Source organism: Takifugu flavidus, chromosome 5 (assembly GCF_003711565.1).
Source record: "Takifugu flavidus isolate HTHZ2018 chromosome 5, ASM371156v2, whole genome shotgun sequence".
Taxonomy (NCBI): Eukaryota; Metazoa; Chordata; class Actinopteri; order Tetraodontiformes; family Tetraodontidae; genus Takifugu; species Takifugu flavidus.
The window spans coordinates 14,217,485-14,340,883 of NC_079524.1; the positions used below are offsets into that span (position 1 = coordinate 14,217,485).

The window sequence follows — 123,399 nt, forward strand, 5'->3', positions numbered from 1 at the left end:
AAAATGATGTTTTCTCCACGAGAAACATCAAAAAAGTCATAATGTGACTGCAGCATACGTTTTCACATGATTATGTTGCATTCACCTCTGTTTTGAAATAAATGTGTCTCCTGACCAAAAATGATGTTTTCCCCACGAGCAAGACGTCAAAAACGTCATAATGTGACTTCAGCATGAGTTTTCAGAAGATCATGTTGCATTCACCTCTGTTTTGAAATAAATGTGTCTCCTGACCAAAAATGATGTTTTCCCCACGAGCAGACGTCAAAAACGTCATAATGTGACTGCGGCATACGTTTTCACATGATCATGTTGCATTCACTCTGTTTTGAAATAAATGTGTCTCCTGACCAAAAATGATGTTTTCTCCACGAGAGAAAACGTCAAAAAAGTCATAATGTGACTGCAGCATACGTTTTCACATGATCATGTTGCATTCACCTCTGTTTTGAAATAAATGTGTCTCCTGACCAAAAATGATGGTTCCCCACGAACAGACGTCAAAAACGTCATAATGTGACTTCAGCATGAGTTTTCAGATGATCATGTTGCATTCACCTCTGTTTTGAAATAAATGTGTCTCCTGACCAAAAATGATGTTTTCTCCACGAGAAAACGTCAAAAACGTCATAATGTGACTGCAGCATACGTTTTCACATGATCATGTTGCATTCACCTCTGTTTTGAAATAAATGTGTCTCCTGACAAAAATGATGTTTTCTTGACGAGCAAACGTCAAAAAAGTCATAATGTGACTGCAGCATGAGTTTTCAGATGATCATGTTGCATTCACCTCTGTTTTGAAATAAATGTTCTCCTGACCAAAAATGATGTTTTCTCCACGAGAGAAAACGTCAAAAAAGTCATAATATGACTGCGGCATACGTTTTCACATGATCATGTTTCATTCACCTCTGTTTTGAAATAAATGTGTCTCCTGACCAAAAATGATGTTTTCCCCCGAGAGCAGACGTCAAAAACGTCATAATGTGACTCAGCATGAGTTTTCAGAAGATCATGTTGCATTCACCTCTGTTTTGAAATAAATGTGTCTCCTGACCAAAAATGATGTTTTCCCCACGAGCAGACGTGAAAAACGTCATAATGTGACTTCAGCATGAGTTTTCAGAAGATCATGTTGCATTCACCTCTGTTTTGAAATAAATGTGTCTCCTGACCAAAAATGATGTTTTCTCCACGAGAAAACGTCAAAAACGTCATAATGTGACTGCAGCATACGTTTTCACATGATTATGTTGCATTCACCTCTGTTTTGAAATAAATGTGTCTCCTGACCAAAAATGATGTTTTCTCCACGAGAAAACATAAAAAAAGTCATAATGTGACTGCAGCATACGTTTTCACATGATATGTTGCATTCACCTCTGTTTTGAAATAAATGTGTCTCCTGACCAAAAATGATGTTTTCTCCACGAGAAAACATAAAAAAAGTCATAATATGACTGCGGCATACGTTTTCACATGATCATGTTGCATTCACCTCTGTTTTGAAATAAATGTGTCTCCTGACCAAAAGTGATGGTTTCCCCACGAGCAGACGTCAAAAACGTCATAATGTGACTGCAGCATGAGTTTTCACATGATCATGTTTCATTCACCTCTGTTTTGAAATAAATGTGTCTCCTGACCAAAAGTGATGGTTTCCCCACGAGCAGACGTCAAAAACGTCATAATGTGACTGCGGCATACGTTTTCAGATGATTATGTTGCATTCACCTCTGTTTTGAAATAAATGTGTCTCCTGACCAAAAATGATGTTTTCTCCACGAGAAAACGTCAAAAACGTCATAATGTGACTGCGGCACGTTTTCACATGATTATGTTGCATTTACCTCTGTTTTGAAATAAATGTGTCTCCTGACCAAAAATGATGTTTTCTCCACGAGAAAACGTCAAAAAACATAATATGACTGCGGCATACGTTTTCACATGATCATGTTGCATTCACCTCTGTTTTGAAATAAATGTGTCTCCTGACCAAAAATGATGTTTTCCCCACGAGCAGACGTCAAAAACGTCATAATGTGACTTCAGCATGAGTTTTCAGAAGATCATGTTGCATTCACCTCTGTTTTGAAATAAATGTGTCTCCTGACCAAAAGTGATGGTTTCCCCACGAGCAGACGTCAAAAACGTCATAATGTGACTGCAGCATGAGTTTTCACATGATCATGTTTCATTCACCTCTGTTTTGAAATAAATGTGTCTCCTGACCAAAAGTGATGGTTTCCCCACGAGCAGACGTCAAAAACGTCATAATGTGACTGCGGCATACGTTTTCAGATGATCATGTTCATTCACCTCTGTTTTGAAATAAATGTGTCTCCTGACAAAAAGTGATGGTTCCCCACGAGCAGACGTCAAAAACGTCATAATGTGACTGCGGCATACGTTTTCACATGATCATGTTGCATTCACCTCTGTTTTGAAATAAATGTGTCTCCTGACCAAAAATGATGTTTTCTCCACGAGAAAACGTCAAAAATGTCATAATGTGACTGCAGCATACGTTTTCACATGGTCATGTTGCATTCACCTCTGTTTTGAAATAAATGTGTCTCCTGACAAAAAATGATGTTCTCCACGAGAAAACGTCAAAAACGTCATAATGTGACTGCGGCATACGTTTTCACATGATCATGTTGCATTTACCTCTGTTTTGAAATAAATGTGTCTCCTGACCAAAAATGATGTTTTCTCCACGAGAAAACGTCAAAAACGTCATAATGTGACTGCAGCATACGTTTTCACATGATTATGTTGCATTCACCTCTGTTTTGAAATAATGTGTCTCCTGACCAAAAATGATGTTTTCCTCCACGAGAAAACATAAAAAAAGTCATAATGTGAATGCAGCATACGTTTTCACATGATTATGTTGCATTCACCTCTGTTTTGAAATAAATGTGTCTCCTGACCAAAAATGATGTTTTCTCCACGAGAAAACATAAAAAAAGTCATAATATGACTGCGGCATACGTTTTCACATGATCATGTTGCATTCACCTCTGTTTTGAAATAATGTGTCTCCTGACCAAAAGTGATGGTTTCCCCACGAGCAGACGTCAAAAACGTCATAATGTGACTGCAGCATGAGTTTTCACATGATCATGTTTCATTCACCTCTGTTTTGAAATAAATGTGTCTCCTGACCAAAAGTGATGGTTTCCCCACGAGCAGACGTCAAAAACGTCATAATGTGACTGCGGCATACGTTTTCAGATGATTATGTTGCATTTACCTCTGTTTTGAAATAAATGTGTCTCCTGACCAAAAATGATGTTTTCTCCACGAGAAAACGTCAAAAACGTCATAATGTGACTGCGGCATACGTTTTCACATGATTATGTTGCATTTACCTCTGTTTTGAAATAAATGTGTCTCCTGACCAAAAATGATGTTTTCTCCCACGAAAACGTCAAAAACGTCATAATGTGACTGCGGCATACGTTTTCACATGATTATGTTGCATTTACCTCTGTTTTGAAATAAATGTGTCTCCTGACCAAAATGATGTTTTTCTTCTCCACGAGAAAACGTCAAAAAGTCATAATATGACTGCGGCATACGTTTTCACATGATCATGTTGCATTCACCTCTGTTTTGAAATAAATGTGTCTCCTGACCAAAAATGATGTTTTCCCCACGAGCAGACGTCAAAAACGTCATAATGTGACTTCAGCATAGTTTTCAGATGATCATGTTGCATTCACCTCTGTTTTGAAATAAATGTGTCTCCTGACCAAAAATGATGTTTTCCCCACGAGCAGACGTCAAAAACGTCATAATGTGACTTCAGCATGAGTTTTCAGAAGATCATGTTGCATTCACCTCTGTTTTGAAATAAATGTGTCTCCTGACCAAAAATGATGTTTTCTCCCCACGAGAAAACATAAAAAAAGTCATAATGTGAATGCAGCATACGTTTTCACATGATTATGTTGCATTCACCTCTGTTTTGAAATAAATGTGTCTCCTGACCAAAAATGATGTTTTCCCCACGAGAAAACATAAAAAAAGTCATAATATGACTGCGGCATACGTTTTCACATGATCATGTTGCATTCACCTCTGTTTTGAAATAAATGTGTCTCCTGACCAAAAGTGATGGTTTCCCCACGAGCAGACGTCAAAAACGTCATAATGTGACTGCAGCATGAGTTTTCACATGATCATGTTTCATTCACCTCTGTTTTGAAATAAATGTGTCTCCTGACCAAAAGTGATGTTTCCCCACGAGCAGACGTCAAAAACGTCATAATGTGACTGCGGCATACGTTTTCACATGATCATGTTGCATTCACCTCTGTTTTGAAATAAATGTGTCTCCTGACCAAAAATGATGTTTTCTCCACGAGAAAACGTCAAAAATGTCATAATGTGACTGCAGCATACGTTTTCACATGGTCATGTTGCATTCACCTCTGTTTTGAAATAAATGTCTCTCCTGACCAAAAATGATGTTTTCCCCATGAGCAGACGTCAAAAACGTCATAATGTGACTTCAGCATGAGTTTTCAGAAGATCATGTTGCATTCACCTCTGTTTTGAAATAAATGTGTCTCCTGACCAAAAATGATGTTTTCTCCTCTCCACGAGAAAACGTCAAAAACGTCATAATGTCACTGCGGCATACGTTTTCACATGATTATGTTGCATTCACCTCTGTTTTGAAATAACTGTGTCTCCTGACAAAAAATGATGTTTTCTCCACGAGAAAACGTCAAAAACGTCATAATGTGACTGCGGCATACGTTTTCACATGATTATGTTTCATTTACCTCTGTTTTGAAATAAATGTGTCTCCTGACCAAAAATGATGTTTTCTCCACGAGAAAACGTCAACAAAGTCATAATATGACTGCGGCATACGTTTTCACATGATCATGTTGCATTCACCTCTGTTTTGGAATAAATGTGTCTCCTGACCAAAAATGATGTTTTCCCCCACAGCAGACGTGAAAAACGTCATAATGTGACTTCAGCATGAGTTTTCACATGATTATGTTGCATTCACCTCTGTTTTGAAGTAAATGTGTCTCCTTACCAAAAATGATGTTTTCCTCCACGAGAAAACAAAAAAAAGTCATAATGTGAATGCAGCATACGTTTTCACATGATTATGTTGCATTCACCTCTGTTTTGAAATAAATGTGTCTCCTGACCAAAAATGATGTTTTCCCCACGAGCAGACGTCAAAAACGTCATAATGTGACTTCAGCATGAGTTTTCAGAAGATCATGTTGCATTCACCTCTGTTTTGAAATAAATGTCTCTCCTGACCAAAAATGATGTTTTCCCCACGAGAAAACATAAAAAAGTCATAATGTGAATGCGGCATACGTTTTCACATGATTATGTTGCATTCACCTCTGTTTTGAAATAAATGTGTCTCCTGACCAAAAATGATGTTTTCTCCACGAGAAAAACAAAAAAAAGTCATAATGTGACTGCGGCATACGTTTTCACATGATCATGTTGCATTCACCTCTGTTTTGAAATAAATGTGTCTCCTGACCAAAAGTGATGGTTTCCCCACGAGCAGACGTCAAAAACGTCATAATGTGACTGCAGCATGAGTTTTCACATGATCATGTTCATTCACCTCTGTTTTGAAATAAATGTGTCTCCTGACCAAAAGTGATGGTTTCCCCACGAGCAGACGTCAAAAACGTCATAATGTGACTTCAGCATGAGTTTTCAGAAGATCATGTTGCATTCACCTCTGTTTTGAAATAAATGTGTCTCCTGACCAAAAATGATGTTTTCTCCACGAGAAAACGTCAAAAACGTCATAATGTGACTGCAGCATACGTTTTCACATGATTATGTTGCATTCACCTCTGTTTTGAAATAAATGTGTCTCCTGACCAAAAATGATGTTTTCTCCACGAGAAAACATAAAAAAAGTCATAATGTGAATGCAGCATACGTTTTCACATGATTATGTTGCATTCACCTCTGTTTTGAAATAAATGTGTCTCCTGACCAAAAATGATGTTTTCTCCACGAGAAAACATAAAAAAAGTCATAATATGACTGCGGCATACGTTTTCACATGATCATGTTGCATTCACCTCTGTTTTGAAATAAATGTGTCTCCTGACCAAAAGTGATGGTTTCCCCACGAGCAGACGTCAAAAACGTCATAATGTGACTGCAGCATGAGTTTTCACATGATCATGTTTCATTCACCTCTGTTTTGAAATAAATGTGTCTCCTGACCAAAAGTGATGGTTTCCCACGAGCAGACGTCAAAAACGTCATAATGTGACTGCGGCATACGTTTTCAGATGATCATGTTTCATTCACCTCTGTTTTGAAATAAATGTGTCTCCTGACCAAAAGTGATGTTTCCCCACGAGCAAACGTCAAAAACGTGTCATAATGTGACTGCAGCATACGTTTTCACATGGTCATGTTGCATTCACCTCTGTTTAGAAATAAATCTCTCCTGACCAAAAATGATGTTTTCCCCATGAGCAGACGTCAAAAACGTCATAATGTGACTTCAGCATGAGTTTTCAGAAGATCATGTTGCATTCACCTCTGTTTTGAAATAAATGTGTCTCCTGACCAAAAATGATGTTTTCTCCACGAGAAAACGTCAAAAAAGTCATAATGTGACTGCAGCATACGTTTTCACATGATCATATTTCATTCACCTCTGTTTTGAAATAAATGTGTCTCCTGACCAAAAATGATGTTTTCTCCAGGAGAAAACGTCAAAAAAGTCATAATGTGACTGCAGCATACGTTTTCACATGATTATGTTGCATTCACCTCTGTTTTGAAATAAATGTGTCTCCTGACCAAAAGTGATGGTTTCCCCACGAGCAGACGTCAAAAACGTCATAATGTGACTGCGGCATACGTTTTCAGATGATCATGTTTCATTCACCTCTGTTTTGAAATAAATGTGTCTCCTGACCAAAAGTGATGGTTTCCCCACGAGCAGACGTCAAAAACGTCATAATGTGACTGCGGCATACGTTTTCAGATGATCATGTTTCATTCACCTCTGTTTTGAAATAAATGTGTCTCCTGACCAAAAGTGATGGTTTCCCCACGAGCAGACGTCAAAAACGTCATAATGTGACTGCGGCATACGTTTTCACATGATCATGTTGCATTCACCTCTGTTTTGAAATAAATGTGTCTCCTGACCAAAAATGATGTTTTCTCCACGAGAAAACGTCAAAAATGTCATAATGTGACTGCAGCATACGTTTTCACATGGTCATGTTGCATTCACCTCTGTTTTGAAATAAATGTCTCTCCTGACCAAAAATGATGTTTTCTCCACGAGAAAACGTCAAAAAAGTCATAATGTGACTGCAGCATACGTTTTCACATGGTCATGTTGCATTCACCTCTGTTTAGAAATAAATGTCTCTCCTGACCAAAAATGATGTTTTCCCCATGAGCAGACGTCAAAAACGTCATAATGTGACTTCAGCATGAGTTTTCAGAAGATCATGTTGCATTCACCTCTGTTTTGAAATAAATGTGTCTCCTGACCAAAAATGATGTTTTCTCCACGAGAAAACGTCAAAAAAGTCATAATGTGACTGCAGCATACGTTTTCACATGATTATGTTGCATTCACCTCTGTTTTGAAATAACTGTGTCTCCTGACAAAAATGATGTTTTCTTGACGAGCAAACGTCAAAAAAGTCATAATGTGACTGCAGCATGAGTTTTCAGATGATCATGTTGCATTCACCTCTGTTTTGAAATAAATGTTTCTCCTGACCAAAAATGATGTTTTCTCCACGAGAAAACGTCAAAAAAGTCATAATATGACTGCGGCATACGTTTTCACATGATCATATTTCATTCACCTCTGTTTTGAAATAAATGTGTCTCCTGACCAAAAATGATGTTTTCTCCAGGAGAAAACGTCAAAAAAGTCATAATGTGACTGCAGCATACGTTTTCACATGATCATGTTGCATTCACCTCTGTTTTGAAATAAATGTGTCTCCTGACCAAAAGTGATGGTTTCCCCACGAGCAGACGTCAAAAACGTCATAATGTGACTTCAGCATGAGTTTTCAGAGGATCATGTTGCATTCACCTCTGTTTTGAAATAAATGTGTCTCCTGACCAAAAATGATGTTTTCTCCACGAGAAAACGTCAAAAAAGTCATAATGTGACTGCAGCATACGTTTTCACATGATTATGTTGCATTCACCTCTGTTTTGAAATAACTGTGTCTCCTGACAAAAAATGATGTTTTCTTGACCAGCAAACGTCAAAAAAGTCATAATGTGACTGCAGCATAGGTTTTTAGATGATGATGTTGCATTCACCTCTGTTTTGAGAAAAATGTGTCTTCTGACCAAAAGTGTCAAAAGGCAATGACACAATTGAAAGTAGGGACAGTTAAGATAGCAAATCCCGAGCAGAAACCTCCCCCTTCCCCTTCCCCTTCTTCTCCCCCTTTTCCGTCTCTGCAGGACAGCTGGAAATCCGACGCCAGGCCATCCGCCTCTCTTGAAACTACCTTCCCGCTGCCTTATCAACCACCACCATCCAGCCTGACTGCCCCCTTGCGGCCTCCTTCACCCCAACGGGCCCTGAGCTCGCCTCTTCTGCCTCTGCCCACCCCAGATTACCTTCACCCGCCAGAAGGACTCCACCCAACAACCTCAGGTACGGCCTGTGAGGTGAGTCCACGAACATCATTTTTCCCTATAGCCACCAGGGGGACGAGAGAACGGGACAACAGGCCCTGGACAGAAGCAGACATCTTGGAAGCTGCAAAACACCTCCCTCGTCCGGAAAAAAAGGAGGAGCTACAATGGCGAACTGTCTGACTGACTTCTTTCGAGACTATTTCCCGACGTCCTCTGAAATGGCCAGAATGATGACTCTCCATGGTGGTAAAGTATGCTGATCACCAGTACAAACGACAGCAGGAAAGAAAGACCGCTACAGAAGAACAGGACAAGCACACAAAGAGAGCCCTGCAGCAAAAACAACTGGCTCTCCTCAAGTATCCTCCACCAGATGGCGCCAGACGACACAACGCAGGAGGCCCTCCACGTGTCCCATCTTGAGACCCACCTCAGACACGACAGCCACCACCGATCCAGGGGCAGGAAGACTCAGACTCCTGCTACTATTGTGGTCGGAATGGAAACTGGTCACGATACTGTCCCCAGAAAAGAGGAAGAGGGCATGGCAGAGGGTACCCGCAGGGCAGAGGACGGGGACACTCAGAGCACCAATTCCATTCGGAACCACGGCAACAATTGGACTGACTAGAAAGAGAGGTGGAGCCGGCTGAGGAGCATCCAACCACGATTCAGACAAAGTATCACACCACACCACCACGGGAACATCCACACGCAAACGTGATTAACCTATTCGTATATTCATCTATTGTTATGTTAGCTACTCCTGTAACCCTGGAATTTAAATGGATTTGCATTTGGGGGCTGCCCCACTCAGAGTCAAGCATGCTATTACAATGGGCAAAAGGCAGAGTGGGCCCTGCTGCACATCTGCAAACAGATGATGCAGTGCACTGTACTGCCCACGTCGCACCAAGCCAGGACACAAATTATGAGGAGCGTTTCTATGCACAAGCCTCAGTCCACCTAACCACTGTCTACTGGGATCCCATGCGCTGCGCTGCGTCTGTCAACTTGTCTGTGTCTGTCTGTCAACTTGTCTGTTTTTGTGTCTGTCAACTGTTTGATGTTCAAACGCTGCAATGTCTTGAATCCAGCCACCCTCCTCCCCATCCCGGAGGAGGGCAACCCTCTTGATTGCGTGACGGAACTCTCTGTGTCTTGTGCTGACCTCATGGATCAACCTCTTATCAATCCTGATCTTGTTCTCTTTGTCGATGGGTCAGCATCCCGGGATCCGGACACAGGCCGGTGCAAAGCCGGTTACGCAGTCTGTGACTCCTGCGGCACTGTTGAATCTGCATCATTACCATCCAACTACACAGCTCAAGCCGCTGAATTGGTGGCCCTTACCAGAGCTTGCCACCTTGCAGCCAACCAGTCAGTTACCACCTTCACTCATTCTAGGTACACCTTTGGTGTAGTTCATGACTTTGGAGCATTATGGAAGCACAGGGGCTTCCTCAAGTCTGACGGCGCTCCTATCTTGAATCATCGGCTGGTGGCAGCTCTTTTGGACGCTGTCCTTCTCCCCTCACAGGTTGCAATCTGTAAATGCACTGCTCACACTAATCTCTCTGACCCTATATCTGCAGAAATCCGGGCACGAGTGAAAGCGGCACTGCTGTCTCCAGCGGACCAACAGCTCCATCAGTTACATCCAGGGGACTACGAGGTGATCAAGGACTCCCGGAGGACCAGGTGGAACCAGAAAAGGTGGCATGGTCCATTCCAAGTCCTGCTGGTGACTCAGACCGCGGTGAAAGTGGCCAAGAGAGCAATGTGGATCCACGCGTCCCACTGCAAGAAGGTGCCAGAACCGAAGGAGCCGGTCAGTAGGGAGTAGAACTAGCGTCGCTGCTGCTCCACGTGGCGTGCCAAGTCACCAACGAAAGAACAAGATGAGCCTCCAAGGAAAGCCTCTGCATCCCGCGACAGACCAACCGGATCCTGAGGAAATTTCCGTGTGTCCTGGGTGTGATATCAATAGCAGCAGTACTACTCATCTTCTCCCTAGCACCACACAAGAAACCGGACTTTACAATTCATCTGAATGTGAACTGGAAGAGGATTATAAAGATGGACTAAGTTGCTGATATATTTCAAGTTTACTGTCAAAATCAGGTTGATCCAAGTAGGATCAAAAGGGGGGAATTGAAAAGGAATTTGATTGTGAAATGTAAATTGTATACAAAAGGAGGAAATTGAAATGGCATTTGATTGTGAAATGTAAATTGTATACAAAAGGAGGAAATTGAAATGGCATTTGATTGTGAAATGTTAATTGAGTGCAAAAGGAAGGGTTGAAATGGAAATGTAGGAGGGGTGTGGTGGAGACTGGGAGAGCAGATGAGTTCGTTTGGTTCCTCATTCATTTACAAGGAAACAAAGGTTCAAAGAAGACCAGCGTCAAACGACTGGGGGGCGGGGGGGTTCTCAGTCATTCAACTTCTTGCGCCAGCCGGAGCACATGCTGTGAAGGCACCAAACTCCTGCAGTGCATGCAGCGCGCACCTACTGTGAAGACGTCCTGTGTCCGCGCCACAGAGGTGGGCCTTTGACTATATAAGATCAGAACTGTGTACATTTAGTAGAGATCTCTCCGCATGCTTCCGTGTGTGTATCCTGACTGACTGACTGGATTAAAACCATCTCCTATGCAGTAACTTAGATTAACCGTTTTCTTCTCCAAACGGCTAAAGATTCCGGATGGAGAAGTATGAAGTGTTTTCGCCAGTAGAGTAGGACTCAGTGTTGATGCGGAGGGAGGGTCAGTCTGTCAGTTTATACAGACCACAATGGTGAGTGGAAGAAGGCAGAGGCGAAACAGAAGGCGGAATTGTGGAGAACATTAAGGGCAGACTTGGGGGCCATTTCATAGATATCATCAGCATAAGGAATATGGCTGTCTTTACCACAGTATGGTGGGCAGCGAGTGTGAAAAAGGCCTTATTACAGTAAAGGAACCCTAATTTGGCCCTAAGACTGGCTTGCATGTTCATAAGGTGAAACTTGAAAGAGTGTTCCAGCAAGCGACCCTGGAATTTGTAGAAGAGACACTGCTTTTCTGCTCAAATAACAAAGATTTAGTCTTGAGTTAACATGAGGCAGATTGACAATGTAAATTGTCATGAAAATAAAGATAAAATGAGGTCACTTCTTTTAACCGGTTGTATACTTTGTCAATGAATTTCCAATTAATGTCTTTTCCTTGCATTTTTTTTACTGTTAGAGCACTAGGCAACTGAAATTTTGTATTAAAGTTTAATAACACTCAAGTCAAATGCTTGAAAAAATCATTCTCTGAAGCAGCAACACTGTTGAACAATTTCCTATTAACACATCACATAAGAAATATAATGTTCGCAATGTCCAGAGAGGTTTTTTTATTACAATTTTTACAAACAATACTCTGGCTTTAAAGTCAGGTTGGAAAACAAGCACAGCTCCTCAATATCTCCGATTCATCTTCTTGAACTTTTCATAATGGTAGTCATCAGTGGCCTTTTCGTTGTTTGGCCTCTTGCGGTAATTGGGTGGAGATGGTGCTGTGATGTGAAGAGAAGGCCATGCAGAGGTTAGGAACTAATTCTATTAGCGTACAAAAACCTTTCAATAAAGCCACTGATACAGCAGGACTTTTTCTCACCCTCAGGACCTGGTTTCTCTGTGTCACCCACACGCAGTGGCCTCACTTTGGGCTCTTCTCTGTGCCGGTGGTGTCTTTGTGGGGCATTCATGTCCTCATGATAGACTGAGAGAAGACATTTATTGATTTAGAACCTTCTCATATTTTACGTTGTCAGCATTTAAGCTCCAATGTGTAAAGATTGCTCAAACTCACAGCGGTTGTGTTGAACATAGTTGACAGCAATGTTAGTGGGCACAAACGAAGTGCCCTGGTCCTTTTTCTTGTTCCTCTGTTCTGCCAAAAGCCTGGCTTTGGCCTCTTCTGTGTTGATGATGTTCTTTATTTTTGCACTGTAAAAGAATTGACAAGAAAATTCCTAACAAAACCCTTTTAAGATTCTCAAAACAGATGACAGGATCTTTATAGGAAATCTTGAAAACCCACTCAATGCCGAGATCCACTTCAGGAATTCCACTGAGCATCTGATTGGACAACATCTCCTCTGTCTTCTTGGCAGAGTTGACACGAATGTTTTCTGGGAGCTCGTACAGATGGTCTTCTGCATTCTTCACCTTAACTTTTTGCTCTTCAGCTTCCACCTGGCCTTTCCTTTTCTTCAGCTCTGTCTCAATATATTTCATCCTGTGATAACAAATTTGTGTATTTGATAAGATTCCTTCATTGTCACTACATTTTCAGACCATTAAATTCCATCAGGCAGTACCAGGAACAGTATTGCAGAGAATATTTGCTGAATATATACATAAGATTAAAAAGAATTTTAAAAAAAAAAGAGGTGTAATGTTACATTAAGGTGCATTTCATTATTAAATTATTAGTAAATGGAGAGTGTCATTTGGGGTTATATCGATGACTTTATACCATAAAGTAACGTATGTTGTGTAATGGTACATTTTATTTTGGTGACTATAGGAAGAAATGTAAATGGAATGTTACTTAAGTCTAACAATGTGTTATAACAAAGTAAAGTCAAATGGAATATGACATACATGTCTGCATCTTCATCTCTTCTATTGGTTTCCACAGAAAAGGATGTTCCCAGATTGAGATCCGTTTCATCTTCAGTCCTACAAGTGAAATGTAAATGCCATTTTGGGTGAATTTTGGATGAAAATGTTTGTCTTTAGGGATTTTATAGTGAGCTCTTTTTGAACAAACTTACATATCCCTATTCCTATCTTTGACTTTCTTCATGTCCACAACTCCTCCAGTTTTCAGTTTAAAAGGATCGTTCTGAGATGAATTATGAGTTTATCAACACTTCCAAGTAAAAGCCACGGATGATTCTTGATAGATTAAAAGAAACAAAAATGCTGCTTACATCAATCTCGGCGTCTGGTGGCAGTTTCTCTCCCACTAACAGCGCAGTCAGACTAGACACAGTGAAGGTGACGATCAATTTACAGCTGCGATTTTACAAATACAAATACATGGATTTGGTTGCTTATATGTTCTACCTGACTCCAGTCTGTCGTTTCCGCAAACTCTGAAGCTCTTTTGCCTCTTCAACTTTCGATCTAAAAGACCAACAAGACAAGATTAACGAGAAATGCCAATGAGAGAAAACCACGAGTGTCCCTACGTCTACGGCGCTGAAATAAGTTAAAATTTACTTGACCTAAGCTCTTCAGCGATGTCATTTTCCTCGTCGTCTGACGAGTCTCTTCTTCTTCTAAGATTTTTACCACTCGGCATTTTATAATTTCAATTACATGTAAATAATAATTCGACGAGGAAGGTAGTCTCCCGTTGTGAGTCACTACCGGATCGTCTTCTTCTACTTGGGTTTAACGGCAGTTTGCATCCAAGCTCTTGCATTACTGCCACCTATTGATGTTTGAGCCTTTTACGCTTCCTTACAGCCTTTTCAATATTCCGGTCAATCTCAATCAATCAATCTTTATTTATATAGCGTCTTTTACAATCAAAATTGTTTCAAGGCGCTTTCCAGAATCTCAGGGCCTAATCCCAGACAAGCAACAGTGGCAAGGAAAAACTCCACCTTTAACAGGACCGGGCTCATGTAGGGAAACCCTCCTGCTGATGGCCGGCTGGGTAGAGAGAGAGGAGGGGGGGAGGACAGGTCGAGGATAGAATGGAGAGGGAGAGGGAGAGGGAGAGGGAGAGGGAGAGGAGAGGAGAGGAGAGAGAGGAGAGGAGAGGAGAGGAGAGGAGAGGAGAGGAGAGGAGAGGAGAGGAGAGGAGAGGAGAGGAGAGGAGAGGAGGAGCACAGAGCACAGAAACACATACAAAAACACATACAAAAATACACTATTTATGCAAGCCGCCGGCCGAGTGGGTCAGCAGGGTCATCATGCAGCTCTGAAGGCGGCAATACCTGTAAATGAATACAGAAGGCGGAAGTGGGGGGGGGGGGGGGGGGTGGCAGAAAAACTACACAAGAATCAGCATGAGGAGAGGAGAGGAGGAGAGGAGAGGAGAGGAGAGGAGAGGAGAGGAGAGGAGAGGAGAGGAAACCATGACCCTGGCCTGTCAGGTGATCATGTTTCTGGACCCCGGCAGCCTTGGCCTATAACACCATCGCTAAGATGTTAACCTAATGATAAGACGACCCCCTAAGTATGATAATTTGTCTGTCTATGATAGTAACTGGAACTACAGAATTAGTAACAATAAGCTTTTTCAAAAAGGTGGATTTCTGAATTAGCGATAAAGCCTCAGAAAAATATATAGGGCTGAAGGAGTTTAAGGGCTCGTTGGAGAACCTGTATGTTTCCAGTCAGCACATCTGGTGATGGTCCAGTTGTTGGGATGGCCTGGTTAGCTTTTTCTCTGATGGCTAGAACTTTATCAGTGAAGAAGCTCATGAAGTCTTCACCACTAAGGGAAGGAGGGATACGTGGATCTAAAACACTGTGACTCTTGGTTAATTTGGCCACAGTGCTGAAAAGAAACCTGAGGTTGTTCTTATTTTCCTCAATTGAAGAAGAAAAATAAGCTGTTCTAGCCTTGCGAAGGGCCTTTTTGTAAACTAATAGACAGTCTTTCCAGGCTACATGATAGCTGTCTATTTTACAAGAATGCCATTTCCTTTCCAGTCTTCGCACTTTCTGATTGAGGGTCCTGATATGTGAATTATACCAGGGGGCACACCTCCTCTGATTTACTATTTTCTTTTTCAGGGGGGCAACAGAATCAAGCGTGATTCGCAGTGAGGTTGCTGCACCTTCAGCAATAGAGTCAACCTCAGCAGGGCTAAGATTATAATGATTGATCCCTGGGGAAACACACGGTGGTCCTGGGATTAGCACAGGGATTGCTTCCTTAAACTTAGCTACAGCATTATCTGAAAGACATCTGCCATAGTAAGACTGTGTTCTGAGGATAGAAGAATCCTTAATCCTTAAATGTAAAAGTGATCAATGAATGATCTGACAGGAGGGGGTTCTGAGGGAACACTGACACATGTTCTACCTCAACACCATAAGTCAGAACTAGATCTAAGGTGTGGTTGAAGCTATGAGTTGGTTGGTTTATCTGCTGGAGGAAACCAACTGACTCAAGTAATGAAATGAAGCCATTTCTAAAGCTGTCATTTATAATGTCTACATGGATATTAAAGTCTCCAATGACAATAACTGTGTCCGTTCTAAGGACTAAGTCAGATAAGAAATCAAGGAACTCAAAAAGGAACTCCGAATGTGGCCCAGCAGGGGGCCAATATACAACTACAAACAAAAGTGGCTTTTCTGTCTTCCAGTTCAGATGGGTGATGCCAAGAGTCAGGCTTTCAAATGAATGCCAGCCGGCCATCAGCAGGAGGGTCCCCCTACATGAGCCTGGTCCTGCTCAAGGTTTCTTCCTGTTAAAGGGGAGTTTTTCCTTGCCACTGTTGCTTGTCTGGGGTCAGGCCCTGGGATTCTGGAAAGCGCCTTGAAACAATTTTGATTGTATAAGACGCTATATAAATAAAGATTGATTGATTGATTGATGTTTTGGTCTAGGATTAATTAATAACTTTGAGTGAGTAGAGGAGTAGATTCATTTAAGCTAACATACTCCTCCTCCTGAAGCCAGGTCTCAGTAAGAAAAAATAAATCAATGTGATGATCCGCTATCAGGTCGTGCACTAACAGGGATTTACACAAAAGAGATCTAATATTTAACGGTCCACACTTAATTGTGATATTAGTTTCTCCAACTTGTGCTTTGGTATTAATTTTAATAAGATTATGGTGATTGACCGCTCCCCTGCTCTGTGCTTGGCAAACTTTTAACCGTGGAACAGAGACTACCTCTATAGTGTTAAATATATTATTGTTGGTGGATGAGGGTTCTATGGAAGCAGCAGAGTGGTGTGTAAGACTACAACTCGGCATCCTGGTCTGGACCCTGGTTTGTCAGGTCACTTTGGGTCTAATAAAATTAGCCTAGTTACTAGAAATGAGAGGCACCATCCCGTGTGGGATGGACACCGTCTCTCCTAATCAGACCAGGTTTTCCCCAAAAAGTGCTCTACAAAGGCCACCTGGTTTTTGGCGCACCACCATGACAGCCAGTGACGAAGCGATGACATGTGGCTAAACATTTCATCGCTGGCCAGATTGGGGAGGGGACCAGAGAATGCTACGGAGTCCGACATCGTTTTTGATTAGTTGCACACCGACTCTATGTTAATTTTGGTGACCTCCGACTGACGAAGCCAGGTGTTGTTTGCTCCGACGTGAATAATAACTTTACCAAATTTACGTTTACTTCTCGCCAGCAGCTTTAGATTGGCTTCTATGTCGCCCGCTCTGGCCCCCAGAATGCACTTAACTATGGTCACTGGAGTCGGCTTCACGTAGCGCAAAACAGAGTCTCCAATTACCGGGGTTGGTTTCTCATCAGGTGTGTCGCAGAGTGGGGAAAAACGATTAGCCACGGGAAGCAGGTGGTGGTGCACCGTGGGCCTTTGGTTTGGGCTACGCTTCCTGCGAACCGTCACCCAGCCGCCCTGGCTAGCCGGCTGCTGCCGGAGGACCGCTAGCTGTAGCTATGCTAGGTGGCTCCGCAGCAGCTAGCTTCTCCTGGCTACCTGACACAACTCCAGCTAACTCCAAACTGCGGAACCGCGTCTCAAGCTCACTAAGTCTGGCCTCCTTAGCCGTAAATAAACTACACTTTCTGCACCGATTCCCTTCACTAAAGGAGGCAGAGGAGTAACTAAACATTTCACACGCTGAACAGACAAAGACATCGGGTGAAAGAGATGGTGAGGTTATGCTAACGCTGATAATCGGTGGAGCCCTGTATTTGTTTAATATGGGTTATTTCTCACTGTTATCAGGTGACTAGAATGTCCCAAGTGTTCAATTTTATTTAAATTGAATTTTAAGTAAAGTGAATACAACACACCGTGCACAGAGCAAACGATTGAGAAGACAGGAAGTGACGCAATACGTTACCGGAAATCCTACCCCGGTATTGGCTAGAAATCTAAAAACGTCCTTTCTTCCGCCTGAACTCTCTAGAAATCTCAAAATTCCCCTCTCGTCCCCACCATCCATTCTTATCTTCCTCAGTCCTTCCCTCATCAGCTTCCTCTCCTCACTATACCACCCACATACCAAAAGCACATGTTCTGTTGTCTCCAGCTCATGACAATGCTCACATAACCCACTTGAATATCCCCCCCATATATAAGGTATTATTTAAGTTGCTGTGCCCTATTTGTAATCTTGCTATTATGATCTGTTCCTTTCTGTTATTTACCCTTCTTGTTGAGTTGACCATCCTTTGTATTGCAAAAAGGATAAGGATAAAGATAAACTTTATTGATCCCACATCGGGGAAATTCCCGTGTTACCGTGGTAGCCCGTGGTGTACCAATAACCCATGGTTTGGCATATTTAGTACTAAAATAAGTACTAAAATAAAAAAAAATAAAAAAGACTCTTATGTTATGTACATTACTATGTACATTATACATTATATACAGAAATTAAAAATTATATACAGAAGGAATGTCAGACAATATGAAGAAAAATGAAGGTGCAAATAAGAGATGTGCAAATAAGACATTCCGTATAATTAAGTAGTGCGGAGAAAAATATGCCAAACCATGGGTTATTGGTGCTACATTAAGAGTTGTGAATGTTGTACAATCTGACTGCAGTTGGGATGAATGACCTGCGGTATCATTCCTTTTTACTCCGTAAGTGTAACAGTCTGCTGCTGAAGGAGCTGCTTAAGGCCCCCTGTAGGGGGTGAGAGGGGGTGTCCATAATTGATGTGAGCTTGGCTAACATCCTCCTCTCACCCACCTCATCAATGGAGTCCAGAGAACAGTCCAGGAGTGAGCCAGCACTTCTGACAAGTTTGTTAAGTCTCTTCCTGTCCCTCTCTGAGCTTCCACAGCAACAGCAGACCACAGCGTAGAAGATCACTGATGCCACCACAGAGTCATTTCATCCCAAAACTGCATCTTTTTTGGCTGCTCAACTTGCATCATGCCCACACACATGCAACGCTAATTATCTGGGAAACATTCTCTTACAGCAATCGAGTTGTCATTACCTGTGTCAAACAAGGTGTGAATTTATTAAAACAAGATACGACTTACTCTGTTCCATGCTCTGATCAGTGGGCAAGTATTGATCAGTTTCCGCCGTAACCGAATCACGTGATAACAGTGCTTTTTTTTTCATTGGTTGTTCCGTTATCTTAGCCCGCCCATTTCCTTTTTTGATTGACATGTACGTGACAGGCTTGACTTAAAGCAGTTGTGCTTGGTTCCAACAACTTTGGTACCAAGTTTCCCTTGCCCGGATGCGGGTCACCGGGGCCCCCTCCTGGAGCCAGGCCTGGGGGTGGGGCACGTTGGCGAGCGCCTGGTGGCCGGACCTCTGCCCATGGAGTCCGGCCGGGCGCAGCCCGAAGAGGCAACATGGAACCCCCTTCCCGTGGGCTCACCACCTGCAGGAGGGGCCAAGGGGGTCGGGTGCATTGTGTTTTGGGTAGCAGCCGGAGGCAGGGACCTTGGCGGTCTGATTCCCGGCTGCACAAACTGGCTCTAGGGACATGGAATGTCACCTCTCTGGTGGGAAAGGAGCCTGAGTTGGTGCGCGAGGTTGAGAAGTTCCGACTAGATATAGTTGGCCTCACCTCGACGCACGGCAAGGGCTCTGAAACCAGTCTTCTTGAGAGGGGTTGGACTCTCTACCACTCTGGAGTTGCCGATGGCGAGAGGCGACGGGCAGGGGTGGCAATTCTGGTTGCTCCCCAGCTCAGTGCCTGTGTATTGGAGTTTACCCCGGTGGATGAGAGGGTAGCCTCCCTTCGCCTTCGGGTGGGGGGACGGATCCTGACTGTTGTTTGTGCCTATGGTCCAAACAGCAGTTCAGCGTATCCACCCTTTTTGGAGTCCTTAGAGGGAGTGCTGGAGAGTGCCCCTTCTGGGGGCTCCCTCGTCCTCCTGGGTGACTTCAATGCTCACGTCGGCAATGACAGTGTGACCTGGAGAGGTGTGATTGGGAAGAACGGCCCCCCTGATCTGAACCCGAGTGGTGTTTTGTTATTGGACTTCTGTGCTCGTCTCAGATTGTCCATAACGAACACCTTGTTCAGACATAAAGGCGTCCACATGTGCACTTGGCACCAGGACGCCTTAGGCCGCAGATCGATGATCGACTTTGTGATCGTGTCATCGGATTTGCGGCCGCATGTTCTGGACACTCGGGTGAAGAGAGGGGCGGAGCTGTCAACTGATCACCACCTGGTGGTGAGTTGGCTCCGATGGTGGGGAAGGATGCCGGACAGACCTGGCAGGCCCAAACGTGTTGTGAGGGTCTGCTGGGAACGCCTGGCAGAGTCCCCTGTCAGAAGAAGCTTCAACTCACGCCTCCGGGAGAGCTTTGACCATGTCCCGGGGGAGGCAGGGGACATTGAGTCCGAGTGGACCGTGTTCCGTGCCTCCATTGTTGAGGCAGCTGACCGGTGCTGTGGCCGCAAGGTGGTTGGTGCCTGTCGTGGCGGCAATGCCCGAACCCGCTGGTGGACACCAGCGGTGAGGGATGCCGTCAAGCTGAAGAAGGAGTCGTATCGGGCCTTACTGGCCTGTGGGACTCCTGAGGCAGCAGATGGGTACCGGCATGCCAAGCGGAGCGCAGCTACGGCGGTTGCCGAGGCAAAAACTCGGGCATGGGAAGAGTTCGGTGAGGCCATGGAGAACGACTTTCGGACGGCCTCGAAAAGGTTCTGGACCACCATCCGGCGTCTGAGGAGGGGAAAGCAGTGCACTGTCAACACTGTGTATAGTGGTGATGGTGTGCTGCTGACCTCAACTCGGGATGTTGTGGATCGGTGGAAGGAATACTTCGAGGACCTCCTCAATCCCACCAACACGCCTTCCAGTGAGGAAGTAGGGCCTGGGGACCTGGAGATGGGCTCTCGTATCTCCGGGGCTGAAGTTGCCGAGGTAGTTAAAAAACTCCTCGGTGGCAAGGCCCCGGGGGTGGATGAGATCCGCCCAGAGTCCCTTAAGGCTCTGGATGTTGTAGGGCTGTCATGGTTGACTCGACTCTGCAACATCGCGTGGACATCGGGGGCAGTGCCGCTGGATTGGCAGACCGGGGTGGTAGTCCCTCTTTTTAAGAAGGAGGGTGTGTTCCAACTATAGGGGGATCACACTCCTCAGCCTCCCTGGTAAGGTCTATTCAGGGGTACTGGAGAGGAGGGTCCGCCGGATAGTCGAACCTCGGATTCAGGAGGAGCAATGTGGTTTTCGTCCTGGGCGTGGAACAGTGGACCAGCTCTACACCCTCAGCAGGGTCTTCGAGGGTGCATGGGAGTTTGCCCAACCAGTCCACATGTGTTTTGTGGACTTGGAGAAGGCATTCGACCGTGTCCCTCGGGGGGTCCTGTGGGGGGTCCTCCGAGAGTATGGGGTGTCGGGCCCGCTGATACGGGCTGTCCGCTCCCTGTACGATCGGTGTCAGAGTTTGGTCCGAATTGCTGGCAGTAAGTCGAACTCGTTTCCGGTGAGGGTTGGCCTCCGCCAGGGCTGCCCTTTGTCACCGATTCTGTTCATAATTTTTATGGACAGAATTTCTAGGTGCAGTCATGGTGTTGAGGGGATCTGGTTTGGTGACCTCAGGATCGCGTCTCTGCTTTTTGCGGATGATGTGGTCCTGTTGGCTTCATCGGCCCGTGACCTCCAACTATCACTGGATCGGTTCGCCGCCGCCTGTGAAGCGGCTGGGATGAGAATCAGCACCTCCAAATCCGAGGCCATGGTTCTCGACCGGAAAAAGGTGGAGTGCCTTCTCCGGGTAAAGGAGGAGATCCTGCCCCAAGTGGAGGAGTTTAAGTACCTCGGGGTCTTGTTCACGAGTGGGGGAAGAATGGAGCGGGAGATCGACAGGCGGATCGGTGTGGCGTCTGCAGTAATGCGGACTCTGCACCGGTCCGTTGTGGTGAAGAGAGAGCTGAGCCGAAAGGCGAAGCTCTCGATTTACCGGTCGATCTTCGTTCCTACCCTCACCTATGGTCATGAGCTTTGGGTCATGACCGAAAGAACAAGATCACGGGTACAAGCGGCTGAAATGAGCTTCCTCCGTAGGGTGGCTGGGCTCTCCCTTAGAGATAGGGTGAGAAGCTCTGCCATCCGGGAGGAACTCGGAGTAGAGTCGCTACTCCTCCGCGTTGAGAGGAGCCAGATGGGGTGGCTTGGGCATCTAATCAGGATGCCCCCTGGACGCCTCCCTGGTGAGGTGTTCAGGGCATGTCCCTCCGGTAGGAGACCCCCGGGGAGACCCAGGACACGTTGGAGAGACTATGTCTCTCGACTGGCCTGGGAACGCCTGGGGATCCCTCCGGATGAGCTGGAGGAGGTAGCTGGGGAGAGGGAAGTCTGGGCTTCTCTCCTTAGGCTGCTACCCCCGCGACCCGACCCGGATAAGCGGTAGAGAATGGATGGATGGATGGATGGATGCTTGGTTCCACAGTAACGGCGCACCAGAGAAATTTACTCATTTTATTCTTATTTTTTCTCATTCTGAGAAATACAATGTGTCGCGTGAGTGCGTGACAAAAGACCGAAAAGCGTGAAACTTGAGAGCCCTGTAATACATTACCCGTCTCTCGCTTTTTCTCCCATTGACTTCTCGCATAAATTTACGAGTCGTAATGTAAAATCTATCCTTGTTTGTGAATCCTATCCTAAATTAAAACTCAACAAATCGTCCACAGCCTCATTTTTAGCAAGGGTCTCCAAAAGAAGCAGATTGTTTGAATATTATGACTTTATTCTCATAAATAATGACGTTAGTAATGACTTTAATCTCGTAAATATATATATATTTTATTAATGTGGCCCTAATACTCCGTCTTAGATAACTGACCTGGTTTTAAAGACGTGTCTTTTTCATTGTGGCTCTGGGAAACAAATCTTTTTTGGGCCGCCTTGGATTTCTTCTCCAGTATCGCATGTGTCCACCAGGGGGAAAACGACGTGCGGTTGATGTCCGCCACTGGCTCTGTTTCTTCTTCTACGCTTATGTCACTTCCTCAAATAAGACCACCATTTCCGTTTTCATTAGCTGATAACAACAAACGAGATGGCGACTTACGGAAAGATCTGCAGATTACTGCGTATTTCATCAGCACTTTCGATTCCGTAAGTTAATTTTTGTTGAACATGTTGTAATGTACCTTTTAAATGATTTGATAAATCCTGAGTAGTTGACAAGACACAGCGATGTGCTGAATGCATATTTTACTAATATTTATTATTTGGGCAATAAGATTACCTTCATTGCTAATGTGACAGATGACGGATATTATGTATAATAATCCGTAATTTGTGTTAATTAACTTTATTGTAAAATATTTTAAGCAGTCTAGTGCTTTATACCAATATATTATTTTTTATTTTTTTTAAATATGTAGCAAGTCCATAATGGGTAAGGATCGAATTAGACGACGCTCTTTAACTACACACAATATGTACAATTTGCATATTTTATGTAGTTCGCTATTATGTTCAGCAGTAAAAAAAAAAAGAGAAAAGAATTGTTTTTTATGTAATAGCTGCTCTCTGCAGAACTTTGCTTCAGTAATTATACTACAGTAACGCCTAAGTGCTTCATAGTAACTATGAATCACTCATTTATTTTGTAGACTTACGAGCGGTGGAAATCTGAGAACTGGGTTACTTGGCACGTCACACAACTCAATAGGTTCTAACAGATGGCCACAAAACCCTTATTGCATTGTCCCTGGTTTGTATAATATGAGCATCCTATGAGCAACTTTCTTACTTGGAGGAAACTTCGGATATTGGCTAATATCATACTTCTTTCATCATATGATCCAATTTTAGGAAGGACAATGTTCGTCCAGACACAGGACACACCAAACCCAAACAGCCTCAAGTTCCTGCCTGGCTGTACAGTTCTTGAAACAGGAACGATGAATTTTGAAAGCCCTCGTGATGCACACTGCTCACCATTGGCCAGGTTTGTGAGTGTGAAATCAGGCCAAACTTCTCCCATCCACCCCTTTTATTTAAAAAAAATAAATGTAAAATTTGAGGGATATAAAAATACAATTTGCAATGTTCTCAGCTGTGGTGTTTCTGGGCTTATGCTCCAAAAGACTGAGCTCAATCAGTTAACTGTCTCAAGCATTCTGAGAAAAAGCACTGAAATATATCAGAAGTTTTTTTTAGTCTCCTTTTTGTGTTGGTTTTTTTCACAGGTTGCTACAGTTAGGTTGATATATTTGTCTATATATATTTTACTCATTATTGTGTTTCGGTGCCCTCTTCAGCACTTTATTCCTTCAATGCCCTCTTCAGCACTCTGTTCCTTCAATGAGATCTCTCTAGAAGCGGAATATTTTGGGACTAGGCTGATTATAATCCAACAACACTCTGCATACCTATGTCAGAGCAACAGTTGTTTTTCCCCACGATTCAGGCCTCTGTAAATTTACAATTCTTGGTGTTTTTTGCATATCTAATACTTTATAAAATAATTTTTCACAGTTACAGTAAAAGTTTGTCTAAGAGTGTCTAAATTATTTCAACAGTACTAAAACATCTGAAAGCTCCGCCATTTTTTTGAAGTCTTTAGCCGCTGTTTAAAATGTATTCAAAAATAAAAGTTCTCTCATACCACGCTACTCATTACTGTTAGAAAGATTAAAACAGATCAGCTACATAGTGCTTTTCTTGTTGATCAATGGTCCACAAGCCATGACAATCATGTTGATTGGTTTGACTTATGGTAAATAATATTGTGACTTATACTAGGAGTACATTTTTTCTTGTATTGGTTTGAAGAGACGGGTTTGTCGACTTGGTTTTTATTTTTAAAATGTTTTAATTTTTTTTACAGGCAGCTGTTTAGGGTAGATGGTGTCAAAAGTGTCCTGCTGGGAACAGATTTTATCACCATATCAAAGGTAAAATCTGCCTTATAATGAAACAAACAGACAAATATTGAAATTACACATTTTTATTTTCCATCAAGTCTGATGCAAATATGGAATGGAAGGTAATAAAACCGGACGTCTTTGCTGCCATTATGGACTTTTTCACATCTGGGCTTCCGGTTGTCAGTGAGGGTAGCCACCAGAGTGAGGATACAGGTAAACATTGTCATCAAACCATGCAAACGTTTTAATTAGAGAAATTAGAATTGGAGAAATGTTTTTGTTAATGAAAATAAATATCTTCTCATTTTTTAGCACCTTCAGATGATGATGATGAAGTGGTTGCAATGATAAAAGAGCTTCTGGACACTCGAATAAGGTAAGAATGTGAAGATGTGTAATGTCCCTGTTGCTCTGTCTTTCTGATGCAGTGTTGTAACCAGGCCAACAGTGCAGGAGGATGGAGGTGATGTTTTGTACCGGGGCTTTGAAGACGGCATTGTTAAATTGAAGCTGCAGGGTTCCTGCACCAGTTGTCCAAGTTCTATAATTACACTGAAGAGTGGAATTCAAAACATGCTGCAATTTTACATACCTGAAGTGGAATCAGTGGAGCAGGTTTGTTCCTCTGCACAACATACAACTCAACATTGTCATAACATAGGTATGCTGCTTTATATCTCAATTTTTTGTGTTGAGCTCTGGTAGTTTATACTAAAGACTGAAAGTTTTTTTTTTCCCTAACAGAGTATGTTGCCACTGTTGCAAAATATATTTATTTGATATATGTAGAAATAAGGTAAATCACATATAATTATTAAAAGTACACTTTTGTTGAAATGTTGAATTTCTAGGTTGGGTAAGATGTACAAATAACTGTAATATAATGGTAACTCGTTTGTGAAAGAGGTTATACATGTTTTTAATGTTAATGTTATAACATCTTTTAAAATACAAAAAATAAGGTATCAGATGTTATAACATCTTTGTTTTTTTCTCTTCAGGTTAAGGATAGGGAAGAAGAGCAGGCTGTTCAAATTTGAAACCGACTGAGGACTCTTTATATTGCTCCCTCACCAGATTTGTGATACAATCAACAAGCAGATTCAGAGTATGGTCTCATAGAGGTCTATATATATATGATCTTCAGATATTTCTTCATTCATTTTCTTGTTTTCTGTTCTGTAACAGTACTATAAAATAGAAATGCACCCAGTCAGAGAAACAGAATGATGTGTTGCTGAAATAATATGTATTTACACCTTTGTCATTCAGTCAATTGTCAAATAAAATATTTAACATTGAGATAAGCTAAGATGTCTGGTTGGCCCGTGACTTAAAGCCAGACATTGCACATTAGATACCAGCCTTGAGTTTATCACCAGTGAAACCTGTAATGCTTTCAGCTTCCTGCCCAATCTGATGTGGATAATAAAGTACATAAAAAAATTCAAGTCATCAATCTGTACAGACTGGTAGTTCATGCTGGATGCCATCACTCAGATGAATTCAGACATCTTTCTTTAAGCGCCTTCATTCTCTAACTGGTCCATAATCTACTGCCCAGACTAGCAAGCCTTCAGTCGAGTCTGACTCTCCAATGTCTATTCATCCCTTGGTGGAGAAATTTACATTGTTAAAGCGTTCATATAAAAAAGCAGAACAGAAATACAAAATGATGTTCAAAATTATATACAAAATGTCTAATGAGATGTCTAAAAATATGGAAATTGGCGCATTATAACATTTTAATAATTCATTCTGTAAATAGGCATAAAATAAATATTGACATGTTTTACCAGCATTTGTCATGTCCCGTCAAATTCAATTTAAATGTACATATTCAAAGATTATGTTAGCATGAATTATATAGCAATTCAAATGTTAGTACACATTAATTTTTACAATTTTAACTGAGAGGATGCTTTTTTATGCAAGAATACTTGCGCAATCACAGTGGTGGTTAATAATTATTCATTAAACTTTAGTTTCGACTCAGAGTTCGAGTCGTTATATTGTGGTTGTAATAGACATTAAAATGTCACAACACCAGTCTGTTTGATGGCAGCCCGGAACTGCATCCTGATGCCACGTCAGACTTGACTGCGTTCCTGTTTTTTGCGCAGCTGCTAGCCAGACGGACAGGCCCCGAAGCCAATCAAACGCGCTGAAATTGGAGGAGGCATGGCATATATCATAGGCGTTCCCGGCCGGCTATCACCAGGAAGCTGTAGCTGGCAACCGGACTGCAATCATGTGTGGTGAGTCCTAACGCAACTCTGTAGTCTTATTATTTGTTTAGTCTTAGTTGATCCATAATATACATATATCAAGCTACATTCTCTTAATTTTTAAGACAACCAATGAATACAATCGAGTTTACCACTAGTATATATTGTGCTTTAAAATGAAAGACATTTGAAATTAGCTAATGTTTAGGGTGGCTAACCATTATTAACGTTCACAATTATTGGTATATTTAGCATATTGGTTATCCAAACGTAAAAAAATAAAATCAATGGGCTATCATGTTCTTTATATGATTTCAAAATTGCGTTGGCCGAAAAAAACATCAGTAAGAGCTAAACACTTCCTGGTGTTTTCCCCATCTCGCTAATGTTTACGGGCGATCATCGAATATCTTTACATTTAACCATTATTTCTAATGTCGGAATGAATTTTGTTTTGGGCCCAATAGTGCATCTAAGTGTATTCATATAAAGGGAGCGTCAGAGGCTGCTGTTTTGAATGGTCTCTGGTTCTGCATTTCCATTCATCTAGCTGTGGTTAGTACAGGGCTGCATTTCATGCTTCTCATTCCCCATACAGGCGTGCGCCTAATGGCTACGGAGGACTTTCACTGAATAAAAAATTTAGTGGCTATAGATGTGGAAAAACTCCACACATTGGCTGGCATTTGCTAATTGTGTAACTTTAAACGTGGCATACAGATCTGCTCCACAGTTGTGTTATAGTGGTCTGGTATAGACATTATCAGGATTATGTTAATACATTTTAATGTGTTGTCACTGATAAGCTGTAAAACATCTACTCATGCGCCAAGGCATCTGTTATGATGTTGAATTTTTGGTGCATTATTTACTTTTACCTCAAAGAAGAGCTCAAATATTTATAGGTGTGTTGTTTATTATGGGGAGATGAAGGTCTGAAAACAATCCTTTTCTAATGCATTGCCCACTCCTGCATAAGGAGGAATTAAACTGTCTCTCAAGTATTAAATAGCTGTAGAATCCTGCTCCATCTGATGTTATGACATTACCTATGGGTAATGCTGACATGAAACTGTCAGTTGGGAAAAAATTATGCATGTACCTGGAAAACTTTGTTGAAACCAGCATTCGACTTTAAGAGTGTGTTGCAAAGTAGCATTAAAATAACTGGTATCTGTCCCTGTCAAATGGATCTTGCCATCTTTTAGGAATTTTAGACTGTGTTTTCAGTTACTTTCTTGAGAATCTTTCTCCTCTCAAAAGGAATCTTTGCATACCTTAACTACCATGTGCCGAGGACTCGCCGTGAGATTCTTGAAATCCTCATCAAAGGTCTGCAACGCCTGGAGTACAGAGGCTATGACTCAGCTGGTAAGCATAAACTAAAACATCTACATCACACCAACACATACTTTTTATCTGTCTTCTCTGCTTCAGTGTTTAGTCATTGTCAACTTGAGAAAATGTATTCTACTAATGTTAATCAAGCTGCTGATATTTACTGAATGTATTTGTTGTATTTACAGTATGTTATACTAGCAAAATAGTTGTCACATCAGTAACATAAAAGTTCTAAATGAGCCACCTATCATCATGCCGCTTAGCCAAACTGGAGTGTACACTTTGTCATGTCAATTTCTTCTAACTTAGAAAGTATGTTTCTCTATGTTGACACTAATGGATTTGTTTGTGATCTTTCTTTGTTTTCTTTTTTCTGAAGGTGTGGGTATTGATGGTGGCAATAGCAAGGATTGGGAGTCAAATGCCAAATCTATCCACCTGATCAAACAGCGTGGAAAAGTGAAGGCTCTTGATGAAGAAATCCACAGTGAGCAAAGGGCTTATTACATGACAAGAATAAATAATTCACATATTTACCTTTTTTCCCATCATGTATTTGTGCTTATGTTTGACCCTTTTTAGAACAGAAGGATATTGACCTGGATTTGGAGTTCGATGTTCACCTTGGCATTGCTCACACTCGCTGGGCTACACATGGTGTTCCAAGCCCTGTTAACAGTCATCCCCACAGATCTGACAAGACTAATGGTTTGATGTGCTAAAGTACAGTATTTCTACCATGCTAATCTAATCTCTTTGATGCAAAGATAAGCTTTTTTGAAATACCCTGTTAAAAACTCCATATATTATACAATTTTGTTACTAGGTTTCAGAAGATGCAGTTCATATTGTTTGAGAGTGGATGAGTGGCAGTACCTTATTTTATTTCGATCTTTCTTATCTGTAGAGTTCATTGTCATTCACAATGGCATTATCACCAACTACAAAGATCTCAGGAAATTCCTGGTAAAATTTTGTGATCTAAACTACCTTCAGTTGATGTAATTTATGCCTCTGACAGACAGGATTAATTAACTCTTTTCATCTGTACAGGAGAGCAAAGGCTATGAGTTTGAGTCAGAGACTGACACCGAGACCATCGCCAAGTTGGTAAAGTACATGTATGACAACAGGGAGAGTGACGACATCAGCTTTGCTACGCTAGTGGAGCGCGTTATCCAGCAGCTGGTGTGGACCTGCTAATGCATTCAGATACTTTTGTAATTGTTAAGAGTTGTTAGAGCCTGTTTGATCCCCACCTTTTAGGAGGGATCTTTTGCTTTGGTCTTTAAAAGTGTTCACTACCCCGGAGAAGCTGTTGGCACAAGGTAGACCACTGATGATGCCTATCTCACCATTTATACAGATGACAGTATTGTTGACTTGTACATGTTGACATATAGGAGGGGAAGTCCATTACTTATGGGAGTGAGGAGTGACCACAAACTATCTGCGGATCATATTCCTGTGCTATACCGCTCGTGTAAGAAACCTTTTTTTTCAAAGTATTATTTTTCCATATTTCACAAGAATATCATCTTTATTTTGCTACTTTTCCAGCTGCTAAAGACAAGAAGGGTTGCACCACCCTCTCTAGGGCAGGGCAGGACACCTCTCTGTTCCCCGTTGATGAAAAGGCTGTGGAGTACTACTTTGCATCTGATGCAAGGTACTGTATGAGCAAGCTATTTTCCCCATACCATCTACTTTATACAGTGCAAGAATTTATATTAATCAAACTTTTTTTTTTTTTGTCATTATAGTGCAGTAATTGAGCACACCAACCGTGTTATCTTCCTGGAGGATGATGATGTAGCTGTTGTGGTAGATGGCAGGCTGTCCATCCACAGGATAAAGCGTACAGCTGGGGACTATCCAGCCCGTGCCATCCAGACCCTGCAAATGGAGCTACAGCAGATTATGAAAGGTAAATGTGTTTTCATCCGTTCTTCTGCTGACCATTACCCATTTGTCTAAGAAGTGCTGCCCAGTAATTATGTCATGGATGCTTTGATGATAGTCTGGTTACCAAGACAGCTGTAAAGAAAAACTGTTGAATTGTAAAGTTAATTCAGGCCTAATATTGGTATATCATTGTTATCTGGAGATGGATGAGAATCTTTTCACCATGTCTTAGTTTTAGATGGAATCATTTAAAGTTTAAAAAAAAAAAAAAAAAAAAAAAAAAACCTTAGGTATAAAAAGACAAATCCAATTAAAGCTTGAAGATACCTAAATATGTGTCAACGGTGCACTATTTTGAGGTCATATACTGTAGTTCTTTTTTCTTGACTATTTGCCAGTAATCCAGCAGAGGGCAGACATTACTTGGCTGGTTCTCAGATTCCTTTGTTACCCTGTCATTGCTCAGGCTTTCCTCTAGTCTAGTCTCTAAAAACCTTTTGCTTAATAACCTATTTTGTCCAAAAATAGGTTTGACCGAAATTGCTGATGGACCCAAGCACAGAAATTCTGATATTTCTATGCAAATTGAATTACTGGAAACACCTACAGCTTAGTAGCGTGTGTTGTCCTTAATTTAAAATGTTACTTATGCCCTGGTTCTGGATCCACTCAGAGAAGGGGGCATTCATTTCATGCATGTATTTCTGGATTATTGATTTAAATATTGCTCCAATAGTGATTGGAGGACTCCCACTTTATGAAAACTCCATATCTGTGTTCTTAAGAGGCTTTTACAGGACTAGCACTAGTGAAACATTTTCCCTAATTATGATCCTCCCACTGCAGGAAACTTCAGCTCCTTCATGCAGAAGGAGATCTTTGAGCAGCCAGAATCTGTGGTCAACACCATGAGAGGGAGAGTCAATTTTGAAAACAACACAGGTCAGAATAAAGTATCAATAATTGTTCATGAAAAGCTCATACCTAATTTAAACATTTTTAACATCTTAAAAATGTGTCACACTGTTGTGATTAAAATGTAACAAGGTAACCTCAATTTCAGTTCACACTAGGATATGTAATTAATAGTGTTCTTCACATTTTGAGCCCCTTGGGTTAGCTGGAGATTGATGGACCAATTATCTGTTTTAGTGATCTTGGGTGGTCTGAAGGACCACATCAAAGAAATTCAACGGTGCCGGCGACTCATCCTTATTGCCTGTGGCACCAGCTACCATGCTGGGGTGGCAGTGAGTAGCTTCTGCTTTTTGCTTCTTTCAAATGCTATACAGACATCAACACTGAAGACCTATTTCAAAGATTTGGATAAAAGTTGGTTTTTATTGTGTTCAGAGGTGTAATCTTTGAGTTTGTTTTTAGGAGAATGAATGTCGAGTTTTGTGTTGCTTTTCAGACTCGTCAGGTGCTGGAAGAACTGACTGAGTTGCCTGTCATGGTGGAGCTAGCCAGTGACTTTTTGGACAGGAACACTCCAGTCTTCCGAGATGATGTTTGTTTCTTTATCAGCCAGTCAGGTGGAGAGACCATTTCTTATTTTCTAATACACCTCAATCTCAATACAGCCTCAACTGCACTGCAGAAGATTTAGTTGATCTCTTCATGCTTAATCCTTCAGGTGAGACTGCTGACAGCCTCATGGCCCTGCGTTATTGTAAGGACAGGGGAGCTCTGACTGTGGGCATCACCAATACTGTGGGAAGCTCCATTTCCAGAGAGACTGACTGTGGCGTCCACATCAATGCTGGGCCTGAGATTGGAGTAGCCAGCACCAAGGTATTTCTTGAAGAACTGTGTCTTTTTCATAAAGCGCTGTCAAGACTATTAAACATATACCATTAAAATCACTATGTAATTAGGCTTGTGTCCCTAATTTCCAGACTCCTGATAGGAAATGCAACATAATGTACTCTATAACTTACAGGGTTTTTATTTTACTATGGAATTTTGCTTAATTTGTTCCTGGGTATTAACTAAAAAAAACACCACAAGTTGGTGTAATTGCTGGCAAATTTATTATATACTATTTTACTTATGTTTTCAGATCACTCTTTTGTTGTCTTCTTTGAAAGACTAAAGCCTTTTACACATTACCAGAGGCAATAACATATCAGGCAGTTTATTATCATACTAGAAACAAAGCACTTAATGAGTGCAAGTCCTTGCTAAGCAGCTAATTTCACCACATATTGTATTGTGACTTGTACCCAAAACTAATAGTCCAATAACTTGGAATACCTTAAATTTATTTTTCTGCCACCGTATATTGCTTGGCTTATATTTGAGGGTTAGCCTTGGTGAAGGGATTACCAATTGAGGCGGGAGATTATAGGAGAGCGTATAATGTGATTTGTATTTGCGAATCAAGCACTTGGAAAGAGGGATCTGTGTTGTCTTCCTTTAAAGGAAGTTGTTGCTACTGAGCTATGGATGACGTTACAATGGGACTTGCCATGACAATTCGAATAATTATAACTGAAACTGTATAATGTATGATAATAAAAGTGATATTTTATTGCTTTTATTATTATATGTTGTATGTGATTTGAGTTGGTGTTCTGTGGGCTGCACAAAGCTGTAATCTCTGTAAATTTACTTGAGTTGCAGCAGTCGCAAAGTGACATCACCACAGTCGTCACGCCAAAAAGTGCACTTATTCACCCGTGGGTTGCACCCATTCATCTTTCAGCTTTATGAATTGAGCTATGGTATGGAATTTGCAGCAAATCTGGCAGATTGAGGGACAATAAAATGATAAGAATAACATCTGTAAAAATACTGGATTATATCTTTTCCATTTACAGAAATAGGTGGTCATCATTGGATAGTGGAAAACGGTTTTGTAGAATAAATTATTCATTTGTATGGGCAGCACTGGTGGTCAGAGTTCCAAGTGGATGTGATGATAGGGGAGAGATTATCTGGCTTAGAATGCTGGCATTTGACTCTAAAGGGTCCCAAGAAAATGACCTCTATGCAGAAACTAAATCTTCCAAATAGACAGAATGCTTCCAGGAGTGGACTGAAGAGGGAAGAGAATGATAGAATTGACAGTGTTCATATTAGACACTTCAAACTTGTTTGGTTTTTGAGTTCTAGTTTTCCAGGATAAGAAAACTGTAATTCAACTGCAGTGTTTAAATGCATTTTATTCAGAGCAAATGTTGAATGGCAGCTTTACAAAGAGTATTAAGTCAGGATTAGTTTTATTTACTGTATGAAGTATGCATTTTTTTTTGCTGTAAAACAGAAAATGTCATTAATATAGAAAACTAGTTTCAGCAAGCAACATTAGATTGGTTATTTGTTTAGTAATGTGACTAAATAAATGTTTCTCTGGTTTCTGTGCATTGTAGGCCTATACCAGTCAGTTTGTAGCCCTGATCATGTTTGCACTCCTGATGTGTGATGACAGGATTTCCATGCAGCCCAGACGCCGTGAGATAATTCAGGGTCTGAAAATACTTCCAGGTAAAACATAACATAATTTTTTTTAAGTTCTGGAAGTGAAATTATGATCATATTAAATTTGTAATTTAGAGAACCACACTTGAAACAATGATTGAATGCTTTCAAATGACTCTGGACTCTGTTTCCTACAGTCTGACAAAACTATGTATGCTACATATTAGGGATCCAGTTCCATTGCCAACGTAACTCATTCATCGGAAATGTATCCAATCTGTGAGTTATTAACTTTAACGACTACCATCGCCATTCACCTAGCAAGCTAGCACTGAGCAGCACTGGGGCAAACATGTCCGCTGTGTGCATGCCCAAAATGCCACAAAGCAAAGTGCAATGCTTGCAAAGCCTGGTGGAGTCTCTGTCGCAATGTACAATACCATTCACTAATCAAACATTTGGGGGTGAAACAAAACACATAAAAGAGCCAGAAGAAATCAAACCTGGGGGCAGAACAATTAAAAGTGCCACCAGGAATCAGTTCTGGATTTGTTTTCTTCATGGAATTCTACTCATTTCATGTTTTTCTGCTTCCTTTTCTCTCCTCATACTCAGCTCAAGGTCCTAATACATGCATACATATGTAGAGAGGAGTTTATTACAGCCTCACACAAAATCAGCAGTAATGATAATATTAATATCATATTCAAAACAGACCTCAAGCATCAGAATAGTATTGGTATTGACCAAATTCAGGTGTTGGGATGTGATCCTAAAAAATATTGTGGGTTCTCATCAAATTGAAAACTCATCCACATATTTTCTAACCATTTTTCCCTTAAGAGGTCCTGGCGGGGGGTGGAGAGGTGACTGGATCCTATCCAAGATGCTTTCAGCCGAGAGTTGGGTTGGCCTGGCTCATCGTAGGGCCAACATACAAAAACGGAAGGCCATTCACACCTACTGTCTGTGGGCATATGGGGAGCAGCCAGTCTGCACAGAAAAACCTGTTGTGTTTGTAGAAGCAACAGTGCTAATCAGTGCCCAACTGCAGCACTGTCAAATTGAAAAACATTGAATAATAATGTTTGTATTTTGCATAGATTTGATAAAGGAGGTTCTCCGTTTGGATAATGAGATTCAGAAGCTGGCCGAAGAACTGTACCAGGAAAAGAGTGTGCTGATTATGGGCAGAGGCTATCATTATGCTACCTGCCTGGAAGGAGCACTGGTGAGCCAAAAGAGTTCCACTCCGTTATATTTGGATGTTTAATTTAAGCCAAACTACATGAAATAGTTGTTTATTCTGTAAAGCAAAAGACTATTTGTAAGATTGGAAAAAAAAAAAATCTACATCATAACAATCTTACTATCTTAACATTGTTTTTCATGCTGTTTAGAAAATCAAAGAAATCACATACATGCATTCAGAGGGAATCCTGGCAGGAGAGCTTAAACATGGCCCACTGGCTCTGGTGGATAAACTAATGCCAGTCATCATGATCATCATGAGAGACCACACTTACACTAAATGTCAAAATGCGCTACAGCAAGTCATAGCCCGTCAGGTAGGTCAAGCACTCTCCAAGGAATGGCTTTGCTATCTAGAAACATGAATATTCATTAGCAAATGCAAAAAATATTATAGTTTCATCAGGTTATCTTGTTTTTTTTCCTCTGTAGTAAAATCAATATTAATCATTTAAAAAATATGTGTGTGTGTGTGTGTGTGTGTATATATATATATATATATATATATACACACACACATATATATGTGTGTATATATATACACATACACACACACACATATATATATGTGTGTGTATATATATATATATATGTGTGTGTGTGTATATATATATATGTGTGTGTGTGTGTGTATATATGTATATATATATATGTGTGTGTGTGTGTGTGTGTGTGTATATGTATATGCATATATATACATATATGTACCGTCTCATTGTTGCCCCTCTGATGCACCTGTTGTTGATTTCATTAACAACAAAGCAGCAGAAACGGATTAACATCCCCCTCTGCTACTTAAGTGACCAGATCAATATCCCAGAAGTTTGATTGATAGGTTGCTATACTCTGATTAAAAAGTGTTCCTCTAATTTTTTTGAGCAGTGTATTAGATGTCCCTCGTAATGACACTCTAATTTTCTCACTTTTGACAGTGTTAAGGTGCCTGAGTGAGTGTGTTTGAGAAGGAGACTGTGGTGACTTTCATTTAAGAAAAATAATCCTCTTGGCCTTCTAGAATTTCAAATTTAAAGATATTGAACGTTTTAAGGTCTGGCAGCAGAATGCTTTGAATGTAGAGTCAATTTTACTTGTCTCTGCAACACACCTCCTAATCTTTAGCACAGTAAATAAATGGAGGGTTCAGCTGCGTCTGAAAAGATAATTGTCAGAAATTAGTAGCAGATGTTACTTGAAGGTGTGAATTTTTTTCAATTCTGATATCACCTTTGACACTCAAATCTGGGTGCACACGTAACGATAATCAGGTTGTTTTTGTCCAAATTTCTCCTCCCCAACCAAGGACAGCAAATGCCTGGTTATCTTACCGCTTATAAGATTATTTTGTGGACTGAGGTGCTCTTGCTTGAGATTTTCCCATTAAAAACAGTCTTGACGGCCATCATTCTATCGCCTTGTGTTTCCTCTTCCATTTTGCATGACGTGCTTTCCGGTTGTTGCTATGTTTCATCGTTTTCTTAGATCATGTGAGATACCTGGCTTGGATGACAAGATTCTAGATTGGTGGTGGGACAGAATTCCAGTGTGTTGTGTGGTGTGTTGCGATCAAAACTGTTCAATGCCTCATTTTTTATCTTCAGGTGTGGGCATCTCTTAAGATTCAGAAAATCCTCACATATGTTACCCCACTTAAATTTGTTTTCTAGGGTCGGCCCATCGTGATATGTGATGAAGATGATTACGAGACCATCAAGAACTCCAGCCGCGCCATCAATGTGCCCCACTGTGTCGACTGCCTGCAGGGGATCCTTAGTGTCATCCCACTGCAGCTACTGTCCTTCCATCTGGCTGTTCTCCGAGGTTATGATGTGAGTACCCTGTCCTGCATTTTTTTTCTGACTAAAACCTTTGGAAATCGCTGATGTGAATTAAAAATTTAATTTGTCTCTTTCTTTTTTTTAATTTTTTTGTATATTGTACAACTGTAAAGGGCAGTAAGACTGTCACAAAAAAAACAAAAACAGGTAAAAACAGCTTTTTGCCTATGGTCGTTTTAACCCTACGGCGGATGGGTTTGGGCCGGAATTTCCCAAAGCCTTTCATGAGTTTCTTGCACTCTCTCTTGAGAGTGATCTGAGACACATTTAGAAACTGTTTCCATCCTCTTTTAGTGAAGCAAAAAATTGTCTATTACTAACACAGGACAAGGATGAAACAGAGCCAGGGAGCTGCAGGCAAGTTGCTCTTCTAAATTGCAATCTGAATACTAGCAAACTGGCTCAGTAAAAATGTATCAATTATTATCCACTTGGACCAAGGATGCTTTATTCTGGGAGACACTCCTCCTGTAAAGTGAGCAGAGTCCTTAATATCATGTATGCAGATTGTGGCAACGATGACCGAGTGCCTGTAGTTTTCTTAGATGCACTAGAGCAGGGGTGGGGAACCCCCGGCCTCCGGGCCGTATACGGCCTACGAGACCATTTCTACCGGCCCGCAACGCAATAAGATTTTTATATTTTATATGTGCACTTATACAGTGGGACCGTTCGCTAAACTCCGCGAGCTGCAAGTAGCAGCGGTAGCGTATTTTTGCCTTTCGTATCCTGAAATTTCTTTCGTAACAAGAGGAAATATTTTCCCGTTTTCTGAGATAAAACAGACGGTTATGTTATGTCCGAGTCAAGGTCAGGGTCAGTGAACACAGCATGTGATGTACGTAGTGGGCTGGACTGATTGACACGGACGAAAAATGCATAGCGAAACACGCTAAACTCAACGAGTTGAAAGGACAGATGCGTTTGGATAAAATTAACGCTCTTCGCAGGAGTTTGGAGGCTCAACAAGCAGCTTTCACACGACCATGTACCGACAGAGAGAATATTACGCGTGCAAGTTTTGTGATGAGTGAATTAATAGCCACGAAGCTGAAACCTCACGACGAAGGAGAGTTCGTGAACGTGCCTCGTAGCCGCCACTGAGGCGCTCGCGCCGGACCAAGTAAAATTGTTTCAAAGCGTGAATTTTTTTTCGTGAATAACTATTGAACTAAGACATATATTGTTATGATTCCAGTGACTAACGGTATGTTTTTATGGTCAAGGAATCTAAATATGTAGTCAAAGTATATGTGGGACTAATATTTATGGTGGAAATCACAATATGCCAGGAATTGTTGCGCTTGGCGGAGGTCTGCGCTCTCCGAGTGATTTCTAGTTGTTATTATTATTGTCTTTATCTTTCTTTCTTTTCATTTATTTTCTTGATTATCTTGTTGTATTGCAGTTTTTGTAAGTAGAGGCCTCGAACAGGCCCTTACGGGTCTCTTGCCTCAACTCTGCACCTCTTTTTTTTATTGTTTTGTATGACCATGAAAACATATTTTACTTGTTTGTCATTTTATTCTATTTTTTTTTGGTGATTTTATATGCATGTGTGCTAAATAAATAATTCAAACTCAAATGCAGCAATCATGAGACTTAGTAACACAGTGGTTATAGACTTTTTTTTGCATCCCTATGTGTTCATAATAGTATGGCCCTCGGAGGACTTTATAAAAATTGAAATGGCCCTCGATATGAAAAAGGTTCCCCACCCCTGCACTAGAGGACCTTTTTTTGTCTTATTTATTTACGACGCTTTACAAATTTGGATTCGGAGACTCTGCTGAGATGTTTCCTCTTCCACACCACACCCAGATTGCTCTGTACCTAAGCAGGAAGGTGGCCATGAAAGGTATCCTTTAAACTTGTAGGTCTGCCATTCCACCCACCTTTGCTCATCGGCTCAGCGAGATGTTGCCGGTTATTCAATCTCTTGTAAGGGAGAATGAGAAAATTAAAAAAGTTGAATGAATGTTAATAGGACTGTCTGCTTTCTTTAGTTTAAATATTTATGCAGTTGCTGACCACTTTTGTTTGTCCACAGGTGGATTGTCCACGAAATTTGGCCAAGTCAGTCACTGTTGAGTGAACTACACCTTTTCCTGTTGAATGACTCAGAGGAAATGATTACATTAGGAGAGCCAGGACAGAAACACTAGTCTTCTATTGGACATCCTCTCCTCTGTCATGTATGATTTATTTTCCAAAAAATTAGTATTTTAATAGATTTTTTTCCTGGTGCAAATTTGGGTGTACAATAGCACAGTTTTCATTACTGTCCTGTAGCAAATCAGTTTGGCGGTGTTAGGAACTTGAATACCTTTATGCTGTTTATTAAGACTGGGAGCACCAAGACATTAGCTGTAGTTGAAGCTGTAGACTAATGGAAGTTATGTTTCTACAACACTTTGTTGTGCAATGATATTAATAATTTTAAGTGGGCTTTTTTTTGTTGGCAGCTAATTATCTGAAATGTTCTCACATTGCAATTGAAATAAATAACTTTGAATCATTCCAAGCCACAGGTCACCACTTGATATATAGTATAGTGTTTCTTTTTTGCTCTTTATCCTTAGTTCTAAAGCCTTGCAACAAATGTATCTACACCCAAGTTCGTTAATTTTTAGATTTTTCCCCATTTTTCAACTGAACAATAGATATAACGAACAGAAATGAGTTTTAGTTACAGAAGCAGCATGTCAATCACATATCCTGCAACTAATACCATTTAAAATATTGGGACAAACTAAATTTAAAAAAAAATCTGTTTAAGACTACATTTCATATAACCTTTATTATGAAATGTTACTGTCATCATGTTATAAGTCTGTAATGGTATTATTGGTTGTACACAAAATCATTTTATATGTTCTTATATGTTACAACTTATAATGTGTTTGTGATCAACTGTTCTGCTGATATGAAATGAAGATTTATGGTTTGTTGTGTGAGCTTTATTTTCTGTATTTTGCTTGTCTGAGATAAAAACAGGTTAACATGAGGTCGTTTTTCTACATGCTACATGTATCTACATACACTGTTTTCATCTTGAAACACTCAAAACATCAGTATCCAGTCAATAAAAGGTGAAGAACTGCAAATACGTAGTAGTTCTAAAACCGGTCGCCTGTTTTAGAAAGCATTTTAGTGAAAATCTTGAATTGCTCAACCCTTACATGAGAGAAACTATGCTTTCTCAGTTTCACAAACCGAAGCATAACTGGAGTCAATAAACCAGGTAACATACTCTGAACCTAACGTGTTCACTGCCAGGTTTGCTTTAACTGAACCCGAGTTTCCCTCTTCTTAGGCTGAAGGCAGGGGCAGAAGTGGTATGTCCATTTCTCGAGAAGCCAGTTGATTTGGAAGTGCAGAAATCTAGTTTTGGGTTATCAGACCCTGAATGGATGTGTACTGAGGGTTGCCAAGTTTCTGAAATGAAAATTGGGGACAGAGTGCAGCACGGGAGGGGTACTAAAAGTATGACTTTTAATCCTCATTATTTATCCTAGCTCTAAGTTAAAGTTTATGTTTTTACATTACATGTTTCAGTAAACCTTAAATACAATGAACTTGAACTTTTCTAATCGCCTGCAGATAATCACAGTTATAATATACAGTATAAGGGATATAAAGGGAACAGCAGCTGCGTTATTGTAATTTGAACTTTGTTCATGGCCATTGATGTTTGGATACACATTACTGTGGTCAAAGCATGTGAGTACATATGAGAGCATGACTATGTATAGAGTATAGTGTAAATAGTGTGGTTGTACATGTGTATCACTATGGAAAATCTCAAGCTTTTACAGGTAGCTAATTGCAGAGGAAATTCTAGAGGACAGATTTTTATCCTTAGCTTTTTACTACGACAAATTTATACATTTACATGGAGGACTGTTTTATGTAGTCATTTCAAATATAGTTGTCATATTCATCCTTTGCTAATAGTCAGATAATGTGGTTATTAAAAAATAATTATTCACAAATATTGCAAAAACTGTGGGTGCATCAGAAGAGAAAGCTTTTGTAAAGCTTTTCCCTGGTAATTTTTTATAGCTTAAATCTGTGACTATGATTAAATCAATAATGCAAATAAGACTTAATTTGTCTTTTATGTGGCATCAGTGTGTGGCATGATTATGAATTTAAATAGTAATTCAATTAACTACACAATGATAGTAAACTGACCTGCAAACAATAAAAAGTTGACATTTAAAAACAAATGCAGACTCATGCACCATTCAAGCGTTAAAGGAAAAGGGATTTTTTTTAATGATCTAAACCTACTGTGTTCAGCTCAAGTCTGTTTTTCAAGAAACAGGGATGCTACACATTCACGGCACCATCATTTTTATCACAGTCTATTTAGAAGTGACATACAAGTTGGTCTTCAGCTTCTGGATCATCAGGATTCTGTTCTATAGCGTTTACTGAAAGAACAAGGTCAAACAGCTCAAGGACCTTGGAGGTAACTGTTGTTGAGTTGACATACGTGACCTCATTTGCAGGGAATTGCATCGGAATGATTGCACTGTTGGGTTAGATGTGTACAAAAGCCAGTGTAGAGAAATAGATTGAAATGAGGTCCCCAATATTCCAGTTCACAAGAAACTAAGGTCACAGCCCAGCTTGCGTGACTAGAAAAGCACATGACCTCACGTTTGGTGCTCGTGCTAATTGCTGTGTGAGTTCACTTGGCAAATTCTCCTTGTCGTTCCCGATCTCATCCACTGAAAGATATGTATTGGCCAGGCCGAGGTGGAGGGCGTGCAGGTGGAGGCGCTCGCCCATTAGGAGGTCCCTGTGGAGAAAGATGCATGGGGCCTATTGGAAAGACAGAAGATCGATGGGTGGGTGGCAGTGCAGGTGGGCGAGGTGTACTCACACTTGTTGGTGGCAGCGTGTATGGAGGGAGTGCCGTGGAAACAGAGAGAAGTAGAGGTGGGAGAAGGTGTTGGAGGTAGAGGTGGGAGGTTGGGGCAAGGGCAGGAGGGAGATGAGGATCTGCTACGAGGGGTCGGGGGGAGGGTAGATTGGGGTGGAGGATTGTAATTGGAGTCTTGGAGAGGAGACTGGATGCGGGTGAAGTTCATGCATCTCTCCTGAAATTGAAAAAAAAGACAGTTTCAAACAATTGATTTTCTCCTGGTTAGTTATACATTGCATCATCATAAACAAAATAATGTGAAACACTTGCACTACATTGTTTGACTAAGATGCATTTATTATGTCAAAGGTCAACTGCTGACATTAAGAATACACCTGTCACTAAGTCTTTTATCACAATTACAGTGGGGCAAAAAAGTATTTAGTCAGTCACCAATTGTGCAAGTTCTCCCACTTAAAAAGATGAGAGAGGCCAGTAATTTTCATCATAGGTACACTTCAACTATGAGAGACAAAATGGGGGGAAAGAATCCAGGAAATCACATTGTAGGATTTTTAATGAATTAATTGGTAAATTCCTCAGTAAAATAAGTATTTAGTCACCTACAAACAAGCAAGATTTCTGGCTCTCACAGACCTGTAACTTCTTCTTTAAGAGGCTCCTCTGTCCTCCACTTGTTACCTGTATTAATGGCACCTGTTTGAACCTGTTTGTTTAACACTATGGCCAAGACCAAAGAGCTGTCAAAGGACACCAGAAACAAAATTGTAGACCTTCACCAGGCTGGGAAGACTGAATCTGCAATAGGTAAGCAGCTTGGTGTGAAGAAATCAACTGTGGGAGCAATTATTAGAAAATGGAAGACATACAAGACCACTGATAATCTCCCTCGATCTGGGGCTCCACGCAAGATCTCACCCCGTGGGGTCAAAATGATCACAAGAACGGTGAGCAAAAATCCCAGAACCACACGGGGGGACCTAGTGAATGACCTGCAGAGAGCTGGGACCAAAGTAACAAAGGCCACCATCAGTAACACACGCCGCTGCCAGGGACTCAAATCCTGCAGTGCCAGACGTGTCCCCCTGCTTAAGCCAGTACATGTCCAGGCCCGTCTGAAGTTTGCTAGAGAGCATTGGGATGATCCAGAAGAGGATTGGGAGAATGTCATATGGTCAGATGAAACCAAAATAGAACTTTTTGGTAAAAACTCAACTTGTCGTGTTTGGAGGAGAAAGAATGCTGAGTTGCATCCAAAGAACACCATACCTACTGTGAAGCATGGGGGTGGAAACATCATGCTTTGGGGCTGTTTTTCGGCAAAGGGACCGGGACAACTGATCCGTGTAAAGGAAAGAATGAATGGGGCCATGTATCGTGAGATTTTGAGTGAAAATCTCCTTCCATCAGCAAGGGCATTCCAAAACATCACTGCTCTAGAGGAGATCTGCATGGAGGAATGGGCCAAAATACCAGCAACAGTGTGTGAAAGCCTTGTGAAGACTTACAGAAAATGTTTGACCTCTGTCATTGCCAACAAAGGGTATATAACAAAGTATTGAGTTGAACTTTTGTTATTGACCAAATACTTATTTTCCACCATAATTTGCAAATAAATTCTTTAAAAATCAGACAATGTGATTTTCTGGATTTTTTTTTCTCATTTTGTCTCTCATAGTTGAAGTGTACCTATGATGAAAATTACAGGCCTCTCTCATCTTTTTAAGTGGGAGAACTTGCACAATTGGTGACTGACTAAATACTTTTTTGCCCCACTGTATGTACCTTCCATTCACCCATATAATGTATAACATCACCATAATTTGTGTCTTTCATCAAAGTATATCTGACCACAGTGCAAAAAGAGCACACAAGTGCCATGTCTAATCCTGAGTTTAATCTATTTGCACGGTTACATTTTATCCTGTAATAAAACTTTACTAGTCTACTGTGTTTAGATGTGGGAGTCTTTGTTTCAAAGAACAGTTGTAGCACCTAACAGTGGATTCATGTATGCAGAAAAAAGAAAAAAAAGGAACATTAATAATATTTCAGTCATTTTCCTGAACCCTTTACTCAGTCTTAGCAACAAATTCCAATCCTCTGACACATACGGGCCATGCGCTTGATAGTTTTCCACTGTTTCTCCGTTCCTCTCCTTTTCCAGTAGAAGAAATTCATTTTCTGCTGAACTGATGTTCTTGTTTGATCTTCAAACCAATTTCATTGACAAAACACAGATTTCAAGTTTAATTAATTTGCCTTAGCTATAAAATTGCAATATTTTGCCAGTTTCTGCAACAAATCCTACGTGGTGATGAGCAGAGTTGTCAGCACACATACGTGCTGCACTACTTGCACTAGTGTAGCCTCTCTCCACCAAGGTGCTACCAAACCAAAATGACTTCATACCAAAGAGAAGATCACATCCAGAAACAAACTCCACCCAGGGATCATGGAGTTGCAGTGATAAGTGAAGGCAACATTGAACTGTGTTACCCTCATTCACTGACAGGATCACATGAACTCCAACTCTGGGCGCCTCCCTGGTGAGGTGTTCAGGGCATGTCCCTCTGGTAGGAGACCCCCGGGAAGACCCAGGACACGTTGGAGAGACTATGTCTCTCGACTGGCCTGGGAACGCCTGGGGATCCCCCCGGATGAGCTGGAAGAAGTAGCTGGGGAGAGGGAAGTCTGGGCTTCTCTTCTTAGGCTGATGCCCCCGCAACCCGACCCCAGATAAGTGGTAGAGGATGGATGGATGGATGGATGGATGGAAGTTTAAAAATTCCTCCTCATCCGGAATCACAAATTCTGTCTTACCCAATTAGAAAAAGCTCTTTTTGACATTGAATTATACTAATTAACAAACATATTTTGGGGAATAAATGATGACAAATGAACCTCAGAATTGTAATGACATAGGTGATGGAGTTTTTAAAACATCTGCCTGCCATTTTTTGTGATTCCTTATTTAAAAAGTCCAGGACTGCTGATCGTCACAGAGACGTTACTGACAGTGTCTGTCAGACAGTCTCTGCTTCATTTGCTGCTGCCTTTAGTAAAGGAACTTATAAAAACTAGGCTTTAACAAAAGCCTCATTACAGACAGATGACTTTTTAAAATTTTGTTGATCTTTCGTTGATTTCGTTAGCAACAGGATCTCTATGTTTTGCTGTAGAAGGTTCTTTTTCTGTTTCTTTGCTGCGTTTTTACTCATGTATAGATGAAATGTGGAAATTAAGGTCATTGTAAAGCTTCCTTAAGAGGAATTACATTTACCTTTGTATAATGACCCACATTTGGTGACCCCACTCAGCACAGGTTACCTTATGTAAATCTATCAGCGCTTATTTCTCATATATGGTTAATTTTTTCAAAATGTTTGCTCCTTTGACAAATGTTAATGGAATGCTAAGAAATACTGATTGTGCACATATTGCTGAAAAGCTTTTGAGTAATCTCACCTTATCACCTGGGCGAGGTCTCATCACAGAGACACGGTCATAGTCTTTTCTTAAAAGGATGCACAATGCATCCATTTTGTTCTATGGGAATGGAAATCAAATATTTAAACATTAAACATTTCATTTTCTGATAGTTAAAAGCATCAATGTTCGTTGGTTGCACTGTGCACGCGGTGTTGTATTCACTTTACTTAATATTGAACACTTGGTGTGTTGTATTCACTTTAATTAAAATATGAACACTTGGGACATTCTAGTCACCTGATAACAACAGTGAGAAACAACCCATATTAAACAAATACAGGGCTTCGCCGACTATTAGCATGAGCATGGCCTCACCATCTCTTTCACCCGATGTCTTTGTCTGTTCAGCGTGTGAAATGTTTAGTTACTCCTCTGCCTCCCTTAGTGAAGGGAATAGGTGCAGAAAGTGTAGTTTATTTACGGCTATGGAGGCGAGACTTAGCGAGCTTGATACGCGGTTCCGCAGCTTGGAGTTAGCTGGAGTTGCGTCAGGTAGCCAGGAGAAGCTAGCCGCTGCGGAGCCGCCTAGCGTAGCTTCAGCTAGCGCCCCCCCCCCCGGCAGCAGCCGAGCAGCCGGCTAGCCAGGGCGGCTGGGTGATGGTTCGCAGGAAGCGTAGCCCAAAACAAAGGCCCACGGTGCACCACCAACTGCTTCCCGTGGCTAATCGTTTTTCCCCACTCGGCGACACACCCGCTGAGAAACCGACCCTGGTAACTGGCGACTCTGTTTTGCGCTACGTGAAGCCGACTCCAGCGACCACAGTTAAGTGCATTCCGGGGGCCAGAGCGGGCGACATAGAAGCAAATTTATGGCTGATGGCGAGACGTAAACGTAAATTTGGTAACTGGGCCAAGGGATAGTTAGGTTGTCAGACTTCATGCCCTGGCAATGGACTCTGTTATTGTAGGCTTATGAACTGGCCTGGAGCTCTGTAATATTTGTATCTTGAATTGGTTCTGTTGCTAAATACATTTTGAAATTGTCATTTTTCTTCTTGAAGTCTTCATTCAAAGAACACGCGGATTAGCAGTTACATACAAGAGGTATTGCGATCCAACAGGTGCCTCTCTCATTTCTAGTAATTTGGATAATTTTATTAGACCCAAAGTGACCTGACAATCCAGGGTCCAGACCAGGATGCAGAGGTGTAGTCTTACACACCTCTCTGCTGCTTCCATAGAACCCTCATCCACCAACAATAACATATTTAACACTATAGAGGTAGTCTCTGTTTTACGGTTAAAAGTTCACCAAGCACAGCGCAGGGGAGCGGTCAATCACCATAATCTTATTAAAATTAAAACTAAAGCACAAGTTGGAGAAACTAATATCACAATTAAGTGTGGACTGTTAAATATTAGATCTCTTTTGTGTAAATCCCTGTTAGTACACGACCTGATAGCGGATCATCACATTGATTTATTTTGTTTTACTGAAACCTGGCTTCAGGAGGAGGAGTATGTTAGCTTAAATGAATCTACTCCTCCTACCCATCTTAATTATCATATTCCTCGTGTTACTGGTCGAGGAGGGGAAGTGGCAGCAATCTATCACTCCAAGTTATTAATTAATCCTAGACCATAATATAGCTCCAGTTCATTTGAAAGCCTGACTCTTGGCATCACACATCTGAACTGGAAGGCAGAAAAGCCACTTCTGTTTGTAGTTGTATATCGGCCCCCTGCTGGGCCACATTCAGAGTTCCTGTCTGAGTTCTCTGATTTCTTATCTGACTTGGTCCTGAGAACAGACAAAGTCATTATCATTGGAGACTTTGATATCCATGTAGACGTTGTAAATGACAGCTTTAGAAATGGCTTCATTTCATTACTTGAGTCAGTTGGTTTCCTCCAGCAGATAAACCAACCAACTCATAACTTCAACCACACCTTAGATCTAGTTCTGACTTATGGTGTTGAGGTAGAACATGTGTCAGTGTTCCCTCAGAACCCACTCCTGTCAGACCATTCTTTGATCACTTTTACATTTATGATTAAGGATTCTTCTATGCTCAGAGCACAGTCTTACTATAGCAGATGTCTTTCAGATAATGCTGTAGCTAAGTTTAAGGAAGTGATCCCTGTGCTAGATTCAGATTCAGATCCTTTATTGTCCCACACGGGGAAATTTACAGTGCAACAACAGCAGCAAGAGCACTCAGAGAAAAATAAGATAAAATCAAATAGAACAGGATTTGGAATATACAAAGAGGATGTATATTTACAATAATCCAGATAAATGGATACTCGGCCTCTGTGTACCTGTACATAGTACAGAGGGTGAATACAATATACATATCAGAATATATAATATTCAGATTGTGTTAGCGGGTGTTATGTTTATTGTGCAGTCTGACAGCAGCCGGCAGGAAAGATCTGCGATACCTCTCCTTCACACAGCGAGGGTGGAGCAGCCGCTCACTGAAGGAGCTGCCCAGTGCTGTCAGGGTGTCCTGTAGGGGGTGGGACGTGTTCTTCAACATGGATGACAGCTTAACCATCATCCTTCCGTTTCCCACCACCTCCACCGAGTCCAGGGGACATCCCAGGACAGAGCTGGCCCTCCTTACCAGTCTGTCCATCCTCTTCCTGTCCCTGTCCGTGATGCTACTGGACCAGCAGACTATCCCGTAGAAGATGGCTGATCCCACCACAGAGTCATAGAAAGTCCTCAGGAGGGGTCCCTGCACTCCAAAAGACCTCAGCCTCCTGAGCAGGAACAGTCTGCTATTGCCCTTCTTGACAAGGGCGTCTGTGTTATGTGTCCAGTCCAGGTTATTGTTTAGGTGAACACCCAGGTACTTGTACGACTCCACCACGTCAACATCCGTTCCCAGGATGTTCACTGGTGCAGGCGGGGGGTTGTTACGCCCAGGACCACTGTGTGTTTCCCCAGGGATCAATCATTATAATCTTAGCCCTGCTGAGGTTGACTCTATTGCTGAAGGTGCAGCAACCTCACTGCGAATCACGCTTGATTCTGTTGCCCCCCTGAAAAAGAAAATAGTAAATCAGAGGAGGTGTGCCCCCTGGTATAATTCACATATCAGGACCCTCAATCAGAAAGTGCGAAGACTGGAAAGGAAGTGGCATTCTTGTAAAATAGACAGCTATCATGTAGCCTATTGATGAGAATTGTCTTTATCTTGTTGTATGTGTTTTACCATATGTTCCTGTCTTCTCTTAGAAGTCATTAGCAGATGTAACAAAGATCAGAGACATTCCTTTCACAGGATTGTTGTTGTTGTTGTTCCATTGTAATCTCAGGAGCCAGTCAGGCAGGGGGTGTTAAACACCCATCATAAATGGGACATCATGGTGGGGTTGGTGATCTTATTTGCATAAAGAATGGGAACTTTGATCTGGCCACCGGGGAAGATAATGGAGAAGAAGGACTGTATCAACACCAAAGGAGACTGGAAGAAGAGGACGAGGTCATCCCAGCAGAGGAACTGGATTGGATTGCATGAACATTGAGAATTTGCATGTGTGTTTCTATAAAAGACTGGGCCAAGGGATAGTTAGGTTGTCAGACTTCATGCCCTGACAATTGACTCTGTTGTTGCTAGGGTTATGAACTGGCCCAGAGCTCTGTAATATTTGTGTCTGGAATTGGTTCTATTGTCAAATACATTTTGAAATTGGTACTTTTCTTCTCGAAGTCTTCATTCAAAGAACACGCGGATCGGCAGCTACACTTGAAAGGTATTGCGATCCAACACTGGAAAGACTGTCTATTAGTTTACAAAAAGGCCCTTCGCAAGGCTAGAACAGCTTATTTTTCTTCTTTAATTGAGGAAAATAAGAACAACCCTAGGTTTCTTTTCAGCACTGTGGCCAAATTAACCAAGAGTCAAAGTGTTTTAGATCCAGGTATCCCTTCTTCCCTTAGTGGTGAAGACTTCATGAGCTTCTTCACTGATAAAGTTCTAGCCATCAGAGAAAAAGCTAACCAGGCCATCCCAACAACTGGACCATCACCAGATGTGCTGACTGTGGGAACATACAGATTCTCCAACGAGCCCTTAAACTCCTTCAGCCCTATATATTTTTCTGAGGCATCATCGCTAATTCAGAAATCCAAGACCACCACGTGTCTTTTAGATCCCATCCCAACACACCTGTTGAAGGATGTTTTACCAATGATAGGCAGTTCTATCCTGGACCAGATCAATGGTTCTTTAGTGACAGGTTATGTACCCCGTTCCTACAAAGTGGCAGTGATTAAGCCGTTGCTTAAAAAAACATCACTAGATCCTGATGTATTAGCAAATTATAGGCCGATATCCAACCTTCCTTTTATCTCTAAAGTTCTTGAGAAGGTGGTGGTGACTCAGTTACTGGAGCACCTGCAGAGGAACAGCCTGTTTGAGATGTTTCAGTCAGGTGTTAGAGCTCATCACAGCACAGAAACAGCACTTCTTAAAGTTACTAATGATCTTCTCATAGCTTCAGATCATGGACTGGTCTCTATGCTGGTTCTGCTGGACCTCAGTGCTGCTTTTGATAGGGTTGATCACAGCATCCTGTTACATAGACTGGAACATGTGATTGGGATTAAAGGGACAGCACGAGACCGGTTTACATCATATTTATCTGATAGATACCAGTTTGCTCATGTCCATGGTGTTCCCTCCTCATACAGTAGGGTTAGCCATGGAGTTCCTCAAGGTTCTGTACTTGGACCAATCCTCTTCACCTTGTACATGCTTCCCTTAGAGAACATTGGGCCGGATTCACCAATATGTTCTGAAGAATCTTCTTAGATTCTTTCTTAAGTTGTTCTTAAGAAAACCCTACGTCGGATTCATCAACGCGTTAGTAAGCCCCAGAATTGTTCGCAGCTGTGTTCTTAGATTGATGAATGCCATCTGTTCGTAAGTTGAAAGCGCGTGCCAGGTGAGTCTAATTAACATACAATTAGCATAAGTCACCGCCCACTAATGCCCATAAAAGGAACTGCAGCAGGACCCTGTAGACAGAGCAAAAAGCAGCAAAATGCCCAAAGCTTGCCTCTCCACGCCTGATTTCTGACGCCGTGTTGAACAATTAAGAAAGGATGGCTAACATCTGTTTTATCTCAGAAAACGGGAAAATATTTCCTCGTTACGAAAGAAATTTCAGGATACGAAAGGCAAAAATACACTACCGCTGCTACTCGCAGCTCGCGGAGTTTAGCGAACGGTCCCACTATATAAGTGCACATATAAAATATAAAAATCTTATTGCGTTGCGGGCCGGTAGAAATGGTCTCGTAGGCCGTATACGGCCCGGAGGCCGGGGGTTCCCCACCCCTGCTGTAGACAGAGCAAAAAGCAGCCAAATGCCCAAAGCTTGCCTCTCCACGCCTGATTTCTGACGCCGTGTTGAACAATCAAGAAAGGATGGCTAACACGCTTGATAAAATTGCCTCAACCCTGATGACTATAGCCAACACGCTTAAAGAAATCAACGAGAATGTAAAAAAAAAAAAAAAAAACGTGTAAAAGCTGTGCTCGGATTGTGACAATAATGCATTTTATTCACAAACGGGCAATTAATCGCGCTCGAACGTGAACCGCGTGCCTGCAGTCTGGCCCCATCATTGCGTCAGGACGCACATCCTCACGGGGTTGTGGCTCTGTGTCCAAACACATCCAGCGCCCCTTTAAAATGCCGATGGTGCGTTCAATGGTGGAGCGACTGCGCGCATGCATCTGATTGAATAAAATTTCCTGTGGAGTCTGAGGGTTGGTCAGTGGTGTCAACAACCAGGGAGCCAGGGCATATCCTCGATCTCCTAATAAAATAAATCAAGATAAAATCAAATAAAAAGACAGTTTTGGCATGGTTTCCAATTTGGTTGATTAAAGTTAAGTCATTGGCACATTTATGTAATTTTAAAATTCTCCGTGAATCACCAAAAATAGGAAATAAATAAATATGACATAATTATCATTGTAATATTGAATTTTATTGAACTCCACAAGAGAAGAAAACACAACCATGCCAACATGTCGGCACAGAAATGTGCGTAAGAGTACTCCTGAGTGTTCGTAGGATTTGTTCTTACCTACGCATAAATCCAGGATAAGAAGAAATTGGTGAATGCCACAATCTTCGTAAAATGTTCGTAAGTAGGACTTAAGAACAAATTTGTTCGTAAGAACGTTTCGTGAATCTGGCCCATAGATCGGAGATAATCAGCCATTGTTTAGGTACGGATGAGGGTTTGTCATTCCTCCTGGTGAGGGGATCCTGTAGGGGGCAGTAACACCACACGCGCGCGCACACACACACACACAGTGATAAAGAAATGGAGAAAAAATGTTTTTATCAAAATCCTAATTCTTTAAAATAGAGAGAGAAGCATACACCATCTCATTGATCCAGCTACCAACCTGATACCAGACCACTGACTTAGCCACATCTTGCCCAGCGTAACTCAAGTGCAATCAATATGAAGATCGTATTTTTAGGTTATAGCAATTTATGAGCTGATTTTGTTGAATATTTCAAGACAAATGGCACATTTACTCTATTTATGGAGCAGTAATTTGTGAACCATCTGTTTTCAGAAAGGTTTAAAGAGTGAAGCTCTTCAGCTGTTAATATCTATGACGCTTATTTACGATTTCTTTATTACCTTTTTATGAATAAAAAATAGAAAAACCCCGCTGAATGACCATTATCTGTGAGAAATCCCAACTTGTAAATAACAACATGATAGCCAATTATATATATGAATGGAGCCAGACAAACCTGTTCAGCTCCAGAAACTGGCTTGTCTCAAAGGATGACGAGCTTACTCCACTTTAAGTCAGATAAAACTGAGGTAATCACATTAGACCAGTCATCAGACTGCTTGGTTTGAAGCAAATATATGGAAAATACTGTAATAATGAGGGAAAAAGGGAAAAAAAGTCACAATGCATTTGGCAAAACATACCAAATGATACAAAATTGTACTGAAAACCATTGCATCCCTCCTTATAGTAATTTAAAACTTCAATGTGGTGCTAATATGATTCAAATTTCGTACACAATTTAAATTTAAAGAAACTTTATTTGTCTACTCAGGGCAAAAGTCAATGCAACAACAAACAAAATAGATGTAGACTAAATGCCAGACATTTATGTGCAAAACAGAAGTTTGAAAATTTGTTAAATACATTTCTGTAAAAAAAACTTTTATAGAAAAACAGATCAAATTAAATCAGAGATAAAGGAGAAATGCTAAAACTTTTTTTAAGCTTAATTTAAAGCAAAAGAGTGAAGAATACTGCACGCACTGCTGTTGCCAACATCAACACACTTTGTGCACTGCCCTCTTTAAGCAATCATCAGTTAATAAATGCTCAGTTCAGTCCCAAACAGACTACAGATCTGGAACTGTAGCAGTTCAATCTGGTCTTGAGTTATTCAGATCTTGCTTGAAAACCGACCTCACCAAATGAATGCCTTTTTTCTAGAAAGTGCACACGCAGCTGTATACATGTGGCATTACTTGACAACACCTGAGAACAACACCACAAATAATTTAGGAGCTTGGCACAGCGGTCTCTGGGTGAGGTGACTTCTTCACTGTTGCAGTTCATCTTGGGATCTGGAGCTCTGCTTCTCACACACCATTCCCGCAGCATTTATTTTAACCAGCAGCTGCTCTGGGGGGCGCAGGAACACCAGAACAACTGTGATGTTGTCAGTGGAGCCGGATGCCTTAGCATGACATACTAAGTGTTGAGCAACTTTCAATCCGTAATCATCCTCCAACTCTTTTGATAAACAATTTTCTGTAGAGTCATTGGGGTGCTGAAGTGCATCTAGGACCAAATTTGGGACCTCTGAAGGTTTGACAGAATCAAAGAACCCATCACACGCGAGAAGGATGTAGTCCTCATCTCCATACAGATGAGTTACCGAACAGTCTGCATCTCCCGATACATAAGGCTTCTGGTCAAAGTCACCTGAAAGAAGCAGTACCATTTAATGTAATCTGTAAACAGACAGTTACAAAATAAAATGGAATAAGTTTTGATTGAAAACAATACAAAATGTCAAATGCCACGCCCACACTGCTACCTGACAACCAGATATACTTAGGTCATCTATTGTAGCAGCAACAACTTGGCCAACTTTGTCATGTCCCATTCATGCTGTACAATTATGAAAGTGTGTAATGATGACAAATTGCTATTGTTACAGTACACTTCACAGAGAACATGAAATTCAATGTAATAGCAACAGTACCAATACTAAGTTAGCATTATCACTGTAAACCAGCAGACGTTAGAATCGCCTGCTACGTTGGTAAGATGACTTGGTGGTAATGGAGTGGTACGAAGTGTTATAGATTTGAGGTGTGAGTACAATCCAAAAGATGTAACAATTTAGTTTTAAAATGAAATGTCCAGGAAGGAACGTGTGGCAATTATTGCCAAGGAAGGATATCTTCTCTCTTCATGACCACTGTAGAACCCAGCTAAATTAAGGCCCTTGAGGACTGGGTTGGGACAACTTTGTATTACATGATGTGTTTTAGTACAACCTCACTGTCTCAGCCAACCACAAAGTGCCATAGGATGTCCATGCCAGTGGAAAAAGATATTTCCTATTTCCCACATTAATCATGCTGGGATGATTTTTTTGAGAACAAGGTGAGAAGACTCTAAAATGAGGGCAGCAAATAAATAAAAACAAAATTGCGACAACAAATTTTACTTTTTGTTCGAAGTATATGGTATCATTGAGTATACAGGTATGTGTATGACCTGCACAGGCGTTTAGTGGTGGTTGATTGCTACTGATTTACCTATAGCTCTGGACACAGCATAGGTTCCATTAACACGCCAGCATCCCATGAAGGTGACACAGCCACCCAGATCCTCAATTCTCTGCTTCTCATCCTAAACAGAGCAAAAGTACAGCTGCTTTAGGATAAAAATCACCTTAAAACCATTTACACGTACTTCTGATTTCACCAGCGATCAGCAGATAAAAGTTCCGGTTTCGTCCCTACTTCAGTCACAATGAATCAATACAAAAATGCTACGACTGTTGGGGAAAAAAACTATATAATGGCAAAGATTCTTTTAAGTTCCAGAAATGGTGGTGTGCCTGTTGACAATGACTAAGGCGCCACTGAAACAGGACAAAAGGTTACACAGTCTCTTCCCCAGTCTCCAGTGGGCCAAGTCTCAGAATTGATAAGAGCCAAATCCGGCACTGCCAAACACAGGCTGTTAAACAGCGTGTTGCTCCCCATCCTGTATCGTGTGAAGCCACTGGACTCTAAAGATGGAATATTTTGGAAAGTGGCAATAGCTGAAACTTAAAAATACCCCCTTCATTTTACCGCTGATTTACTTGGAGTACAAAGTAAAGTGGAAACTCCTTTGACAGTCACTGAACTACATCACGTAGGTTATAAAATTACTAAAGATACAATTTGGCTAATGAACATGATTATCAAAAAGCAACAGCAAAATGATCATGTATAAGCCTTGGTCGGGTTGAATTCATTGCTACCAAGAGTGTTTTAAGTTCTAAATTTTCCACAGTGAATAATGAATATGTTTGATCAAAGATAAAATACTGATACTAATACTGCCAATAACAATAATGGTTGTTGCACTAGTTTGATACATTTGCGAAATATGCTTACCTCTCTGTCAGGTTTATGGGGGTCCATGAGGGTTACCACCTGTCCTTTTCTGACCAGTATTGCTTGACAATCTCCCAGCCAGGCCACAGTGAGCTCCTGACCACAGATCAGGGCAGCAACACCTGTAGTGCCACTACGCAGATGCTGCCAAACACACAAACACACACCTACAGCAAGAGTGTGCATGTATATACAGTATAAAGTGAAGGCTGTGTGTTACGGCTGCTTCCATACCTCTCTCTTAGCTTTGACCTTAAACATATCATCTGTGTGCTTGAAGGCAGTTTTTAAAGCTGTAGCAGCATCACTCTGCAGGCTCTCTTGGCGACCTAAAGCAACATGAAGGTGTGTGGCAGCATAGATGGCAGCATCTGCTCCCCCATGACCGTCAAACACAGCGTAGTAGGCACGCTGTAGCTCATCCTAGGCCAGAGTGCAAGTCACACACAAAATTAAAACAATGACCGCTATATCTAATTAATATAATATAGAATTAATGCTGCTAATTATTTAAAGCACAATAATTGCAATTGAATTGTGTTTGCAAGTTTCCTTGTTTCACCGAGGCTTGATCTTACGGACATCTTCCCAGGCAAATTACAGGAGTTGGGCTGGGATACTGATCATGACTACCATAGTTTGGTGATTTGCTCATTATCAGGCCTCAACTGTTCAATAATTTGGCTGTATGCAAGCCCGTGCTTCCATTCTACATTTGCACCACAACTTTTCGCATCTTTACCTAACGTTGTTAAACTTACTGACTTAATGTTTGGAAACTTGACCGAATAAATTCCAAAAAAATCTTTCAAACATGGAAAAATATATTATTTTGCAGGTATGGAAATGGGGAAGCATAAACTAGGCTTAAGCCAGTAATACCTTCCAAAATCACAAATCACATCACAAAAAAAAATAACGTGTCTAAAATGTGTGCGTGCATGTGTATGTATATCTATCTGTCTATCTATACTGTATATATATTTGTCTAGGCAACTGATGGAATGAGTAAACAACTATTTCTTAATTCTCATTTCTTAAACAACTATTTCGAAAGACACAGCAGTTAATCATGCAGAGACATGTTGAGACCTGAATTCCAAAGAGCTGGTTAAATTCAGCCAGGGCCACGTGTTTGTCCTCCATCTTCCTCCTCTTGTTTTTGATGGCATGAACGGAGCAGCGGAGGAACACAGACGGGGCAGATGGGGTTTTAGGGAGGTTTTGATACCAAATAAGGGCAGTATTGATCAGCTTGTTCAGGAAGACATGTTGGACTGCTGCCGACTCAAGCACTAGAAGACGATAATGATAAAAAACAAGAAAACAGAGTGGAACCTTATTTTTTTTAAATTAAAGAGTCAGTGTAGCGTATTGCACGATACAACTTAACATTAGAGGCTATTATGGGGTTCTATTTTCAGTATTACTAAAGATGCTTCCAATTTCAGGAACAAGAACTCATGAAAGGATTTGTATTTATGGAGGTTTGCACATTACTGCATGATTTCAGGTTGCTCCAGTTACTGCCTTATATACAACAGTTAGTTTCAACAAAGTAATTTTTTTTGGACAGAGCTATTCTACAGTATGAGGGCTAATACACAACACACTGGGGAGTACTGGGCAATACATCACAATAGGCTGTGGTTTACACTCATCATAGCTCAGGGGGTTTCTTAGGCCCGACACCAAGCAGACATAAACCGGGCGTGATGTATTGCTTTTATAAAATGGTTACCAACTATTTAAATAAGCAAACACAATCATGTTATTATTATTATATATATTTTTTTTTTAAATGGTACTGTGAGGTCACCCAAAAACAATATAAACAAAAAAAAATGAAGGCCTACATTGTCATTACACTGGCAATTTGGAAATGTATATTTTCTTACCATTAATGTTGGCTTAAATTGATTGTTGGAGAAAAAGCTAAACAGGCTGTCCAAACAGCTGCTACACCATCACCAAATGCATTGATTGTAGAATCATTCGGGGTCTTTAATGGGCACTTAAGATCATTTAACTCGATAGATTTTTCTGAGGTGTCACCTTTAATTCAAAGATTACCACGTCTCATCAAGACCCAATCCCACCACGCTTAATGAAACATGTTTTACTACTGATTGGCAGTTCTGTTCTTGACCAGATCAATTGTTCTTTAACAGGGGGTAAAAGCATCTTAATATCCCAATAAACCGCTCTGCTCTCAGATTACTGGTTTTCTTGTGGTTGCCAGAATCTTTAAATGTAGAGTGGGAGGCTGAGCATTTAGCCATCACCCCCCTGCTGTGGAACCAGCTCCATGTCAAGGCACAGGAGACCTCTCGGTTTATAAGATTATACTTAAAACACTGCTGTTACATAAGTTACAGGCATTATTATAATCACACCAATGATCATCTTGACAACAGAATCATCTAATTCTTGGGTTACCATTGTACTTATTTTGCCATCGGCCAAGGCTGCCGGGGTACAGAAACATGATCACCTGACAGGTTTCTGTCAGCCTGATGGTTTATGGCCGCCTCACCTTGCTGTGCCTCTCCTCTAGGTCAGTGATGACGTCATTACCACATTTACTTGTGTACCTTTTTTGTGCTTCTCTAACCCTCCCGTTTCTATCTACAGGTATTGCCGAACTCCTAGCTGTGCACTGACTTACCAGCTCGTCTCTTTTCTGACAGCTTACTGTAATTAATGTATTTACACAACGTGTTCTCTCCCCTACCTGTCCTCCCCCTTCTCCTCCCTCTCTACCTAGCCGGCCATAAACCAGAGGGTCCCCCCATATGAGCCAAGTTATGCTCAAATTTCTTCTTGTTAAAGGGGAGTTTTTCCTTGCTACTGTTGTTTGCTGGGGGTCAGGCCCTGGGATTCTGTAAAGTGCTCAGAAAAATTTTTGATTGTAAATTCGTTCTTGAATCAGCATCACGGCAGTCACCACTCCAAAATACAATATATATGGTTCATTTGATTGCTACCACACAGCAGAGTGTCAAAACAAATCAGCTTCCTCTTCAAGGTCTGTGAAATTCCAAGCGAAATCTCGCACATGCAAGCTTGCTGTCCACATGCTCTCCTAAGTTGACTCAAAACCAAGCTATCAGGGTGTGTTAGTCGAATTACATTCAGACTTGTCTGGGCCCATTTAAGTCGAGCTGAGGTGTCCACGTGATTCTACGTAATGCAACGCTCAGGTTTTCTTACGGATATTCTTTTTGAAAAGATTCTATAATAATTGATATGCTTACAGATTACTTGTTCCTCTCCCTGGTTGACCTCAGCTGCCTGAGGACAGTTGAAAGGTGAAAGGTCATCTTGCTGCAGCTGTGACAGGGCCACCTGGCAGAGAAGGGCACTAAGGACTGTTGGAGAACCCCTGAACCAATAAAAATCCACAGAAATAAAAGCTGTGTTAAGACTTACAATTTTACACACATCAATAAAATATGCAAAATGTAAATGGGACAACGGATCCTAGAAAACAAGGGAATATGAAATTATCGTCATTACTTCTTTTCCTTTCAAAATGACCTTTCTATTGCAAAGTGGGCTTTGTAAACAGGATGCAAGTTGAACAATGATGTTTTTACTAACAGGATATGAAGACTTCCTGACAGGAACAACTAAAAAAACATGTTTTCCATCCTAACAAGGAGAGCTGCTCATTACCTAAAACAATGATTTTTCTTTTAAGGTAACTGCAAACAGAACTATTTTGTCTGATCACTGTGAAGCTTGACAGAAGTCATTCACAATGAAAGTTAATGCAAGGAGAAACATCCAGATATGCAAAAGTTTCCAATGGCAACAGATCACTCTGCCCATTCACTGCAGTGTAGTGTAGTCAAATATTAGATTTTATTAGTCCTTTTTAGATCCCACCTGTTTCATGATTCTTTACCTCTCATTGCACACCTTACTGAAAAAACTTGTTTCTGGTTTCAGAAAAGGATCTATCACATCACCATCACTTACAGACACACATGGTTGATCTATGACGAAAAATAAAGATAAGTACTTTTTCGCAAAAGTAATAATGTGAAATTGTTTAAATTCTTTTAACTTGTACACATTCCACTACTTTCAATTTTATAATCAGAATGGTTATTTCAACACATAACTTTATGCATTACTATGTTGGTCCTTATTATGGAAGGCCTTTTCTCCAACATTGCATTAAAAATACAAGAATTGAATGTGATTTCAGCCTCCCATTTGTACCTTGTAGCCAGCACCTTGAGGCCCATCTCGAGGCTCTCTCCTTGCAACTCCTCTCGGGAGACTTTACAACTAAGGGGACTGACAGGCAGTGCTGCATCTTCTTCCAGTGGAGCTGGGAATTCCTCCACAAATCTTCCCAGAAAACTCATGCACTCTTCCTCATTCATGTTTCAGAAGCAGTAGATTCAGCACACACGGGTCCAGTGAGCTGTGGTTTGGAATCTGACAGGATCGTATGCAAGTAATAGAAAACACATTAAACAAAAAATACCCCTGGACAATGAATTTAAACCAATCAAAGAATCAAGAATCTAATCAATCATTAAACTTTAAAACAAATCTTGTAACTTGGTAGAAGCTGACATCAGTAATTTAAATTTTAGATTTTATTGAGACATAGTATAAGTGTATAGCTGAAATTATGTTATTAGAAAAGTAAATGCCTTTCAAACTCTACCAAAGGTCACAGTAACTCTTTTAATTAGCTATTTGGGCTGCCAAAAAAGGTAATTTTAACATTTTGGACATTTACAGAATAACGCATCTTAAATTAATAATAAACAGATTGTTAAACACATTTCAATGATAACAGTCAATTGAAACACACCGGTTGGTCTAAATTTTCAAATATCTATTATTATATAGTTTATGGTAGCAAGAAATTATCAGTTACCTGAGATTCGGAATAAAATATAAATTAATAACAAACATTAAAACAAGCAGCAAAAACTCCTGACTCGACCGTGATACGTCGAGACACATAAAAACTGTTGACGGGAATTTCTTAAATATTTTCTTTGTTTGTCTTACCCGAGGCTAGCTAACGTGTTCGCTGTCTTAACATTCCGCCTACACAAACGACACGCCCGATTACCAGAAGAATGAACGCGCTTCAATGAAAATGCACAAGTCTGCGCCGTTTGGAACGCTGGAAACATAAAAACATTACTTTATGTCCGTCACAAAACTCGTTTCATATATTATTAATAACGATACGATCTCTTCCAAAGTCAGCCCGAAGTGCGCCCAGCGCAGTCTCGGCTTTGCGCATGCGCCAAATAACAACGTAGCTGGATCTATGAAGCGCCTCAGAATTTGAACTATGAGCCCTGTTGGCCAAACTTGGTACTGCATGGACGGCATCGGTCACGCGCTTCCATTGGGCCCACCAAATTATTTTCCATAGTCTAACTTGGCAAAAGAGACGTCTATAACTCAGGCAATAAATGGTTTGTGGCTACATAAATCTATTATCAAGATTATTAAAATCACCCCTATTTAAAACATTGTGTTCCCTTTTTCAATTTCTCTTTTCACCTGAGTTCTGGCGTATTATTTTCGACAATGTGAACGCGCATCGAGGGCATAATCCAGCCGGGTTTTCTATCCCACTGAATGCATTTTCAGCCTGGTAGGACAGAAAACCCGGCAGTATCGTGGCCCTCGAGGCCTGACTTTGACATACAGTAGCGGATCGAGGCCCGCGGATATGTGCTATTATTAAGATGTGCTATTATTTAAAATTTTACAAATGTTAACTGACTCATTTGTCCTAGTCAACTAGCGTTTTTTAACGTAATAATTTTGCTAGCAGGCAGTTGCAGCTGTGGCGTTCCCCTTAAAAGGAGACTGTGCTGCACTGGCTGCTCTTTCTTGTTGTCGAGCTTTTGGGTGCCACGCCACAGCTCACTTGGTCCTCCTAATTTGATTGCTGTGCGGTCGGGCTGTGCTATCCCATGCGTACCTGGGTCTGCTGTCATCAGAGCTGGGGAGCCGTGGGTGTCTTTGGTTCGTCGGCTGTTTGGCCCTGCTAGCGGGAACGCTGTGGTGGCTCGGTGTGCGTCTCCACTTTAGAGATTTCTTTCCCTTACCTGACGGTACGTAGCGGCTGCTTTTAGCCTCACCATATGGGAAATTGTCAGCAACCTAAAATTGCTTTCTCTCTTAACAGGAGAAATTGTTACAGGTGCCGGCTCTAGTGCGCTTTCCCCCCGTTGCTGTTGGCCGGCTGCTGTTTTGCCCTCCGCATCGCGTTTATCGCGTATGCTCCCGACTGTCACTCCTGTCTACCTCTGCGAGGTATCATCGTGTGTGTGAGTGAACTGCGCCTCTAGGCGGGCGAGGATTGCCTTTATTTTGGTTTAACGTTTTGTTGCGGGGAGAGGGATTTGGGGTTGATTTGTGATCGTTGTTTGTGTGGGTTATTTTTGCATGTTTATTTGGGTTTGATTAAGTCTGCTCTTTGCTCGTGTGGGTTATTTTTGCATGTTATTTGGATTTGATTGTGTTATTTGCGTGCTGTGTGGGTTATTTTTGTATGTTTATTTGGGTTCTATTATTGTGTACGTTTTCTGTTATTTTCTAAGTGGTGCCGAGCCTACCCTGTGGGGTGCAGGTGTTTTAAAGATAACTGTTAAATCTTGAATATGAATTTAATATCTGCACGATGGGTGTGTGAGTATTTTAGCAATTGTTAGCGGATATCCGGAAATAAAAGTGTTAATTTTACACATTAAAGCAGTCTCTTATCCTCATTAGAAAACACTTGTGCGGCCTTGATAATAATACTCCAGGTGGAATTCCTGGGGTGTCGTTGTCGATTTAGAGAGGAGATATTCTGGGCCCCGCCACATTCGGAAACAAACTTTTTTTATTTTACACTCAAAGATATTCTAAGATTCGGCATTAAGAGCTCAATAACTCCAGAGGAACACTCATTTTTCAAAGAAGACACCACCTTGTCTTAATTGATTCATCATTGGAGCTATTTCATGATTACCACCTCATACAGAAACAACACTATTTCATATTAGTTCTTTTGCTGGGTTTTTATTAAAGTATTATACATTCTAAATTATTTAAACACTGCCTCATTCTAACAGTCACTGCAGCAGCTTGGACACAATCAGTGAAATGTATTTTCCCCCAAAAAATAACTTTATAAAATAAAAAGCTTATTACTAAAACAATTAAAGTCAAGTAACAATTTTCACACCATGATATAATGGCATATATTCTCAAGATGTCATCAAATTGTAAGAACAAAAACAATGCTGGCTGAGTATGCTTTTTATTACCCCCTTTATTTTGAAATAGTTTAAGATGACCATAATTCACCCCTTTCTGAAAAGAATTATAAACTTCACATTGATTTTACCATGGCTGGAGTCTGGAGGTGGATGTTTTAATTCAATTTTATTTATATAGCATCTCTTACAATAGTTGGATTGCATTACCTCTCGTGTGTCACTGCCAATCCGCGTGTTCTTTAAATGAAGACTTCAAGTAAACAAATGTTGCCAATTTCAAAATGTATTTAGCACATAGAATCAATTCAAGATACAAATATTAGAGCTCCGGGCCAGTTCATAACCCGAGCAACAACAGAGTCAATTGTCAGGGCATGAAGTCTGACAACCTAACTATCCCTTGACCCAGTCTTTTATAGAAAGACATATGTTAATTATTGATGCTAATTCAGTCCAATCTAGTCCTTCTTCTTGGGTGACCTCATCTTCTTCCAGCCTCATTTGGTGTTGGTGCAGTCCTTCTTCTCCATTGTCTTCTCAGATGGCCAGATCCTGTCCAGGAACTTATCAATCACCAGTAAATTATGCTGTTACGTTTTACGATGGGGGTCTACCATTTCCTGTGTGCCTGGCTCCAACTGTCTAAGCAGTATTCATGTCAAAGAAGGGTCAACTGACTTGCTTATGTGTATTCCTACTAAAGATTATATACTATCCCTAACTTCTGAACTAACTGTAACATAAAACAAAAACATATAGTATAACACATGCTAATAAGATAAAAGATGCTAACAAGATAAAATAATTCTCTTCACAATCAAATTGTTTCTAAGCGCTTTACAGAATCCCAGGGCCTAACCCCAAACAAGCAACAGTGGCAAGGAAAAACTCCCCTTTAACAGGAAGAAACCTTGAGCAGGACCAGGCTCATGTAGGGGGACCCTCCTGCTAATGTAGAGAGAGGAGAAGGGGGGAGGACAGGTAGAGGATAGAATAGAGAGGAGAGGAGATGTGATGAGATGTAGAGGAGAGGGGGGAAGAGGTGAGGTAGAGGAGAGAATAGACATAGATCATAGAGAATACATACAAAAATACATTAAGTAAATTGTGCTGCCGGTGGAGTTAGGTTGAGTGGGTCAGCAGGGCCGAAGGTCAGTATGCAGCTCTGAAGGCGGTGATACCTGTAGATGAGTACAGAAAGGGGGGGGGAAGCAGAAAAACTACACAAGAAATAGCATCACTAGTCTACTTGATGAGGAGGGAGGAGAGGAGAGGAGAGGAAACCATGACCCAGTGGGGTGACAGAGGCCTGTCAGGTGATCATGTTTCTGGACCCCGGCAGCCTTGGCCTATAACAGCATTGCTAAGATGTTAACCTAATGATTAGACGACCCCCTAATTATGATAATTTGTCTGTCTATGGTAGTAACTGGGACTACACTATTAATGACAATAAGCTTTTTCAAAGAGGTAGTTTTAAGCCTAATTTTAAAAGTAGAAATGGAGTCAGCCTCCCATACCTGGACAGGGAGCTGGTTCCACAGCAGGGGGACCTGGTAGCTAAATGCTCAACCCCCTATTCTACTTCAAGAGACTCTGGGGACCACAAGTAGACCAGCATTCTGAGAGCAGAGCGGTCTATTGGGCTGGTAAGGTGTCACTAGCTCCTCCAGGTAGGATGGAGCTAGGCCTCTGAGGACCTTGTAGGTCAGAAGAAGGATTTTGAAAGTTATTCTAAATTTAACAGGCAGCCAATGAAGAGACGCCAGTACAGGAGTAATGTGATCTCTTTTGTCAATACCTGTCAGAAATCTAGCTGCAGCATTTTGGATCAGCTGGAGGCTTCTTAAAGAGGTGTTTGGACACCCTGATGATAAAGAATTACAATAGTCCAGCCTGGAAGTAACAAATGCATGGACTAACTTTTCAGAATCTTGCCGTGTAAGTAGTTTCCTTATCCTTGTGATGTTTCTCAGGTGAAAAAAAGCACTTCTAGAGACTGTTTTAATGTGTGAGTTGAAGGAGAAATTTTGATCAAAAGTTACTCCAAGATTCCTCACAGAGAGACTAGATGTTAAAAAGATACCATCTGGAGTGATCATGTGATCTAATCTATCCCTGAGAGGTTCAGGACCAAACACCATGACCTCAGTTTTTCCAGAGTTAAGGGGGAGGAAATTTGAAGATATCCAGGACTTTATGTCTTCAAGACAGGTCTGAAGCTTCACTAACTTCTCTGTCTCCTCTGGTTTCATGGATAAATATAGCTGAGTGTCATCAGCATAACAATGAAAATTTATCCCATGCTGCCGAATAATGTTTCCTAAGGGAAGCATGTACAGGTGAAAAGGATTGGTCCAAGTACAGAACCTTGTGGAACTCCATGGCTAACCCTACTGTATGAAGAGGGAACACCATGGACATGAGCAAACTGGTATCTATCAGATAAATATGATCTAAACCAGTCTAATGCTGTCCCTTTAATCCCAATCATATGTTCCAGTCTCTATAACAGGATGCTGTGATCAACTGTATCAAAAGCAGCACTGAGGTCCAGCAGAACCAGCATAGAAACCAGTCCATGATGTGAAGCTATAAGAAGATCATTAGTAACTTTAATAAGTGCTGTTTCTGTGCTGTGATGAGCTCTAAAGCCTGACTGAAGCATCTCAAACAGGCTGTTCCTCTGCAGGTGCTCCTGTAACTGAGTCCCCACAACCTTCTCAAGAATTTTAGAGATAAAAGGAAGGTTGGATATCGGCCTATAATTTGCTAGTATGTCCGGATCTAGTGATGGTTTTTTAAGCAACGTCTTAATCACTGCCACCTTGTAGGGCCGGGGTACATAACCTGTCATTAAAGAACAACTGATCTGGTCCAGGATAGATCTGTCTATCGTTGGTAAAAGATCCTTCAACAGGTGTGTTGGGATGGGATCTAAAAGACACATGGCGGACTTGGATTTCTGAATTGTCGAAGACACCTCAGAAAAATATATATGGCTGAAGGAGTTTAAGGGCTCATTGGAGAACCTGTATGTTCCCACAGTCAGCAAATCTGGTGATGGTCCAGTTGTTGGGATGGCCTGGTTAGCTTTTTCTCTGATAGCTCAAACTTTATCAGTGGAGAAGCTCATGAAATCTTCACCACTAAGGGAAGAAGGGATATGTGGATCTAAAACACTTTGACTCTTGGTTAATTTGGCCACAGTGCTGAAAAGTGCTGTTCTTGTTTTCTTCAATTAAAGAAGAAAAATAAGCTGTCCTAGCCTTATGAAGGGACTTTTTGTAAACTACTAGACAGTCTTTCCAGGCTACATGATAGCTATCTATTTTACAAGAATACCACTTCCTTTCTAGTCTTCACACTTTCTACTTGAGGGTCCTGATATGTGAATTATACCAGGGGTCACACCTCCTCTGATTTATTATTTTCTTTTTTGGGGGGCAACAGAATCAAGCGTGGTTCGCAGTGAGGTTGCTGCACCTTCAGCAATAGAGTCAACCTCAGCAGGGCTAAGATTATAATGATAGATCCCTGGGGAAACACACAGTGGTCCTGGGATTAGCACAGGGATCACTTCCTTAAACTTAGCTACAGCATTATCTGAAAGACATCTGCTATAGTAAGACTGTGCTCTGAGCATAGAAGAATCCTTAATCATAAATGTAAAAGTGATCAAAGAATGGTCTGACAGGAGTGCATTCTGAGGGAACACTGACACATGTTCTACCTCAACACCATAAGTCAGAACTAGATCTAGGGTGTAGAGGTCTGTGCGTCCTTCCAGGGATATGCCTCCCCAGACCATCACTGACCAACCACCAAGCCGGTCATGCTGTTGGTTATGTTGCAGGCAGCAAAACGTTCTCCACAGCATCTCCAGACCCTTTCACGTCTGTCAAATGTGCTCAGGTTGAACCTGCTCTCATCGGCGAAGAGCACAGAGCGCCAGTGGCGTAGTTGCCAATTCTGGTGGTCTATGGCAAATGCCAATCGAGCTCTACAGTGCCGGGCAGTGAGCACAGGGCCCACTACAGGATGTCGGGCCCTTAGGCCACCCTCATGGAGCCTGTTTCTGATTGTTTGGTCACAAATATTCACACCAGTGGCCACCAGTGGAGATAATTTTGTAGGGCTCTGGCAGTGCTCATCCTGTTCCTCCTTGCACAAAGGAGCAGATACTGATCCTGCTGAGGGTTTAAGGACCTTCTGCGGCCCTGTCCTGTGACGGGTGCAATTTAGACCCAAAAGCAGCACTCTGGAAAGCTGGGATCGTTGGTAATGACCTTTATTAGTACACGGCAAACAAGAACTCTGGCAGACAAGGAAACACAGGAAACAGTTCGTTCTTCAGGCTCAGGACCCACACAAAGTCTATGGGTTTCAGGCTCGGGGATTGGGTTGAGCAGAGCCAGAATGCGGAACCGAGGGGGAGGACGAGAAACCTTGGAACTGTACAGTTCTGTTTACAGCGGGCAGGAGTGACAAAAAGGGGCTTCCAGGAGATGAGGCCGACGATTTAGCAGAGCAGACTGGGGATAAGCAGCAGCAATGTCGGGACCAGGTGAAAGGAACCAGAAAACGCTAAGGAAGAAGTCGTGGTCAGGGACGGAAGGCTGGTGAGTTTACCGGGAGTGTTGAATTGCAATACCTCTCGTATGTCACTGCCAATCCGCGTGTTCTTTAAATGAAGACTTCAAGTAAAGAAATGTTGCCAATTTCAAAATGTATTTAGCACATAGAATCAATTCAAGATACAAATACAACAGAGCTCTGGGCCAGTTCATAACCCTACAAACAACAGAGTCAATTGTCAGGGCATGAAGTCTGACAACCTAACTATCCCTTGACCCAGTCTTTTATAGAGCAACATATGTAAATTATTGATGCTAATTTAGTCCAATCCAGTCCTTCTTCTTGGGTGACCTCATCTTCTTCTTCCAGCCTCATTTGGTGTTGGTGCAGTCCTTCTTCTCCATTGTCTTCCCAAATGGCCAGGTCAGAGGTCATATTCCCGTCCAGGAACTTATCAATCACCAGTAAATTATGCTGTTACGTTTTACGATGAGGGTCTACCATTTCTGGCTCCAACTGTCTAAACAGTATTCATGTCAAGGAAGGGTCAACTGACTTGCTTATGTGTATTCCTACTAAAGATTATATACTATGTTACTATAACTGTAACATAAAACAAAAACATATAGTATAACATGCTAATAAGATAAAAGATGCTAACAAGATAAAATTATTCTCTTCAATCCCCCTTTTGGCCTAGCCCAAGCTAGGCCAATATAACAATTCACTGACCGCTCCCTTTGCTGTAATCAAGAATAATAGAAGTTTAATCATGGTGCCATCTTCTTTAGATGTTCCCGGATCTGTCCAAGCGTTCTCTGTGAATTATCTGCTGGGGTACATTGATTCCAGTGATACTAGAGTTAGGGTTAATGTGTTAGGGTGTTAGTATGTTAGGATGTTAGGGTTAACATGTGATGTTCACTCTACAGCTTCAAAGGGACCAGTCCACCTGTGCTCTGACCACTTTCACTTGATGACTCTCAGAAGAACCCACTCAGCTGTGTGTGGAATTCCTGGATCCTCACTGACTGTTGTTACAGAGGTTGCCTGTTGGGAGAAAACTGAGAGAGTCGTTTTTAGTTGAACAAAATAAGATTTAAACTTGCTGGGCTGGCCTATGGATTTTCTGCTCCTGGTCCCGGAAAGAGAACACCCCTCTCGAGCTCAAAGGGGGTGAATCCTGTTCGGGAGCTAACAGAGCTTCGTACTGACATCAAGGCTACTGGAAGCGCCTGTGTCCATTTCATTCCACTGTGAGCACATATGTTGCCAATTTTGCTCTTCAGTGTTTGATTCATTCTTTCTACCTGCGTCTAACGCCTTCTCTACTTCTTGTAAATCTTTATTCTTAAAATGAGTTCTATTATCAGACCTAATTTGTTTGGGGAAACCGTGTGTCGGATTAATCAAAAATTTAATAACACTTTTTGCATCTTCTGCTTTTACGGGAACCGCCTCTGGGCAGCCAGTGTATGCATCCACTGCCACCAAGAGGTATCGGAACCCATTGACTCGGTCTATCATGTCAGTGAAATCTATAATTTTTCTTGCCCTGTCATGGGGGCAACTGGAAACTTGCCCTCATGTGGTCGAATTGTTGATTTTACATTAAAGTGTTTGCATATTGAACATTCTCTGCATCATTCGTGGTTTCCTGCAGTGTGTCAGGCCGTGGGCATCTTCCAGAACAGCATCTAACAGACCGGGCGGGAGAACAGGTCTTCCGTCTGGGCCCCGCCAAATTCCTTCAACTTTCACAGCCCCCCTTTTCCTTCCAAACTGTTTTTTCATGTGGAGACGCTTCTTCTTGATCACAACCAAGTCTTTCCCTGTCGTATCTTGGTGAAATTTCCTGAACTGTTTTCTCTACTAACAACAAATTGTAAATTGGTTTATAACCTGCCGCCTTCTATGCTGCCTGATCTGCCGCATCATTACCTTTTACCTCTAATGGTTCTCCTTGCTGTGACCTTTGCACTTTACGACTGCGACCTCTGCTGGTTCCATGAGTGCCTGTGTCAGTTGCCTCATCTCTGCCTCATTTTTATAAGAGAGCCTGATGCTGTGTTAAAACCTGCCCGCGGAAGGGGAACCATTGACAAAGTTCTAAGTGAATCGCTCCCACTACATATGCTAAATCTGTATAGATGGTCACTCTCTTTCCCTTTGATATTTCTAATGCTCTAATAACTGCCTTCAATTCTGCAAGTTGTGCTGACTCTTTACCTGTTAGGTTTCCTGTTTCCACTTCCTCAAAATCTTCTTCCGATTTTCTATTGAATATTCAGCTTTCAGCCCCTCCTGTGGGTGTCTGAAACAACAGCCATCTGTGATTAGTATTTCATCTGGATCCTTTAACGGCTCCGCCTTGAGGTCTACTCTGATTTTTTCACCTTTCTTCACTTTCTCCTCACATCTGTGTGGTTCGCCCTCTCCTATACCATCTGCCATATTGATCCCTTCATATGTGTATGTTATATGTGGTGCCGTTAAAATCTTGTCCATCCTGGTCTGTCTAAGTGAGGTCATGGTGAATGCTGCTGAGCTGACCAGTGATACCACACTCTGTGTTGTAAGAATTGTCAGAGCGTAACCATCACTAAACGTGCTGTTTTTTGTAAAAGTTTTGCTACACCTGCTACATGCCTTACACATTGTGCCTGCCTGTTTTCAATGGGGCCCAGCATTATATTTGCATACATTAAAACTTTCCTTTCACCCCCTTTTTTCTGAAAGAGAACACCATTTACTGTATGTTCTCCTCCAGAAACATCCAAAAAGAAAGTATCTTTATATTCCGGAATGGCAAAACATGCAGATGTCGTGAGTGCCTGTTTAAGAGCAATTAACACTTTCTCTCCCTCAGTTGTCCATGTTAGCCGGGCTGCCAAATCACGCATTCCCTGTTCATTCACCATTGCACGTAGGGGCGTAGTCACTTCTGAATATGTAGGAATAAAATGTCTACTATAGCTCGTGAGACCCAGAAATGACAACATTTCCTTTACAGTCTCTCATACCACTCATTTTGTTCAGCAAAGTTGACCTGTGCAGCCACACCTTCAGGCCCAACACACAAACACGGTGATGTAATCATCCAAAAATTTCCCTATAACTTTTCTCTAAATGCAACCTGATACACCTCATTATTCCCACGGTTGTAAAATAGAGTGCCATGATAGGGATCAACTGGCGGGCAAAGGGTCTCAGCATCGACAACCAGGGCCTCCAGCTCTGAAACAATGCCACAACACCGACACCAGGTGAGGTCTCAGGCTCAAGTTCTCCCCAATAAATGTCTGCCCACACCCCCTGTTCTGGAGAGGGTGTCACACTCATCAGCATTTGTCCCTTCACACCTTGGTGTGGAATACAGCAATTCAGTTTCATTCCATTAGGAAATTGCACCACCAGACCTTTGTCTCCACACAGAATAGCTGCTCCTGTCCTCACCAGGAGATCTCATCCCAACAGGTTGATAGGGCAAAGTGGTGAAATGACAAAGGGGTGCAACATAGTCTGTCCGGCAAAACAAGTCACTAATGGCACAGAAAACGGCAGTCTCTCCGGTCTCCCTGAGAACCCCACAAGCTCGACGGTGTCAGATGAAATCAGCTCCGGTGTTAAATTCCATGAGATAGTGGAATAGCGGGCTCCTGAGTCAACCAAGAAAGAATGTCCTCTTCCCTGCACTGTCACGCGGACGAGGGGATCTGCCAGTGCCTTGTCCGTGGGGGCCCCTGGGCCCCATCAGTGCAACTCATCGTAGTGCCAGTTTCCCACTGGGAATTGGCCTTGTGGAGCAACCTCAGGATTTGGAGCACGATATTGAGGTCTTCCCCCTCCTCTGTTTCCTCTGTTAGGCTGGGGGAAGAAAGGAGGCTTTGGGCCAGGTCCGAATGTTGGAGCATTGCCGATGTGGCAGGGCGTGGCCTGCCCTCCGCACAGGTGCCATATGGAGGTAATGCCTTAATTGGTGGACGGGGAGGAAAGGTTTATATAAGGCACTGGCCAGCTGGCTTTAGTTGTTTTCCCCCTTTGAAGGTATGGCGGGGTTGCAGCTTATCTGGGTGGTTCGACCAGCTGAACCTGTTTCACGGAACGAGCATGCTGTTTGGCAGTGCCAAGGTAAAAGCACGGCATGCTAATGCATATTACCTCTGGTGGTCACGACGTACAGTGCAACAGTGCTTGAACGTGTGCTTGCGGCTTGTTGCAGAAGGTTGGTGCTTCCTCCCGCCATCCTTCCGTCTAGAGCGCTTTGCCGTACGGGCGCGCGTGCTAGTTTGCACTGGGCAGGTAAGGGGCAGCAATGCGCGTCACTGACTCCCCCACTCCATTGATAAATGGTAATGGGGCTGTTCTTGCTGCAGTTGGCTGCCGGCTGGTGTCAGTGGGTTGCGTTGCCCCAGCGGGAACCCCTCACGGAGTGGTGGCGCCACCAAATACAGTCGGCACAGATTACCTCGCCTACTGGACCCACTGCTGCTTTGGCTCAGTCCTTTAGTTCGGGACTCTCTCCTGTTCGCTCTCGCTCTCTCCCCTCGCTCCCCTTCGCTCGGAGAAATGGCGCTGAGACTTAGTGGTACCGCCGAGGCGACTACGGAGCTATTGCCTTCATTTTAGACTCTTAACAGTGTGTAAATTGTATCATCAACTTACATTTACTCTTTAGGTTTTGGAGGGCGTTTTCATCACACCCCTCTTGTGTGGTTTTTCTTGCAGTAGCACGGGTGTTTTTAGTTTGTTTATCTCCCCTAATTGAGTTTTACCTGCCAGTGGGGTCCCAGCCCTGTCCACCCCTTTTGTTAATTTAACTTTTGTACAGCTGAGTTATTTTTTTGTTGAGTATTGGATTTAATAAAATTGTAGCACATAACCCTTAATCCCGTCTCTGCCTCTGGAATCGAAACTTATCTGTGTGTGCCTGTTCACTGGTTAATTCCTGGGGTGAAATTCCCCAGGTGGCTTTGTCGTCAACCGTTACACCTCCCACCCCGCCACACCTAGTACATCCGGATAGTTGCGATTTGGGCAGTCCCTTCGCCAATGACCATACCCTTTGCAGGCGTGACACTGATCTCGGCCTAAGTACCCGCCTATCAAGCCGTATCCCTGCCCGCCGCGTCTCCCACACATGCCTCCCCTTGGACTGACCCAATACGGGTTTATCGGAGCAAAATCTTGCTGCGGACCTAACGGATCTGGCTGCACCTGCCGAGGAAACTGCTGAACCATCTGTTTTTCTTTTCGTTTATCATTAAGCTTTTTCCGTGCCTCATCTAACTGCATTTTTAGGAGCTGTTCCTACGCTGTCATCACCCCCTCTTTCTTTCCCTGTTTAGCTTTAAATGTGTTGATGTGGTGAGAGAGATGTCTCTCCCTGACATCTGCTGTACTGCCTGGAAGGTCAGGATTTCCTTCCATGGCTTCTTTCACCAATTGTGGAAGTCCTAAAATTATGGCCTGACGGAACAAAGTGGTGTGTAAATTATCTGAGCCAGGATGGCACCCTGTGGCACACATCCATTCCTCTTTACACCTCGTAAGGAATCCATGTGCCGACTCCCTTTCCTCCCACTTAAATCTTAAGTTCTGCATTGCTCCTGGAGATACTGGAAATATCTGTCTCATAGCTTCACCAACGTTGGTTGCACAAGGCCCAAAACGTGCAGCATTAGGTCTGTCTTTAATGCCTGCTGCTACCTCAACTTTATCCAAATCCCAGAGAGACACTTGTCTCCCTAAAATTCCTCTAAAGTCTTCCATCGCCAACTGCATGCTCTGTGTTAAACTAAAAAGGCTGGACATCCACTTGCCGCCTCCCTCTGCAGATGGGGGCATCTTATCCACCAAACAATTAATGTCTGTGATAGCAAATGGAACATATACTGGTTCCTGTCCTCCTCTTTTCTGTATCAGAGGGGCCTGTAGCTGCAGTCTTCCTGAAACGGGCCCCTTACTCCTTGTGTGTATTCCTATTTGATTCACCTCATTGTTTATGGCCCCTGCCAACGGTAAACCTCTATACTCACACTTCCCCTGATTCTGAGTCAAAATTTTCCATACTTGAACCTGGATCTTTTTCATATAATTTGGTCTGAGATTCATCAGGCTCCTGAAGCTCCAATTCCCCAATAAATGTAGCTGGAAGTTTGAGGGTGTCTGTCTTACTCTCACTCTCCTCTTTATCACTGCCATAAATCAGTCTTGCCTTCTCCTCCCTGTGCTCAGCCCTGGCAAATCCTCCTGAGGGATCAGCTCTTTTCACTTGTTTTGTTGATTGCTAAGTGTTTTAAAGACATTTAATGTAGATTTTTGACTGTCCTGTTTTTTAAATATAGTTTGTTGGGAGATTTTAGGGCAAACCACCTGAGCTTCCTCTCTAAATTCATTTTTTCCTAACTTATCTTCAACCTCTTCCTGTCCCTGTTTAATCCTGCTGACCTGTCTCAAGTTCCCACACCGTCTCATGTAACTCCTGCATTTCTTCATTTCTGTCCACATCTAGCTGACCACTATTAATAGTCAAAACTGGCAATTGATATGGGGGTGGGGAAGAGGTAGTAGGTAATGATGGGTAAAGAGTGGTGTTAAGTGTCAATGTCTGGTTTGGATCTTCTAATGAAGGCTTGTCTACATTGGGCACTCGTGTGACCCCCCCCCTAGATCTGCAATAGTGCACTGCTGCACCTGCCACAGCCACAACATGTATCCTTCGACGCTTATCTTCTAACTCCTTACCCTGTTTTTGCCACGATTTTCCTGCTATAAAACCTAATTTTGGATTATCAAGATGATCCTGTAATATGGTGTGAGTTTCTGACTCCCACTTACACAATGCTTCAGCTAAATTAACCTTCACCTCTGGAGGGAGAAGTATCTTTTGCTTCTGAGCTTCCTTCCACAACTTTTTTATTGCATCCAATTCTCTTTCCCTGTCCTCTTCTTGCATGCCACTCACCACCTGATCAAGAGTCCACTTCCACTGTTCTTCCACAGACCGAGGGTAGGGAGAACATTCTCCCTGATCTCAACACGCTTTGCCACATTCTAGTTCCATCTTTAACTATGCTCCCAAGTGAGATTGAATGTGAATGACTCCAACGGTCAACTCAATGCCTCAGTGAAACAAGCTTCTAGACCAAACTTCGTTGATCCGATTCCACTCTGGGGGTTAATTCCCAAGGACAAAGAGCCTTTTAATTCACGTTCACTCTGGCACTTTTCCAACCCACACAAAAACACAAATCTCGGGAGTCAGGAGTGTCCGTCCCGTCAACTGCGCTCTGAGTCCCAACCCAAATCTTTTTCATATACAGTGCTGTGTATACAGCAATACAGCACTGTACTAGTTCCGGTTTACTCTAACCGTCTATTCCCCGTTTTATCAACAGTATTTCTGGCCTCTAATGTCTATTCCCTGTTTTCTCAACAGTACTTCCGGCCTCTAACCGTCTATTCCCTGTTTTCTCAACAGTACTTCCGGCCTCTAACCGTCTATTTTCCGGACTCGAACCGTAATTCCTGCAGTCGTTTCAATATTTTCTATATTTGTATCTGGAATTTATAACTAGGACACTTCAATTGACAGTGACGACAAATTTTTTGGAAATTGCAAATGTGCAGAGCTTTGATTAAACAGGTGTCTGCTTACCTTTTATTAGGGATCCCTTTGTCGTCAGTTGTCCTCCGAAGTGACCGTTGTTGAATTCTTTGCCTCAGATGACTTCTGTCTTCATCACATCGGGGTCACCAAATTGTTGGATTGCAATACCTCTCGTGTGTCACTGCCAATCCGCGTGTTCTTTAAATGTAGACTTCAAGTAAACAAATGTTGCCAATTTCAAAATGTATTTAGCACATAGAATCAATTCAAGATACAAATACAACAGAGCTCTGGGCCAGTTCATAACCCTACAAACAACAGAGTCAATTGTCAGGGCATGAAGTCTGACAACCTAACTATCCCTTGACCCAGTCTTTTATAGAGCAACATATGTAAATTACTGATGCTAATTTAGTCCTATCCAGTCCTTCTTCTTGGGTGACCTCATCTTCTTCTTCCAGCCTTGTTTGGTGTTGGTGCAGTCTTTCTTCTCCATTGTCTTCCCAAATGGCCAGGTCAGAGGTCATATTCCTGTCCAGGAACTTATCAATCACCAGTAAATTATGCTGTCACGTTTACGATGAGGGTCTACCATTTCCTGTCTGCCTGGCTCCAACTGTCTAAACAGTATTCATGTCAAGGAAGGGTCAACTGACTTGCTTATGTGTATTCCTACTAAAGATTATATACTATCCCTAACTTCTAAACTAACTAACATAAAACAAAAACATATAGTATAAGACATGCTAATAAGATAAAAGATGCTAACAAGGTAAAATAATTCTCTTCAGGAGACAGGCAGGTCAGAGGCAAACAGGTTCGGCAACAGGAGGTCAGGCAGGTAATAAGTGCTGGAGAGTCTTGCATGGAAACACAGAAGAACAATCTGGCAAAGAGTGAGAGTGCAGGGGAGGCTTATAAGCAGGGCTGATTGGGAATCGGCTGCAGCTGTGCTTGCAGGTGAGTGGAGTTGAGCTGACGGGGTGGGAGTGGCTGGCAGGTAGAGTTGAGCAAATGCAGGGAGAGTGGATAATAACTGAGGCAGAGGGACAGGAGGGAACTAGGGGAATGGAGCTGTGACAGAACCCCCCTCTCAAGGGACAGCCCCTGATGTCCCAAAAACAAAGTCGAAGCCGAACCGGGTGGGTGGAGAGGGCCTAGAGGAGGGCTAAAATTCTTCCAAGTCGTCCCCCCCGAGGATGGCCCCTCCTCTTCGTAGCTGGATGCCTCGGATGACAGGGAGGACAGTGGGCCAGATTCACCAATATGTTCTTAAGAATCTTCTTAGATTCTTTCTTAAGTTGTTCTTAAGAAGTTTCTTAAGAAAACCCTACGTCGGATTCATCAATGCGTTCGTAAGCCCCAGAATTGTTCGCAGCTGTGTTCTTAGATTGATGAATGCCATCTGTTCGTAAGTTGAAAGCGCGTGCCAGGTGAGTCTAATTAACATACGATTAGCATAAGTCACCGCCGACCAATGCCCATAAAAGGAACTGCAGCAGGACCCTGTAGACAGAGCAAAAAGCAGCAAAATGCCCAAAGCTTGCCTCTCCACGCCTGATTTCTGACGCCGTGTTGAACAATCAAGAAAGGATGGCTAACACGCTTGATAAAATTGCCTCAACCCTGATGACTATAGCCAACACGCTTAAAGAAATCAACGAGAATGTAAAAAAAAATAAGAATGTAAAAAAAAATAAACGTGTAAAAGCTGTGCTCGGATTGTGACAATAATGCATTTTATTCACAAACGGGCAATTAATCGCGCTCGAACGTGAACCGCGTGCCTGCAGTCTGGCCCCATCATTGCGTCAGGACGCACATCCTCACGGGGTTGTGGCTCTGTGTCCAAACACATCCAGCGCCCCTTTAACATGCCGATGGTGCGTTCAATGGTGGAGCGACTGCGAGCATGCATCTGATTGAATAAAACTCCTGTGGAGTCTGAGGGTTGGTCAGTGGTGTCAACAACCAGGGCATATCCTCGATCCCCTAATAAAATAAATCAAGATAAAATCAAATAAAAAGACAGTTTTGGCATGGTTTCCAATTTGGTTGATTAATGTTAAGTCATTGGCACATTTACGTAATTTTAAAATTCTCCGTAAATCACCAAAAATAGGAAATAAACAAATAAATAAATAAATCTGACAGAATTATCATTGTAATATTGAATTTTATTGAACTGCACAAGAGAAGAAAACACAACCATGCCAACATGTCGGCACTGAAATGTGCGCAAGAGTACTCCTGAGTGTTCGTAGGATTTGTTCTTACCTACGAATAAATCCAGGATAAGAAGAAATTGGTGAATGCCACAATCTTCGTCAACTGTTCGTAAGTGGGACTTAAGAACAAATTTGTTCGTAAGAACGCTTCGTGAATCTGGCCCAGTGTCTTCTGTTTCCAAGAACTGGCGAGATAGAGCGTCAGGCTTGACGTGCAGGAGCCTGGCCGATAGGAGAGGGAAAAGTTGAATCTGGTAAAGAACAAGGACCACCTGGCCTGACGGGAGTTTAGTCTCTTCGCCGAACGGATGTACTCCAGGTTCTTGTGGTCTGTCCAAACCAGGAAGGGCAATTTAGTCCCCTCCAACCAGTGACACCATTCCTCCAACGCCAGTTTCACCGCCAACAGTTCTCGGTTCCCAATGTCATAATACCTTTCTGCCGGAGACAGACATCGGGAGAAGAAGGCACAGAGGTGCATTTTTTGGTCATCAGCAGAGTGTTGAGAGAGAGAACGGCTCAGATCAGAAGCATCCACCTCTACTATGAACTGCCTTTCAGGATCGAAACCAGGAGAATGGGAGCCAAGGTGAACCGGGTCTTGAGGTTATGGAATGCCTCCTCGGCAGCCTGGGACCAACGGAAGGGTACCTCGGAGGAGGTGAGAGCAGTGAGTGGAGCAGCCACGGTGCTGTATCCCCGGATGAACCTTCGGTAAAAGTTGGCGAACCCTAGGAACCGTTACAGCCGTTTCTGGGACTCGGGGACGGGTCAGGAGGTTTTGTTTTTTAAGCCTGCTGCACTGTACATCATGTGGTTCCAGTCTAGCCTCTCCCATACTCACAATGTTAAATGACAGTTGAAAGGGGAATTCCATGCTTAAAACAAATACCCTAGGGACACCTTTACCCACAGGAGGCTGAAGTTTGAATCAAGACCATTTTAGCTATAGTTTGAATGGTGTTTTTAGGTGAAAATATGGTAGCTTTGTGGGACGTCAAACATAGGTCAAATTATGACTTTTCTGAGCCTTATTCCCAGAGGCAGAAATTCAGACATTAAAAAAAGGCATAGCACATAATTTGCATATGTTTTGGTGTACTTTGGTGCCTGCACGCCAAACATTGTGGGAGGACATGCATGATGAGAGTTTTTTAGAATAAGAATACAATAAGAATAAAAATATTTTTATTTTTATTTTGAGTTTTTCTGGGGTCTTTGTTGAGCGTAGCAGCCCCGACTTTGAGACCATATAAAATCCTCCTTGCTGAGGCACATGTTTTGATGTGCATGTCATTAATGTGCAACCAAGTAGTTTGAGTTTTTGTGGCCACGTTTCGAGGATTATAACCTGTGCACACAGAATTATCTTGATTCTACTATTGTGTTAAAGTGTATGCCATACAGGTCACTGAAAATGCAATGTAGACAACAACAAGGAAGTTCTCTTTTAAGATGATTTATTAGTAAAAACAAAAAACTCGTCAAGCAAATTAAGTGGGCGAAGTCGAGATGAGGGCAGGCAGAAAAGATGAGGCAGGTGAGGCGAGTCGCAAGAAATAAAAGACATCTAAAAAAACATTCAGTAAAGTCTTTTTGAAAGAACAATACTGGAGCCAATATGTGATTCAACCTGGCAGAGTATAGGAGAGAAAGCTGGAGTTAAATACTGCAGGTTTTGAACAGCAGATGGGAAGCAGGTGAGGAACCACAGGGGAGTGATCAGAAAATCAGACCAGCCACGGCCAGCCTGCACAGACAAGGGAAACTAACAAGACACAAGCACGAAGGGCTGGAAAATGGACCAACCCACCACATCCTTCTATTTTGTGCCTAAACATCGATTTATTTTTTTTACAGAGGACTTTAAATTTAGTGCATGATTTAAAATATATAATAATACGTAATACATCATCTTATTTACACTGTAAAAACTGGGAATGGGGTTTAGTAACAAGTAATAAAAAAATAACAATGTATACATAATAAAAAAGACTATGTGCAGTTGTGAATCAAAATGAGCTAAATTGAACAAATTTAAATGAATTATTGATTGAAATTTACTAAGTTTTGTTTGAATAAAATCAGTTTAAAACCATTGTGTACATTTTAATAGTATTTTATGAGAAAGGCCAAATATTCAAAAAAATTGATCAATTCTACTAGCTGGGAGGTTTTTGGTTTTAATCACTTTTTTTTTACACTTGAGCCCAGTGCATTTTGGGTCACTTCCCGCCACATGGACGTTATTCCCCATCTGCAACAGATTTCACGCATTGCTGTTTCCCAAAGGTAAGAACAGTTTAATTGCTGGTGTTTTACAAACAATTTATAACCAAATTTCTGTAGTAGCGGAACATTAATTCGCGTCACTTCCACATAGATTCTAGTTAAGTTTCCAAACAAGTTAACTTCACTGTGTTGCAATTTGAAATTATATTAGCATTAAAATTAAATTAAAATATAAAAGTAATGCAGTTATTTTAACGTCAGTTCCTAGAGTATAATGTTATACTAAGTGTAACAGCCTAGGATATCAGCTAATCTACGTCTTCTAGTAGACTTCGGTCTGGGTTTCCATCTTAGCATGCTAGCTAGCAGGTAGCCGACGCACAGGCACGTGAACACTCGTAAGAGACTCTAACCAAAACTAACACTCAACGCTTCTGCTCTCACAGGTTAGTCTACACTTGCACAATTTCGGGTTCTTAAGTGAACTTAAATAAGTATATTTTTCAGCTTTCACAATGTTAATATTTCATTTCGGGAGAGCAACTAGCGATTTTTATATATATATTATTTAATAATAAATTCTGTCTACCATTGTGTTTTGTGCACTGGCTTCCAGCTGGTGCTGCGACCGTCGCGCGACAGTTTAACCTCTCCGTTACCGTAACGGACAGTGACGTCACAGACGTAGCTTCTCAGGTAACTCAATCACTTTTTTCAGTTCAATACTAAAGCCATATGGTTTTTATACAAAAATGGTACTATTATCTCGGTATGTATTAAAAAAATGAATAAGCGATTATGGGTTAAAGGGTCTTTCACAGACTGACTACAGAAACACGTGAATATTCCCTTCTTATCTCTACCCAAGAAATATCACCTAAAACAATGATGTGCTAAGCTCATAGAGTAAAAAACAAGACAGATGTGTGCCATGTTCAGTTTTTCTTTTGCTACTTGTGTGTTTGGTACATTTTCTAAGTATCTCCTAACTGTTTGTTTCTTCTAATATGTTCCCTTTTATATGTGTATAATATAGGTTTATACAGTTGACCTAATATGAATTTCATTTCAGGTGCATGAAAATCTTTGACTGCAGTTCATTAATAGGTATGTAGTACTCTTATATACAGTACAGAATATGCTGTGATACCAGATTTCACATACAGTGCATGCTGTGTAAATGTTTGTGGTGCATGTGGTTGTTGAAAAGCATATTTACAGATTGTCAGTTAAGTTCAAAACCTGCAGTTCCAACCTGAATGAATTGAAAGTTGAAAAATGAAGATATTGAAATACTACTCAAGGTATCCTTCAATGATTATTATGTTTGTTAATGCTTTATTTTAGTTATTCACATTTGTAATGTTCAGGTTTTATTGAAATTGTTGAATTATGATCCCTCCAGTGTATTTTCTGTTACCAGTAACTTTGAACATCTGACCTGTTTAGCACCAGCTATTACTCATCTCCCTGTGGTTTCTGCTTAAAGGAGTAGTTCAACATTTTAGATATTTTTTATTAGCATTCCCTGTAAGAGTTAGATTTTCAGAATGAAAATAAAGCTCTTATATAAAGCTGCATAACTACCAGCAGCATAACTAACTAAGTAGCATCACTAACTGGAAATTGGGGTAATTGGCTTGTCTAGCTCTATCTGAAGAAATCAAAATTATCCTACCAGCGCATACAAAGCTCATGGCATGTTATAGCTTGTTTGCGTAATCTGTACAAAAAGCAAAAATATGTGGTGGTTTTATGGAGATTCACGTGCTTTGTACAGTTCATTTGCTGGGACCAATGACAGTCAGTAGAGACACAACTAGTTCCCTGGAAACCTCAATATTGACACAAAGTGTCAATTAAATAAAATAAATGAAATTGTTAGGAGACAGTTTAACAATAATATAATCCACCTAGTGTTGAAATTTGTTTTGGGCCAGTGAATGATTTTTACATTATGAAGTTGCATATTTATTTTTGTCATTTCAGGCTTTTCCTAGCATCAGCGTGACCCGAGATGTTGTCATTCGGTGTTTGATGGTGTATCTTGGGTAATCTACGGATCAGCTCTTAAAAGAGTATAATGTAAGTTGAAGTACATGTGAAAAGATAGATATACACTTCAAGAATGAGGTTACAGTGTCATAAAGAGGCTGGTTGATAGCTGACCAGTGTTATCAGATGTAGAATGAGATCTTCAATACACAAGTGACAAGAAGAAATTAATATATGCATCAATAGATTGTTTTCATTTTAAAAGTCATTTCCAAACATTTATAGCTGAGGAAACCTGAGACCAATGTCTGGGTGAGTTAATTGGATACTCTTTAACTTACTTGTCATAAAAATATGCTTTTGCAAGTACTTTGTGTGCGGTGAAAGTATTCAAACAGGATTATATGTGTAGTTTGTGTAACATAATTTCTCCTTTAGCTATACAGTCTGAGATAAACTGTGTTTTTGTTATTTTAGGATACTGATGAAGACACTGTGTCACAGGACCTCTCCATGCAGAAGATGAAAATCTACAGCATCAGGACCGGTACATCAGAGGATCCAGATGACGTCGGTATTGTGATAGACAGCATGAAAGTTCTGACTGCTCTGGGTACCTTCCCAAGAGTTTGCTCCATGCTTGTTGGACTGATTTATGCAGGGACCCTTGCCTATCCCAAGGAGCTTAGGTATACGTTTGAAGTCTTCCAGAAAGTCCTTCTCGAGCTGGATTGTTCAAAGCTGTCCCCAAAAGTGAACAGCCTCAAGAATAAGCTACTAGCTTAAGGAAATGCACCTTTGCAGAATGAATGAGACTTGTTAAGTCACTGCCAGAACAGTCACATGCTTGCTTTATAGGCATTGTTAAATACATGTTTCAGTGCTGCAGGTGGAGCTTATATACGGTACTTTATATATAAGGACTTTATATTGTTACAGGCAGCTGTTCTTGTACCATGTGATTACACTGTCCAATGTTCCAGGTTTTTCCCTGAGGAATTTATGATTGCACAAATGAATAATGTGATTGCTCATTTGACTTTAATTTTAGCAAGCAGTGAAGATGTAAAAAATGGTTATAGACAGTTTTGAAATAAATGTTTACCTGCTGTTTTATGCTTGGTGATCTGTTAACCAACTGGGTTACTCTGTAGTAGCAAGACTGCACGATATTGAGTGGATAATACGTAAAGAAAATATGGCAACAAAGTGACATTCAATATTATTGAATAGATTTTAAGTCCTGTGATAGCAATTTTAAGTTGAATTTAAACAATTTATTTAGTTATAGATGTATAACAATAACTGTGTAAATGTGTTGAGTTTAGGAACAATTTGCTGAAATATAAGTAGATATAATTTATTTTATTGAGTGGATCTCATTTATTTCTGTCCAGATATTTAATACTTTTCTTTCAATTTTGCTGAGATAACTGATGAATATAAATCAGTTTCAGCCAAATAATCAGTAAATGTTAATCATCTTTCCCCAGATATTTAGTAAATCTTAATTACTTTTATTCAGATAATTAGTAAACATAAATCAATTTTCCTTGTGAAAGTGATTTGTATTTGCTTAATATTTCCTGGGTATATAACTCATCTTTTTGGCTACTATTAATAAATCCAACACATTTTAACTATTGCATTCATTAACCTGCACTTGTTTTTTTTAGTTTAAATTTAGTTAATTTATTCAATACTTTTTACTAAAAGTTGCAGTTATTAAAATCTACTCAATTATATTACGTGTCACTTTGTTGCCATAATTTTTTTAAGTAATCATTGGTCAAAATTTTTAGAGTGTAGTCTATGAGGTTTCAGTATGTCTACCGTTTCATTTGAATCATCTAATAACAATTCTTTCATATTACATGGTGGAGCTGCTCACCATTAGTCTAATAACATGTTTTTCTCCCTGATTCCCACATACAGAACATCTGGCACCAATGATTCATGGCAACTGAAATTTCTGATTTCCCACGAAAAACTATTACAGTTGTAGTACTACCATTAGACACTAGAGGGAAATCTGCCGTAGGGATTGGCTTGTGTCTGTGTCTAGAAACCGTCAAAAGCTCCCTCTCTGGTGTCTTAGTTGATCAGAGGGAAGACTGCAGAGGTCAGCTGTAGGTGATGACACATGAAACAGCAGAGCCTGTTATAGATACCAGCAAGAACAAACAGTTTTCAGCTAATCCTGTTTGCCCAATATAGACACCGACTCTGTCTGACAGTCTGCCTTAAAAGCTAATTGGATAAAGACGGCAGTTGCTCATCACCATCCTGTCACCATCGCTGTTATCAAAAATGCTGCAGAATTAAGAGAAAACTTAATTTAATTAAGTTAAGTTTACTTTAATTAAAGTAAACAAAAAAAATTACTTAAAAAAGTAAGGCTGGTGAATTTATTTGGTTTTCTTTGTGCTCTTAATTTTGCATTATTTTGGAATGTGCAGTGCGGTTATTCATCTATATGCTGATACATGTGCTCGTTACCTCTTATGTACATACATGCATCCACACATACATACATATAGGGTATATAATATCTCTTTTGTCCCCTTCAAGTCAGATGAATTGAATTTTCATTAGTGAGGTGACTAAGTGCTCTGTCATCTTATGTTGTCACTGACAGATGAGTGTTCAACCACCACAGAGCACCACTGGACGCACACACATCGGCTAATCTTATATTGTACTCCCTTCTCTTTACCCTGTTGATACAGATTTTCATAAATCATATTTTAAAATGATGGTATTGTTAAGATTAAGATTAAGATGAACTTTATTCATCCCTGTGGGGAAATTGAATTATACTAGCAGCGTATGCAGAGTAAAGAGACAGAAAAAAAAATTGTTGATGAAGGCATCAACTCATCTGCAAACCTAAAATTAGGAATGTTCCTCAGAGAGCGCAGACCTCTACAACAGAAGACATTTCCCCACATATTATGAGTTAGAGCAGTAGTATAGAATATGCTCTCTATAAGCATTAGTAATTCAAGGTTACACAACATAGTAGGTTACTTCATGATCAAAGCTGTTGGCTTCATTATATGAAGATCAAAGGGTAATGTCCCTGAATCTGGAACACAACAACATATGGAACAACACCAGCAACCATCACAAAAATCTTCCTTTGTCCATCATTATCAAGAAAATTTCATTAAAATGCGTTCATAATCTTTATCATAAATTTGGTTGTATTTTGATCAACAGAATTGTGACATGAACCAAACAGAAACAAAAATAAAGCGATGGCCTACTAGTACGAGCAGCATACTGGGACCAACAATTTCAAATTTAAGCAATGTGGCACTTGGGATGGTCATGATTGGTTTGTCAGAGCAACCTGCTAATTTCTTGCCAAAGCAAATATAGCACATGCAAATAACAAAATATTTCTGTTCAACAATATATAAAACATCAAATTTGACAAGGCTGGGTGATTGTTGGTCTTGGTAGGAGCTAAATTTCTGATGTTACTAGGCCAACAATGTAGGGAGTGAAATGTGGAATTTTGCATGTCTGAATATACAGTTAAACTCTGATTCAGACAACTTGGTGTGTTTATTCATATCCCCTGGTGATAATAGATGGTCTATGGAAAATGGAATGATACTGGAGAGCAGTCATATTCCACTAACAGGCACATCTGTCAAACACATCACTATCACTGTCCTCAATGATTTGTGTTGCCTTTAAAATTGACTGTTTCATCTTTTGCTGTGCATCACATTAATTGCATTGAACTTAAATGACTTAAATAAATTCTGTTGCTCTTACCCACCAAGCCCCCTCTACCTATTTCATTGTCACCCTCACTTATTTCATTAAAGATTCAGCAGACTTGATAAAACAGCAGGGGAGCTCCATACCGTGGTGCTTATTTATCTCAGCTGAGGGCAACAAATCACAGCAAATGGAACATTTGTGCTTTGTGCAGTCCAGTTATGGAAAACTGATAGCAGCATCCAGAATACTGAATAGGTGTATTAAATGCTGAAGAAGGGGGATTCCTCTCCTAATTGGGTAAGTGAGGCCACTGAAAGCACCCATTTTCACTTTCTGTGTGAAAACGGGTGCACTTTTACAAATAATTGCACCTTCTCTTTCCTCACCATGGTATATGACAGGCTGTAGACATGTCCACAAAACCTCCAAAATTCTAGACCACACACAGACTATCATAAAAGACATAAATGTAGATTGAGAAGATTTGCAAACCTGCTGTGGAACATTTCTGCTGAGCAGAAAAGATTGAAGCTAAAATCAAACCTGACATCTTCATCATAGCACTTGATTGCTATGATGAAGATGTGAAAATTTCATTTATATCGATGGACAGCCTCTCAGTGCTTGTATCAATGATGGAATGGACCCAAACAAACCAGACTTATTCCTTTCTGTTGTTTTTGCCCTGGAAGGGGTATTATGGCAATGATGAGATGATGCTGTTGAAAAACTATGTGAAGATATCTGGTCTTGTTCTTCAGTAATGTAATGGCCCAAATTTCCTTCCTGTTGACATTTTAACATTACCAGCCAAAGATCTGACATTTTATATGCATGGGACACATAATATACAATTTAAGACCAGTAACAAAATCCACATTTAAATATAATGCAAATATATCAAACTGAAAAAAGATGCTTTACCTTCTCCACATTGGCTAACCACACAAATTCATTTTTTTGGATTTACCATTTTCTTAAAATGTTACTCAAACAGAATGACAGAATGGACATTATAACAAACTGCATTTCAGGGTGTATGTAAAGTCAATATAAAGTCTCAATGTAAAGTACACTGGCTCTAATTTGAGCACACCCCTTTTCAGACAAATTATGAACACAATTTTCTGGCCCAAATTCATTCTTTATTTTACAGTAAGTGCATAGCTTTGGTTTATCAAAAATATGTAATTAATCCGTCATTCATCTCTACTTTCTCTTGATCCTATTTTATAAAAATAGGATAACTGTTCCCAGACGCTGGTCTGGGAACGCCTGGGGATCCCCCCCGGACGAGCTGGAAGAAGTATCTGGGGAGAGGGAAGTCTGGGCCTCTCTGCTAAGGCTGCTGCCCCCGTGACCCAACCCTGGATAAGCGGTAGAGGATGGATGTATATATATATATATATATATATATATATATATATATATTTATATATATATATATATATATGTATGTATATACTGTATCTGTGTGTGTATGTGTGTGTGTGTGCGTGTGCGTGTGTATGTGTATGATTCAGTAGTGGTAATGGTGCCATGGTCATTATATGCCACAGGGGTACTGGTAAGAAAACAGAAAAGCACTGAGACAGAAAGACTGATTTCTTTGACACCATTTAATAATGTATGGTCAGATTACAGTTTGTTGATGCAATAAATTGAAATGTGCCGTCAGGCTGAAGAAGGAGTCGTATCGGGCCTTACTGGCCTGTGGGACTCCTGAGGCAGCAGATAGGTACCAGTAGGCCAAGCAGAGTGCAATTACGGCGGTTGCCGAGGCAAAGACCCGGGCATGGGAAGAGTTCAATGAGGCCATGGAGAACGACTTCTGGACGGCTTCGAAAAGGTTCTGGACCACCATCCGGCGACTGAGGAAGGGGGAGCAGTGCACTGTCAATACTGTGTATAGTGGCGATGGTGTGCTGCTGACTTTAACTCGGGATGTTGTGGATTGGTGAAGGAATACTTTGAAGACCTCTTTAATCCCACCAACGTGACTTCCAGTGAGGAAGCAGGGCCTGGGGGCCTGGGGACAAGCTCCCGTATCTCCAGGGCTGAAGTTATCAAGGTAGTCAAACAGAACAGTTATTTGTCCTCACAAACTCTAGAACGTCGCTTATTGGTGGTACTTGCCATGAAACTTGCCAAAATACTCTCACTCTTCAAATCTCCTCACAAACCAACAATTTTATTTCCAGAGCGATTTACTCTTCAAAGAGCACTTGAATTGCTCAGTGCGATGGATGGGGACACGTCCGAATTAGATATATCTGACAATGATGACGACATCCTTGATGCCAGTTATCAACCCCAACCTCAGGAGCAGAGCAGCACTGAAGATGACAGCAGTGGTGATGAGTACCCCATCCCACATCCCACTGCACAGAGCAGGGGACGTAAACGTCTCCGTGGAGAAGATAATGGTTAGCAAAGACTTAGTGGATATTTGTTTATTTTAGGGCTTTAGGGCTAAGTAAATGTTTTAGAGGAGTACATAAAGGTACAGCACCATTCAATGTTTCTAGCAAAATGCCAATTTTCAGGTTCAGGCTCTGGCGCGGCCAGATCCAGCACTCCCAGGAGTAGCTGCCGAACTCGGCATGAGGCTGATGGCTCGAATGATGGCCCAGAAGAGCCAACAACAGGACCAAGCCCTAATCCCAAGCAGGAACAATCTTATAAAGGTAATAATAATAATGGTTCTTATTTTGGCATGCCTTGAAGGCAAATCATAAAATTTCATATAAATGTTCACTCAGATTCAATTATGTTATGCACTAATACACCTCAGTGAATTGCTTGTGTGAGTCACTTCGCAATAAGCACAATTTGTATTTTGATTCTTGTGCAGGACGTGGAATGCGCTGGAGGGCAGCTCCATTTATGCCCAACCTCCTGGATTTCACCAATGAGGATGAAACGGAGCATGAACGGAATGGCTGGACTCCACTGAACTATGTGGAGCAGTACATCGATCACAATTTGATCAAAAACATAGCTGACTGCACCAGCGCTATGTCACTGAGTAGGAGTGGGGACCTACTCAGAACATCAATGGATGAGGTGTACCATTTTTTTGGTGCCTGTATCCTGATGTCCTGTCTCCCGTACCCCAAAATACGGATGTACTGGTCCAGGTCCATCAGCGTCAGTCCCATAACAGAAAGATTCACGCGGGACAGATTTTTCAGGCTGAGGCAATCATTAAAAGTCCTGATTGACGATGATGTGCCAGAAGACCTCAGGAAGCGGGACAAATTTTGGAAGGTGCGACCTTTCGTCAATAGGATTTTGCAAGGCTGCAGGTCTCAGGCTCGGCCTGAATCTGTATCCATTGACGAACAAATGATTCCCTTCACAGGAGCCTGTCCATGTAGGCAGTATTTGCCCATGAAGCCGAACCCTGTGGGCATTAAGAACTTTGTTTGTGCCACAACGGATGGCATTGTGCTGGACTTCGACCTCTATCAAGGTTCAGCTGCTTTGCGTGAGCAGGTCGAAGAACCAGAGGGTCTGGGTTTGGGGAGTTTAGTCATGGCTCGTCTGTGTCAAACTCTGCATCGTGGCACAAAAGTTTATTGTGACCGGCTCTTCACCAGCATCCAAGGTGCGGAGCAAATGCTGAGGAAGGAGCTGTACCTTACCGGTACAGTAATGAAGAACCGGGTCACTGCAGCGGTGCAGAAGTTACCCACAGACAAAGCCATGCAAACTTCCGGAAGAGGAACTTCCAGAGAAGTTTCGAGTGAAGACGGACAGCTGTGTATTGTTAAGTGGTTTGACAACAAACCCGTTTTAATGATCTCAGCTGTCCATGGGACACAGCCTGAGGATACCTGCCAGCGCTGGGATAAAAAACAAAAAAAATATGTGTCTGTCTCCCGACCATGTATTGTTCGGGAGTACAATATGAAAATGGGTGGAGTTGACCTGATCGACCGCATGATCAGCTATTATCGCATGAGCAGCCGTACAAAAAAATGGACAATTAGGATGCTCATGCACTTCACAGATCTGGCTCTAGCCAACAGCTGGCTACTGTATAGGAAAGATCTGAAAACGTGTGGTGCACCAAGGAAGAGCATCATGCAGTTCCTGGAGTTCCGCATGGACGTGGCCAGGACCTTCTTGGCCCAGCATCACAGCCAAGAAGAGGATGCAGACTCTCCAGGGCTGTCAGATGATGACTCTTCCGAAAGTAAAAAACACCCAGTGCTGGCAGTTCCCCATGTGTCCGTCCGCAGGAGGGCGAATGCACATCTCCCAGAGATGCTAAATTTGAAGAATGCTGCACGGTGCAGAGCAGCAGGCTGCACAGGGAGAACCCGGGTGCGTTGCGTGACCTGCAAGGTGTTCCTGTGTGTACAAACTGAGCGCAACTGTTTTTTAGAATTTCATAAGTAGCTATGTTTGTATGTGTTAATGTGTTATTATTGTCATTGTTGTTCAAAAAATGTTCAAAACTATGTAAATATGTGTTATTAATAATGTGTTGTTATTATTGTAATTACAGTATAACTTGTTCAGAAAATGTTCAAAACTATGTAAATATGTGTTATTAATAATGTGTTATTATTGTAATTACAGTATAACTTGTTCAAAAAATGTTCAAAATTATGTAAATATGTGTTATTAATAATGTGTTATTATTGTAATTAAAGTATAACTTGTTCAAAACATGTTCAAAACTATGTAAGTAAAGAGTTTTTCATTCTATTACACAAAAACTGTATTATTGATTTTATTGTGCTTTATGGTGATTCAGACCCAGTGTCCACATATGTGGACAACATTTTTCTCTAAACATTTTTCTCATGTAAAAAGATGATTCTTAGTTTTTATACTTATTGGGTTCCAATAAGTCCAAATAGCAAAGAGAAATAAAAATTGCATATCAAAACAAGAGCGTGGGTCCTAAGAGGTCTGATTGTGCCTTGTTAATGAGAATGCGATTCAACAGGGCAAGTTCATTCAAAGTTATATGCTGTTCTGTCTGAGTTTAGAAGAGAGAGAGAGGGAGAGAGAGAGATCATGTTATTTAAGTAAACCCTACAGAACACTATGATTTATTTAGGGGGAAAAAAATCGATGAATTATGTATTGGCTATACAGAGCATGTCGTTTATACTAATTGTCAGGAAGCCTTGCATCAAGTCTATGAGGGATGTAGGGGCTGCAGAGCCCACAGATCACAGGGGTACTTTGACTCAAAGCTGCCGGTCCTACAGTCCCATCTATTGACTTGCAAATGAGCAGAAGGAGGATAATTAATGGATTGGGGGGGGGGGGGGGGGTAATGAAAGCAGTAGAAATAATCTAGGACCCCCAAATCCCTTTCACCCACTTCTCCAGTTCTCTTTACTTCCCTGGCTTTTCGTCTTCTCCCCAAAAGTTGGCTTGTGCCATTGTAGCTGATTGAAGTTGAATGCATCAATATGTGAACAAAGTTATCAGAGGTACTGATGAGGGTGTTGATGAAATAAAAATTCATTTGATATGAATATGCTCATCCTCTTCCGTGCGGTTATTTATTCTATATGTATTTTTTTCCCCCAATTTTTCTTCCAGCGAGACATGGAGGCAGATAGAGAAGAGTGCTGAAGATGTGCGACATGGTTGTGATTGAAACGTCTGTACTTCTCTCACAATTTGCAGTCTCCCGTTCTGTTGCTTATCACTTCAAAAATCTTATGACTTTACCTTTTGGTGCAAGTTGGTTTTTATTTCACACCCATAACTGTAAAGTATCACACGAGCCTGTGTAAATCTGCTTCAGCTCATTTTAAAGTATTGTTTAAATATTTCTAAAGACAGCATTTTTTTTAGTGTAAAAGCAGCAATAGTGTAATGTTGATTTTGTCCCAGAAATGTTTAAGTTCTTAACACAAGAAGTTCACACAAGAAGTGCTATGATATTGGGCTACTTTATCAAGAGCTGGGGTGTATAAACTTTTTGTGGGACAGATTTTGTGAGGTGGAAATATCTGGGGACCGGCCATTCAGCCTCACATTCTTTGAACCATTAGCAGTAAATACTAATTTCAATTTCATGAAATTTTTATTGCAAATTTTTTTTTTTTCATCTTCAAGTTTTACCAAATTCACTCTGCCTTTCACAGTTTAAGAACAAATTAAATGAAAGTAAAAAGTAAAAAAGAACCCACACTTTTAGGAAGATTAAGCATGTCTATGTTTTGTTACAAAGTATTCACTATTATTTGCTCAATTTAAACTTCTAAATTCAAAACAGTGGCCAGTGTAATTTCAAAACTGTGGTTTTCACAAAAAAATCAAGTAATTGAGATTTTAGACTTTATTCACCTCAGAAGACTGAACAAATATCTTGTCTGCACAAATGTCATCGCCATCACTGTTTATATTCCTCCGACCGGTAAAGCGAACACGGCCTGTGACGTTATTCACTCTGTCACGGCTGACCTGCAGACTAAACATCCCGGAGCCTTTATCCTCATCACAGGTGACTTCAATCATGCCTCCCTTAAGTCCACTCTCCCTACATTCCATCAGCATGTCCAGTGCAGCACGAGAGACAGCAAAACTTTGAAATTACTGTATGCTATTGTCACCAATGCATACACCTCCACTGCACTCCCTCCACTAGGCAAGTCTGACCATAATCTCGTGCTGCTCTTCCCATCATACACACCTGTGGTTCAGCAGCAATCGGTCACTGTGAGGACTGTTAGGAAATGGTCAGATGGTGCCATGGACTCAAATGAAATCAATCTTTATTTATATAGCGTCTTATACAATCAAAATTGTTTCAAGGCGCTTTCCAGAATCCCAGGGCCTAACTCCAGACAAGCAACAGTGGCAAGGAAAAACTCCCCTTTAACAGGAAGAAACCTTGAGCAGGACCAGGCTCATGTAGGGGGACCCTCCTGCTGATGGCCGGCTGGGTAAAAAGAGAGGAGAGGAGAGGAGAGGAGAGGAGAGGAGAGGAGAGGAGAGGAGAGGAGAAGGAGAGAGGAGAGGAGAGGAAGGAGAGGAGGAGGAGAGAGGAGAGGAGAAGGAGAAGGAGAAGGAGAAGGGAAGAGGAGGGACTGAGAGGAGAGGAGAGGAGAGGAGAGAGAGGAGAGGAGAGGAGAGAGAGAGGAGGAGAGGCACAGAGCACAGAAACACACACAAAAATACCCTATACGACGGGTCAGCGGGGCCGGAGGTCATCATGCAGCTCCGAAAGGCGACGATACCTGTAAATAAACAGAGAGGGGAGGGGGGGGGAAGCAGAAAAACTACACAGGAATCATCAAAACTAGTCTGCTTGATGAGGAGGAGGAAAGGAGAGGAAAGGAGAAGAGAGGAAACCATGACCCAGTGGGGTGACAGAGGCCTGTCAGGTGATCATGTTTCCTGTTGCTGTTATAACAGCATAGCTAGAATGTGACCTAAAGATTAGACGACCCCCTAAGTATGATAATTTTTCTATCTATGATAGTAACTGGAACTACAAAATTCACAACAATAAGCTTTTTCAAAGAGGTAGGTTTTAAGTCTGATCTTAAAAGTAGCAATGGAGTCAGCCTCCCGTACCTGGACAGGGAGCTGGTTCCATAGCAGGGGGGCCTGGTAGCTAAATGCTCGGCCCCCCATTCTACTCCTAGAAACTCTGGGAACCACAAGTAGACCAGCATTCTGAGAGTGGAGTGGTCTATTGGGCTGGTAAAGTATCACTAGCTCCTCCAGGTAGGATGGAGCTAGGCCTCTGAGGACCTTGTAGGTCAGAAGAAGGGTTTTAAAAATTATTCTAAATTTAACGGGCAGCCAATGAAGAGACGCCATTACAGAAGTTATGTGATCTCTTTTGTCAATACCTGTCAGAACTCTGGCTGCAGCAATTTGGATCAACTGGAGGCCTCTTAAAGAGTTGTTTGGACACCCTGATAATAAAGAATTACAATAGTCCAGCCTGGAAGTAACAAAAGCATGAATTAACTTTTCAGCATCAGGCCGTGTCAGTAGCTTCCTGATCTTTGAGATGTTCCTCAGGTGAAAAAAGGCACTTCTAGAGACTAATTTAATGTGTGAGTTGAAGGAGAGATTTTGATCAAAAGTTACTCCTAGATTCCTCACAGAGAGACTAGATGTTAATGAGATACCATCTAGAGTGATCATGTGATCTAATCTATCCCTGAGAGGTTCAGGACCAAACACCATGACCTCAGTTTTTCCTGAGTTAAGGAGGAGGAAATTTGAAGACATCCAGGACTTTATGTCTTTAAGACAGGTCTGGAGCTTCACTAACTTCTCTGTCTCCTCTGGTTTCATGGATAAATAAAGCTGAGTGTCATCAGCATAACAATGAAAATTTATCTCATGTTGCCGAATAATGTTCCCTAAGGGAAGCATGTACAAGGTGAAAAGGATTGGTCCAAGTACAGAACCTTGAGGAACCCTATGGCTAACCCTACTGTATGAAGAGGAAACGCCATGGACATGAGCAAACTGGTATCTATCAGATAAATATGATCTGTCTGCGGGATGCCCTGGAGACCACCAACTGGTCTGCTCTTTGTGAACCACATGGTGAGGACCTGGATGGACTGACAGACTGTGTTTCTGACTACATAAAGTTCTGCACTGAGAACTCCGTCCCCACCAAGAAGGTACGCTGTTACCCAAACAACAACCCATGGGTGACAAGTGACCTGAAGGCCCTTTTGAACAACAAGAAGAGGGCCTTCACTGCTGGGGACCCGGCTGAGCTCAGGAGAGTACAGAAGGAACTGAAACGCAGTCTGAAGGAGAGCAAGGATGCCTCTAGGAAGAAGCTGGAAGAGAGACTGGATAGGAACCAGACCAAGGATGTTTGGAGTGGGATGAGGACGATCACTGGCTTCCAGAAGAAAGGAATACGCTCAGCTGATGGGAACGTGGACCAAGCTAATGAGTTGAACCAGTTTTTCAACAGGTTTGATTCTAGCTCCCCCTCCTCCAGCTGTCCCAATATTCCTCTGGATAACAATGGGTCCCCTTCACACCTCCCAGTGCCCCTAACACCTCTGCCAACTTCTTCCCCCTCCCCCCTGCTGACACCCTACATAGATACCAACATGTCACTCATCCCCCCGACAAGACTATCCTTTACGTCTAGCCAGGTGAGGAGAGAGCTGGAGAGGCTCAACCAGGCTGCCGGACCGGACGGCATCAGCCCACAAGTGCTGAAGAACTGCTCCAGGCAGCTGTGTGGAATACTGCAGCACCTGTTCAACCAGAGCCTTCATCTTCAGAGGATCCCAGTGCTTTGGAAGACATCCTGCCTGGTCCTGGTGCCGAAGAAGACCCATCCTGTGGCACCGAGTGACTACAGGCCAATAGCACTGACCTCCCACATTATGAAGGTCATGGAGCGGCTGGTGCTGTCACACCTCAGACCTCTAGTGAGCCCCTTTCCAGACCCTCTGCAGTTTGCCTATCAGCCCAAGGTGGGGGTTGATGACACAGTGATATACTTGCTACAGAGGGCTTACTCCTCCTTGGACAGACTAAACACCACAGTGCGGGTCATGTTCTTTGACTTCTCTTCTGCCTTCAACACCATCCAGCCAAAACTGCTGAGGGCTAAGTTGGAGAACATGCAGATGGATGCTCCCCTTGTTTCTTGGATCGAGGACTACCTGACAAGTCGACCACAATTTGGGAGACTGCGGAGTTGTGTGTCCGACCCCCTGATGAGGAACACAGGAGCTCCCCAAGGAACTGTGCTCTCCCCCTTTCTGTTCACCACCTACACAGCTGACTTCCAGTACCACTCTGAGACATGTCACCTCCAGAAGTACTCGGATGACACAGTCATAGTCGGATGTGTGGAGAATGGACAAGAGGATGAATACAGGGACCTTGTGGAGAGTTTTGTTAGGTGGAGCAGGGAGAACCTTCTGCGCTCAATGTGACCAAGGCGAAGGAGATGGCGGTGGATTTCAGTAAAAGCAAGTCCCCACCCTCCCCAGTCTTCATTGGTGGGAAAGATGTGGAAATAGTCCAATCTTACAGGTTCCTGGGTGTTCAGGAGTGGAGTGGTCCACAAACACCGATGCTGTTTACAAGAAGGCCATGAGCAGACTCTATTTCCTCAGGAGACTCAGGTCCTTCAGTGTTTGCAGCAGGATGCTCCACATGTTCTATCAGTCTGTCATGGCTAGCACATCTTCTTTGCTGTAGTGTGCGGGGGTGCAGGCATTAAAGCAAAGGATGCCAACAGACTCAACAAACTCATCAAAAAGGCAGGGTCTGTTGTTGGCTGTCAACTTGCAAACTTGGACGAGGTGGTGAGGGACAGGATGGTGTTGAAATTGCGGACAATCATGGAAAATCCCTCTCATCCCCTCCATAACACAATGGACTAACTGAGAAGCAGCTTCAGCAACAGACTCCTGCAGCCTCGCTGCTCTAAGGAATGGTACAAGAAGTCCTTCCTGCCATCGGCCATTAAGCTCTATAATTCACCCAAACCTACTTAACAATAATTGTGTAATGTTTATGTTGTAATTTTATTTCTATTTTATTCTATATTTATGTACATATATATATATATATATATATATATATATATATATATATATATATATATATATATATATATATATATATATATATATATATATATACACTATATATATGCTTATAATATATGCTGTATATATGCTTATAACGTTCTAATCTTATTTGTATTTATTTATTCTGTTTCTATACTTTGTAAATACAAAACCTAGTCTACAGTTATATTAATCCACATTAGGCTGTTACTACAATTCAATTTCCCTACGGGGATAAATAAAGTACATCTTGAATCTTGAATCTTGAATGTCAAGCAGTATGGCAGTATGTCCAAGTATGGCTTAAAAACAGTGGTTTTGATGCGAAAGATGTCATGCAGGTGTGAGTCACATAGTCTCGTTTTCACAGGTCTCTTGTTAATGTTCATAACTGAGAATGTATGTTGTGTTTCTTAACAAATGTTCAAAGCTTTGCCTCCTTCTACGTTGACTTTGTTACAGATAAGGTTTAGTGACCACTTCACTCACCCGTCAGCAGGAATAATCTCAGTGACTGTTGTTATGATTGAATGAAACACAAGGGCGGAACCCAGAATGCAGACAGAAGACGAAATGCTCTTGAAGTGAAAGATTTATTAACAAAATTAGGTGAAAAGTCTATTTACAGAGTGCAGGTGAAACCAAAATGTGCCATGGAAAATCGCGCATGGAACCCAACTTGGAATGGTGCTCTTCAACAGAGGGGAAGTGGAGACCTTGGCGTTAGAGAAGACACAAAGTTAATACAAGTTGAAGAAACACGGACCAAAATCCGGAGTTAACAAATACTCTGTTACCAACAGCAGGGATAAAAATGATCTGACACCGAGTGGCTAGCGTTGACTGCGTAAAAGCATTCCTAATTGGGATGATTAGCCACAGCTGAGACTGCAGCCAGCATTAGCCAGGAAAACAGGTCAATCATGCCCCCTCTATGGAAACAAGGAGAAATTACAAAACAAACAACACACAAAATCCCAACAATACCTCCCCCAACGGGCACCCCCTAGTTTTGGTAAAAGTCCCTCAGTAGTCCATCATTGAGGATGTGCCAATGACAATAACCCTCCCAGTCCACCAAGAACTGGAGATTGTGCCCCCGTCGCCGGATGTTTAGAATCCACTGGACGGTGTAGGCTAGGCCACCATCAATCAACCTGGGTGGAGGAGGGCCTTGGATGGAGGGACCAAGTCCGACTTGGAGACTGGCTTCAAAATCGACACGTGGAAAGTTGGGTGCACCTTGAGGGATGAGGGCAACTTGATGCACACGACAGAAGAGTTCACGACCTTATCCACCTTGAAAGGTTTGACAAACTAAGGGGCCAACTTCTGAGAGTCTACTTTCAGGACAAAAACACCTTCTGACCTGGACGATACGGAGGAGCTGGGACCTTGCATTGATTTGCTTGCCTCTGAAACTGCCGGGATGAGCAAAGGATGGCAGAATTGAACTGCGGCCAAACAGCCCTACAAGGCAGCGGATTTGCCTCCATCGAGGGAACAGCCACTTCATCCTCCTGGACCTCAAACAAGGGTGGTTGGTAACAAAGCTAGGCCATAAATGGAGACATTCCTGTGGTGGCTGATATGAGTGAATTGTGTGAATACTCCACCCAGGGGAGGAATGTGCTCCAGGAGGCAGGATAACGACCAGAGATGGGCCGCAGGGCACTCTCGAGGGATTGGTTGGCCTGCTCTGACTGACCATTTGACTGGGGATGTTACACAGGGGAAAGGCTCACCATGGTCCCCGAGGCACTACAAAAACGCTCTCCAGTCCTGCAAGGTGAGCTGAGGCCTTCAAACCTAGACTATGACCCATGGAGATGGAACACTTGCCTCAGCAGCAGGTCACCGGTCTAAGTTACAGAAGGGAGCTTAGGTAGGAGAAGTGGTCCACCAAGGTGAGAATGGTGGTGGACTCTTGCTGCACCTGATTTCTCATGGCCCTTCAAAATGGAAATGGATGCCAGTGCATCAGGTGGAGGTACAGTCCTGCTGCAGGAGGATCATCAGAACATTAAGCATCTGCTACTTTTCCAAGAAGTTTAAGAAACATCAAATAAATATCAAATAAATTACAGTACTGCTGAAAAAGAGGCTCTCGATCTTTTGCTTGCATTACAACATTTTGAAGTATATATCATTTCCAGAGCACTTATTTTGGGTGTGTCTTGGTGTGATTCTCTGTCTCGCTTTGAGTTCGGAACCTAAGCATGTGAGGAAGAGGTGTTCAGTTTGGCCCTGTTCTCAGTAGTGCGGCTTCTCCCTGCATGAAAAAGATCTCCACGAGGCTTGCCCCGTCTGCCTGGGAATTGTCCATGGCAGGAGGGTGTTGACAGAGCCGATTACATGTGCTCATTGTCGCCCGCTCCATGGTCCAACCCTTGAGAGACGAGTTAAATTCATGGAGAAAGTGCTTGTTAAAGCAACGATGTCTCAGTCAGATCCATTTTTTTACTTTGTCGAAGAATTTAGCTTCGTCTGTGTCCGACGGCAAGGAGTCTCCGGTTGGAGAACTCACCGGAGAAAGCTGGGCAGATCACATGGAGTTTGCTGATGGGTTAGCTCAATGGGAGCCAGGCATCTGGAACAACTAATTCTGTAGTTCCAGTTACTATCATAGACAGGCAAATTATCATACTTAGGGGGTCGTCTAATCATTAGATTAACATCTTAGTTATGTTGCTATAGGCCGAGGCTGCCGGGGTCCAGAAACATGATCACCTGATAGGCCTCTGTCACCACAATGGGTCATGGTCTCCTCTCCTCTCCTCTCGTCTCGTCTCCTCTCCTCTCCTCTCCTCTCCTCTCCTCTCCTCCTCATCAAGTAGACTAGTTATGCTGATTCTTGTGTAGTTTTTCTGCTCCCCCCCCCCTTCTGTATTCATTTACAGGTATCACCGCCTTCGGAGCTGCATGATGACCTCCGGCCCCGCTGACCCACTCGGCCGGCGGCTTGCACAAATAGTGTATTTTTGTATGTGTTTCTGTGCTCTGTGCCCGCCCTCTCCTCTCCTCTCCTCTCCTCTCCTCTCCATTCTATCCTCTACCTGTCCTCCCCCCTCACCTCTCTCTCTACCCAGCCGGCCATCAGCAGCAGGGTCCCCCTACATGAGCCTAGTCCTGATCAAGGTTTCTTCCTGTTAAAGGGGAGTTTTTCCTTGCCACTGTTGGTTGTCTGGGGTTAGGCCCTAGGATTCTGTAAAGTGCCTTGAAACAATTTTGATTGTAAAAGACGCTATATAAATAAAGATTGATTTGATTTGATTTGATAGCCAGCCTCAACAGGGGCTGGACATCTGTAATGAAGACGATTACTGGACAGCAGCACAGGCCATCCAAGCCAATGCATCCTTACTCTCAGTGTGCCGTCGTGAAGCTAAAAAGCTATCAGTTGAGTGGCCATCATCTCCGCCGGCTCACAATCCATCCTAATTCACACGATTTTCCCTCTACACTGAACCGATGACTGTTAAGAATAACATGCCTATGTTCCCGGGCTTTGTTGGTGCCCTGTTATGGACAGTGTTTGGAATTGGATGGAGCACAGGTATGGTTAATATTCCACTCATAGAGGTGTCCTTGGCCTTGTACTTGGTCCCATTCCATAATCACGGTACCAGTAGCTCTGCTGCACTCCCATCATAGCATTGCAGGTTCTCCACCTCAAAGCTGAGTTACTGGTCACAATCAAGCAAAGCTTGTGGTTTGAGCTCCATCAACATACTTCAGATATTCCAAGCTATGTCTCTAGCAGAACTTGGGGAGAATATGCCTTCAGAAAGTACCTCTGCCTAACAAGGTTAGGGTCGCTACTGATCACATCCTTCATGTGTCCCCCTGTGCTGTGCTCTTCCTGGCAAGAGGGATGCCTTTCATAGTTGTGGCACAGAGTCACCTGTACTAATCCTGTCTGAAGTTTAGGAGAGAGACCAGAGTATCTATCTGGATGAAACTGTATCGGCTGGTGGCTTGTTTGGTCAGTCACTCGATGCCATCCAGGCAAAGTTTGACCTGAGGAAGAAGCACACTGAAGCTCTCAACATAATTCCCAGGTGTCATGTCAAACCTAAAGACCCACGCCACTTGGCTTGAAATGAGGGCTCGCACAATCTCACACAATGCCTTATGTTCACTGTGTGAATGTTCCAAATGTGCAATTATGTTCAATTATTTCCCCCCAAAATATGAATCATGAACATCAGGGTGGACTGATGTTGCTGCTTCCCGCCGCCATGCCAGGGAGCAACATTCCCTCACCCACAGTACTGCAGATCAGTCAGCTGACCGTTCATCTCCATTGGTGGCACGCAGGCCCAGTCTTACCTTCGGTAGAGAGGACCATTGGCACAGGCTACCAGTTACAGTTCAAGGTTCGGCCCCCTTGTTTCCACAGAATTGTATATACAGTTTTGCGGAATGAGGTGGCAGCAGAATTGAAAAAAACAACAACAATTTGTTGAAAAAAGAGCGATACGACTGTTCCCGCTTCAGAAGTGAACAAAAGCCGTTGTTCCAAAAAAAATGGGAGAACTCATTTTCTTCCTTTTAATCCTATTCTCGATAATTGAGTGTTAAACAGATTCCTCCGAACTTACATATTCAAGATATTGACACCCAGACAGCTACTGAGTGGTATAAGTCCAGGAGATTGGTCCAACAATGATTGATCTCACAGATGCTTACTTTCATTTATCGATAGATCAAGATGATATGCAGTTTCTGAGGCAGGGCCTCTGAAGGCACAGCTTTCGGATACTTGGTATCTGCTGATCGGTCTTTTGCTCCTTGCATCTTCACCAAAGCATTGGCTTCGGCAAAAAGGTATTTGCATACCAGCCTATCTTGACGATTGGGCTCTAGATTAACCTAACCACTAATGCATATCTGGGCACTGGGACTTTCAGCAAATCTACAAAAAAGTACTATAATCCCCAGACGACAGTTTTCCTTTTTTGGGTTGTAAATATGTTCCATCTAAGGTTGGGCACATCTGTCAGTGCCCAGAGTGGTGGTGTTTCATTTGTTAGTAACTGGTTTGCCCCATAATGTGATAGCAATGATTTAAATTGCTAGGGCATCATCTAGTAGAGGTCTCTATGGCCACAAATGATGGGCATTTGAGCAGGACTGAAATATTCTCCAATTTCAGTCTTCAATTATGGATATGTTAACATTCCTACAGGAGCTTCTGGATAGGGGTCTTTCCTTTTCAACAATTAGGGTTTATTTGGCAGCCATTTCCACCTGTCATGTTGGACTTAATGGAGTGATGCCAAGTGCTCACCCTCTCACCATGCGATTCTTAAAGGGAGTCGACAGGCTAAGTCCTGTAATTAAGCCCAGCCTTCCCTCAAGGGATTTGGCTTTGATGCTAGCAGCTCCTTGCTGATTCCCTATTCGAGCCTATTGAGTCTGTCGACATGAGGTGTCTTTCATTTAAGACTGCACTACTCACGCCGGGTGGGTTTAAGGTTATATTGCATCCTAATTCAATATTCAAAGTGTTTATTGTCATATGTACAGAAGAAACAAGTTCCTTGTACAGCAAAATTCTGACATTGCTGCCCACGGGAAATGCCAGAAAAACATTTAAAAAAGTAGTAAAAAAATAGTACAAAAAAAGTGCAAAAAAAAATAGTACAGAAGTACTTTGGTTGCAGCATTTGAAATGCCACTTAGCTACCTAAAATTTTTTGCTGCTTTGTTTCTGAGGAGCGGAGGAGGTTGCACTCCTTATGCCCTGTGTGTACATTACGCATGTACTGTATATAGACCGCACCCAAGGTGTGTGTTTGTAGCCCAGGCTTCATAAGCTGTATATAAAAAAAAAACAAGATAAATAAATACTTTCAAATTTTAAGTCGTGTTTACAATATGTATGATTCCGCGTTGATGTTCGGTGATCACAGGGGCTGTTTCCGAAACCATATACTCGTTCCCAATTCACTACTCACTACATGTGGGACATGGATTGAGTGAACTACGTAGCGAACTCAATTTAAAGTTAGTATTCGGGCAACGGCATCATTTATGGCGCATGTAAAGTGACGTCATGGTGTCGCATAATAATTACAAACCGGTCGCCGGGAAAAATGGCCAGGTATTTCCAAAAATTTCATATATCAAACTGCACAGTAGAAATTACGTTAAGAAATGTATCCCTTAAAGGTATACCATAAAGGGATACATTTTCCGAGTTAGGGTGCTCGCTTGTACACTACTTTTTGCAGTGCATTTTGGGATACATTGAGTGCACTACATAGGGTACAGCGATGCTCACTAACAATTCGGACACTATTTCAAAATAGCGTCCACACTATTGAGTGCACTATGTAGGGTATAGGGCAGGCATGGGCAAACTACGGCCCGGGGGCCACAGGCGGCCCATTAAACGTTTTAATCCGGCCCGCCAAACTTGAAAAATTTAATGAATAAACCTTGTTAATGTTATATTTTCACTGCAATTCTGGTGTTTTCCCACTTGAAAAAAGACAGTCAGGAGGAGAGTGATGGTGATATCCTGAAGGATAACAGAACTTTCAGTGCTTTAAAATAGAAATGGTTATTCTTTTTTTTTAAAAAGGCACATTTTATTCATTTGATTTTAAGTGTTTTAAGACTCATTCCAAAGTCAGATATTTTCTTGTAATGCTTCTCTTCATTTTCATTTGAAATTAAAGCACATGTTTTCTCCATATCCCAAGATGTGTATTTTTTCTCCAATGAGGTGAGGTTACCAAAGCACTCCATCCATCTGCTCCTGGTCCGGCCCCTTTGTCAAATGTTAGAACCCATTGTGGCCCACGCATCAAAATGTTTGCCCACCCCTGGTATAGGGGGTGGTTTCGGAAACAGCCTGTGTGTTGGTCGTGCCATGTGCGTGCGTGGGCATGCCCTTCGCGTATCATGTGCGCATCATGTGCATGCATGCGTGTGTGTGGAAAAAAAACAGAATCTTACATTATTTCATTTTACAGTCAAGATAATTGACAACAGTTTTTAAGTTATTTTTGAGAGATTTGTATTGCAGTAGATTCATATAGGCTGTAATTGTGTCATTGGTTGTTGTTTAACAAAGGATTTATGGCCTGTGTTAATTTGATTTTCTGGAACCAATTGAATGTGGTTCCATAGGTCAGGTTTTTTTTCTTTTGGATGGATTTGATTCGTGCCATATGATGCCAAGAGACGCATCGGTGCACCAACTTTTGTCCTGGGAGAGTGATGACTGGCAGCGTGTAGCCACCAGGCGGCCATCGGACAACTGCTAGAGAAGGGATCCAGAGATAAGGACGGCGAGAAAGAGCAGCTGTGGTAGGACCGGAGCAACAAGGAAATTAAAGGACCCCAACAAAATCAAACTGAGCTCAGTATAAAGGGAAACACATACTATATTATTTTTTTTCTGCGCGCATTTTATTATTTTTCTAGTTGAATTGTTGAATTTCTTGTTATAATTGCATTGTCATTGTTTTGTTTGACTGCCAATACAGCTTTAAAACTCAGTTGGTGTGGATTATTGTGATATTGATAATGCCTCCTGGGCTCCATGAGCGAATTCTTGAAATTCTGGTACTGGTCCGAATTGTAGATAGAAGCTGATCTTCACAATTACCATCTGTAGTCTCTTTACGTCAAGGGGGGGGAGGGGGTTACACGTTTATCAATCAATCAATACATTTTTATTTATATAGCGTCTTTTACAATCAAAATTGTTTCTAGGTGCTTTTTACAGAATCCCAGGGCCTGACCCCAAAGGCGCCCCACAGTGGCAAGGAAAAACTCCCCTTTAACAGGAAGAAACATTGAGCAGGACCAGGCTCATGTAGGGGGACCCTCCTGCTGATGGCCGACTGGATAGAGAGAGAGGAGAAGGGGGGAGGACAGGTAGAGGATAGAAAAGGTAGGAGAGGAGAGGTGAGGTAGAGGAGAGAATAGGCATAGATCATAGAGAATACATACAGAAATACATTTTATTAAGTAAATTATGCTGCCGGTAGAGTCAGGTTGAGTGGGTCAGCGGGGTCGGAGGTCAGTATGCAGCTCTGAAGGCAGTGATACATGTAGATGAATACAGAAGGGAGGTGGGGGCAGAAAAACTACACAAGAAATAGCATCACTAGTCTACTTGATGAGGAGGAGAGGAGAGGATACCATTTCCCAGTGGGGTGACAGAGGCCTGTCAGGTGATCATGTTTCTGGACCCCAGCAGCCTTGGCCTATAGCAGCGTAACTAAGATGTTTATGTGACCAGTTGATTGTTTGTTATGCTAATCCAGCTAAGGGCAAAGCACTGCCTAAACAGAGGCTTTCCCCTTGGATTGTGCAGGCTATTTCCTTGGCATATTTGTCCCCTAGTGTGACAGCTCATTCAACCAGAGGCCTAGCAACCTCATGGGCTTTGTTTAAAAGAGTATTTTTGAGTGATCACCGCACTCTTTTGTACTGTTTTATCATTTGGACGGGACAACCCCTTTGCTGGCTCACTCTATAAAATAATGACCTTGGCAGGTGGACATCACATACTTCACCACAGGTCACTTACCTTAAAAGGTCGTGAATAGAGGTGTGCAGGCCACACAATGGTTTCAAATACCATACAAAATGTGTTGTACTTTGTTCCTATTCTTCCACGAACAGAAGTTATAGCCATAAAATTTCATTTTCATATTGCTTTATGCAAATAGGTTTGCACTCTGCCCAACACATGATTGGTTATTGGCAATTTGGTTTCCTGCCAATTGGGGATCGTCCAGGAGGGACCCAAAGATGACTGTTGTCTGAGAGCTCCTCACCTTCCTCAATTTCAATGGGTCATAGATGTGTTTTGTGAAACTGTGATGTATAGATTGGAAATAGTAGGTGTGAACTGCCATTTCTGTTGCATCCCTTTTCCCCTGTTTTTTGAAGTTAGGTTAGCTCTGAAGAAATTTGTGTTTACGAACCATTCATATTTTGATTTTTGACAATAATCCTTCGATAATCTTTGTTGTTGTTGGCCACTTGTAGCTGGGATGATTTAAATTTCATTTATCAGTCAACTAAGCCACTTAAAATGAAAAGCATTCCTGGTTGTATATTTTAATTTTCAAATTTGACACTTCAAATTGAATTTCGATAACAATTTTTTTGTTTTCGTTTTAATTAAGTCACAGAATGAACTGTGTGAAGAAAAAAAATGAAAATGCAGATTGGAGACTGGCAGATATGTTAGTCATTGGGTAATTTAGTGGGACAATGTGGGGCGTTTTAATGTTACAGACAATGCAAGACACCACACCCAGTTCCAGTGCCAAAAAGACCCATGTCACCCTGGGACAACGCAGCAGTGTGTGGGGTTTAAGATATGGCTGCGGTGCTACCCAGACATGTGCAATGGTAAAAAAGAAAAAGTGGTTGCAGAAGTGAAGAAAAAAAGATAAATAAACATCAGACATATTTAATACAAAGCTAATTATACGTCTCCCAATGAAATGTCCCCATTAGTCAGGAATTTGTTTGTATAAGGGCCTGGGTCAGGAAATAAACAGAGAGGAATGTGCAGCTTCAGAGAGGTCTTTCAGTTTCTTTTCCACCAGGCAGTGGCACACACAGACAGGGGGGCAGATGCTCAATGAATGATAATGACATGTTGTGTGCCTGTCTAATTGTAGCAGCGTGAAATTAAAAACAAACAAACAACAAAACATTCCGGGCACATGTTGACTGTAAATTAAAATTTGTCAATATGTCATTAAAATAACTTTGATTGACTCTTCAGTGTGACTATAGCACTGATCAGTCAATCAGTTTTTCTCTGGAATATACAATTGATGCCTGCTATAGCTCTTTTTCTTATTTTCTTCTTTCTAGGCATAAATCTAAAATAAGCAAAGAAAAGAAAACCAAAAGTATGAATAACACTATGCTTACATTGTCACTGCAAATCAATTACAATAAATGTTAATTTTGTAGTCTAATGTAAACCTACACAATTCAAAATATTCAACTAACGTATGCTAATATAGCTTCCCATGTTCAGTAACAAATTTTACTGATATTGATTGTCCAGTGCTTATTACGATATATCTAACATTGATTTTGGCTAGGAGGTAGCTTCTTATTTAGGTCGACAGTTGGCTCAGCTGTTAAGCCATTATGAGAATACGTCATGCCACAAATGAATAAATACAAGTTATAGCTTGGCAACTAAGGCTAATGGGGTGAATAATATACTTGAGTGATTTGTGTTACTTGGCTGGGGGGGCAGGAGTGCTGCAGCCTCATTTGTTTCTGCTTTGCATGTTCACTTTGACATTCGGAAAACAACTGGTGTGTGTGGGGCGATGATCATGTCCACATGGTCGATGATCATGTCAGCATGGGCCATATACAATGCAATTTTTAAAAAGGAAAAAACGAAAACAAAATATGAAAAAAAACCCTCCCTGGGCTACCACCTTATCGTGGTGGAGGGGTTTGCGTGTCCCAATGATCGCAGGAGTTCCGTTGTCTGGGGCTATATGCCCCTGGTAGGGCCACCCATGGCAAACAGGTCCTAGGTGAGGGATCAGACGAAGCGTAGCCCAGACCTCCTAATGATGAAGAACAGCTTTGGTCCTACCTTTCCCTTGCCCCGGATGCGGGTCACCGGGGCCCCCTCCTGGAGCCAGGCCTAGGGGTGGGGCACGTTGGCGAGCGCCTGGTGGCCGGACCTCTGCCCATGGAGTCCGGCCGGGCACAGCCCAAAGAGGCAACATGGGACCCCCTTCCCGTGGGCTCACCACCTGCAGGAGGGGCCAAGGGAGTCGGATGCATTGTGTTTTGGGTAGCAGCCGGAGGCAGGGACCTTGGCGGTCTGATCCCCGGCTGCATAAACTGGCTCGAGGGACATGGAATGTCACCTCTCTGGTGGGAAAGGAGCCTGAGTTGGTGCGCAAGGTTGAGAAGTTCCGACTAGATATAGTTGGCCTCACCTTGACGCACAGCAAGGGCTCTGGAACCAGTCTTCTCGAGAGGGGTTGGACTCTCTACCACTCTGGAGTTGCCAATGGTGAGAGGCGACGGGCAGGGGTGGCAATTCTCGTTGCTCCCCAGCTCAGTGCCTGTATATTGGCGTTTACCCCGGTAGATGAGAGGGTAGCCTCCCTTCGCCTTCGGGTGGGGAGACAGATCCTGACTGTTGTTTGTGCCTATGGTCCAAACAGCAGTTCAGTGTATCCACCCTTTTTGGAGTCCTTAGAGGGAGTGCTGGAGAGTGCTCCTTCTGGGGGCTCCCTCGTCCTCCTGGGTGACTTGAATGCTCACGTTGGCAATGACAGTGTGACCTGGAGAGGTGTGATTGGGAAGAACGGCCCCCCTGATGTGAACCTGAGTGGTGTTTTGTTACTGGACTTCTGTGCTCGTCTCAGATTGTCCATAACGAACACCTTGTTCAGACATAAAGGCGTCCACATGTGCAATTGGCACCAGGACGCCTTAGGCCACAGATCGATGATCGACTTTGTGGTTGTGTCATCGGATTTGTGGCCGCATGTTCTGGACACTCAGGTGAAGAGAGGGGCGGAGCTGTCAACTGATCACCACCTGGTGGTGAGTTGGCTCCGATGGTGGGGAAGGATGCCAGACAGACCTGGCAGGCTCAAACGTGTTGTGAGGGTCTGCTGGGAACGCCTGGCAGAGTCCCCTGTCAGAAGGAGCTTCAACTCGCGCCTCCGGGAGAGCTTTGACCATGTCCCGGGGGAGGCGGGGGACATTGAGTCCGAGTGGACCATGTTCCGTGCCTCCATTGTTGAGGCGGCTGACCGGTGCTGTGGCCGCAAGGTGGTTGGTGCTTGTCGTGGCGGCAATGCCCGAACCCGCTGGTGGACACCAGCGGTGAGGGATGCCGTCAAGCTGAAGAAGGAGTCGTATCGGGCCTTACTGGCCTGTGGGACTCATGAGGCAGCAGATGGGTACCGGCGTGCCAAGCGGAGTGCAGCTACGGCTGTTGCCGAGGCAAAGACCCGGGCATGGGAAGAGTTCGGTGAGGTCATAGAGAACGACTTTCGGACGACCTCGAAAAGGTTCTGGACCACCATCTGGCGTCTGAGGAAGGGGAAGCAGTGCACTGTCAACACTGTGTATAGAGGTGATGGTGTGCTGCTGACCTCAACTCGGGATGTTGTGGATCGGTGGAAGGAATACTTCGAGGACCTCCTCAATCCCACCAACACACCTTCCAGTGAGGAAGTAGGGCCTGGGGACCTGGAGATAGGCTCTTATATCTCCGGGGCTGAAGTTGCCGAGGTAGTCAAAAAACTCCTCGGTGGCAAGGCCCCAGGGGTGGATGAGATCCGCCCAGAGTTCCTTAAGGCTCTGGATGTTGTAGGGCTGTCGTGGTTGACTCGACTCTGCAACATCGCGTGGACATTGGGGGCAGTGCCGCTGGATTGGCAGACCGGGGTGGTAGTGCCTCTTTTTAAGAAGGAGGACCGGAGGGTGTGTTCCAACTACAGGGGGATCACACTCCTCAGCCTCCCTGGTAAGGTCTATTCAGGGGTACTGGAGAGGAGGTTCTGCCGGATAGTCGAACCTCGGATTCAGGAGGAGCAATGTGGTTTTCGTCCTGGGCGTGGAACAGTGGACCAGATCTACACCCTCAGCAGGGTCTTCGAGGGTGCATGGGAGTTTGCCCAACCAGTCCACATGGGTTTTGTGGACTTGGAGAAGGCATTCGACCGTGTCCCTCGGGGGGTCCTGTGGGGGGTTCTCCGAGAGTATGGGGTGTCGGGCCCGCTGATACGGGCTGTCCGCTCCCTGTACGATCGGTGCCAGAGTTTGGTCCGAATTGCTGGCAGTAAGTCGAACTTGTTTCCGGTGAGGGTTGGTCTCCGCCAGGGCTGCCCTTTGTCACCGATTCTGTTCATAATTTTTATGGACAGAATTTCTAGGTGCTGTCATGGTGTTGAGGGGATCCGGTTTGGTGACCTCAGGATCGGGTCTCTGCTTTTTGCGGATGATGTGGTCCTGTTGGCGTCATCAGCCCGTGACCTCCAACTAACACTGGATCGGTTCGCCGCCGCATGTGAAGCGGCTGGGATGAAAATCAGCACCTCCAAATCCGAGGCCATGGTTCTCAACCGGAAAAAGGTGGAGTGCCTTCTCCGGGTCAAGGAGGAGATCCTGCCCCAAGTGGAGGAGTTCAAGTACCTCGGGGTCTTGTTCACGAGTGAGGGAAGAATGGAGCGGGAGATCGACAGGCGGATCGGTGCGGTGTCCGCAGTAATGCGGACTCTGCACTGGTCCGTAGTGGTGAAGAGAGAGCTGAGCCGAAAGGCGAAGCTCTCGATTTACCGGTCGATCTTCGTTCCTACCCTCACCTATGGTCATGAGCTTTGGGTAATGACCGAAAGAGCAAGATCACGGGTACAAGCGGCTGAAATGAGCTTAATAATCATTAATAATCATATTAATAATAATGTTTATTTTGTTAATCTCAACTGTGGTTGGGAGATAGCCTTGCAGTGACATAGAAATATTTTTGCTTCCAAATCATAAACGTATGTTTCTATTTAAGTTCTTTATATATTAAGGTTTACTCTAACAGCAATGTAGGAAAAAAACAAATTTAAAAAACCCTTTTTAGAGCCACAGTAAAAAAATAATTATTCATTGATTTTTTTTTTTTTAAAAGATAAATATTTATACCTTTACTGTTGGAGATTTCTGTTGAGCATCTGTGATTCGGCATCAACTTTCTTGACAAAACATGTCTGTGATTGAATTCAGTCTGCAGACTTCAGCTTATGAGTGGAGAAACTCAGCTTTAGTTGAAGCAAACCTGCCAGTGAGCAAATCAGTTTCACAGAGTATGTAGCCCAAGTAATTAACCCAGTTACACTGAACTGGCTTTCTCACACTGAAAACCAGTTTCTCTCATCTCATGGTTGACTAACTCAGGATTTTCAGTAAACCTGCTTTCTGAAATGAGCCCTCCTGTATAATCACAGTGCATCGATATCATTGATACTGTATATTGTACAGTGAGGCAGCCATATCGGGACCATAGAGTAATTTTATATGAAGCTTAAGGCCATAAATGGAGACTTCATTAGGAAGTTACATTTAATTCAACAGTTTTCTCCTTTTCTCTCTGTGAAAGGGGTGAGGAGAGCATTTCATCCTTCAGATGCTACTGTGGTTCAGGTGATACTTGTGATTGCCAAATCCAACATTTAATACCCATAGCAGGTAGACACACAATGGTGCCTACTGTACAGGTACAGAAGGCAATAAAGCAAGTCAAGGTGAAGGAAATACAAAAGTGCAACACTAGTCCAGATGTACAGCTCAGCCTGAAAGCTGGAAATAATAGATGGGAATAGAAAACAGATTTAACATGTTCAGTGTTTCTACATCTACGGAGCAGCAACATCTATCACAAATTAACCTGCTGCCCTCAGATGGCTTGCAGATTTAGGAGCCATCAATGGTATTGGGATTATTAATCCCAGAGAAAGAAATTACTGTTTTGCACTCAGCACCTCTCCTGCTACCAGCCCACTTTCCAATTTCTTGCTTTGCAACAGGGACTTGAACCCATTCCCAGCCCATCTCGACAGAGCTGCTGCCACCAAGGAGTTTAGTCAGATACAGCAATGATACAGAAATACAAGACCATTGAAAATCTTTAACACAAATATCGACATTTTAAACTCCACCCAGATTTAGAGTGGAAGCCAATTTAGAGATACTGAAGGTTGGCTTGTTCAGACTGTTTTTGTGGCTGTCATGAGGTGAAAAGTAGCATTGTGCACCAGCTGCATACGATGCAGTGACAACAGGTCCAGACACAGTCAGTCACAATCATCCAGCCATCATGTAATGAAAACATAAATTGCCCCAGGTCCTTAGTGCGGATACAGTACGAGGAACACTTTAATGCAAATATGTTTGGATGCATATATATTTGGAAGAACCTCTCTTTTTCATCATTTGATTTTAGGTGGATAAGGTCCATCCAGGTTATTGCATCACTGCAGACTAACAGTGGTTGGAAAGAATCCTCACAATTGACTTTCAATAGAAAATACATATGTACATCATGCGAAAAGGAATAAAAGAATAGTTTTCTGACAATGGAACCCAAAAACAAACATGCACAAAATATAAAGCTAAGATCCTAGATTGGAACACTGAGGGACACAGTACTCCATTGAATAAAGCCCCAGTCATATTAACACATCAATGTTATATAGACCATTGAAAATGGAATGAAAATAAAAAAAATTGTCTTTAGTATTCCAAAACTGAGTTGACTTAAAATGAAAAATACACCCAGAAACACAAACCTGTTCTGTCTTTAACACATTACAATAAGTTAATACTCCTGCAGAAGAGCAGCTTGCATGATTAGATAAAGAGACAAGCAATAAAAGCAGCCAAACATCTTGAGAAGGCATGTTGATCATGCGGCTGCTTTTTATCTTCTCTGTCTGGTATACAGTATAGAGAGGTAATTTTTTACTGAGCAGAGAAGGCCTGATTAAATAACATCTGCCTGCACAGGTTTGCAATTTTGAACTATCTGCAGACAACCAATCTAATGTCCACTTTAAGCCCTGAAATGATCAAAATATTGGGTTTGCAGAGACCCGTCTTCGGGCCTTTCCTTCTCTCTACACCCACCAATCACTTTTTAACCACAGTTTCCAGACACCATCTTGCTCTTTGGGGAGCAAAGGATGAGATGGATGATGAGGAAGAGCACAGACCCTCAGATGGGCTGATTTATGGCTTCTCCTTTCCATCTAGGTAGAGCAGAGGCCCCAGGGGGCCCGCTCTCATATCTGATGGCCCAGAGTTCCCAGTCCACCATGATGCCAAATACCAAATGGCCATTCCAGAATGGCCACCATTAGTCATTTGGGTGGCTGGGGATCTGCCTTAAAGAGCAGAAACGCAGAGCATGAACAATGAAACTTCTCTCTTTCCCCATTCCAAAGACATTGATCTCTACCGCAACAATTTATTACAACACCTCTGCTCTGGCTATTTTCAGGGTGGTAGTCAAAGATGTGTTTGATGAATGGTGGGTGAAACATCTATAAATACAGTGAAACTGGAGGCAAAAGACAGCATTTGTTTTATTTTGAGCACCGAGACAGTAGGATCTTTTACAGTTTGGCAAGAACTATTTCAATAGTGACAGTAGACTTAAAGTTTTGATTTTGCCTCGTTACTCCAACATAATGGGTTTAATGTAAAACCAGTTATGTTATAGTTACCTGCATTCCCGGGTAATAAACTTGCTTAAACCTTTTAAAATCTAAAAAGTTGTAAGCTTCTGTCTTTTTCAACCATGTGACTGGTTGTTTTTCAGTCATGGATTACAGTGGTCGTATAGGCTCATACTGTAACATCCCCATGTTTTATACCTGATGTTTGTTTTAATTATCAGCTGCTTGGCTACTGTATAACTTCTCTTCCCATCCCTGAAACAACTTTATAGGATTTCAGATCATGTGAGGCTTTTTCTCTGAAGTTTACAGTGACCTTCTTGACCTTGTATCTTATGGGCATTTCGCAACTTTTTGTACCCTCTCTAAATGATGTTTGTCTCAATTAAAGGATTTTTCATTGACACCACAAAAAAAAGTTGGTTAGGTGGAGGTTGAAAAAGAAAATGGGTATATATATTTCTGGAATCTAAAAGTTTAAAGAGAAAATTAAGATGTGACTAAAGATTCTGTTTTGAGTTAAAACTGAGAATCTTTAGTCACATCCTAATTGCTCTATTCTATGCGTGTGTATGTATTGTCACCTTGTTTATAATAAAGACTGATTTCATTTTCAGTAAGAATTGCTGGAGGAATTTTCCCCCAAATGTCCTTTTAAAAGAGTCCTTTTTATATCATCAAAATTTATCAACACAGTATATTTAAAGCTTGATTAGTGGAATAATTCACATCTTATATTATTACAGGTTGTAAATGTGAAATTCTAACTTTGTTGTCAGACTGGTAGTTTAATACTTGCACACTAACATCAGAATTATGATGAAAGCTAATCTCACTGTGACATAATCATAATCATTATCAACAGTACCGGACCAGTACAGTAATTTTGACTGCACCCTCATCACCCAAGTTAAAGGAGCTGAGGAGATGAAGCATGACAGCTGGAACTGGAGTCGCCCGTGAGGACCATGTGAGTCGCCCGCAGGCTTGTTCTAAAATTGGCTCAAATAGCGCACTTAACAGTGAGATTTATCTATTTATTATATTTTATTCTTGTTTAAAATCACACTTCCATGTGAACTGGAAATTACAATATATATTATATATATATTTTAAAAAGAATTAATATAAATGATATTGTTCAAGGGTCGGTGTGATGGACATATCCAAAACTTAGCGTTTGTGGAGCGGCAAAAACAAAATGATTGACCCCAAAAAAAAGAAGAAAAAAGAAGAAAACCTATCATTTTGACAATGAATTGGAGGTAGAGTTTTTTGTTTTTAAAAATTTGAAAGGAGCATGCGTGTGTCTCATTTGCTGGGCGACTAGCGCCGTCAAAGCGACACAATGTGGAGAGACATTTCACAACTTGCCACACAATCTACCATGCTAACTACCCACCGGGCAGCACATTACAAGCAGAAAAAGCTAGCAATTTAAAGGCAGCTTTTTTTTTCATGAGCCTGGTGAAAAGTTCCCAAAAAGCAACCGAAACCTCATTAAGAAATAGACAATTCTCAATTAAGAAATAGAAGGCCTTTTCAGATGGGGCGGTTGTCAAAGAAGCAATGACAATACCGTACTTGCTAAAACCGTACTTGAAGATGAGAACCAATGTAATCTCCACTCTCTGATGTTCAACTGGGCGCATCTACAATGGTAACAGTATCGGTGATGTCCGCGAACTTGGCTGACTGTTGGACTGTGATCTGGCGAGGTGCAGGTGGTTCATTATCCAGTGTGATGAGTCGGTGGACAGCAGCAGTACAGTGCAGCCGATGGTCTTTATCAGGCTTGTACAGGCTTTTTCTTGTACAGGGTTTTTGTTTAAAATGTTAAAAATGCTGCGGAGGTACATTGTGATTTTCTTTGAAAATTGTGATTTTCTTGTGATAATTTGAAAATGTTCAATTTGCACTTGAAAATATAGAAATAACATTTTCCATATTGATATTAATCTATTTTCTATCTTGTTATCATTTTTATTTATTGTGAGAAATCATTAACATGATCAGTGTCTTCACACAGCTAAATAGTATTAATTATGAATGATAACATATCATTGAAGCTAAATTGAGCAAAGTAGCTATTTTAGAAGTGTGTATCAAACCGATAGCTCTTTGCCTTAATCAGTACCCAGGAAGTAGCCCTCGGTTTCAAAAAGGTTGGTGACCCCTGGAGGCACATTTAGATTATCTTGAGATAAGATTCTATTATGAATTTAAAGCTAACTGACCTGTTCAATATGCATTATGAAAAATCAGCAAAGTTCACCAAAAACAACAAAAGAGATCACTGTCAGATGGTTCTCCATGGAGCACTCAGACAATCTTTCATGTACAGAGTGGAGATCTGTTTATGTTTAGGAGCTGTTTGAGGGTTTAATCAACAACTGTTATGTCTCTCTGAAGCCCAGTGGGCTATGAGTGAGCAGTGACAGTCAGGGAAAAACCATAACGGGAAAAATCAGCAATAGAGTTCTCCGTGTTGATGGTGTTTTTTTTCGTTTTTGAAATTATTTCAATTAAAAAGTTGATAGACTGCTGATAAATTCATCACACTTTTCTATTACAGATCAAGTGGACCCCTGGGGAACAGCTGAACCCCAACATGGCAGCTGTTGTGCACATATTAAGGCATATTTCATATGGCTGTGAAATATGAAGCTGTTGTACGACATAACACTCACTGTGTTGTTAGGGCTGCATGGAAATGTTGCCACAGGATCAATATCTGGGACATGTTTGGGGGATACTACAGGCAGAATGATGCAAGAGCAACTTAATTCTGTTCACCGCACAGATTCATGTGGAGGACAGATGTGTGTTGGTGGCTAAAGGAAAAGAGCAAAAATATGTCTGATTTCCTTCAATGGATTTGTACAAGAAAATATCACAATTAAAAACATTGACTAACAGGACATTGCATAACAGATAATAAGGTCTGCTCTAGGACCACAAAGACATATGGAACAAAGACATAGGAAAAAATGGAGCAAAGACCTCAACTAATCAGGTCATTCCCCCACATGTTGTGAATCACACTCATTGTGTATGTATGTATGTAGATATATACACACACACACATATATACACATATACATATATGTGTGTATATGTATATACATATATGTAAACACACATATTTATCTATCTATCTATCTATCTATCTATCTATCTATCTATCTATCTATCTATATATATATATATACACACACACACACACACCACACACACACACACACACACACATATATGTACATGCATGCACATATAAAGGCAGTAGTACAAGGATAAATATAGTAGTTTGTATCGTCATAGCCAAGGATCTTTGATTTTAAAAAGGTCAAAGTCTCTTGGAATCATTTAATCAGCTCTTTCTTAATCATTTATCAATGTTCTCTGAAATTTTCATTTTGATCTATTCATAAGGTTTTGTTACTTCTCTAACAAATGACATTGCTTCCACCCGCAACTTCCATGTGTTTAGATTTCAGATGTTGGATAGGTGCTAGCAGCAGACACTGTGGAGATGGACATATGGCAAAAGAGAGGAAATGTAATGAAGGCTGGAGGTCATGATCAACTCTAGGATTATTTTAAATCAGTTTATTTTGATTGGACATCTAACGTAGATTTTCCTTTTAATCCAGGTTTTTTTTCTTTTCTGCAGTCCCTTTGTTCACGCATTTGTAAAGTGTTGGACGTTTCACTTCTTTTAAGGTTGCACATTAGTGGAATCTTTAATGTGATGTCAAGTGGCTCTTCCTCTGTAGGGTTCAAGGTTGGCCTCTGCCCTCTTGCACTGTCTAAAGTAAGTCATTTGAGTGGAAGGAGCAAACAAACTGCTTTAACAGCTCTCTAGACACCAAGTTCATCCAGTTCAGTTGTATGATTTCACTCTCCTCTCACTCTGCTGCTTCTTAGTCTTCAGCATTTTGTAACCAACACCACTGTCCCAAAAGACAGTGAACCAGTAGCTGCTGAACTCCAGTGCAACCATAACAGATAAATCATCTTTTAAACACTGAGAGGAGCAGGTGCAGGCATAAACAGTGTTGACGCTGCTTTCGCAGTGATGTAAATAATTTATCAAACCTCCAAACACACAAACACATGCGTGTGCGCACATTCTGTTTATTTCATCCTAGACAGAGCACAGTCCTTAGATGCCATTTTAGTAGAGGGCCTGTCAACTCACACAAAGTCAGTGTTTTAGAAGCATCCCTGTCTGTTGCTGTAATGAATCCCACTGTGATCATTGTGGCAGTTGTGGTCATCACTCTCTAACCAACACACATGCACATGTGCACACACGCATGCACACATACATGCCCATGCAGAGGTCCCGCTGGCTGTCTTCTCATTCATCATGCGACCCCTCATGGAGTATCTTGTGGGAGTCTAGGGATCCATTGGAGATGGGCTCAGGAGGAGGGGGTGTGGAGAGTGAATGGAGTCAGCATAGGGTGATGGTGAAAGGAGGGTTGGGAGAGAAGGTAAGAAAGGAAAAGCTACATCTGTGGATCCATTATGAAGAGCAAATGCAAAGTCCTGTAAAACCATAGACTGGGTCCACACAAAATCCCGCTGAAGCTATCCCACAAGCCTTAATAGCAAATTTAACAAACAACTCCGTTTTTGGTGAAAGTGCCTCCACTGAAAACACAGAAGTCAACCAGCAGACTGGTGCTCCGCAGTGGAGATAACTGGAAGAGAATAGAGACTATTATAACAACACAAAACAATTTCACGGAACAATTAGAGGTAAAATATAGATTAATACAATGCCAACAGAGAGGCTGTGAAGTAAAAATCGTATTCATTTATAACCCATTCATAACCAATTTCCAGTTTAAAATGTTTACTTTCTATCAGCATCGTTTTGGTGTTCTGGTTATTATTGTGGTTTTTAATTCAACTATTAAATATTGGATTATCCCCATGTCACTCTTCTGTTGTATACCATACAGTACACATAGAGCCATCAGCTGTGTAGAAGCAAACATTTGAGTGTACATTTGTGATGAATCTTTTGAATTTTGTTAATAGATGCCGGTTTTAAAGTGGTTTAGACTCTTGGAGAAAGAACGGGAAAAAACAACACAAGAGCATTGTCATTCCATACATAGCAGGTACATCAGGAAAAACTAAGAAGTTTTAACAAACACTACATGCCTGTTCATTCATTTAAACCCGGTAACAGAGTCAGAGACTGTTTCACTGAAAGGAAAATACAGATTAATGTGGTTTATGCTGTCCAGTGCAAACAGGAAGGTACAAATCTGTATAATGGAGAGACCAAACAGCCTTTGTACAGACCCATGTCCCAAAACAGGAGAGACAACTCCTCAGGACATGATTCAGCTGTCCACCTAACAGATAAAGGACACTCATTTGAAGACAACAATCTTCATGTTTTGGCCAGAGAAAGAAGATGGTAAAAGCAAAGTCATAAAAAAAATCACATTATGACCAGGACAATTCAACCTTTATATTGCAAATTCGCACCACCAACTAGTAACGGCAGCATTCAGTAAATCAGCAGAGAATCAGCACCAACTCTGGGATTCTCACCAATTAATCTAGAAAAGAAGAAGCCTCTTGGATAAGAGGTGAAAGGTCTTTGAAGTCTAGTTGAATTCTCTTAAACCAAGATTATTCTATAATCCCATAAAAATTTGTCTGTGGACTTGTCAAGAAATATATTATTATTATTACTTTATTTAAAAAGGGATATTGTACAGCTGCTACTGCCATTTGATGCACTCTACCAGATTATAACTTGAAGTTTATTTATATACCGTGTATATATACATTTATATAATATAGAATTTAAAATACTCCAATCAGACCATGCAACACACACACACACACACACACACACACACACACACACACACACACACACTCACATGCAAACAATGTTACAAATCTGAGCATCTTTTTGGAAGTTTTTTAAAATCAGATTGAAATGCACTAAAAGAGCTACAACTCCTCACATTGTCAGGCATTGTTTTTTGTTTTTTTTAAAAGACCCATTTTACCCACAGCACAGATGTTTAGAGAAATAGATGCTGCCTTAAGGAACAACCCTTATCAGAACCTTTATTCCTGAGAGTAAGAAGTTTAGACCTTACTGTACTGTATGTGACCATTCTTCCTTTCTCTGCACACGTTTCCACTTATTTTTGTGTATATCATGACAGTGAATGTGGATGAGATTGTGTCTTGGGGAGTTCAGTGACTCTAAAGGATCAATGGAGGAGGAGATTCACAGCCAATTATTTTCAGCTTAATGGTCCCTGGTGGGCATGGTGAACAACAACAAAAATGTTGTCAGGAGACATCAACTCCGGACAAGCCATCTCCACCGTCTCTGCATGGCTGTCACACAGAAGCAGCTGGAAATATTTTTAAGTATTTCAAAGCGCAATATCACTGTAGGGCTGACAAGTAATGTTTCATAAGAACATTTGAAGTAGTTGCATCATGAACAGAACCAAGTGATGCATTTGAACTACCAAGAGCTAAACTGATATTAGAAATACTATTCGTGTCTTTACAGTAACGATAGAGTTAACCATAAATAATGTTCTCAGTGAACTCATCCAGGTAGGTTAAACCTGCAGATGGGATTCTCCCTGGAACTAGATAATCTTCTCATGTGAGGAGAAACTGGATATCTGTGTGTCAGTGTGTCAGAATATCAAAACCTGCCTCTAGATGGTGCTCAAGTGAAGTGATTATTCTTATATTTTAAAGAAGTTGAGTTTTCAATGATTCTTATGATTCTGGATATCATTTATCTGTATACTACACTGCAGTACTGTCAATGTCCAACAGAGAGAGCTCATGTTATTTCACAAACACATGCAGGGGTCTTCATGCTCTTCAACCTGGACCCAACAGTCCTGAGTGCCCCAACACTGGTGTACCAGTCTGTGTCTTGCTGTTGATTAATGTTTTGTTGATTTCCTTCAACAGAAGTTTAAGAGTTTAATGGTTTAATTTTAATGGTTTAAGAGTCAACACATGTTATTGCTCTGAATTCAAATGAATAGTTGAACATATGCTGATATGCTCATTTTGCATGATGTAATATTTACTTTGATAATTAAACAAGTAAGCACCTAGAGAGCTAACGGTCTTCCACTAACAGATTTAATGATGTTTACAAGTTCTGGAATAGAAGATAATGAGATCACTACAGGAATGGGAAAGATTGGAAGCATTGTTTTAAATGGATTAAAATTTAAATATCTGGATTCAGATATTGATCCAGATCAGCACCAATAGTAAATTAGTTGATCATTTAGTCCTTTGTTGCCGTTCTGAGAAAATAGCATCAGCAAAAAAAAAAAAAAAAAAATCCTTAAAATGCTCCCATGTCTTCAAAGGAGCATTTTAGCATTGTTGATTGTCTTAATGTGGTTTAGTGTCCTGCATTTTTCTCCGCTTTCCTCCATTTTAGCTGTAGATTAGCAGCCACATTGTGTCTTCATCTTCAATTACCCCCTTCAATCTCTATATTGTCTGTTCAGAATTGAATGAAATCTTTATTCATCTGTCTTCATCATTTGTAGGGTTGTTTGAGGAGTCTGCCGTGCCGGTGGTTCACCCATCAATGGCAATTGAAGAGCTTTCATGGTGAAGAACTGATGGCCACTGAGGACACGAGGGGAGTATTCATCTTCTGTGTCTCTCTCTCCCTTTCTGGCCTTTATGATGTATCACCATATATATGGGCGATATTTACATACCTTGTCCATCCATAACATGACATCAAGGTAATTAGTTCTCTTCATAGTCATACTTCAAAAATGACATAAATAATAACAATCACGTCCCCACCATTAGAAATAGGTCAGAGATAATTGAATTTGTTTATCATGGTTTCCTCCTATTAAAAATATTAGTGGGGTATGGCCCAATGACAGAGCCCTCACCACTGATAAACCATCACATTAATTGAAGCTAATGGGAAAAATTATGTGCTAAAAAAGCACAAGACAGCGTGGATGAGTGTATAAGAGTAAAGACAGAATTTGTCCTCCTCGTCCTTATGCGATCCAACAAAAAACTCCCTGCATGAAATATTTACTTAGATAAACTTTTTAAGGAAAGAAGCATTCAGGATCTGCAGCATCGATCTAGTCCAAGTTCCTCAGATATACTCAGGCCAGCTCTTTATTCCCACGGTCCATCACAGTATTCCGTTCTTCTCATGCTGTGAGGGAAAATCTGGCTTTATTGTTGGAAGTCTCCATGTGTCGCCTTCAGTGCACATTAAAATATAGGCAATATATAGGCATTAAAATATAGGCTTACTGTTAGTTAATACCACCCACTTGCATAACTTTGCTGTTTTGTCTGCACATTTATCCATGTGTAAATTTAGTCCCCTCAACTGAGCAGCTAATATGCTGCTATTGCAGTGGATACAAGAACAAATGGAGAACTGGAGTAAGGAAACTGATGGTTACAGTTTTTACTTCTCTGACTTGATAGAAAATGAACCTGCAGGTTCGCTGCCTTGCCTGCGGTGAGAATAAAGGAGTCACAACTTGTGCTGGCAATAGATTAACTGGAGCAGAATTGATTCTTCCAATATACATGTGAATTCTCTTCTACCACAAAGGCCATCCAGCAGCATGGAGTTAACACAGCAACAATTTATTCACATGTTGATCATTTGTACCAAACAACCTGGGAAACAATGGAGAACAAGGACTGTACCAGCATCCAATGGTCGAGGGATAGTTAGGTTGTCAGACTTCATGCCCTGACAATGGACTCTGTTATTGTAGGGTTATGAACTGGCCCAGAGCTCTGTAATATTTGTATATTGAATTGGTTCTATTTGCTAAATACATTTTGAAATTGGCATTTTTCTTCTTGTGAAGGTCATGATTGTGATCCAACAAGCACAAGCATGCACTGGTGATGTACCTACTAATGCTCCGGTTACAGCTCCGCAGTTCTTGCAGCTTTTTCACACCCATGGAAGCCTGAGGATGGGACATCACCAGAAGCCTGGTTACATGCAGGCAGAAACAAATGGATGGGCATAACAGGTGTTACCCCGGCTGACGGCACACCCGCAATGGTAGTGATGAAAGATAAATTACTCATGGGAATTCCGAATTAGGTAAAACAGCAAATGTATGATAATCCAATGATCCCTGGCGCACCATGGGCCCAATGGTCACAGTGCCTAATTACGCTCCTAGACAGACACACAACTAAAGAACAGCAGCAAGTCGCTTCAGACAGGGCTGCCCAGAATTCACTCACACAGATGCAGATAGAACAAATGAAAACACACTCAAACACACTCAAAAACTGGCTAATCTGGAACTACAGGCCGCCGTTTTGGCCACAGTTCGAGAATCCTTTCCTTACAGAGGTCCACCCTGTGGGCGTAGACGGGACATGCCCTGGGGAAGGTGGGGAGGTACACAACGTTCTGATACCTGCCACAACTGCGGAAGACTCGGCCACTGAGCACGTGACTGCAGAGCCCACTCACAACAGCCCCAGCAACAGTATCAGCATCAGTTGGATGCGTATGAGACAGCCATTTGGTGGCCACGGAATGTATCCCGCCTAGGGAGGCCCAGTTGGCACCCAGTTGGAGGGGGTGCAATGGCAAAGCCATCCCTCAACCTAATGGGAAGAGACTTGCTTAAAGCCATCCATGCACAGATGCTGCTGGACCCAGACGGCATGAGAATTATATTCGCCAACGGACAAACTGTCGTGTGCTCAGATGTGGCGACATCTTTCGATGAAACTCCAGACACAGGGCTGGTCATGATATCCATTGGGGAATACTGATTGACCAAGAATACAGCCCCCTTATCCAAGCCTTTTCTAACTGTTAGGTTCAAACTGTTCATATACTTATTATCACTCCTGTGCAGAACCCTGTGACCTACTTTAGTTGATGTTCTATCACCTCGGGATAGCAGGGGACAACCTGAACATCCTGTGACACTCCATCCCCATTTCCTTATATGTTCCTTTTGTATATACTGTATCATGCTTTGTTTTATACTGTGACGCTTACACTTTATCATGTGACGCTTACACTTATTGTAATCTTACATGTTCATGTGCTACTATAAAAATAAACCTCACCAGGGCCCACACTTGTAGCTCACACTGCAGACGTGTGGTTGCCCTTGCAGCAAGTAAACTGAAGCTTCCGTCTCATTCCTCTGATGGCAACAGCACGGGAAGAAAACTGATCACTTTCTCCCCAACACTAACTGGTTTCCGCACCTCAAAACTGGACATGTGCTGTCTCCACCTCCAGACCCCATCCCCACAACACTGTTTTATGACCCACAGGGGGACCTCACCTATCAAGTATGGTTTAATGACAACTTGGAAGGCAAAGATTGGATGGTTACATCACCAGGAATAGTGGTTGGACCAGAAGGCATAGCCACCCCCGTCCACCTTACTTCAGAACAAACACCATATTATGACCACCACAGATCACCTTAGCCATAACCACAGGCGGTCAGGCTAAAGCACTCGGTCCCATGATAGCCAAAGCCAACCAAATTAGTGACTGGGTTGAATCAGACACAGTCAATATCTACACTTCTGCACAGCACCCAGACTTCACATTTTACAAAGTTCAAACAGAATCAAAACTGATTCTTAACCACCAGCAACTTCAAAGACACCATGGTGCTGAAGACACCATCGATGTAGAGGTAGAAAAAGCTCTTGAATCTCTTCCTTGCTCCATGAGGGTGAGTCATCAGGCAGATGTTGGTCTCCTAAAAATCAAACCAGTTCACCTCGAAATTGACATGACTGTTCCAGTCAACCTTCCTCAGTATCCCATCAAATCTGACGCTATATCTGGCATCTCTGACACCATCACAGGACTCTTGGAACACACCTATTCTGCCAGTCTTGAAACCAGATAACATAACATACAGAATGGCACATGATGTAAGAGCTATTAACAACCTTGTCCTTGAACCACCTCAAGCGGTTCCTAACCCAACCACAGCCATGGCAATACTAACACCAAAACATCAGTGGTTTACTCTCATTGATTTAGCCAATGCTTTTGTAGTATCTGAAGCCTGTGTATCTATTCTCTGCATGCCTTTACTTCTGTAAGGCCACAACTTGTTTCTCAGCCAGCTGGGTGCCATATTAGGATATGCTCCACATGTGTCCTGTGACTTCTGCCTTTCTTTAAGCTTGTAATGGAAGTCTTGTTATTGCCAAGAGAAGCTGCAAAGACGGGATGCTGGGGCCAGTAGGCTCCTGGTTGTTCACCATATGAGGATGTGTATCATGAAGCCTTTATACTGCTCCCATTTTTTGTACTGACTGAACACAATGCCATTCAGTTTGCTATATTGTGTATCATGAGGTCATCAGAGAAGAATGTGTTTACTTGACTGTATAAGCTATCGAAGTAAGCACTTCGGAGATCTTCACCATCTGGACCATGAAACCTCCCTCGGGCAAGCTGCAGTGTCCGATAGATACCTGACCGTTCTCTCCAATAAACATCTCTTATATCCAAGTCGGTGTCTGCGAAGATTCCTTCCTCATCAGCACCTCTCGACTACCACCAGAAGAAATTTACAACACTTTCTTCTGCCTTCCTCTTCCTAAGAGCCTTCAGCCTATCTTTGCATTTACCTTATCTGGCCAGCAGTACACTTATACTCACACGCCACAAGGATTCTGCTCTATCCTATACCGGTGATAGGCGAACCGTTCAAGCGAGTCTTGGTCGACTGTGTGGGTCCGCTTCCCCGAACAAAATCCGGGAACAAGTTTCTCCTTACGGTGATGTGTGCGTCAACACGTTTTCCCGAAGTGTTCCCTTTGCGGAAGATCACCGCTCCAGTCGTTGTCAAGGCACTAACAAAATTCTTCTCCCTGTTCGGATTGCCTAGGGTGGTGCAAACGGACCAAGGAACGAATTTCACATCTCGCCTGTTTTCGCAAGTACTACAACAGCTCCGTATCAAACATGTATGCTCAAGTGCTTACCATCCCGAAAGCCAAGGTGCGCTAGAGCGTTTTCACCAAACGCTAAAGAGTATGCTGTGCACCTTTTGTCTTGAGTTTCAGAGGGATTGGGATGAGGGGGTTCACCTGCAAATGTTTGCGATACGGGAAGTAGTGCAAGAGTCCCTGGGTTTCAGCCCAGCAGAGTTGGTGTTCGGCCACCATGTTCGTGGACCACTGAGGTTGCTGCGGGAGGAGTGGCTTGACGAAGGAACTGAGAA

At 41.9% G+C, this 123,399-nt stretch overlaps 6 protein-coding genes, 3 long non-coding RNA genes and 1 pseudogene across 18 annotated transcripts; 5 read left to right on the forward strand and 5 right to left on the reverse strand.

The window, feature by feature from the left end:
* Window positions 1–12,035: 12,035 nt before the first annotated feature.
* c5h9orf78 (chromosome 5 C9orf78 homolog) lies at window positions 12,036–14,236 on the reverse strand. Its single transcript, XM_057034285.1, has 9 exons — window positions 13,935–14,236; window positions 13,774–13,833; window positions 13,638–13,689; window positions 13,479–13,549; window positions 13,306–13,383; window positions 12,740–12,937; window positions 12,509–12,645; window positions 12,314–12,418; window positions 12,036–12,212 (listed from the first exon to the last, which is right to left on the reverse strand). Exons 1-9 carry the CDS (start codon window positions 14,009–14,011, stop codon window positions 12,115–12,117), a joined length of 876 nt encoding a protein of 291 aa, XP_056890265.1. The 5' UTR covers window positions 14,012–14,236; the 3' UTR covers window positions 12,036–12,114.
* Window positions 14,237–22,774: 8,538 nt separating this feature from the next.
* nfu1 (NFU1 iron-sulfur cluster scaffold homolog (S. cerevisiae)) lies at window positions 22,775–26,495 on the forward strand. 2 transcript variants are annotated; one of them, XM_057034290.1, is made up of 8 exons: window positions 22,775–22,934; window positions 23,438–23,538; window positions 23,640–23,775; window positions 24,658–24,724; window positions 24,793–24,910; window positions 25,010–25,073; window positions 25,138–25,312; window positions 25,699–26,495. In XM_057034290.1, exons 1-8 carry the CDS (start codon window positions 22,876–22,878, stop codon window positions 25,735–25,737), a joined length of 759 nt encoding a protein of 252 aa, XP_056890270.1. In that variant the 5' UTR covers window positions 22,775–22,875; the 3' UTR covers window positions 25,738–26,495. The 2 variants fall into 2 exon arrangements, with proteins under 2 accessions (XP_056890270.1, XP_056890271.1); XM_057034291.1 differs by lacking the exons at window positions 23,438–23,538; window positions 23,640–23,775 and having other exon boundaries at window positions 22,856–22,934.
* A 309-nt stretch (window positions 26,496–26,804) lies between these two features.
* Window positions 26,805–39,687, forward strand: gfpt1 (glutamine--fructose-6-phosphate transaminase 1). Its single transcript, XM_057034233.1, has 19 exons — window positions 26,805–26,955; window positions 28,189–28,296; window positions 28,646–28,753; window positions 28,849–28,974; window positions 29,174–29,232; window positions 29,320–29,454; window positions 29,533–29,594; window positions 29,670–29,749; window positions 29,827–29,935; window positions 30,030–30,193; window positions 31,018–31,113; window positions 31,324–31,421; window positions 31,586–31,706; window positions 31,808–31,965; window positions 33,546–33,660; window positions 34,698–34,825; window positions 34,995–35,162; window positions 36,510–36,671; window positions 38,731–39,687. The coding sequence occupies exons 1-19, from the start codon at window positions 26,949–26,951 to the stop codon at window positions 38,773–38,775; spliced, it is 2,049 nt and encodes a 682-aa protein (XP_056890213.1). The 5' UTR covers window positions 26,805–26,948; the 3' UTR covers window positions 38,776–39,687.
* Window positions 39,688–40,158: 471 nt separating this feature from the next.
* On the reverse strand, window positions 40,159–46,131 carry LOC130526532 (uncharacterized). The gene is made up of 4 exons (XR_008950774.1): window positions 45,385–46,131; window positions 45,046–45,126; window positions 41,575–41,791; window positions 40,159–41,490 (listed from the first exon to the last, which is right to left on the reverse strand). It is a non-coding gene; the product is annotated as an uncharacterized LOC130526532 (long non-coding RNA).
* Window positions 46,132–52,094: 5,963 nt separating this feature from the next.
* ppm1f (protein phosphatase, Mg2+/Mn2+ dependent, 1F) lies at window positions 52,095–60,931 on the reverse strand. Of its 6 annotated transcripts, none has more exons than XM_057034264.1 (9): window positions 60,687–60,931; window positions 58,943–59,164; window positions 58,623–58,713; window positions 57,970–58,097; window positions 55,805–56,007; window positions 54,947–55,135; window positions 54,713–54,856; window positions 53,861–53,954; window positions 52,095–53,015 (listed from the first exon to the last, which is right to left on the reverse strand). In XM_057034264.1, exons 2-9 carry the CDS (start codon window positions 59,037–59,039, stop codon window positions 52,630–52,632), a joined length of 1,332 nt encoding a protein of 443 aa, XP_056890244.1. In that variant the 5' UTR covers window positions 59,040–59,164; window positions 60,687–60,931; the 3' UTR covers window positions 52,095–52,629. The 6 variants fall into 6 exon arrangements, with proteins under 6 accessions (XP_056890244.1, XP_056890243.1, XP_056890242.1 ...); XM_057034263.1 differs by lacking the exon at window positions 60,687–60,931 and adding an exon at window positions 59,616–59,970; XM_057034262.1 differs by lacking the exon at window positions 60,687–60,931 and adding an exon at window positions 59,753–59,969.
* Window positions 60,932–68,619: 7,688 nt separating this feature from the next.
* On the reverse strand, window positions 68,620–69,557 carry LOC130525999 (uncharacterized; annotated as a pseudogene).
* A 518-nt stretch (window positions 69,558–70,075) lies between these two features.
* LOC130526521 (uncharacterized) lies at window positions 70,076–71,438 on the forward strand. 2 transcript variants are annotated; one of them, XM_057034289.1, is made up of 3 exons: window positions 70,076–70,680; window positions 70,772–70,851; window positions 70,926–71,438. In XM_057034289.1, the coding sequence occupies exons 1-3, from the start codon at window positions 70,599–70,601 to the stop codon at window positions 71,133–71,135; spliced, it is 372 nt and encodes a 123-aa protein (XP_056890269.1). In that variant the 5' UTR covers window positions 70,076–70,598; the 3' UTR covers window positions 71,136–71,438. The 2 variants fall into 2 exon arrangements, with proteins under 2 accessions (XP_056890269.1, XP_056890266.1); XM_057034286.1 differs by having other exon boundaries at window positions 70,076–70,851.
* Window positions 71,439–77,021: 5,583 nt separating this feature from the next.
* LOC130526533 (uncharacterized) lies at window positions 77,022–81,732 on the forward strand. Of its 3 annotated transcripts, XR_008950777.1 has the most exons (5): window positions 77,022–78,681; window positions 78,951–79,317; window positions 79,694–79,925; window positions 80,611–80,706; window positions 81,094–81,732. It is a non-coding gene; the product is annotated as an uncharacterized LOC130526533 (long non-coding RNA). The 3 variants fall into 3 exon arrangements; XR_008950775.1 differs by having other exon boundaries at window positions 77,030–79,317; XR_008950776.1 differs by having other exon boundaries at window positions 77,648–79,317; window positions 79,694–79,728.
* A 4,718-nt stretch (window positions 81,733–86,450) lies between these two features.
* LOC130526498 (piggyBac transposable element-derived protein 3-like) lies at window positions 86,451–89,048 on the forward strand. Its single transcript, XM_057034235.1, has 3 exons — window positions 86,451–86,780; window positions 86,901–87,041; window positions 87,209–89,048. Exons 1-3 carry the CDS (start codon window positions 86,492–86,494, stop codon window positions 88,759–88,761), a joined length of 1,983 nt encoding a protein of 660 aa, XP_056890215.1. The 5' UTR covers window positions 86,451–86,491; the 3' UTR covers window positions 88,762–89,048.
* A 6,173-nt stretch (window positions 89,049–95,221) lies between these two features.
* Window positions 95,222–96,838, reverse strand: LOC130526538 (uncharacterized). Its single transcript, XR_008950781.1, has 3 exons — window positions 96,283–96,838; window positions 95,711–95,845; window positions 95,222–95,629 (listed from the first exon to the last, which is right to left on the reverse strand). It is a non-coding gene; the product is annotated as an uncharacterized LOC130526538 (long non-coding RNA).
* Between the last annotated feature and the right edge of the window lie 26,561 nt (window positions 96,839–123,399).

Bases quoted from the DNA above. Each gene is read 5' to 3' on its own strand.
- LOC130526498 (XM_057034235.1), top strand. From the start codon at position 86,492: ATGAAACTTGCCAAAATACTCTCACTCTTCAAATCTCCTCACAAACCA. The intron at 86,781-86,900 runs GTTAGCAAAGAC...GCCAATTTTCAG, and splicing joins TCTCCGTGGAGAAGATAATG to GTTCAGGCTCTGGCGCGGCC. The intron at 87,042-87,208 runs GTAATAATAATA...ATTCTTGTGCAG, and splicing joins GCAGGAACAATCTTATAAAG to GACGTGGAATGCGCTGGAGG.
- nfu1 (XM_057034290.1), top strand. From the start codon at position 22,876: ATGGCGACTTACGGAAAGATCTGCAGATTACTGCGTATTTCATCAGCA. The intron at 24,725-24,792 runs GTAAAATCTGCC...TTTTCCATCAAG, and splicing joins ATTTTATCACCATATCAAAG to TCTGATGCAAATATGGAATG. The intron at 25,313-25,698 runs GTTTGTTCCTCT...TTTTCTCTTCAG, and splicing joins AAGTGGAATCAGTGGAGCAG to GTTAAGGATAGGGAAGAAGA.
- LOC130526521 (XM_057034286.1), top strand. From the start codon at position 70,228: ATGTCCTCTTCCCTGCACTGTCACGCGGACGAGGGGATCTGCCAGTGC. The intron at 70,852-70,925 runs GTAAGGGGCAGC...TTCTTGCTGCAG, and splicing joins TGCTAGTTTGCACTGGGCAG to TTGGCTGCCGGCTGGTGTCA.
- gfpt1 (XM_057034233.1), top strand. The intron at 29,936-30,029 runs GTACTGTATGAG...TTGTCATTATAG, and splicing joins TACTTTGCATCTGATGCAAG to TGCAGTAATTGAGCACACCA. The intron at 31,966-33,545 runs GTATTTCTTGAA...TGTGCATTGTAG, and splicing joins TTGGAGTAGCCAGCACCAAG to GCCTATACCAGTCAGTTTGT.
- ppm1f (XM_057034264.1), bottom strand. From the start codon at position 59,039: ATGCAGCACTGCCTGTCAGTCCCCTTAGTTGTAAAGTCTCCCGAGAGG. The intron at 58,098-58,622 runs GTAAAGAATCAT...TTATTGGTTCAG, and splicing joins AGTAAGGTGTGCAATGAGAG to GGGTTCTCCAACAGTCCTTA. The intron at 53,955-54,712 runs GTAAGCATATTT...TGCTCTGTTTAG, and splicing joins CCCATAAACCTGACAGAGAG to GATGAGAAGCAGAGAATTGA.
- c5h9orf78 (XM_057034285.1), bottom strand. From the start codon at position 14,011: ATGCCGAGTGGTAAAAATCTTAGAAGAAGAAGAGACTCGTCAGACGAC. The intron at 13,690-13,773 runs GTAGAACATATA...CACTGTGTCTAG, and splicing joins AAACGACAGACTGGAGTCAG to TCTGACTGCGCTGTTAGTGG. The intron at 12,213-12,313 runs GTGAGAAAAAGT...TTCACATCACAG, and splicing joins AGAGAAACCAGGTCCTGAGG to CACCATCTCCACCCAATTAC.